General features: G+C 38.3%; 2 protein-coding genes and 1 gene segment (V, D, J or C); 2 read left to right on the top strand and 1 right to left on the bottom strand.

The window, feature by feature from the left end:
* LOC116876952 (immunoglobulin kappa light chain-like) overlaps window positions 1–15,844 on the top strand; it is a 34,185-nt gene extending 18,341 nt beyond the window's left edge. The window contains 4 exon segments of the mRNA XM_032873432.1: window positions 3,627–3,956; window positions 12,472–12,519; window positions 15,267–15,406; window positions 15,408–15,844. Coding sequence (XP_032729323.1) covers window positions 3,627–3,956; window positions 12,472–12,519; window positions 15,267–15,406; window positions 15,408–15,611 — 722 coding nt within the window. The 3' untranslated portion in view covers window positions 15,612–15,844.
* Window positions 15,845–32,823: 16,979 nt separating this feature from the next.
* LOC116876846 lies at window positions 32,824–43,658 on the top strand. The segment is given in 6 exon segments: window positions 32,824–32,876; window positions 33,928–33,991; window positions 34,098–34,137; window positions 38,243–38,572; window positions 41,169–41,204; window positions 43,311–43,658. Coding segments are annotated over 6 exon segments (666 nt in total).
* Window positions 43,659–47,428: 3,770 nt separating this feature from the next.
* STARD3NL (STARD3 N-terminal like) lies at window positions 47,429–107,595 on the bottom strand. 4 transcript variants are annotated; one of them, XM_032873426.1, is made up of 10 exons: window positions 107,484–107,595; window positions 97,417–97,470; window positions 72,018–72,285; window positions 65,593–65,670; window positions 62,842–62,919; window positions 60,237–60,290; window positions 60,006–60,123; window positions 59,707–59,802; window positions 49,314–49,389; window positions 47,429–48,170 (listed from the first exon to the last, which is right to left on the bottom strand). In XM_032873426.1, exons 3-9 carry the CDS (start codon window positions 72,240–72,242, stop codon window positions 49,331–49,333), a joined length of 708 nt encoding a protein of 235 aa, XP_032729317.1. In that variant the 5' UTR covers window positions 72,243–72,285; window positions 97,417–97,470; window positions 107,484–107,595; the 3' UTR covers window positions 47,429–48,170; window positions 49,314–49,330. The 4 variants fall into 4 exon arrangements, with proteins under 4 accessions (XP_032729317.1, XP_032729318.1, XP_032729316.1 ...); XM_032873427.1 differs by lacking the exon at window positions 97,417–97,470 and adding an exon at window positions 106,729–106,784 and having other exon boundaries at window positions 107,484–107,572; XM_032873425.1 differs by lacking the exon at window positions 97,417–97,470 and having other exon boundaries at window positions 107,484–107,591.
* Window positions 107,596–144,179: the final 36,584 nt, after the last annotated feature.

Below are 144,179 nucleotides of genomic sequence, written 5' to 3'. Positions count from 1 at the left end.
TATTATATATACTTATATACATTATAATATAATTATATAGTGTGTAAATATCATGTATATATGTGTATACATATATACAATATATAATATATAATATAATATAATTTATATATAAATATATAAAAGTATATAGCAGTATATGTATAAAAATATATAAATATATATTTAATTATTTAATTATTTAATATATACTTAATATATTATATTTACTAACATATATTTAATATATATTTAATAATTAATTTAATATATATTTAATAATAAATATTATAATATATAATAATATATAAATATATTATTGATATATATTTAATTAATAAAAATTTATTATTTAATGTATGTTTAATAATTAATATATTATATAATGAATGTATTTTTATACATATACTGCTATATATTTGTATAGCGATATATATTTTATTGATTAATTAATTTTGATTATTATCATTTATTTCTTATTTAGTACTTATTACTTATTACTTATTTATTATTTATTATTATCAATTAATTAATACATCTGTATTTTATACATATATTGTACATATATTGTACATAAACATTATATACATATATTACTATAAAAATAAATATATAAAATATATAAAATAATTATTTATAAATGTATTTATATTTAAATATATAAATTTAGATATAAATTTATATAAATTCATAATATGTATTATATATTTATTATACATATATATATTTTTTACTACAAGCAAGATTTTTTTTTAGATTTTATTTATTTATTTGGGAGAGAGAGAGAGAGAGAGAAAGAGACAGAGCACAGGGATAGGGGTGGGCAGAAAGAGAGAGAGAGAGAAGCAGACACCCTGCTGAGCCAGGGAGCCTGACCTGGTATTCAATTCAGGGACTGCAGGATCATGACCTGAGCTGAAGGCAGATGCTTAACCAATGAGCCACCCAGGCACCCCCAAGGTGTATATTTAAAGTAAGCATATCATGACCTAATTCTATGTATATCATAAATAAGATCTCATCACTTGCTTACTGATTTAGTATAAAAAGCAGGAGCTTAGAAATTCTCAATATTTTTTTTCCTAAAAAAAATAAAAAAAGAGAGAGAGTATTATGAACCACCCCCAAAAAGAATTGTCCCCTTTCTTCTCAAATGAGAAATCCAGTTCCTCTTTTCTTAAGAGATTGCCCATTGAATTAGTAAACTAACTCCAAATTATCTCAAAGAGAATATCAGAAAAGCACTTGGATTTCCTTTAGAAATCAATTTTTTTAATTTTTTAATTTAATTTATTTTCAGTGTAACAGAATTCATGGTTTATGCACCATGCAGTATGTGCCCTCCATAATACCCACTACCTGGCTCCCCCAACCTCCCACCCCCGCCCCTTCAAAATCCTCAGATTGTTTTTCAGAGTCCACAGTCTCTCATGGTTCATCTCCCCTTCCAATTTCCCTCAACAACGTTCTCCTCTCCATCTCCCCATGTCCTCCATGTTATTTGTTATGCTCCACAAATAAGTGAAACTATATGATAATTGACTCTCTCTGCTTGACTTATTTCACTCAGCATAATCTCTTCCAGTCCCATCCATGTTGCTACAAAAGTTGGGTATTCATCCTTTCTGAGGGAGGCATAATACTCCATAGTGTATATGGACCACATCTTCCTTATCCATTCGTCCGTTGAAGGGCATCTTGGTTCTTTCCACAGTTTGGTGACTGTGGCCATTGCTGCTCTAAACATTGGGGTACAGATGGCCCTTCTTTTCACTACATCTGTATCTTTGGGGTAAATACCCAGGAGTGCAATTGCAGGGTTATAGGGAAGTTCCATTTTTAATTTCTTAAGGAATCTCCACACTGTTCTCCAAATTGGCTGCACCAACTTGCATTCCTACCGACAGTGTAAGACGGTTCCCCTTTCTCCACATCCTCTCCAACACATATTGTTTCCTATCTTGCTAATTTTAGCCATTCTAACTGGTGTAAGGTGGAATCTCAATGTGATTTTAATTTGAATCTCCTTGATGGCTAGTGATGAACATTTTTTCATGTGTCTGATAGTCATTTGTATGTCTTCATTGGAGAAGTGTCTGTTCATGTCTTCTGCCCATTTTTTCACATGATAATCTGTTTCATGTGTGTTGAGTTTGAGAAGTTCTTTTTAGATCCTGGATATCAGCCTTTTGTCTGTACTGTCATTTGCGAATATCTTCTCCCATCCTGTGGGTTGCCTCTTTGTTTTGTTGATTGTTTCCTTTGCTGTGCAGAAGCTTTTGATCTTGATGAAGTCCCAAAAGTTCATTTTCACTTTTGTTTCCTTTGCCTTTGGAGACTTATCTTGAAAGAAGTTGCTATGGCTGATATCGAAGAGGTTACTGCCTATGTTCTCCTCTAGGATTCTGATGGATTCCTGTCTCACATTGAGGTCTTTTATCCATTTTGAGTTTATCTAAAGGATGCTAACATTTATAATTTCAGTCATTAACAATAAATGTATAATCAAGTAACATACCCATGTCAAGTGACATGCCCTTTAAAACTATGTTTTGTTACATGTCTTGACATTAGGACTGCAAGAAACTCTGGAACCATAACTTCTTTTTCTTTAATTTAAATTCAATTAGCCATTATAAAGTGTATTATTAATAAAGCAATAACTTTTAACACTACAACAGTTACATATATATTTTGTTCAGCAGGTAAAATCACAGATACTGTGGGGTTTTAAAAAACAATTAGCAGCTTTCTAGAGCAGATTCAACTTTAAAGGGAGACTCTGAAAGTCAAAATATGGTGTCTTTTTAGTCATATATAAATGTCAAATGAAATTCCAATACAAAATGTGCTTTCAGTGAACATTTTCCAAATCAAAACAAAATTCAGATAAGTGTGTTACTTGATAAAGTTAATACAAAAGCATTTCTGGGGGGCGGGAAGTTTCCTAAAAACAGTTTTGGAAATACTGTCACTTTGCTACTAAATTCAAGGTATTGTAAATATTTGGGAGGAACAATTTTGAACATTGTCCTACTCAAAATCCTGGAATGGTTCAGATGTGAGATTGAGATGTTTTATAAAATCAGGAATTAAGTAGAAGACCTCCATTACTTTAGAAGTGGGTTTGGCTCAGGTCATGATCCCAGTGTCCTGGAATCAAGCCCCATGTCAGGTTCTTTGATCAGCGGGGAGCCTGCTTATCCCTCTCCAGCTCCCTCATGCTTGTTTTCCCTCTCTTGTCAACTCTCTCTGTCATAAATAAATGGAATCTTTAAAAAAAAAAAAAGGGAAGTGGGTTTGGAATCCATATTTGAAGATTTGAAGGTCAACTTGATAGATTGTCAAGTATGCATTATAGTAGTTCCATTCAAAATGTGAGTGTGTATTGTTTCAAAAAATCTCATATTTTAATCCAGATTCTGCCATTTAATAGTTGTTATTTGAGCAAGCTACATGACTTCTTGTAACTATTTCTCATTGAAAATAAGAACAGTCAGTATCTCATAACCCACTGTGGATGAAAGGCCTGAGATAAGCACTAATTCTATGGCAAATTTCTTTCATTTCACTGTGAGGTGGTTCCAAACCACATGATGTTTGTGTTACTTTAATAAAGTTTTAATTGCTATTCCACTTCCCCACAGATAGAAACCTTGATGCAGCCATTTTCCCCAAGCCTACAATATTTTTTCCTTCAATTGATGAAAGAAGACTCCATAAGTCTGGAACATATCTTTGTCTCCTTGAGGATTTTTTCCCTGATGTTATCAAGATAGATTGGAAAGAAAAGGATGATGAAACAATTCTGACATCCCAGCAGGGAGACACCATGAAGACTAATGACACATACATGAAATTCAGCTGGCTGACCGTGACTGAAGCGTCAGTGGATAAAGAACACAAATGTATCGTCAAACACGAGATGAATAAAGGAAAGGCTGTTCAAGAGATTCTATTTTCTTCCCATATAAAAGGTATGTACATATATATATATATCCTGGTACTCTTTTCTTCAAAGGAAATACCCCACTTCCCTGTCAAGTATTAATGAAAAGAAAGAAATAAAAGTCTTTCTAAATGTTCGTATCTTAAATGGTAGCATGAATGTCTTGCTATTTCCCCATAGAACTGAAAGAGAATGGGCTTTGGAACATACAAAGAAAAAGACAAATTCGCTTAGCTTTTCTTGCCTCAGTTTTATCATCCAATATAAAGGTCACAATAATGTTTTTTAGGGCCATTGTATAGAATAAATGAAAAAATACACATGAAAGCACCTACCAATCTCGCAAAAAGAAATGCTCTGAAGAGAGTCCACTTTTGATTATCTTACTTGATCAGGAAATAAAAACAATTATATACCTCTCGGGGAATGTTCTACTCAGCAATCAGAGTCCTTCTCCCTTCAGTATTGCTCTACTCAAAGTATAACCCTGACTGGGCTGTGATCAGTAACTCATTAGATTCAGAAGTCAAGTCCTGGCATTAACATCACAGACCAAAGCCCCAGAGAGCCCATGAGAAAGAACCAGTTTGCACTTTTCCCTGTGGTTCACAAGTCCTTGGGAAGCAGTGGGAAACAAACATTTACACAAAACATACAAAGACCTTTGCAGTGTGCAACTCTGAATTGTTGAATTAAATCTTTATCCTCTTGGATCTTCAGTGATTCCATTGATCAAATTTAGATTAAACACTGACATACCTTTCCTTTTTCCTGGCATGTGATGAAGAGGAAGCACAATAAATGTCAGTGAAAATGCTTGTTTTTGAAAACATAACATGGATACATTTATTCATATTTTTATTGTATTTATGTATATTCTTCCCTAAAATAACTAAAGTAAGATACCAAACAGTCTGAATTATTTTTGTTTCTACAGCTAAGATAAAGAAAGGAGGCAAATAAGCTAAGCATAACTTTAATGTAACCACTGGCTGAAGTCCTTTAGGTATCGATTTTTATACTGAACAATGTAAAAACATTCTATAGTAACATTCCATGGTGATGATCATAGAAAAGGGAGAAGTTCTTCTTTATGGTGTGTTTTACTTGGGAATTAAATTCTGAAAGGAATGTCAACCAAGGTCTTCTCATAGTAGCAAAGCTAGTGAGGGCATTTCCTTTAATGCCTTTCCTCAACAAATTTTTTTTTATTAACATACAACATATTATATGCTTCAGGGGTACAGGTCTATGATTCATCAGTCTTACACAATTCACAGCATTCAATGTAGCACTTACCCTCCCCAAAGTCCACCACCCAGCCACTCCATCCCTCCTACCCCCTTCCCTCCAGCAACCCTCTGTTTCCTGAGATTAAGAGTCTCATCTTATGGTCTGTCACCTTCTCTGGTCTCATCTTGTTTCATTTTTCCCTCCCTTCCCTTATGATTCCTCATATCAGTGAGATCATACAATAATTATCTTTCTCTGAATTATTTAGTTCACTTAGCATTATAGCCTCTAGTTCCATCCACGTCCTCATAAATGTCAAGATTTCAGGGGTTTTTGATGGCTGGATAGTATTCCATTGTACATATATACCACATCTTTATCTATTCATTTGTTGTTGGACATCTAGGCTCTTTCTATATAGTTTGGCTATTGTGGACATTGCTGCTATAAGCATCTTTGGATCATCACATTTGTATCTTTGGAGTAACTACCCAGTAGTTGAATTACAGGGTCATAAGGTGGCCCTATTTTCAACTTTTTGAGGAACTTCCATACTGTTTTCCAGAGCGGCTGCACGAGCTTGCATTCCCACCAACAGTGTAGGAGGGTTCCCCTTTCTCTGCATCCTTGCCAGCATCTGTCATTTCCTGACTTGTTAATTTTAGCCATTCTGACTGGTGTGAGGTGGAATCTCATTGTGGTTTTCATTTGTATTTCCCTGATGCCGAGTGATGGTGAGTACTTTTTCATGTGTCTGTTGGTCATCTGGATGTCTTCTTTGCAGAAATGTCTGTTCATGTCCTCTGCCCATTTCTTGATTGGACTATTTGCTCTTTGGGTGTTGAGTTTGATAAGTTATTTATAGATTTTGGATACTAGCCCTTTATCTGATATGTCATTTGCAAATGTCTTCTCCCATTCTGTCAGTTGTCTTTTGGTTTTGCTGACTGTTTCCTTTGCTGTGCAAAAGATTTTGATCTTGATGAAGTCCCAATAGTTCATTTTTGCCCTTGCTTTCCTTGCCTTTGGCGATGTTTCTAGGAAGAAGTTGCTGTGGCTGAGGTCAAAGAGGTTCCTGCCTGTGTTCTCCTCAAGGATTTTGATGGATTCCTTTCTCACATTGAGGTCTTTTATCAATTTGGAGTCTATTTTGGGGTGTGGTGTAAGAAAATGGTACAGTTTCCTTTTTCTGCATGTGGCTCTCCAATTTTCCCAACACCACTTGTTGAAGAAACTGTCTTTTTTTCCATTGGACATTCTTTCCTGCTTTGTTGAAGATTAGTTGACCATAGAGTTGAGGGTCTATTTCTGGTCTTTCTATTCTGTTCCACTGATCTGTGTCTGTTTTTGTGCCAGTACCACATTGTATTGATGATGACAGCTTTGTAATAGAGCTTGAAGTCTGGAATTGTGATGCCACCAACTTTGGCTTTATTTTTCAACATTCCTTTGGCTATTTGAGGTCTTTTCTGGTTCCGTATAAGTTTTAGGATTATTTGTCCCATTTCTTTGAAAAAAGTTGATGGTATTTTAATAGGGATTGCATTAAATGTGTAGATTGCTTTAGGTAGCATAGACATTTTCATAATATTTGTTCTTCCAATCCATGAGCATGGAATGTTTTTCCATTTCTTTATGTCTTCCTCAATTTCTTTCATGAGTACTCTATAGTTTTCTGAGTTTAGATTCTTTGTGTCTTTGGTTAGGTTTATTCCTAGGTATCTTATGGTTTGGGGTGCAATTGTAAGTGGGATCAACTCCTCAATTTCTCTTTCTTCTGTCTTGTTTTTCATGTATAGAAATGCAATTGATTTCTGTGCATTGATTTTATATTCTGACACTTCACTGAATTCCTGTATGAGTTCTAGCAGTTTTGGGGTGGAGTCTTTTGGGTTTTCCACATAAAGTATCATATCATCTGCAAAGAGTGAAATTTCTTTGCCAATTCGATGTCTTTTACTTCTTTTTGATGTCTGATTGCTGAGGCCAGGACTTTTAGTTCTATGTTGAATAGCAGTGGTGATAGTGGACAGCCCTGCTCTGTTCCTGGGCTTAGGCTCTCAGTTTTTCTCCATTGAGAATGATATTCGTTGTGGGTTCTCATAGATGGCTATTACAATATTGAGGTATATACCCTCTACCCCTACACTGTAAAGGGTATTGATCAAGAAAGGATGCTGTACTTTGTCAAATGCTTTTTCAGCATCTATTGAGAGCATCCTATGGTTCTTGTTCTTTATTTTATTAATGTATTGTATCACATTGACTGATTTGTGGATGTTGAACCAAACTTGCAGCCCAAGAATAAATTTCACTTGGTTGTGATGAATAATCCTTTTAATGTACCATTAGGTCCTATTGGCTAGCATTTTGGTGGGGATTTTTGCATCCATGTTCATCATGAATATTGGTCTGTAATTCTCCTTTTTGATGGGGTCTTTGATTTTGGGACCAAGGTAATGCTGGCCTCCTAAAATGAGTTTGGAAGTTTTCCTTCCATTTCTATTTTTTGGGACAAGAATGGGTATTAGTTCTTCTTTAAATGTTTGGTAGAATTCCCCCTGGAAAGCCATCTGACCCAGGGATTTTTGGTTGGAAGATTTTTGATTACTGCTTCAATCTCCTTACTGGTTATGGGTCTGTTCAGGATTTCTCTTTCTTCCTGGTTCAGTTTTGGTAGTTTAGAAATCTCTAGGAATGCATCCATTTCTTCTAGATTGTCTAATTTGCTGGTGTATAATTGCTCGTAATATGCTCTTATAATTATTTGTATTTCTTTGGTGTTGATTGTGACCTCTCCTCTTTCATTCATGATTTTATTAATTTGGGTCCTTTCTCTTTTCTTTTTGATAAGTCTGGCCAGGTGCTTATCTATCTTAATAATTCTTTCAAGGAACCAGCTCCTAGTTTCATTGATCTCTTCTACTGTTCTTTTGGTTTCTATTTCATTGCTTTCTGCTCTGATCTTTATTTATCTTCTCTTGCTGGGCTTAGACTTTTTTTGCTGTTCTTTCTCCAGCTGCTTTAGGTGTAGGGTTAGGTTGTGTATTTGAGAACTTTCTTGTTTCTTGAGAAAGACTTGCATTGCTATATACTTTCCTCTCAGGACCACCTTTGCTATGTCCCAAAGATTTTGAACAGGACGCTCTTTAGCTTTCATGTATTTGAGTTCTTTCCAGCTTTCCTCTTGTAGTTTAGTTCTAGTTTCAAACCATTGTGGTCTGAAAATATGCAGGGAATAATCCCAATCTTTTGGTACTGGATGAGACCAGATTTGTGATCTAGGATGTGATCTATTCTGGAGAATGTTCCATGTGCACTAGAGAAAAAAGTGTATTCTGTTGCTTTGGGATGGAATGTTCTGAATATATCTGTGATGTCCATCTTGTCCAATGTGTCATTTAAAGCCTTTATTTCCAGGATACCTGGGTGGCTCAGTGGGTTAAAGCCTCCGCCTTCGGCTCGGGTCATGGTTCCAGGGTCCTGGGATCAAGCCCCGCATCAGGCTCTCTGCTCGGTGGGGAGCCTGCTTCCTCCTCTTCTCTCTCTGCCTGCCTCTCTGCCTACTTGAGATCTCTGTATGTCAAATAAATAAATAAAATCTTTAAAAAAAATAAAGCTTTTATTTCCTTGTCGATCTTTGCTTAGAGGATCTGTCCATTTCAGTCAGGGGGTGTCATAATCCCTTACTATTATTGTATTGTTGTCAATGTGTTTCTTTGATTTCATTATTAAGTGGTTTATATAATTGGGTGCTCCCATGTTAGGGGTACAGATATTTTAAATTTTTAAATCTTATTGGACAGACCTTTTAAGTATGATATAGTGTCCTTCCTCATCTCTTATAATAGTCTTTGGCTTAAAATATAATTTATCTCATACAAGAATTGCCACCCCAGCTCCTTTTGATGTCCATTAATATGGTAAATTATTTTCCACCTCCTCCCTTTAAATATGGAGGTGTCTTTGGGTCTAAAATGAGTTTCTTGCAGACAGCATATTGATAGCTCTTGTTTTATTATCTATTCTGATGCCCCGTGTCTTTTAATGGGGGCATTTAGCCCATTTACATTCAGGGTAACTATTGAGAGATAAGAATTTAGTGCCATTGTATTGCCTGTTGGGTGACTGTTACTGTATAATGTCTCTGTTCTTTTCTGGTCTGTTACTTTTAGGCTCTCTATTTGCTTAGAGGACTCTTTTCAATATTTCCTGTAGGCTTTGTTTGGTGTTTGCAAATTATTTTAGTTTTTGTTTGCCCTGGAAGCTTTTTATTTCTCCTTCTATTTTCAATGAGAGCCTAGCTGGGTATAGTATTCTTGGTTGCATATTTTTCTCATTTGGTGCTCTGAATATATCATGCTAGTCCTTTCTGGTATGCCAGGTCTCTGTCGATAGGTCTGCTGCTAATCTAATATTTCTACCACTGTAGGCTATAGACCTCTTGTTCTGAGCTGCTTTCAAGATTTTCTCTTTGTCTCTGAGACTTTAAGTTTTACTATTAGATGACAGGGTATGGACCTATTTTTATTGATTTTGAGAGGGGTTCTCTGTGCCTTCTGGGTTTTGATGCCTGTTTCCTTCTGCAAATGAGGGAGGTTATCTGCTATAATTTGCTCCAATATACCTTCTGCCCCCCATCTCTCTTTCTTCTTCTTTGGGGATCCTAATTATTCTAGTATTGTTTCGTCTTATAGTATCATTTATCCCTTGAGATCTCCCCTTGTGATTCCATAATTGTTTCACTCTCTTTTCCTCAGTTTCTTTATTCTCCACCATTTGGTCTTATATTTCACTAATTCTCTCTTCTGCCTCATTTGTCCCAGCAGTAATAGCCTCCATTTTTTATTGCACCTCATTAATAGCTTTTTAAAATGTCAACTTGGTTGTATTTGTTCTTTTGTTTTCTAATAAAGGAATTCTCTAATGTCTTCTATGCTTTTTTCAAGCCCAGCTAGCATCTTTAGAATCATCATGCTGAACTCTAGTTCTGACATCTTACTAATGTCCATATTGATTAGGTCTAGCAGTCAGTTCTGCCTCTTATTCTTTTTTTTTTTTTTTTGAGGTGAGTTTTTCTGTCTTGTCATTTTGTCCAGAGAAAAATAGATGAATGAGAGAACAAAATGCCAAAAAGGTAACAATGAACCCAGAAGAATATACACTAACCAAATCAGAAGATACCATCTATAAAATGGTCACTTTTCTGTTCATAGAATTGTTGCTATTCTCTTTGATCTCCTGTTTAGTTTGTAGGTGTCCAGAATGGTACTATTTGATAACTATTTAGCTGAATTCCTTGGACCAGATGAAATTTAGATCTCCTACTCCTCTGCCTTCTTGCTCCTCCCTCCCTTCCTCAGCATATTTCTAACGCTAATGCTCATAAGTTTTTTGTTGTTTTTGGTTTTTTTGATGAAGTATATAAAACATGGAAGCACAAAACAGGGAAGGAATTTTGAAGAGAGATAAAACTAATCTGGTCCAAGTTTTCAACCAACATTGATTAAGAATGTGAAACTAGAATACACATAGATTTAATTTGAAAAATTATTACCTGAATGTTTAAACCTCAATAAATGGTGGTAAGTGATTTATATTTATTTTTTTAATGAGCAAAGTCACTGTATGGAAAAGAAAGATGCTTTCAAGACACTCAAAAACCAGTTCTTGAGGATATTTTAACATCTAAACACGATTATGTAAATATTTCTGTTCTTGAGATTTACACAAAAGCCTATAGCTCAGATTCATTTTTTTAAAGCATACCAAAATAAGATTATGTGAAGTGAATAATTTACATAACAGAACAATATCTGGAGAGAACACATCAAGGAGAAAAATAATGAACATGCTAAGACTCTCTTCCTCCATCCAACAGTCAATGATCCTTTTTTTTTTAATGTTCAGTTGGCCAACATATAGTATATCATTAGATTTTGATGTAGTATTCAATGATTCATTAGTTGCATATAACACCCAGTGCTCATCCTCAACATGTGCCCTCAACATGTGCCCTCCTTGATACCCATCATCCAGCTATCCCATCCTTCTACCCTTCTCCTCTGAAACCCTAAACTTATTTCCCAGAGTCCAGAGTCTCTCATGGTTTGTCTCCCTCTCTTATCTCTACAAGCAAATAATCCAGTCAATGATCTTTTTAAGGAATTTTGGTTTTGTATGCATATCGGGTTTTTGTTTTTGTTTTTGTTTTTGTGGGTTTTTTTTACACTATAGAGTAATACAACCCTCACCTCAGTTATATATTCAGAAAACCTATGATTATTCCTTGTCGAGTCTTTCTGTCCCTGGAAAGAAGCACACTGAAATGCTGAGCTTCTGTAATAAAAAGGTCATTTTCTATGAGTAATTATGATAGGAGAAGAGATAATGCCTGAGCCTCCACTATGGTGGAGTCATATGAATTTCTATGGATTGTTTTTACAAGGTACTTCCCACATGTTCTAGCTTATCTAAACCCTCATAATGGAACGTTGAGTGCTGGCTCTGCCAATAACTGGTATGACTACCAGCAAGTTATTTAGACTTTCTAAACTTCATTTCTTCATGTCTAACATGAATACAGCTCACATCAGTGTCATGACCTAATACATGTGAATCTTTCACATACTTCCTGGCACAGTAATAATCATTCAATAGGTATTGGCTTTCATTAGTATTATTGTCATGTCCACAAACACCACCACTCCAAAAAATCATGTGCATGAGTTGGGGATATTGGGAACATGTGTGCTTTGGAAAGGTGGGACCTTTTTCTTTTGCTGAGATGGGGAATTTACCTATTCCAGATTCCTCCCAAAATGTAATATTCTGCTGTGCATTCTAGGGTTGGATGAATTCATTTTGGTAACAACCCTTCATGTTAGCAGTGGGTGCTGAGGAATGTAAAGCAGCCACTGTTTCAGTTATTTTTTTCCATTTAACAAGAATTTATAGAACACCTACTGTGTAGCAAGCACTGTGCTGGGAGCTATGAGCACAGAGGGAAAACAAGATAGTCCTAGGCATTAAGTTGTGAGAAAAGAAGGAAAAATGCATCATTCATGAACTTCAACATCTTCATGTGCAGAAATACAATAAATTAATTGATCTACTAGCTTACACAGACTCAGAACAATCAGTTCTGGAATTGTGGGGCTCATATTAGTAATGGCTCTCTCCTCTCTGTTTACATATTCTATCATCTACCTATCTATTTATATACTATCCATCTATCCATCCACAAAACAGACAACATATCAAATAATGAATATAAACAATTTGATAATACTCGTCTTTATTTCTTTTAGAGCTCTCTGCTATTACATCTAGAAAAGCTTCCCTGAAAGATGAAACTGGTAAGTTTTTGCCTATGTTTGCTCTTAGTTATGCTATAGCATTTTTTCCTCCTGATCAACTTAACTTTTGAAATTCCCTGGCTTCAGGGAGACACCTCAGAATGGCCAGATCTTGCAAAATACACTGAGTTATATTTTAAGTCAATCCATTTCTTGGGAGTCATTTTCACACAGTAAATGCTGGTTTTAGTGTGAGAGGACTATAAATTAGGGGTACAGTGATGTACTCTGAATTCTTTCTGCAATGGACTCTGTTCACTTCTGTGGCTTTTGTTTCTACTGACTGAGGAAAACATGACATCAAGTTGCTTCTGGATATTTTTAAGTCTGTTCTTGTTGGTGGTTAATAACATGAATTGACACTGAGAGTGTCTTATACGTTGTATTGCATTGTATTGTATTGTATTGTATTGCATTGTATTGCATTGTATTGCACTGTGTGTCCATGTTGTTTGATTCTCTTAATATTCACTGTGGAGGATTTTATCCCCATTTTACACAGTGGGGGGCGGGGGGCAAGGACCTAAAATTAATTCTGTCCCTTGCGTCATGCCACACAGTGATCTGGGGCTTCAACCCAGACCTTCTGAATTGGGAGTTCAAATACTTACTGGGTTCTTATTCTTTCTCTAATTCCCAAAGCCAAGGCCCTGAGACAGGTGCACACATGGGAGAGGGGGTGTAAGTGCAGGACTTCACGTACTACAGACTGGACATTAACTCCAGTCTTTTACTTCTTAGTTTCATGAATGTGGGTACAGTAGTTACATTTTCTGGAAAGCAGGAATAACACAAATAATGTCTCACTAAGTTACTGAAGACATAAGGTCACATTTGTAGAATGTCTCGCATAAGGTATCTCATTTAGCTGTCATATTGTAAGTACTGATTTCTGGTCCCTTCTACTACAAGAAGCTACAAGAAACCACAAGAAGCACTGGCTCTAGCCTTGCTGATTTCCCCCCTCCATGTCCAATCTTAAGGATCTTCTAGACGTCAGCTAACATATTACCTAACCAAAGGCAAGGAGCAATGAGCACAGCACCACTTGATGTCCTTTTCCACAGTAAGGGTTAATGATTCTTGAGTTCTGACTCTTTTGGAGATAAACACATAAAAAAAAATTTCCAGGTGCACCTGGGTGGCTCAATTGGTTAAGTGTCTGCCTTTAGCTCAGGATATGATCCCAGGGTCTTGGAATTGAACCCCATGTTGGGCTCCCTGCTCAGTGGGGAGCCTTCTTCTCCCTTTCCCTCTGCATTTCCCCCTGCCTGTGCTCTCTGGCTCTTTCTCTCTCTTTGGTAAAATAAAATAAAATAAAATAAAATAAAATAAAATAAAATATAAAATAGAAGTCTTAAAAAAAAAAAAAAAAGAAAGAAATTTCCAGATGAACAGACTCAATACCCAACCTAGTGGTTCATTGAATGGCCAGTCTGGTCCACCATCATTATCATTAATTTCTTGACATCATATATTGTCATTATTTCTTGACATCATATATTTCTTACAAAACCTCAAAGGATAAAAAATGCAATTATCATATAACATCATAGATACAATGAGGGTATTCAGGAAAGACAAGGGAGTGAGTTTGAGCTCTTAAAGTTGCAGAAAATTTGGATTTGCCCCTTTCTTCCATTTTTTAAAGTTTATTTTATTTTATTATTTCTTCAAGATTTTATTTAAATTTCAGTTATTTAATATAAGGGTAATATTAGTTTCAGGTGTACAATATGATTTAACACTTCCATACATCACCCTGTGCTCATCACAACTAATGCCCTCTTTACTAAAACCTCCCACCCATCCTACCTTGAACACAACCAAATTTGTACCCCTGATAGTAATCTCAGTAATGGCTAAGATGCTTCTAAATCAACAATTCATCTTTATATTTATGCTTAACTCTTTGTTGTTGAGGGTATTTATTACACGTGGAGGTATAGAAATACAGAGTAGGTAAGAATGTGTTCTTTTTTTTAAGATTTTATTTATTTATTTGACAGAGAGAGAGACATCAAGAGAGGGAACACAAGCAAGGGGAGTGGGAGAGGGAGAAGCAGGCTCCCTGCAGAGCAGGGAGCCAAATGCAGGGATCAATCCTAGGGCCCTGGGGTCATTAGTGAGCCAAAGGCAGATGCTTAATTACTGAATTACCCAGGCTCCCCAAGAATGTGTTCTTGAACATTATGTTGCTGGGATTGAAATCTTGCTTGTGGTACTTACTAACTGTAGACATCAAGCAAATTAGTTCTCTGTTCTCAATTAAATTGTAAAATGGCAGTGAAAATAATAATCTCCTAGGTTATTGAAAAATTAAGTAAGATTAAAGTTTTGCACACAAACCTCTCAAATTAATCTGTAGTTTAGATAGTGGTTAAAGCATATTAGCGATTATTACTACTTAAAGACATGGTGGGGATGAAGAAATGGTAAAAGCTATTTTCACCAATTTTTTTTTTCAGGTTGACTCATTCATCTAAGATATAACCTTACTTCTTAATACTTTGGAATGTTCTTAGTGAACCTCTGATGTTGTTGATTGACTTTATCTGCAAGCTGGATTATGAGTTATTTGGTGGTCGTGGTAATGGTGCTGGTGCTGGTGATGTTGATGGTGTAGACAATTGCTACCAGGTTTTGCAGTTGTGGGGACATCAGAAATGTATGTGACCCGTCTCCCATTAATAAGTTATAGCTCTTCAAAAGAACAGAAGGTAAAACTAATAAATGACCTATTTTAGACAACCTGCAGGTGCAGCTCATGAACACCTCTGCCTACTACACCTACCTTCTCCTCCTCTTCAAGAACCTGATCTACTTCACCATCATTCTCTTCTATCTGCTTGGGATACCAGCACTCTGTGGCAATGGGAAGAGCTCCTAGCACATGGTGGCATCACGTGTCCACTTGTCTTCATTGGCTATTGTTGCCTAAAGCATCATCTGAGTATATAATGGGGCATTCTGGGTTTGGGTTATTTCAGTTCACATGTGTCTTTCTATTGTGTCATTATTGCAGAATGATTTTACAAACAATTGGGCAAGCAGAAAAGTTCACTCTGCAGCAAGAACAACTTCTGCCATGACTTAAGTGTAGGGTCAGGGGGTTATCCACAGAGGCTTCGACACTGCTCTCTCCTTAATGTCTGCCAGCTCCTCAGAGCCACCTGTGCCTCTGAGTTTAGCCAACACAGAGCTTCTAGGTGCATCTTCTGGGGCCCTTTAACCAGATAATTGCTTCAAAACCTTTTATTTTGCACATATGGAAACTGACATCTTTGCTTTCATAATAGGCACAATAAAAACCATCAAAAATCTACTTCTGCATCTGTGTACTTTCATTTGGGGCAATCTGAGAGGCCAAGGTAAGGGACAGCATGACAAATGAGCTTTCAAATTCAGAACTGGTTGTAATATTGGTCAATTCCACATTTCAAATCTTTCCCTGAGATAGTCCTTATGAAGACTTCCTTGGGGCACCCACCCTAGGGGGGCCATAGCCAGTGAAGGTGCCCAGGTTATTTCTCCTTCAAAGGTGAGCAGATTCAGACCCACTTGGTTTGAAACATTCTGGTAGTGACAGTATAACATTGTCGCATGACAGGCAGGTGTTCTCAGACCCATGGTTTCCTAATCTCACAAGAACCCCATTAGAGCCCCACCAACACTGAAAAAGTAGAGGAGTAGAGGAGTTAAGTGCGTGAACTCTGAACCTGCCAAGTACCTGGGTTTAAATCTTGAGTCTATAGCTATTTGAACTGTCTATGCCACAACTCTCTCATTTATAAAATGAAGATATGTTATGCCCCATCTTGGAGTTGTGTAGATAAGATAGTTAATTTTGTTGAATATATATGAATCTTCAACAACATTAGCATCAACTGTTGGCAGTTCTACTTTAGAAATAAGAGAAAACACACCTGCTTGCACACCCTTATTGTAAGCACTAAGATTTACATACAATACCATACCACTATTTACAACAGTCCTAAATTAAATCAAATGCCCAATAAGAAACTAAAAAAATAAAATAAATAATGTTGTATGATGGGCTAGTATGCATCTACACAAAAATATAGATTGTTGAAGAAATGGAAAATTAATCAGAAAGTATTATTGAGGTAGTAGCTGGCTGATTCAGTTTAAAGAATGAGAGATTTTTGATCTCAGGTTTTTAAATTCTTAAGAATTTACATTCATTGTTTTTAAATTCTGTTTTTAAATTCTTAAGAATTTACATTCATTGTAAATTCACTGTAGAGATTACATAAATAAATAAAAACTAAAAAAGATTTTAGAGATTACATAAATAAATAAATAAATAAATTTTAAAAAGAGATTGTAGAGATTACATAAATAAATAAAAACTTTAAAAAAGGAAAGTATTATTGAAGAAATAGGCATGGCAGGGTCCTACTAAAATTTTTAGATTATACGTTCACATGGTTCCAAAATTTAAACACTCTAAAAATTGAACTACAAAATCTTACTCCAACCACTGTCTCTACCTTCCCACCACTTACAGGTCACATCTTTTGTTTCTTGCCCATCCTTCCAGGTTTTATTTAGGCAAATATGAACTTAGATCTAATTTTCTTCCTTCTAACACACAGGTAGTAATGACATACATTATCCTTCACCTCTCACTTATATACCCTTCTACTCTTTTTATGTCAATTTAAAAGAACACTTACATAGCTGGAGAATATTTTATTGGTGACTATATACTTTACAAGGTACTTTATAAGATCAGTTCCCTGTGATAGACCAGTGGATTATTTTCAATGTTTTATTATCATAAAATATAGTGAAATTATAATAATGTTTTATAACACTTTGGATGTATGCTTTGGTCACTTTGATTGGTACTGCCAAATTATCCTGGTAGTGTTAGCACCAGTGTACCCTCCTTCCATGATGTAGGTGAATGTCAGGACAGTGCTGTCAAACATCACAATTTTCCTTATCTGATGGGTGAAAAGATAGTATCTCTTCATGTCTTAATTTGCTTTTCTAATGAGGATAATCATCTTTTTGTATATTCAGTCCATTTCTATTTCTTCTTTTGTGCAATATTTGTCCAGTCCTTTGACCATGATTTCTATGAGTAATAATGCTAATAAGTATGACACTCATTTATATATGTGTGTATATCTCTACAAACATGAGTGTAAAACAAAATGTTCAATGCATGGTTGAGGGGTGAAGAAATAAATTATTGTTTTTCTCTTTTACAAATGAATCTTTTTAAAGTGAAAGTTTTTATACACTAGAATAAAACAATGCCTCATTTAAAATTGGGAAGGATTTTCTGTTTATTTACAATCAGCCTCAGTTTCTGTGAAACAGGTTCTGTTGGAAACCAAGTAGAGGTTCCCATGTGGAAACAACGTAAGACCCACCAGATACAAGAAAGTGGGAATTTAATTTTTTTCTCCTCCTTGATTCTAAAGAATGTGATCAGACTTCTTTAGGACAAATGCCTGGCTTCTATTTAGAGATCTGGAACTGTTTCTGCATGTGGAAATCTTGGAGATAGAGAGGGAAAACTAACAAAAGATAGAAAGCTGTGTGGAGCTGATGTCACTGCTGGGGCTCCTAGGCAGTGTTTCCTGTGGCTTCCAACTCCTTAGCACCCTCATTCCCCAACTGGACTTGGACTGCCCTGGACTGGGAAATGCAGAGAGGGGGAGGTGCTGGAGACCAGTGTGGGTGGCAGGAGGGTGCTGGTGTGGTGATGGTGTTCTATTTTCTCAGGCTTGTTTTATCTATGTGCTCTGTCAAATGTGGTTGATTCATGGAAAATGTTGAAGTCAAACCGGCCTTTACTAGTTGGGACTGTCAGTGGTGGGTGCCATGTTGAAAGATAAAATAAGGACAGTTAGGGGCACCTGGGTGGCTCAGTGGGTTAAGCCTCTGCCTTCGGCTCAGGTCATGATCCCAGGGTCCTGGGATCGAGCCCCACATCGGGCTCTCTGCTCAGCAGGGAGCCTGCTTCCCCCTCTTTCTCTGCCTGCTGCTCTGCCTACTTGTGATCTCTGTCTGTCAAATAAATAAATAAAATCTTTAATAAAAAAAATAAAATAAGGACAGTTAAACCCCAGCCAACTTTGCTCATCCAAAGGGCCACAACTAATGGGAAGAACATATCCATCTGCACACGCATACTCCTTCTGTCGAGCATATGTTAGGTTGTGGGTGAGGGTCCCCATATTTTACACCAAGGTTCATTCCAATAGCTGCTACGTGAGTTGGGATTGTAAGACCAGGGGTATTGAGACACTGCACCCTCTGTCCACTGTGATGACACTGTTCTGAAAGAAATAACATGCAGACTTGTAGAACTAGGTGATCCCTGACATTCAGCCAAGACCTGCTCTTTTCCACAGCAGGTGATTTACTGAGGCTCCTATTTTCAGTCTCATTTTGTCACTATAGGCAGGGAGACATGAGATCCTTCACCATGAAACTACTAACACAGGTAGATTGTAGACATTATAACAGCAGGTGCTTCTTTCCTCACCAGAACACAGACATACAGAGACCCTGAGTTCCACTGTGTCATTGGATGTCATAAGCTGAATCTTCTCAGTGCCTCTAAAAAGACAAATGACTTCAGAGTCAAGAATAATTAGAGCAAAGCCATTTTTTAAATTTAATTTAATTTAAATTCAATTACTTGACATATAGGTATTATTAATTTCAGAGGTAGAGTTTAGTGATTCATCAGTTGTATATAATACCCACTGCCCTCCTTAATGCTCATTACCCCATTACCCCATCCACCCATGCCCCTCCCCTATAACAACCCTGTTTGTTACCTATGGTTAAGAGTCTCTTATGGTTTGCCTATCTCTCTGATTTCATCTTCTATTTTTCCCTCCCTTGCCCTATGCTCCCCTGTTTTGTTTCTTAAATTCCACTTATGAGGGAAATCATGTGATAATTGTCTTTCTCTGATTGACTTATTTTGCTTAGCATAATACCCTCTAGTTCTATCCACGCCCTTGTAAATGGCAAGATTTCATTTTTTGATGGCTAGCCAATATTCCATTGTATGTGTATACCGCCTTTTCCTTATCCATTCATCTGTCCCTTTCTCCACATCCTCACCAACATATGTTATTTTCTGATTTGTTAATTGTAACCATGGTATACATGGTGTATATGGTATAAGATCGTATCTCTTGTGAATTTGATTTGTACTTCCTTGATGCCAAGTGATGGTGAGCATTTTTTCATGTGTCTGTTCACCATTTGTATTTCTTCCTTATAGAAATGTCTCTTCATGTCTTCTGCCATTTCTTGACTGGATTATTTGTTCTTTGGGTGTTGAATTTGAAAAGTTCTTTTTGTGTGTGTGTTTTATTATTATGATAAGTTCTCTATAGATTTTGGATACTAGCCCTTTATCTGATAAAACATTTGCAATTATCTTCTCCCATTCTGTAGGTTTTCTTTTGGTTTTGTTGACTCTTTCCTTTGCTGTGCAGAAGTTTTTTAACTTTCTGAAGTCCTGAGAGTTCACTTTTGTCTTTGTTTCCCTTGCCTTTGGAGATGTATCTAGCAAGATGCTGTGGCCTAGATCACAGAGGTTGCTGCTTGTGTTCTCTAGGATTTTGATGGATTCCTGTCTCACAATTATATCCTTCATCCATTTTGAGTTTATATTTGTGTATGGTGTAAAAAAAAGAAGAAGAAGAAGAAGAAGAAGCAGCTCATTTCCATTCTTCTGCATGTAGCTGTCCAATTTTCCTAACACCATTTGTTGAAGAGACTGTCTTTTTTCTATTGCATATTCTTTCCTGTTTTGTCAAAGATTAATTGACCATAGAGTTGGGAGTCCATTTCTGGGCTCTCTATTCTGTTCCATTGATCTATGTGTCTGTTTTTGTGCCAGGACCATACTGTCTTGATGATGACAGCTTTGTAATAGAGCTTGAAGTCTGGAATTGTGATGCCACCACCTTTAGTTTTCTTTTTCAAGATTCCTTTGGCTATTTGGGTCTTTTCTCATTCCATACATATTTTAGGATTGTTTGTTCCAGCTCTGTGAAAAGTTCTGGTGGTATTTTGATAGGGAATGTATTGAATGTATAGATTGTTCTGAAGATATTTGTTCTTCCAATTATTAAGCATGAAATGTTTTTCCATTTCTTTCTGTCTCCCTCTATTTCTTTCATGAGTGTTCTATAGTTTTCAGAGTACAGATCCTTTACCTCTTTGGTTACGTTCATTCCTATGTATGTTATGGTTTTTGATGCAATTATAAATGGGACTGATTCCCTAATTTCTTTCTCTTCTGTCTCATTGTTAATGTATAGAAATGTAACAGATTTCTGTGTGTTGATTTTATATTATTCCATATTTCTGAATTACTGCTTGAGTTCTCACAATTTTGGGGTGGAGTCATTTGGGTTTTCCACATAGTGTGTCATGTCATCTGTGAAGAGTGAGAGTGTGATTTCTTTGCCGCCTCAGATGATTTTTATTTCTTCTTGTTGTCTGATTGCTGAGGCTCAGACTTCTAGCACTATGTTGAACAGCAATGATGATAGTGGACATCCCTGGCATGTTCCTAACTTTAGGGAAAATGCTCTTAGTTTTTCCCCCATTGAGAATGATACTTACTATGGGATTTTCATATCTGACTTTTATGATAATGAGTTATGTTCACTGTATCCTTACACTGTGAAGAGTTTTAATCAAGAAGAGATGCTATATTTGTCAAATGCTTTTTTTGCATCTATTTAGAGGATTGTGTAGTTCTTGTCCCTTCTTTTATTAATGTAGTATATCACCTTGATTAATTTGCAGATGTTGAACCAAACTTGCAGCCCAGGAATAAATCCCACTTGGTTGGGGTGAATAATCCTTTTAATGTACTGTTGTATCTTATTGGCTAGTATCTTGGTGAGAATTTTGGCATCCATGTTCATCGGGGATATTGGTCTACAATTCTCTTTTTTTATGGGTTCTTTGTCTGGTTTTGGAATCAGGGTAATGCTGGCCTCACAGAGAGGGTTTGGAAATTTTCCTTCCATTTCTGTTTTTTAAAACAGCTTCAGAAGAATAGGTTTTATTTCTTCTTTAAATGTTTGGTAGAATTGCCCTGGGAAGCCATCTGGCCCTGGATTCTTATTTGTTGGGAGATTTTTGATTCCTGCCTCAATTCTCCTTGCTACTTATGGGATGGGTCTGTTCAGGTTTTCTATTTCTTCCTGTTTCAGTTTTGGTAGTTTGTATATTTCTAGGAATAGATTCATTTTTCCAGATTGCCTAATTTGTTGACATATAGTTGCTCATAATATGTTCTTACAATTGTTTGTATTTCTTTGGTGTTGGTTGGATCTCTACCTCTTTCATTCATGATTTTATTCACTTGAGCCCTTTCTGTTTTCTTTTTGATAAGTTTGGCTAGGGGATCATTGATCTTAATTCTTTCAAAGAACCAGCTCCTAGTTTCACTGATCTGTTATACTGTTCCTTTGGTTTCTATTTTATTGATTTCTGCTCTAATCTTTATTAATTTTCTTCTCCTGCTGAGTTTAAGTTTTATTTGCTGTTCTTTCTCCAGCTCCTTTAGGTATAAAGTTAGGTTGTATATTTGAGACTATTCTTGTTTCTTGGGAAAAGCTTGTATTGCTATATACACTCCTCTTAGGACCACCTTTGCTTCATCCCAAGGGTTTTGAACAGTTGTATTTTCATTTTTATTTGTTTCCATGATATTTTTAAAAAATTCTTCTTTAATTTCCTGGTTGACCCATTCATTCTTAAGTAACATGTTCTTTAGCTTCCATGTATTTTTGTTCTTTCCACATTTCCTTCTGTGATTGAGTTCAAGTTTTAAGGCATTATGGCCAAAAACATGCAGGGAATAATCCCAATTTTTGGTACTAATAGAGACTTGATTTGTGACCCAGTATGTGATCTATTCTAGAGAAGTTGTCATGTGACTTGAGAAGAATGTGTATTCTGTTGCTTTAGGATGGAATGCTCTGAATATATCTGTGAAGTCCATCTGGTCCAGGGTGTCATTCAAAGCCCTTATTCCCTTGTTGATCTTCTGCTTGGTCTGTCCATTGCAGTGAGTGGGGTGTTAAAGTGCCCTACTATTATTGTATTATTATCAATGTGTTTCTTTAATTTTGCTATTAATTGCTCTATATAATTGGCTGCTCCCAAATTTGGAGCATAAATATTTATAATTTTTAAATCTTCTTATTGGATAGACCCATTAAGTATGATACAGTGGCCCTCTTTGTCTTTTATTACAATCTTTGGTTTGTTCTAAACAAATCTAATTTGTTTGTTATAAGGATTACTACCCCAGTCTTCTTTTGATATCCATTAGCATGATAAATTGTTCTCCATCCCCTCACTTTCAATCTCGAGGTGTCTTTGGGTTTCGTGTATAAGATGGTGGAGATAGAATTCAGAATAACAATTATAAAGATACTAGCTGGGCTTGAAAATCTGGGCTTGCAGACAACATATTGATGGTCTTGCTTTTTTATCTAATTTGATACTCTGTGTCTTTTGATTGAACATTTAGCCTATTTACATTCAGAATAACTATTGATAGATATGAATTTAGTACCATTGTATTATCTGTAAAGTCAATATTTTTGTATATTGCTCTGTTCCTTTCTGATCTATGTTACTTTTGTGCTCTCTCTTCACTTGAAGGATCACCTTCAATATTTTTTGCAGGGCTTATTTAATGATCACAATTTCTTTTGTTTCTGTTTGTCCTGGAAGCTCTTTATCTCTCCTATTCTGAATGAGAGCCTTGGTGGATAAAGTATTCTTGCTTGCATATTTTTCTCATTTACCACCCTGAATATATCATGCCAGTCATTTCTGGTCTGCCAGGTCTCTATGGATGGGCTGATACCAGCCTTATATTTCTACCTTTGTAGGTTAGGAACCTCTTGTCCCAAACCACGTTCAGGATTTTCTCTTTGTCTCTGAAATTTGTAAGCTTCACTATCATAGGTCGATGTGTTGACCTATTTTTAGTAATTTTGATGAGGGTTATCTCTCCTTTCTGGACTTGAGTGCCCATTCCCTTCCCCAAATTAGGGAAGTTCTCAGCTATAACTTGCTTAAATATACTTTCTGCCCTTCTATCTCTCTCTCTCTTTCTCTTTCTCTCCTCTTCCTCTGGGACCTCATTATCCTAATATTGTTTTGCTTTATGGTGTCACTTATCTCTCAAATTCTCACCTCACGATCTCTCTTTTTCACGGATTCTTTATTCTCCATCATTTTGTCTTCTATATCACTGATGCTCTCTTTTGCTTCATTTATCCTAGCATTAGAGCCTCCATATTTTATTGCATTTTATTAAAAGCCTTTTTTATTTTGATCTGATTAGATTTTAGTTCTTTTATTTCTCTAGTAAGGTATTCTCTAGTGTCTTCTATGTTTTTTCAAGCCCAGCTAGTATCTTTATAATTGTTATTCTGAATTCTTTGTTGTTGTTGTTGTTATTCTGAATTCTATCTCCACTATCCTCTTATCCATATTGATTAAGTCCCTGGCAGTTAGTACTTCCTCTTGTTCTCTTTTTCAAGTGAATTCTTCCATCTTGTCATTCTATCCAGAGAAGAATAGATGAGTGTGAGAACAAAATACAAAAATAGCAAAAATGACCCCAGAAAAATATACCTTAAACAAATCAAAAGAGACCAGAAACCAAAAAAGAAAAAAAAAGAAAAGAAAAAGTAAAAAAGAGAGAATATAATCAAGCAGGTGAATGGAACAGAGCAATATACTAGATACCTGGTGTATCTTGGTCTGTTAGAAGAAACTAGATCCTAAAATTGTAAAGAAAGAAAAACTTTTTTTTTTTTTTAAGAAAAAGCCACAAATTCTATATACTATTTTCCCCTAGTGCTGGAGTTTTACAGTTCTCTGTCATCAGTAAACTTGGAATTGGCTGTATGTTCTTGCTGATCTTCTTGGGGAGGGGCCTGTTGCAATGACTCTCAGGTGTCTTTGCCACAGACAGAATTATACCCCCTTTTCAGGGGCCAGGCTCTGTGTAAGCAGCAGCTCCAGATTGTTCTTTGCAGTTTTTGTTTCCTGATGGCTTTCCACACCACTTTGGGGTATGGGAATTAAAAATGATAATGGTGGTGTTCCAATCTCCAGCCCCAGAACAGAAAGCTCATGTAACCCCCTCAACTCCTCAGTGCACCTTCAGGGAAAAACAGTCAATAACTCCTGCCTCCCTGGTTTCTGTCTGCACACCATGCTCGCCGAGCCTGTGACTGAGTATTTCTATCTCAGGCACACAACTCTGACCCCATTTGGAGTCTTCAAACCCTGCAGAGTCTTGGGGCTGATATCTGTACCACTTTTCCCAGTGAAGGGGGTGCATCCCATCATAGTTCTTCTGCTTGCTGAGTCCTCCTCAGAGAGAAGTCACTGATTGTGCTAGGCTTCCCAATTTATGGCAATACTGAGCTGACAGGCCACTCCCGGGCTTGCTGACTGCAGCTGGCTTCTCCACTCTGATGCCTGGGAGCTCTGCCACACTCAGACACCCCTGTACTTTCTGTGACCCCCCAAGATCCGAGACTACACTACTCCATCTAGGTCTGTGCTTGCTTCACCACCTGAGTACCTTTCAGGCAGGGATGTCCCTCTCCTCCCAAACAGACTTCTAAAAGTTCCAATTTTTCTCCCCACTGTTGTATCACTTTCTGGTGCTGGCTTTCGGAGGCTCCCTCTTGGATTCACTTCTCCACACCTCCTACCTTGCAAAAAGTGGTTGCTTTTCTATTTATAGAATTTCAGAAATTCTTTTCTTGGATGTCAGGTTGAGTTCACAGGTGTTCAGAATGATATGATAGCTATGTAGCTCAAGTCAAAGGACCAGATGAAATTAGAGTCCCCTATTCCTCTGACATTTTCCTCACTTCCCTAGAACAAGTCTGAATAGAAGACATGCACATCAGAGAAGTATGCTGGGAGTGGAGAAGAGGAGGGCTGTTCAGCAATATAAGCACAAAGAGCAAGTGTCCTCACCCTCACCCCCCCTAAGCATGGAACAGAGATGGTACCCAGTCCAAGGTCCCAATCTTTCCAGTCCCTGGCAAAGTATAGCTCTATTCTTGAGATCACCACCCCAGTCTTTCACAGTCTGACTTCACAGCACATTCTCACCATAGACTTCACTCCTCTTGGTCTGAGCTTGAGATCCAACTTCTGGGTGAGCCTTGACTTCCATGGGCATGGACCAAATGCTACAGGTTCAGCTTAGCATGTGTAGGTGAAGGCAGTTTCTCAGAGTAAGTTATACACTTAAGTCTGACTTAGGCATCATCTGTGGGTCTGGAGTGAATGTGGCTCCCCTCCTGAGACAGGATATTCCAACTGACCACACCTCTGACTCTTAAAATTTGGGTCCCAAGGCCAAATCCCCACTTTCCTCACCCCATTCTCCACCATAAGAAGCTCTTTCTCGTTAGGCCTCAACCTCCCACACCCTTCCCAGTGGCACTTCTATCATTTGGTCAATTCTCAGAACAAGCACAGTTGGATGATCTGACCTGCACAAATCAATGATCCGTTTCCATGCAGACCAGCACCATTGCCACTACAAACAAGTGAGTTTTTCTTGAAGGACACAATGAATAAAGAAGGAAAACTAATCAACACACTACTTTCCTATGAAGCATTAAGGTAAACATTCATGTTTGAATGAAAGGGCTCAAAATATAATTTAGTTCATTTTAATTCAAATTAGTGAAACACACTATTTTTTTTAAATGTGCCAAACACAAAGGGAAAGCAATGGCTATGATTTCAGACTGTGGATTCAAAATAAGAGTCTCACGTTTGTTTCTTTTTGTTCTTCTCAGTTTCTCTATTTTCGTGTTGAAAATACAGAATGTCTGGTTACACTTTACATTCCCCCTTTGGTAATTCCAACTCTTCAGGCCAAATATGTAATGCAAATCAAGGAAGCAAAATGAATCATTTTGATATGTTGGATTTTATTACTTTTTAAAAAATTTTACAAAGAGCACATGAGCATGAGTTTAAAAACATAAAAGAAATGAAGGATGTTAAAAAAGAAATACAAAAGAAATCTGAGCCATAAAATAAATTCCATTTTGGAGGGCACCTGGGTGGCTCAGTGGGTTAAGACCTCTGCCTTCAGCTCAGGTCATGATCTCAGGGTCCTGGGATCGAGTTCCGCGTCTGGCTCTCTGCTCGGCAGGGAGCCTTCTTCCCCCTCACTCTCTGCCTGCCTCTTTCCCTACTTGTGATCTCGCTCTCTCTGTGTCAAATAAATAAAATATTTTAAAAAATATTCCATTTTGCATATCAAATTAAAAAGATACTTTCTTAGGGTGCCTGGGTGGCACAATTGGCTAAGTGTCCCCCTCTAGACTCAGGTCTTGGTCTCAGTGTTGTGAGATAGAGCCCTGTGCTGGGCTCCAGCTCAGTTCAGAGTCTGCTTAAAGACTCTCTCAACCTCTGACCCTCACACCCCTCCTCTTCCTTGTTCTCATGCACATGCTCTTTTGCTCAATTAAAATAAATAAATGAATCTTTAAAAAGAAAGATATTTTGTGTAATAAAATAACTGTTATTCTAATATATTAAGAAGCTTTTTAATTGGGAATATAACAGAAGACTTTGCTCCAACTATTCATGAATAGATCAGATTCAGTATCATGGAACATAGATGTATCATCACATTATCTTACCAACCACAGGCAGGTCCTAAATGTACATGATCTGGCACAATGTCTAGAGGTATTGCAATAAATAAATTCTTCAATAACGATCATCCAAGTCAGCAGCAGATGTTGCCTTCAACTTTCAATAGGATGACCCCAGCTCTGGTCCTTTTTTTTCCTCCAGTGATTTTAATGATGAATTTTCACACTTAGAAAAAGGGAGAACACAAAATTATTTAAAATGTACAGTTAAAGGGAAAATGGTACACTTTGCCTTATGTTTTTATGAGAAAGTCTGTGTGCTAAAGATGGGCTGTTAGGATACAAAAAGACCTGAGTGTGGCCACACAAGAATTTGTTTTTAAAGTATTTAAGGATTTTATTATTATTTTGCTCCCATCTCTGCTGTATCTCAACCACCGATAAGGAAAGCTCGGCCAGAGTTTGTGGAGCCCTGCAGGTGTAGGCATGGATCCCACTTGCAGTCCCCCCTGTACAGGCCCCTTCACTGCTCTGAGCCAGTCACCGCTTTCTTTCTATCCTCACATAATTAGGTAGAGCTGTTGCTACTACAATTCACTTTGTTTTTATTTGTGGGCATTTCAAAGGTTGAAGAGATTTGCTTGGTGATTTGAAGGAATTGAACAAAAGGCCCCATCTTGTGGCCCATTGAGTTATTGCCCTCATTGGACCACATGTTTCATCTTGGAAGCTCCGCAGCACTTGGGGGACATCTGGGTGCAGGGCCAGGATGAACCCTGGTATCACATTGGGTGGGTCTGAGTCCCAGCTCTGCCACTTGCCAGCTGTGCTACCTGGGACAGTGACTCACCATGCTAGTCCCATGTGCTCAGGGGTAGACCAAAACACTAATGGTACCTGAATCCCATAGGACTGCTACCATCATAACACATATGTGAAAAACAACTCACAGGGACACATGGTGGCTAAGAAGACAAAGATGCACTCAATCTTACGGTGTAGTAATTTGGGTGGTAACAAGAGTTATGGTTGTGATCGCTTTGTAGTGTATACAAAAACTGAATTGTAATGTACTCCAGAAACTTATATAATGTTGTATGCTAATTTTATCTCAATAAAACAAAGAAAGAAAGAAAGCTATTTTTTCGTACTTTACAAATTCACACCAATGCAAAATAATGGTCAGAAATTGGGGAACCCGGGTGGCTCAGTCATGAAGCATCTTCCTCCAGCTCAGGTCATGATCCCAGGATCCTGGGATAGAGCCTGCATTGAGCTCTCTGCTAGGTGGCAAGTCTGCTTCTCCCTCTTGCACTCTCCCTGCCTGTGTTCTCTCTCTTGCTGTGTCTCTCACGGTCAAATAAATAAAAAAATAAATAAAATCTTTTAAAAAAGAAAAAAGTGGCAAGAAACTGTACATGAATAACATGAAACCTTAAATTCATGTGAACAGAACAAATCTGCTACATACCTGAACTCATATTCTTTGAATTTTACCTTAAATCTACTTAAAGAATTTTACCCTAAATCACTTAAAGAAATGGCCCATTTTTAACTGCTTTGTTTCATACAATTACTTCAACTAAAATAAGTTCTAAAACTGTTCTAAGCATAGTGTTTCACTGTCCTGCTTTTTGTCAGCTTTTTCTTCAGATCCTACTTAGTTGAGAAGAGGACAAAAAGTATCACATTCCATTCAGGAATAACATAAGTTATTTAATATTACAATATATGTGCATCAAATTTTAAGACCTCCAAAGATATACAGGTTTAATCCTCAATAGATTTAGGTTAAAAAAACTGTAACTGTAAAATAAAGTCTTATTTTATTTCTTGTAGGAGGAAAACCTTTAAAACAAAATCTCTAACTCATGCTAACTTGTCAAAATGGATGTCACTTCTGTACTACTATAAATATTTATATGGACTAAGAACTATTAACTACTTCTGCTACTCTCTTCCACCTCTTAGCTGACAAGCTTGCATATGCTTTTCAAGTGCAAATAACTGTGAGCTTTGGTACAAATACTCTAATCTACTTATTTTTTAAAAATCACTGTACCCAGTGAGTGAGTGTGGTGAGAACTTCCCAATGCCACAGGAAATCTCAGATGGTCACTTGCTGTGAGCTCTAGCCAGTGACCACTGCCACAACCATGGTGGGTCTCCCCTCATGAGTCTTAAAAAAAAACTTCAAATACAGTCTAACTTCTGACCAGTTAACACAAACCCCTACACTAAAGGCCTAGAGGAAAAGGTGTGCTCATTTCCAAGCACAAAATATATTTACCTCAGTATCTACTATACCATAGAACTTCCACCTTCCAACCTAAACTGTAGAGGCATACAACAAGTCAAGAAGAAACACAGTCTGAGGACACAAAGCAGTCACCAGAACAGAGTGAGACATGACACAGATATTGAACTATCAGGGAATTCAAAATAACTATGATTAATATCTTAAAGATTCTAATCTAATACAAAAGGTAAACAGTATTCAAGATTAGACAGATAATTTTAGTAGAGAGATGGAAACAACCAAATTAAAGGTAAGAAATAAAAACACAGTTACAGAAAAGAAGAATGCCCTGAAAGGCTTACCAGTAGATTTAAGAGATATGAGGAAAGAATTAGTTAACATTAAAACAAACCACTAGAAATTACCCAAACTGCAATGGAAGGACATATGGAGAGAGACAGAGTCAGAAAGAGAGAGAGCAGATAATCATAACTCATAGAAGAAGAGAACTGTAAGAACTCTTCCCATCTGTCTCTCTCCCTCTCCCACTCTCTGATTTGAATCAATAAAGGACTGTATTACTATAGCAAGAAAATAGCCTCTTTACACTAATATCATTGGATGGTAACAGTCACACAGTGAAGAGAGAAATCTGCTGATAAAGGGAGTAGTAACCGTATTCTGCAGTATGTTTTGTGGTAAATACTGTGGGCCCCTTTCTCTGCAGTCTCTGTGTCTTAGCTTGTGTGTTCAGAGCACCATTTCCTCTTACTACATCAGTCAGACTTGCTCTGTGATCAGCCCAGTATTCAACCACCTCTCCTGAGAAGAACTGACAGGATGCTGCTCCCACTACAGGTCATCCTGGTGGCCTCCCTGTGGAGTTGTGGGTGGCTTTACCCATGGGAGATTTTACTCAGTGAAGAAAGCTAATAGAAAGCATGCACAATCAAGTCAGCCCATGTGGGCAGAAGAAAGTCCATAGGATCATTCAAACTAAGCTGGCAAAATTCACCATGACATTGAATTCTTCAGGAAAAAAAAAATGTGAACCTCAGATCCCAAGCTTTTCCTTAAAAGAAAAATGTGTACTATTTTAACAAATGTCAAAATTTTGCTAATTGTTGTTTTGTTTTCTTTCAGATACAAATGTTTGTATTTTAATAACACAACTCATGTCATCCATTATCAAGAAACAAGGAAACACAGCATTTTTAGAATGCCATATTAAAAATGGGTGTCTTGAAGAATGTTTATAACCCTAGCTCCAACAGAACCCACACCAGCCTCTAAAATCTATTCTGCATTCTGTATATTTCTGCAAATGAAAATGTGGTCCATGAGCAAGGTGTTAGTGAGGAAAGATTTGAAGCCAGGAAACAACAGTGAGTCTCAGGATTTACCAGTGAGTCTCAGGATACATGGAGTTAATGAGGCAGATACTGGGCTGGATTACTGTGTTTGTTGGGATACACTATATGGAAGTGCTCCATGGCCATGGAATAAAAGTCCTCCCACACTTTCACACCCCTGCAAACATTTGCATGCCCCTTTCTACCTCCCAGAGGGACCTGACTAATGTGTATACAGGAATTTTCTCCTGCATCTGTGTCCTCAGCAAGGTCTGACCTAGGACCCTCAGACCCAATCTATGATGTTTCTTTCAGTTAGGACAAGTTATCATCTATTTACCTCTCTGAGGCCTAGGCTGGCTTTTGTTAGTTCTGATTTTTTTTTATTTCTGCATCTATTAGAAGCTTCTTGGGAAAGAAACCAACCCTAATGTGCAAAATGGTGTGCTGACTAAGGAAGGAAGGAAGGAAGGAAAGAAAAGAGAGAAGAAAGAAAGACAGAAAGAAAGAAAGAAAGAAAGAAAGAAAGAAAGAAAGAGTAAAGTAAAGGAAGAATGAAAAAAGGGGAGGAAGGAAGGAAGGAAGGAAGGATGGATGGATGAGGGAGGGAGGGCATAGTAAGGACAGAGGGACAGAGGGAGGGAGGGAGGAAGGAAAGAAGGAAAGGTGAGGGAGGGAGGGTGTAGTAAGGAGGGAGGGACAGAAGGAGGGAGGGAGGAAGGAAGGAAAAGAGAATGAGGAAGGGAGTGAGGGAGGAAAGAAGGGAGGAAGGGAGTGAGGGAGGAAGGGAGGGAGGAAGGGAGGGAGGGAGGAAAGGAGGGAGGGAGAGAGAAAAAGCAAGGGAGAGAGAGGGAGGGAGAGAAGCAGGGAGGGAGGGAGAGAGGAAGAAGAAAGGAAAAAGGAAGGAAAGAAAGAGAGAAATCTGAATTCCAAATTCCTACTCAGCCACTTAACTGACACAATCCAGGAAAGTTACACAATCTTTCTCCCAGGGTTGCTGGGGACAGAAGAAAGTTGTATACAGGACAGTTCTAGCACAGGATCAACACATCATAGAGTCCTTTCTCATTACAATTGACCTGCTTCACTGAGCCATCTCAGCTAACACAGAAACTCAGGGGACTCTTTGAAAGTCCCACTTTCTGTCCTCCAAACAGTAAAGTTTGCTTTATTTTGAAAAGCTAAGATTTGTGAAGAGGAGAAGAGTCAAAGATAGTAAATCAAAGGATATTTTTACTCCAAGATTTTTCTTCATTCACACTAGAGTGTAGAAATGTAATAACCTCTAAAGCAATAACTACAGTAACTTTTTAAAGACTTTATTTATTTATTTGACAGACAGAGATCACAAGTAGGCGGCGGGGGGGTGGGGAGCAGGCTCCCTGCTGAGGGGCTCGATGTGGGGCTCGATCCCAGGACCCTGGGATCATCACTTGAGCCGAAGGCAGAGGCTTTAATCCACCCAGGCGCCCCAACTACAGTAATTTTCAATATTCACCAAACTTTGTGAACTTTCTACAAACTACTGATCTATAAAACGTGCATACTTCTGCATAAAGTTGTGGGATTATTGTCTCATTTATTGTATAGAAGATTTTTTTTTCCAATTCTCATGATAAGCATAGAGCTCCCCATAGAGTGAAAAAGAGCTCAAAGATAGTGTGTTTGAAGCAAAACCTAAAGGACAATGCAAGAGTGTTGTCCCCAAAGGGAAGATAACAAAGAATTGTTATAACATGGGTGTTTGGTGAGGTCTTCTGAGTTCTGATATTTCTTTATACCAGGAACATAATAACATTAGGACAGATCATACTGAAGTCTTTCATTGGTGCTAAAGCAAACATTCCTTCCCTCTCCTTGCCTTTGAAGAACAGGACTGCCACTGCCTCCCCAATACTGATGCATGACCATCTTGGAGAAACAGTACACGTAGGGCTGCAAGCTGTCTGGGGTTTCTCTGGAGAAGGCTATTATGCATGGTACCAACAAAAAGAAAGGGATCCCTTGAAATGAATCCTATATGATTCAACCAGTATTACCTGTAAGACCAGCCCAATTCTGGCTTGGGCACAGGTAAGAAAGACAACAGAGACTTTTACCTGATAATCCTTAACATCCTCAAGTCTGAGGAAGGCCCCTGCTATAGTGCCCGCTGGGATCTCACAATGTCACCAATTCAGAAGGGACCTGCAGGAAAACCTTCTCCATTACTAACCTTCAACTCCTTTCTCTCTTGAGCAGCCACAGCAAACAAAACTGCTCTGAATCACAGGTTCATAAGCTGTGAGAACAGGAAGAGCCCTTTGGACATACATAGCCCAATGTCCACAAAGCAAATGGGATGTGGCGTCCCAAGGATGACAAACACCTTATCCAAAGCTAGTTAACCACACAGGCAGAGTGACATGTGCATTTCTGAAGATCACAGAATAGCTTCCAAGAGGCTTTTTCTTTCAACATATCAGAGAACTGGGTTTTGTTTTCAAAATTTTGGTTTAAATAGGAATCTATTATTTCATGGAAGATAGAGTTCTACAAATTTATTCCTTCATTCCAGGAATAATATGTCATTACACAAATTATATTTCTCATTTTGCATTATGTGGTAAAAAAAATAATTTTGCCAAGTCATAAAAGTAGCTGGTTACAAAATGAAGAACATTGTTAAAAATTCTCAAATAGATATCTGTTGATATAATTGCATTTTGGATTACTAAAGAGTTTCCTCCTTTAGAAATACAATCCCAAACTGCTAACGGAGCAGGATCGTTTTTTGTGAGAACAGAGGGGCTTCTCCTCTGATGCTTCTCTAAGCAGTTTCACACAATTGAATACCTGGAAATCAAAACCTCTTAATTGACCGAATACTTTTCCTGGTAATTTAGATAAGTAGTTGGTTGACCAGTTACTCCCTCTCTGTTTTTTTTCTTTTGCTCTTTTTATTTCTGTTTTCTATTATTTCTGTGATTACTGCCTCCTTGCAAAACAGATATTGTTGTCAGTTAATTTGAGGAAAACTTATAAGATATCAGATGCCAGGAAGCTTATATTCAAAGACTTTCAGGGAAATGCAGAAGATCAAATTGCCAATACAAGATTTCTACCTGCTGGTCCTGCCATGAAGCTCAGGAGAAGGCTGGTGTTTTTGTAGAACCTCTAACCAGTGTGATAACTCAGGCTGGATCAAGATATTTGCACAAGGGTGTGAAGTGTGTAAACCTGGCGATTCACAGACCTGTACCCCTGGGGGGAAAATATATTATATGTTTATAAAAAATAAAATAAAAAAAAAAGATATTTGCACAAGGGACTAAGCTCATAGTAACTCTCCCAGGTAAGAAACTCTGCTCTGTTTTGACCCTGTAAATGGTAAACTGATAGATGTTTTTTAGGAAAAACAATGTAAGATCACCTCAGCATCTGGACAGCAATTTTGCAGCTACTGGTTACTATATATGGAAATAAAACTACTTTGCAAATGGTTTATTTACTTCCCTGTGTATAAGCAGATTAAAATTCTACTTTTAGGATATACATACACACCCAAAAATAGACTCAGGCTTGAAATTAAAATTATTTTTAAGACTGTGCCTACAAACCATTGGTGTGACTTATTAGTTCAAAATGCTTTTCTTCTTTTTTAAAGATTTATTTATTTATTTGACAAATAGAGAGAGAAAGAGTGAGCACAGAAGCAGGGGGAGTTGCAGACGGAGAGAGAGAAAAGAAGCAGGTTCTCCAATGAGCAGGGAGCCTGACGCAAGGCTCTATCCCAGGCCGCTGGGATCCAAAATGGTTTTCTTCTAATTGGTCACTTAAATGAGAAACGCTTTGATTAAGTACCTCTGGTATTAATAGTTTTCCTTTCTTAATGAATAGTGTTCCTTTCTTTAATAACCTGCAAAATGTATGTGATCACTTTTGATCTCATTTTTATCAGCAGTGCAAAAAAAAAAAAAAAAAAACCCTCTTACGGTAAATGACAATAGAACATCAATTATCCTGATGAGCAGTTCTGAATTGTAAACCAATACCCTGGAATTTATTAGGGGGTAATTTCGAGTTCAGAGAGGCAGTCTTTCAGGAATAAATATGTTATAAGACTCTGTAACAACTCATCTCGTCTCTAATTAGTGGGGATTGCATGCTGGAAAGAGCTTACTTTACAATCAAATAAAATACTCAATCCTCAATATGTAGAAAGAAAAAAATATATCTGTAAAAACATTGCACATTCATTTATTAAATACTTTTTGATCCTCTTTCAAAACAATAAATAATAGCTGTAAGTTATCTCTAGTAAAAGAAGTGATATCGCACAAGAAAACCCTTTAAAGGAAGAGATAGCTAAGGGTCAAGAAAATGGTGAAGAAAAGTAAAATCAAACTCCCCAACTCATGTGAGTGAGCTGGAAAAGACAGAACCAAGCTGTCCAGGCAGAGAGGGGTCAGTTCTTCCATTCTCAACTGCATTCATATCTAATGTGATTTTGCTTGAGCTTTATCTTTGTTTAATGTTAACAAGGTCCATTTTTTTTAATTTATGTAAATACTGAAAAAAAATGTGGGCACAATTTTAAAAGAGGCACAGAGAGATTGCTGTAAAAGTTTTTCAGGTGAGACTAGTATGGCTGGAGCAGAATCAAAGTGTTTGGTCCTGGCACAAAGCTCAGGGTTACAGGTAAATTTCTTTACATTCTAAAGTATAAGGTAGGGAGGGGAGGCTGGCAATGCAGGCGCCACATACTAGGTGCTGGTGCTGGCTCAGAATGCACTGGGTGTGGTGCAAAAAATATGAATACTGTTACGCTGAAAAGAAATAATAAATAAATAAATAAATAAATAAATAAAATAAGATTATAAAATAAATAAAACATAAAATAAAAAAAATTAAAAAGAAAAGAATTCTAGGCTTTGGTCCCAGTTTGGTCACAAATAGCAGCAGGATCCTTGGAGAGGTAGGAAATTCCATCCCAGTCCTTGGGGATAATTGCTGCTTGACCTAGCATGGAGGATATTAGCAAGGAGCTAACTAGCTGCAACAACTGAGGGTTTCTAAGATCAACAATTTGGGATTTCTGTGTTGAAAGTTTTGTAAAGAGGCTTATACATCTTATTTATTTGATTTCAAAAATAACCAATGGAAAAGAACAAAAAATTGCTAAACTTTCATTTGTCAGAGGATGACTAATATCAAGTATGAAAATACTTAACTGTGTAAACATATTCAAGAATGTATAAGTTAAGTTTTTCCCCCTAAATTCCATCTACTAAATTTGTTCATTCTTCACTAGCCTTAGAGATGAAATTTTGCCTGAATGAGGGAGAACATCTCACAGGGACGTTTCTAGCATACTGGGTCTGCACAAATAAAAGTTTTCAAGAATTTTCACAAAGGCGGTAAAACATTGAAAAAGTGAAAGAAAGTATATATTTTGCTGTTCTTAGAGGTTGTGATGATAGGCACATATGAATTCCTAAACTGAAAAACAAGGTTCTGGTCTCTTTTTTTTTCCAACTGACTGCATAATCAATGTGCATTCTAGCAATCGAATTAAATAATGCTCAGTTAACTATTCTACTGAGAAAACTGTGGAAGTTCAAGACATATTTTATCCAAAAGAATAAAACACCGAGAATCTAAATGAGGAAAAGGGACAGAAGATAAAAAACAGTGTGTTATTGTCCAGAAACTTTTCAAGTTCATCATTTGATTTTCAATTTCTTTACTATAATGAATCAGTATTCCTATTAAAAAAATACAAAGTTTCTAAGATGAAAATTAGATTCCTTAATATTTGAGTAGAGGTTAAAATTATGCAACTATCATGTGCAGTTGAAAAATTAACTTTTAACATGCTTTTTATTTTTTTTAAAGATTTTATTTATTTATTTGACAGATAGAGATCACAAGTAGGCAAAGAGGCAGGCAGAGAGAGAGGAGGAAGCAGGCTCCCCGCCGAGCAGAGAGCCCGATGTGGGGCTCGATCCCAGGACTCTGGGATCATGACCTGAGCCAAAGGCAGAGGCTTTAACCCACTGAGCCACCCAGGCACCCCTAACATGCTTTTTAAATTAAAAACAAAGTGTATGGTTATAGCAATATACAGTGTCTTACTATTATAATCAATAAAATACTATTTGCACTGCAAGCAAGATGTATAAACTTAAAATAAGTACATTATCATCTAATTCTACTTATACCATGAATAAGAACTCATTGTTTGCTTACTGAATTAATATGGAAATCAGGAGCTTTGCTACAAAGGTAGAAATTCTCATAAATTTTTTTTGAAAAATAAAAGAATATTAAGAACCCCCCCAAAAAGAACTTTTTTCCTTCTCTTCTTAAATGAGAAATCCAACTCCTCTCTCCTTAAGAAATTGAATTATTAAACTAACTCCAAACTAGCCCAAAGAGAATATCAGAAAAGTACTTGAATTTCATTTGGAAATCAATTTTAAAATGTTTCTAACATTTGTAATTTCAATCATTAAATTAATAGTAAATGTATAATCAAGTAACATACCAACATTCAAGTGACACATCCTTTAAAACTATGATGTTTTGTTAAATATTTTGACATTATTTCAAGAAAGTCTGGAACCATAACTTTTATACTACTAGTTATATATCTATTTTATTCAGCAGGTGAAATTACAGAATATTATGGCATTCTAAAAATGTTTAGCAGTGTTCTAGAGCAGATTGAACTTTGAGGGGAGATGCTGAGAGTCCAAATTCTTCATAGTGTGTCTTCTTAGGGTGTCTTCTTAGTTATACCTAAAATACAAATGAAATTCCAATGTAAAATGTGTTTTCAATGAACATTTTCCAAAACAAAACAAAATTCTGAAAAGTGTGTTACTTGATAAGGTTAATATAAAAGCATTCCTGAAAATAATAAGCTTTGCAATAGCAGTTTTGAAATACTGCCCCTTTGCTTCTAAATTCAAGGCATTATAAATCATTGGGAAGTACAGTTTTAAACATTGTCTTACTTAAAACCCTGGAGTCGTTCAGATGTGAGATTGAGATATTTTATAAAATCAGGAATTAAGAAGGAGACCTCCACTACTTCAGAGTGGGCATGGGATCCATATTTGAAGAGTTAAATGTCAACTTGATAGATGGCCAAATACATGTTAGTAGAACCCATTCAAAAATGAGCGTGTACTGTTTCAAAAAATCTCACATTTTAATCCAGACTCTAACGCTTACTAGCTGTGACTTTGGGCAAGTTATATGACTTCTTGAATCTGTTTTCCCACTGAAAATAAGAACAATCAATACCTCATAACCCACTGTGGATGAAAGACCATGATAAGCACTAATTCTAGAGCAAATTCCCCCCTCATTTCACTCTGTGCTAGGAGTTCCAAACCACACGATGTTTGTATTTCTCTAATAATGTTTTTAATTGCTATTTTCCCCTACAGACAAAAGCCTTGATGCAGACATATTCCCCAAGCCCATAATTTTTTTTCCTTCACTTGCTGAAATAAAATTCCATATGTCCGGTACATATATTTGTCTTCTTGAGAATTTTTTCCCCGAAGTTATCAAGATACATTGGAAAGAAAAGGATGGCAAAACAATTCTGAAATCCCAGCAGGGAGACACCATGAAGACTAAGGACACATACATGAAATTCAGCTGGCTGACCATGGCTAGAGAGTCATTGGCTAAAGAACAAAAATGTATCATCACACACGAGAGTAATAAAGGAGGGATTGATGAAGAGATTGTTTTTCGTTCAATGAAAAAAGGTATGTGCATATATGGACATATAACCTCCCACTACCTATTTTTTTCCAAAGGAAATACCACACCTTTTCTGTTAAATATTAATGAAAAGAAACAAATAGAAATCTTTCTAAATGTTGTTACCTTTAATGGTAGCATAAATGTCCTGCTATTTCCTCAGTGAACTGAAATAATATGGGCTTTGAAATATTAAAAAAGAAAAAGGAAAAAAAATTCACTTATTCTTTCTCACCTCAGTTTATCATCCAAAATATGAAGGGCACAATGATTTTTTTAGGGTCATTGTAGAGATTAAATGAAACAATACACATGAAAGCATATAGCAAATTTGCACACCATATATGTTTAAAAAGAGAGTCCACTTTTGACGATCATACTTAGTCAGGAAATAAAAACAATTATACATCTTTCAATAATGTTCTACTCAGAAGTCAAAGTCCCTCTCACTTCAACCTGGTCTACTCAAGGTATAACCCATCAACAATGAGTTGGTGACAAGATGCTATTCATTTGATAGAACCAGATCCCAACTCAACAAAAAACAAAACAAAACAAACAAACAAATAAACAACAACAAAAAAAAACCAGAATAATTTGGGTGCTGAAGTTTTAGTATGGTCTTGGGTTTTTTAGATTTGAATTTTATATACACCGTAAGGTAAAATTTGGTAAGTAAAGATTGAATGAGGCTAACGTGTACATATATTCTTCATTCAACCCAATGAACGTATTTCTTACGTTTGGTAAAGCTGTTCAGCAGCATTATTGCAGTCCTGGTGTATCCCAGGCCAGGGAGGGATGCAGGATGAACTACTGTCTCAAGGAGGATCACTACAGTAGAGAGAACATGCTTTTCCTAATCACTCTGGGTCACTTGTGATTCAGGCATGGTGTCCCAAATGAACCTCATTGGTGCAGATACTGGATATATTTGGACAATGTGGGCAGATGGCTGAATGTGCCCTGGCCCTGTGGTGATCCAGTAACCCACTAGACTCAGTGAAGTGCTGGCATTAACATCACAGACCAAGACCCAGTGGGCCCATAAGAAGGAACCAGTTTGTACTTTTCGCTGTGGTTCACAAGCCCTTGGGAAGTAGCAGGGAACAAACACTAACAAGATGTGCAAAGACCTTTGCAGTATACCACTCTGAATTGCTGAGGTGATTCTTTATCTTCTTGGATCTTTAGTTTTTCTATCAAATTGGGGTGGAACAGTTATCTTCCCTTTTTCCTGGCATGTGGTGAGGAAGAAGCGCAATAATGTCAGTGAAAATGCTTGTTTTTGAAGACATAACATGTATACATTTATTCATATATTTATTGTATTTATGTATGTTCTTCCCTAAAATAACTGAAGGGAGACTGAAAACAGTCTGAATTTTTTTATTTCTACAACTAAGAAACAGAGAGGAGGCAAATGAGCTAAGCATAAGTTTAATGTAACCACTGGGCTGAAGTCCTTTAGGTATTGATTTTTATACTGATCAGTGTAACAATAATCTATAGTAACATCCCATGGTGATGATTATAACAAAGGGAGAAGTTCTAATTTATGATGTGTTTTACTTGGGAATTAAATTATGAAAGGAATGTCTCCCAAGGTCTTCTCATAGCAAAAAAGCTAGTGAAGCCATTTTGTTAATGTCTTTCCTCAGCAAATTTCTAATGCTGTTTCGTGTTTGTTCTTTTTGTTTTTGATGAAAACTAAAAATATATAGAACATGGAAGCCCAAATCGATGAAGTGATTTTGAAGAGGTAAAACTATCTGGTCCAAACTTTCAACCAAGCTTGATTGAGAAAGAAGTATTCTTTCTTGGGTGGGAGATTTTAGTAAAAAGGACTTTAGTTGTGATGAGCACTGGGTGATGTATGGAAGTGTTGAATCACTATGTTGTACACTTGAAACTAATATTATACTATATGTTAACCAACTGGAATTTAAATAATAATTTTAAAAGTAATAAAATAAAGTGCAAGAAAGGGCCGATACCAAATTTTCTGCAGCTTTAGGAGGTCAAACTCACTCCCTTGTCTTTCCTTAATACCCTCATTTTAGCCACGGTGTTATACGATAATTTGCATTTATTATCCTTTGAACTTTTTTAGGAAATACGTGATGTCAAGAAATAATTAGTGCTAACAAGGGTGGGACAAATTGGCTACTCAATGAATGATCAAGCTGAGTCTGTTCATATGGAAATTTCTCTTATGTGTTTATCTCCAAAGAATCAGAAATTCAGAATCATTAGCCCTTAGCCTGGAAAGCGACCTTGAGTGGTGCTGTACTCATAACTCCTTGCCCTTGGCCCGGTAATATGTTAGTTAAGGTCCACAGGCCCCTTGAGTTTGGACATCGAGGGTAGATCAGCAGAACTTCATGTGCAGAAATACAATATATGAATTGATCTACTGAATTACAAAGAATCAGACCAAACATTTCAGGAATTGTGGGGCTCATATTTGCAATGGATCTCTCCTCTCTGTTTACTAATTGTTATCTATTTATCATCTACCTATCCATCTATCCACAACACAGACACTTGTCTAATAGTAGATATGAACATTTGAATAATACTTGCTCTCATTTATTTTAGAGCTCACTTCTATTGATTCTACAAAAATTGAAGATGGTAAGTTGTTTTTTTTAATATTTTATTTATTTATTTGATAGACAGAGATCACAAGTAGGCAGAGAGGCAGGCAGAGAGTGGGGCGGGGCGGGGGGGGAAGCAGGCTCCCTGCTGAGCAGAAAGCCCGATGCGGGGCTCGATCCCAGGACCCTGGGATCATGACCTGAGCTGAAGGCAGAGGCTTTAACCCACCGAGCCACCCAGGTGCCCCGAAGATGGTAAGTTTTTGCCTATGTTTGCCTTCATGTTATGCTGTAGCATTTTTTCTTCCTGATCAACTTAACTTTTGAACTCCCCTGGCTTCAGGTAGAAACCTCAGAATAGCTGGATCTTGCAAAACAGACTGAGTGATATGTGAAGTCATCTTCACACAGCAAATGCTATTTGGGTGTGATAGGACTATAAGTTAGGGGTACAATGATGTGATCTGAATTCTTTCAACAATGGACTTCATTTCTGGGGCCTTTGTTTCTGATTAAGGAAACCTGGTATTAAGTTGCTTCTAGTGCTTTTTTAAATCTTTGTTCTTGCTGGTGATTAATAACATGAACACCAAGAGGTTCTCATACAGAAGGTGTTATGCTGCACCATGAGTGCATTTTGTTTAATTCTCTTAACACTCATTGTGAAGGATTTTATTCCCATTTTACACATGAGGGCAAGGAACTGAAATTAATTAAGTCCCTTGAACCGTGCCACACAGCGAGATCTGAGGCTTCAACCCAGACCTTCTGAATCAACAATCCAAACACTTACTCAGTTTTCTATTCTTCTTCTATGATGTAATCATAGAGCAAGAAATCCCAAAGCTAAGGCCCTGAGACAGGTGTACACATGGGATGGGGAGCAGTGAGTGCAGGGCTTCAAGTGCCACAGACTAGACATTAACAACAGCCTTTTAAATATTAGTTGCATGAATATGGGTACAGTAGTTAACATTTTCTGAGCCAATGAGGAATAACATGAGTAACACTTCACTCTGTTACTGAAGATATGATGTCAAATAGGCGGAATGTCTAGCATAGGGTATTTCATTTAGCTGATGCATTGTAAGTACTGGTTTCTAGCCCTTTCTCCCTGCATATGTACAAAGAATGTGGCTAGGACCATTGACTCTAGCCCTACTCATCTACCCTCTATGAACACAATCAACCATGAACCTACTATGAACACAATCAAATTTCCATTGATTGTACCCTTGATAGGAATCTCATTGATGCACAATATGTAATGGCTGAGATGATTCTAAATCAGCAATTCAGGGGTGCCTGGGTGGCTCAGTGGGTTAAAGCCTCTCCTTTCTGCTCAGGTCATGATCCCAGTGTCCTGGGATCAAGCCCTGCACATCAGGCTCTCTTCTCAGCAGGGAGCCTGCTTTCCCCTCTCTCTTTGGCTGCCTGTCTGCTTGTGGTTTGTCTGTCAAATAAATAAATAAAATCTTTTAAAAAATAAATAAAAATAAAAATAAACCAGCAATTCATGCTTAACTCTTTGTTGTCAGGGCTGTTTATTGAAGTGGAGGTTCAGAATTACAGAGTAGGTAAATGTGTTCTTGAATATTATGTTGCTGGGATAAAATCTGGCTTTGGGTACTTACTGTTTGACATCAGGCAAATTAGTTCTCTGTTCTCAATTTATTTGTGAAATGGAAATGAAAATAATCTCATAGATATTGAGAACTTAAATAAGATTAGAGCTTTGCACACAAACCTCTAAAATTAAATATCTGTCATTTAGTTAGTGGTTAAAGCATATGTGTTATTATTATTACTTACAGATACAGTAGGAATGAAGAAATGATAAAAGCTGCCTACCACCAGTGCTGTTTTCAGGTTGACTCATCCATCTAAGACCTAATCTTACTTTTTAATACTTGAGAATGTTCTAAGTGAATTTCCCAGAGGTTGTTGTTTGACTTGATGTACAAGCTGGATTCTGAGTTGTCTTGGTGGCAATGGTGGATAGATGTTTACTCTCTGGTTGTTTTGTGGTGGGGGTGTCCCTTCAACCTAGATATTCAGAAATGTATAATGTGACCCCCCCCCCATTAATAAGACCTGGTCTTTCAAAAAAAAAAAAGTGAAACTAATAAATGACCTCTTTTAGCCACCTTGCAGCGACAGCTCAAGACCACCTCTGCCTGCTACACCTACCTCCTCCTCTACTTCAAGAGCCTGATCTACTCCACCATCATCACCATCTATCTGTTTGGGAGACCAGCACTTGGTGGCAATGGGAAGAGTTCCTAGCACATGGTGGCACCAAGGATCCACTTTTCTCCATTGGCTATTGTTGTTAAAAATCTTTCTTTCTTGGTTTGCGTTATTTCAGTTCATACATGCATTTTTCAATTGTGTCATTTCTGCAGAATGGGTTTACAAATCACTGGGCAAACAGAAATTTTCAGTCTGCAGCAAGAACAAATTCTGCCATGATGCAGAGGCGGGGCCATGGGGCATCCGCAGTGTCTTCAACACCACTCTCTCCTTAATGTCCACCAGCTCCTCAGCCACCCAGTCCCCGTGCCTGAGTACAGCCAGCATGCAGCTTCTGTCCCCTGGGGCTCTTTAACCAGGTAATTGCCAGGAAGACTTTTATTCTGCACATCCAAAAATAAAAGAATACAAGAAGCCTTTTATTCTACACATAAGCTGCAATCTTTGCTACATGAATTTTGTACTATTTTACAAAATAGGCATAATAAAAACAATTAAATGTCTACTTTGGCCTCTGTGTACTTTCACTTGGTGCAACCTGAGAGTCCAAGGTGAAGGACAGCATGACAACTGAGCCTTCCAATTCAGCAGTGATTGTAATAATGGTCAATTCCACATTTCTAATTTTTTCTCTGAGGTAGTCCTTATGATGCCTTCTTTGGGGGCACCAGCTGCAAGAGAGCCACAGCCAGTGAAGGTGCCCTGGTATTTCTCCTTCAAAGGTCAGCAGATTCACTCATTTGGTTAAAGACGCTCCAGTGGTGACAGTATAACCTGTCGCATGACTGGTGGGTGTGCTCAGACCTGTCCCAGTGTGTCACGGGCACCACGTTCCTGATCTCACAAGAATCCCATGACAGCGGCACGAACACTGGAAAGGTAGGGTGGGGGAGGAGTTAAGTGCTTGGACTCTGAACCCCAAGTGCCTGGATTGAAATCTTTGGTCTACAGCTATTTGAACTCTCTGTGCCATTATTTTCTCATCTGTCAAATGGAGTTACAATGTGTCCTGGTCTCCTGGGGTTGTGTGGATGAGAAGAGTTAATTTTGGGGATACATGGGAGTCCTAAGCAGCATTAGCATCTACTGTTGGCAGCTCTACTTTAGAAATAATAGCTAACACACCCACCCAGCCACCCACACATACAAAAGGTATGCATTAAGATTTATGTGTGATACCATAGTACCATTCACAAAGGTCCCAAATTTACTCAAATGCCCAGTAAGAAACTAAAAAATAATTAAATGATATTATATGATGGAGTAGTATGCATCTACAAAAAATATAGGTTGTCAAAGAAATGTAAAATTAATCAGAAAGTGTTGCTGAAGAACTATGCATGCCAGGACCTTTCTAAAATTCTTTTTTTTTTAAAGATTTTATTTATTTATTTGACAGACAGAGATCATAAGTAGGCAGATAGGCAGAGAGAGAGAGGAGGAAGCAGGCTCCCCGCTGAGCAGAGAGCCCGATATGGGGCTCGATCCCAGGACCCTGGGATCATGACCTGAGCCCAAGGCAGAGGTTTTAACCCACTGAGCCACCCAGGCAACCCCCTTCTAAAATTCTTAAGAGTACAACTTCACATGGTTCCAAAATCAAAACACTCTAAAAATGAAACGGGAAATCTTCCTTCAACCACTGTATCAACCTCCCCAGCACTTACAGGTCACACTTCAGTTTCTTGTGCAACCCTCCAATTTTTTATTTATGCAATATGAAGGTACATATAAAAAACAAATCCACACGAACTAATTTTCTTCCTTCTAACACAAAGGGAGTGTACAACATACAATATTCTGCACTTCTCATTTATGTATCCTTGAGCTCTTTATATGTCAGTATACAGGGACATTTAGCTCCAAAGTATTTTACAGGTGACTCTAAACTTTCTAAGAGACATTATAAGGTCAGTTCCTTGTGATAGACCAATGGATTATTTCCAATCTTTTACTATTATAAAATATGCTGAAATTATAATATTGCCTTATGTCAATATATGCTTTATGTTACTATGGACATGTGGACTGGTCATTTTACTAGGTACTGTCAGCTTACCCGATAGAGATAGCACCATCATCCATTTCTACCACAATGTAGGCGAATGTCAGGACACTGCTGCCAAACATCAGGATTTTGCTAATCTGACACATGAAAAACAGTATTCCACCATGTTTTGAATTTGTCTCTGATGAAGATAACCATCTTTTCATTTTTTGAGTTTTTTATATTTGTGTGTGCAATATTCATTCAGTCCCTTGACCACAATTGCTATTGAGTAATAATACTAACAAGTATGACACTCATTTGTATGTGTGTGCGTCTCTTCAAACATGAGTATAAAACAAAATGTTCAATGTATGGTCAGTAGATGAACAAATAAGTGGTTGTTTTTCTTCTTTTCTAATGAATCCTTTTAAAGTAGAAGTTTTTATATATTAGAATAAAACAAGACCTCATTTAAAATTCGGAAGGAGGGGCACCTGGGTGGCTCAATGGGTTGAGCCTCTGTCTTGGCTCGGGTCATGATCTCAGGGTCCTGGGATTGAGCCCCACATCGGGCTCTCTGCTCAGTGGGGAGCCTGCTTCCCCCTCTGTCTCTGTCTGCCTACTTGTGACCCTTCTGTCAAATAAATAAATAAATAAAATCTTAAAATAAAATGGGGAAGTTTTTTTTCTTGTTTTTGTTTTTTTTTACTTAAAATCAGCTTTATTTTCTGTGAAACAGATTCTGTTGGAAACCAAGTAGAGGTTCCCATGTGGAAACAACATTAAGACCCATCAGATACAAGAAAGTGGAAATTTAATTTTGTTCTATTCATTGATTCTCAAGAATGTGATCAGACTTATTTAGGGCAAATGCCAGGCCTCTACTTAGAGATCTGAACCTGTTTCACATGTGGAAAGCACAGAGACACAGAGGGGAAACTAACAAATGACCTACAGCTCTGTGGGCTGATGTCACTGCTGGGGCTCTTAGGCAGTCTCCTGTGGCTTCCAACTCCCTTCCCCAACTGGCCCTGAGCTGCCCTGGACTGGGAAGTGCAGAGAGCGGGAGGGTGGTGGTGCTGGAGATCCTGTGGGTGGCAGGAGGGCCCTGGTGTGGCGATGGTGTTCTATTTTCTCAGGCTTGTTTTATCTATGTGCTCTCTCAAATGTGGTTGATTCGTGGAAAATGCTTGAAGTCAAACCAGTCCCTGCTGGTTGGGGCTTTGCAAGCATTGGCTTTGGGTGTTGTAAGATCAAATAAGGACAGTTAAACCACAACCAACTAGCTCACTTCCTAAAGGCCACAGAAATAGAAAAAACATATCCATCACACAGGCATGCTCCTGCTGTCAAACATACTCTCAGGCTGTGGGTGAGGGTCCCCTATTTTATACTGCGTTCATTCCAAGTAGCTGCTATGCGAGTTGGGATTGCATGACCAGGACTGTCAAGATGCTGCTCCCTCAGTCCACTCCGATGACACTGTTCTGGAGGAAACAGCATGCACACTCCTTGTAGTAGCACTAAGTGATTCCCGACATTCCACCAGGATCTGCGCTTTTCCGTGGCAGGTGATTTACCGAGGCTTCCATTTTCAGTCTCATTTTGTCAGTGTAGGCAGGGTAACACGAGATCCTTGCCGTGAAGCTACTAGCACAGGTGGACTGTAGTCGACACAGCAGCAGGTGCGTCTTTCCTCACAAGAACACAGACATACAGAGGCCCTGAGTTCAACTATGTCACAGGATGTCACAGGCTGAGTCATCTCAGTGCGGTCAGTAGAGTCAGGCTGAGCCAGGCTCCACAGAAGACATGCACGTCAGGTAAGTGTGCGGGGTGGGTGGGGGGACCAGACCTGATCCGACCTGCACAAAGGTCACTTTCTAGCCAAACCAGCCCCAGTCAGTACTCACAACTGAATTTTTCTTGAAGAACACGATGAATAAGGAAAGAAAACTAAGAGACACAGTGTCTTCGCATGAAGCATTAAGGGAAATATTCATGCTGGAAAGAAAGAGTTCACAATATAATTTAGTTTATTTTAATTCAAATTAGTCACACAAGGAAAATGATGGCAATGATTTCAGACTGTGGATTCAAAATAAGAGTCTCACACTTTTTTGATAAGAAAGATGCTATTTCATAATGAAAACAATATAAAAATGTCTGGTTACCCTATATATGTACTCACATTCCCTCCTGGCCCCCTCTGGTAATTCCAATACTACAAGCCAAATACATAATGAAAAACAAGAAAAATAAAATGAACCATTTTGATATATTGATATTTATTACTTTTTAAAACTGTACAAAGAGCGTATAAGCGTGAGTTAAAAAACACAAGGGAAATGTTGGATGTTAAAAAAGAAATACAAAAGAAATCTGAGACATGAAACAAAAAATTTCAAACTGTGGATCAAATAAAAAGATATTTTGCTTACTAAAAAAGTGTTATTCCAATATATTCAGAAGTCTTTTGATCAGGAATATAGCACAAGACTTTGCTCCCACTATTCATGAACAGATCAGACTCAGTCTCACTGAACACGGGATGGATCATCACATTATCTTACCAGCCACAGGCAGGTCCTAAATGTATGTGATCTGGTACAATGTCTATGAGGTATTACAATAAATAAATTCTTTATTAACTGTTCATTAAAGTCAGCAGTGGATGTCACCTTCAACTTTCGATAGCAAGACCCCAGCTCTGGTCCTTTTTTTTTTTCCTCCAGTGACTTTCAGTGATGAATTTTCACACTTGGAATAAAAGAGAAGAACGTAAAAATATTTGAGCTGCAGTGTTACAAAGTAAAGCGCTATGCTTTGCCTTATGTTTTTATGAGAAAGTCTGTGTGCTGAAGACGGGCTGTTACAGACACAAAAAGACCTGGGTGTGGCCACACAAGAATTTATCATAAGGCATATTAAAGCTTTACTATTCACAGGGCCCCATCTCAGCTGCGTCTCAACCACAGATGCAGAAAGCATGTCTCGAGCATATGGGGGTGCTGGGGGTGGAGAAACAGGGTCCACTCACTGGCCCAGGCTGCTCTGCAGCCGGTCCCCACCTGTCCCCGCTGCTCGGCAGCTCTGAGTCAGCCACCACCTTCTTCTGTCCTCACAAAAGTAGGCAGAGCTGCTGCTACTACAGTTCACTTTGTGTTTATTTGCTGGCATTTCTAAGGCGGAAGTGATTCCCTTTGATGATCTGAACAACAGGCTCCACCCTGAGGCCCATCACCTCCTGCTCTGATTGGACCACACGTTTTCATCTCAGAAGCTCCACAGCATGTGGGGGACATCGGGGTGCAGGGCCCAGGAGGACCCTGATACCAGACCAGGCGGGCCTGAGTCCCAGCTCTGCCCCTTGCCTGCTGTGCTGTCTGGGATGGTCACTCACCATTCTAGGCCCATGGGCTCAGGTGTAGACAGACACTCAGTCCCCACATCCCATCCCAACTGCTACCCTCACACAGTTATTAGGGTCTGTAACTGAACAGCATCTGACATGGAGACATGCTGGCTAAGTAAACAATAATGAACTCGTCCTTATTCTGTAGAAATGTAGATGGTAACTAGACTAGTTAGATGGCGATCACACTGTAGTGATTTGTACCATATACAAATACCAAATTCTAATGTTATACACCTGAAACTTACTTGTTATATGCCAATTTTACCTCAAAAAAAAAAAATTTGAACTCTGAGGTATTTTTCATACTTTACAAATTCACATCTATGCAAAAGAATGTTAAATTTTACATGAATAAAATAATTATAAGTTCACGTGACTAGGATAAATCTGACTATATATTTGTACTCATATTATTGAATTTGACCTTGAAAGTACCCAAAGAAATGATCCAGTTTTTTGTTACACTTCTACTTTCAAACACTTACTTTAACAAAAGTAGTACTCATAGTTCCAAAAGTGGTTTTTCGCTGTCCTGTTTTTCTTCAGCTTCTTCCTCAGATCCTAAAAGGTAGGGAAAAGGGAAGGAGAGAAAAAAATGGTGAACCTTATATCATTCATACATTCAAGCCCACCATTTCACTCTGGAATTATTTGTTTAGGAAGTATGTCTAACGAAATGATATTTTTCATTAAGTAGATTTTGCTAAAAATGAGGGAAAAAAATCTAGACACCTGAGGCTAGAAGAAAAGTTTAAAAATTATTTTATTTCCACAAAATATTTCATATCCACTTGCATTTATGTAGTTCATTACAGCATGGAAAATGCACATTTTATAAAGTAAGAGCAAATACATAATGAAAAGAACTATATCCAATAGGATCATAATTACAAAAATAAAAACCCAAGTACATATGTGCCAATCAGAAAGCCTACAAGAAAATATCCAGAGGACAGAATCATTTCTGGATATTCCAAAACGTGTACAACAAACGGACTTTGTAATTTTTAAATTATATATATTTTTAAAAAGGGTCTAAATAAATACCTTTATTTATACCCTTTATACCCATAATAATAAATTATGTGGAATTACAAACACAAAACCAGCAGGAAGACAAACTGCTGTCTACACTGATGTGGCACAGAGTGAAGGACAGGTTCTGTGATTGCTGTTCTGTGCACATTTCTATAAAAGCATGTGATACTCTCACAGTCAGGGAAGGAACACAAAAAGGGATCCATGGAAAGACAAGGTAGCAGGTGAGGGATAGAGCCGACTCACACACAAAGGAGCAGCCTGCCTCACTGTTGCTTTCCTCTGGTCAGATACCACACCCCAAACAGCACATTTCTGCTTCTGAGAATGTCTGCCTCATTAGAGCCAAGAACTAATTTGGTACAAGAGAACAGTTATAGCAGAGAATCTTAAGAAAAAATTGTACCTTATGTCTTAACCTCATAAATGTCACACGGCTCAGGTTAAGCTTGTGGTAACATTCATAGATGAAGGTATAGGGGTTGGAAGGCTTCACTTTTCATCCTATTGAATTGCTGTAAATCACAGTCACCCTGGGGCAGACTAAATGCCTTCTCACTTTGAAATGAGTCTAAGGCAGAATGTCATACCAAGTCTTCCTGCTTCTGGACTTAACTGTCCACCTGTCAGACAAATGGCACTTGAGCCACAAGAGCTGACATGTCTTGTAATTATTTGGGAGTTCTAAATAAAGCCAAACTTTTAATTAAAACATAGAATATGTATGTTTCACATAATTTAAAAATAAATGCTAGCAAGGCCATCTTGTTATGGTCAAGTGAAGTTAACAAATCTCCCTGAAAAGCAACTATAAAACTGGACTCGATGAACAAAATTAACCATTTCAGCAGTTGGGCATATGTCCAAAATACACAACAGTCAGAAGTGATTTTGCTTGAAAAACTGCAGATCGGAAACAACAGTAGTGCTCTTGCCTGGAGCTGAGCCCATTCCTCACCACCTCCCAATACCCAGCTCCACGGGCATGAAGATTTTTCTAAGACAGGATGGCTCATGAGGACTAGCAGTACAATTACACAGTGTAAGGAGCTGGGTTAATTTGGGATGGGGAAGCATGCGAAGGTGAGCTGACAAGCTGTGTGGTGTGCAAGCAGGAAGGCCAGGGGCTCTGCTGGTCTGCGGTTGGGGTCATGACTGCAGCAAGCATGTGCTCGGCTGAAGCTGTGTGCGTGCTTAGAGAGACTCAAAGAGCCAAAACCAGCCGCACACTTCCTGCTCGACCCTGAGGCTTTGGATATATTGCAGAGGAGATGTGAAAAGACTCGGCAAATAGTACAAGTAGAAGAAAACTTGAAATTCCCTAAAATCTGAATATGCTACTCAATATAAACACATAACTATCTGTCAGAGGATGGAGGTCTTTATTTAAATTTCCAGTATGATTAATGTATACTGCTATATTTGTTTCAGATGTACAATATAGTGATTCACCAATCCCAAACATTACTCAGTGTTTATCCCAATAAATGTACTCTTAATCCCGTTCACCTATTTCACCTACCTGCCTACCTACCTCCCACTCTGGTAAAAAGTTTGTTTTCTATATTTAAAAGTCTGTTTTTTTGTCTTTTTTTCTTTCTTATGTTCTACAAATGAGTGAAACCATACGGTATTTGTCTTTTTCTAACTAATTTATTTCACGTAACAGAGGCTGGAAGTCTTATCAAGGTGCCTGAGCACAACCTCCACCCAGTCACTGGCTATGACTAAACCACATAGACACCGAGGGGGTCCCTGGGGAGCTAAGCTTAAAAATAACGGACTAGAGCCACTGAGAGACACAAACTACAGGGGACATAATTTCACAGATTTAGCCTAAGCAATTTTTTAAGCAAAAGAAGAACAATAAAAGCAACCTTTTGGGGAAAAAAGACTCTAGAGTTGCTACAATGTTTTTTCCACAAAATATTTTTCAATTTAAAAAAAAAAATAAAATAAAAAGAAAGGCAAAGAATCAACAATTGGGTGGCGGAAACCCTGACAATTCAATATAAACTGTCTCTGAGTGTGTCCAGGTTTTTTATTTAGCAGACAAAGACTTCAAAGCAGCTATTATAAATATGTTCAAGAAAATATGGAAAGCCATGTTTAAAGAAGTAAAGTATGTCAATAATAAATGAACACACAGATATTCTAAAGGATGCAATAAATTATAAAAAAGAAAAGATTCTTTAGAAGTAAAATGTAGAAGAGAAAAATATAATAATTTAAGTATTCTCCAGAGGAGTTTAAGAAAATATTCAAATTGGCAGAAGAAATAATCTGTGAACCTGAAGATAGCACTGTATGTTATCCAAGCTGAGTAACAGAGGAAAAGACTGAAGAAAAAATGAACAGAGCTCAGAGGTCAATGAAATAGCATTAATGGAATGGGACTCCCAGATAGAGCAGAAGAAAAAAAAGAACAGGAAAAATGTTTGAAGAAACAATGGCCCAAACTCCCTTATGGCTAACACGTCCAATATTGTTGAGAAATATTAATCTATAAGTCTAATAAAGTAAAGGAATACCAATTAATATATATACAAAAATATTCAACTAATAGGCAACCTTCTGAAAGCCAAGAGTGCATGAAAATAAATACATAATACATCAAATCTCATAAGAGGTTGCTAAATGTCTAGAAGAAAATTAATAGCTTTAAATACCTACATTAGAAAAGAAGAAAAATGTAAACTCCAACATGGAAGAGAAGAGCAATCTAAACCCTCCCAAACACAGTAAGGGAAATAAAAACTGGAACAGAAATAACTGAAGTAGAATGCAGAAAAACAAGAGAGAAATACCAATGTAAACCAGCTGGTTTTTTGAAAATACTTGAAAATATCAGTAAGTTTGATAAACCTTAACCTAGAGTTACAAAGAGGGAAGGAGAGAAGACACAAATTACCAAAACTAGTAAAAAAGAACATCACTACCAATTCTGCAGAAATTAAAATATTAGGAATATTAATTAATTAATTAAATATTAAATATTAGGGATTGTTAATTAGGAATAATTAAATAATTAGGAATTAAAATATTAGGAATAATTTATGTCAACAACTAAGTAATTTAGAAAAAATTATGAATTCCTATAAATTCACAAATTATCAAAAAAAAAAGTTTTTATGAATACATCTATATATAAAAGGTAAAGAAACTGAATGAGTAATTAGAAGTCTTCTCACAAAGGTAACTCTTGTTCCAGATGGTTTCATTGATGAATCTATCAAACATTTAAAGAAGAAATAATATTAATCACTCATAAGAAGAATTCATTCAGAAAATAGTATGTTTGGAAAGACTTTCTAATGTATTCTATGAGGTCAGCATATTAAAGGTAAGGACATAACAAGAGAATTATAGACCAAAAGGTAAAATATCATGAGCATATGTTTTATATCTACACATAGGTACAAACATTCTCAGGAAAATATTAGCAAATCAAATCCAGAAAACTACTACTGGATTATACAACATGACCAAGTCGGATTTATCCTTTATATATAAACAGTTGATGTGATATACAGATAGTACTTAATGTGTGTCATCATATCAACTGAATATAGGATAAAAACCATACTATCATTCAACAGATGCATATAAAGCAGGTGAAACGTTTAATGTTTATTCATGAGGAAAACTCTCACACTAAGAATAAAAGCAAACTTCTTCAACCTGATCAAGGGCATCTGTGAAAACCCACAGCTGACATCATACTTAAAGCTGAAAGACTGACCACGTCCCCCCCAAAGACCAGGAACAAGACAGGGTGTGTGGTCTTGATATTTCTATTTAACACAGTACTATGGTTCTAGACAGTGCAGCTAGAAAAAAAAATAAAATACATTTAACAGAAGAAAATTAAAAGTAAAAAAGTCTTTAACCACAGATGACATGATCTTGTATGTAGATAACGCCATGGAATCTACATGTACACAAAACCAAAATTAGAACTCATGAACAAGCTTAGCATTGTCACAAGGTACACATTCCATATACAAAATATCAGTTAGATTTTTATATACTAGCATGGAAAACTGAAAATGAAATTAAGGAAACAATTCCATTTACTATAGAACTAAAAAGGATAAAACGCTTAGGAATTACCTTAACAAAAGAAAAGCAAAACTTATATGCTGAAAATTACAAAACAATGCAGAGAAAAATTAAAGGATATCTAAATAAATCCAGAGAGGGTCCATGTTCATGGATTAGAAGATTCAATATTGTGACGCCAATTCTTCCCAAATTCATCTATAAATCCAATATAGTAGGCTTTACTCACAAAAATCAACAAGCTCAACCCAAAATTGACATGAAGACCCAAAAGACCTAGAATAGACAAAATAATGTTGAAAAAGAACAAAGTTGGAGAATTGATGTGGTCACCCTACAGAAGCAGTTGGGGGGCGCACCCAAAATTTGATTTGGATGATGATACTGATGATGCCGCACACACAGAGGGTGCGGAAAGCTTCGTCACTGACACATGAGGTCCTGGGGACAGCACAGCGGGCCTTTCAAGCACAGGCTTGCAGCACCTGATTTCAAAGCTACAGAAAGATTAAGTTACAGAGTAAGGCCAGTGCAAAGAGAGCATACAGGTCAGTGAAAGAGAACTGAGAGTCCAGAAATAAACCCTTACAGTTATGGTTAAATGGTTTTTGACAGATGTGCTGAGTTAATTCGGTGCAGGAAGGGAAAGTCTGTTCAACAAATTGTACTGCCACAACCAGATATTTGGAAGGCAGAAGAATAAACTTAATTCCCTACCTTTTCCATACATGAAAATTAATTCACAATGGACCTTAGTGGAAGAGCTTAGTGGAAGAGCTAACTTAGTGGAAGAGCTAACACTATAAAATATTCTACAAGAAAACATAGGAAGGATACAAGACTAAGGCAAGGAGTTCTTAGATATGGCTGTAAACACATTATCCATAAAAGAATATATTCTGATAAACTGGACTTCATCAAAATCAAAACATGTGCTTCAAAAGGTTCCATAAAGAAGATGAAAAGTCTACAGCCGGCGAAAGAAATACTTGTACATCATTGAAAGGACTTTTATCCGAAAAAGGACTTTTATCTATTTTATCTAGAATTTCTAAGGAACTTTCACAATTCAATAAGGAGACACATAACATAACTTAAAAAAAAATAAAATAAAGGTGGTAAAATAGACACTTCTCCAAAGAAGACATATGACTAATTAATAACTTCATAAAAAGGTTCTCAAGGTCATCCATTAGTCCTTAGGGCAAATGAAAACCACAAGGAAAGAGCACTTCAGACCTGCTAGAATAACCATAATCAAAAAGCCCCTGCCAGGTATGGAAGAGTACATGGAAAAACAAATCCTTACACACTGCTAAAGGGAACGTGACATGGTACAGCACTTTGGAGAACACTTTAGCAATCACTTGAAAAGTTCAACAGAAACTCGTCCTAAGATTCAAATCAAAACCACATTGAGATACCACCTTACACCAGTTAGAATGGCCAAAATTAACAAGACAGTAAACAACAAGTGTTGGAGAGGATTTGGAGAAAGGGGAACCCTCTTACACTGTTGGTAGGAATGCAAGTTGGTGCAGCCACTTTGGAAAACAGGGTGGAGATTCCTTAAGAAATGAAAAATAGAGCTTCCCTATGACCCTGAAATTGCACTACTGGGTATTTACCCCAAAGATAAACAGATGTAATGAAAAGAAGGGCCATCTGTACCCCAATGTTTAGAGCAGCAATGGCCACGGTCGCCAAACTGTGGAAAGAACTAAGATGCCCTTCAACAGACGAATGGATAAAGAAGATATGGTCCATATATACAATGGAGTATTATGCCTCCATCAAAAGGATGAATACCCAACTTCTGTATCAACCTAGATGGGACTGGAGGAGATTATGCTGAGAGAAGTCAAGCAGAAAGAATCAATTATCATATGGTTTTGCTTATTTGTGGAGCATAAGGAATATCAGGGAGAACATGGGAAGATGGAGAGGAGAAGGGAGTTGGAGGAAATTGGAGGGGGAGACGAACCATGAGAGACTATGGACTCTGAGGAACTAACTGAGAGTTCTGGAGGGGAGGAGGTTAGGAATTTGGGTGAGCCTGGTGGTGGGTATTGTGGGGAGGGCATGTATTGCATGGAGCACTGGGTGTGGTGCATAAACAATGAATTCTAGAACACTGAAAAGAAATTTAAAAAATAAATAAAAATTAAAAAAAAAAAAAAAAGGAAAAGAAACTCGCCCTAACACCCAGTGAGTCCTCTCCTAGGAATCTAAGAAAAATAAAAGCAAATGTCCCCAAAAAGACATGCACATAAAAGTTCGTAGCAGGATCAGTCATGATAGCAAACATAGCCAACAATTCCAATGTCTAACTACAGATAAAGAAAAGACTGTATGTACCTAAAATGGAATAGTATCAAGTCACATAAAGGAATGAACTACTTATACATGCCACACCATGAATGGCTGTCAAGAACATTATACTAAGTAAAAGAAGCCGCATGCAAAAATTACATATTCTATGATATTGATATTAATTGTCCAAAAAGGGCATATTTTCAAGACAGAAAGTAGATCAGCAATTTATCTAGGACTGGAAGTAGGAGGGAGGGTTAGTTAAAAAATAATTTTGGATGATAAAAGTGCTCTAAAATTATACTGTGATATTGGCTTAAAAGTATAAATTTACTAAAAATCATGCAATTGCATATTTATAATGGATCAATTTTATGTTTTCCAAATTATAACTCATTAAAGCTACTCTTTTTTGGGGGGGGCACCTGGGTGGCTCAGTGGGTTAAAGCCGCTGCCTTCGGCTCAGGTCATGATCTCAGGGTCCTGGGATCAAGCCCCGCATTGGGCTCTCTGCTTAGCGGGGAGCCTGCTTCCCTCTCTCTCTCTCTCTGCCTGCCTCTATGCCTACTTGTGATCTCTACCTGTCAAATAAATAAATAAAATCTTTTTAAAAAAAAAAAGCTACTCTTTTTTTTTAATCAAGGTTAGACGGTATCTTCAGCGGTGATGTTTTAATACACTTCAAACTTTTTAATAAAAAGTAGAAAAACTATGTTTCAAATCTGTTGATTACACATCGAGTGACTATAGAATTGATCATCTAAACGAGAACATTTCCAATAGATCAAAGGAGTTCTAATAATAACTACATGGAACCACAGGAGTCAGCCAAGACTGTCCAGGGCAAACCAGCATGTATGCCTGGTTGCTATAAGAAAGTGTAAAATTATAATTACAGTGTCTTTCTCTAGATTTGCTTACCACAGATTGTATTATGCAACTGAACTATTCTTCAAATTAAGTCTTTTGATGATTTACGAGGTGGCTAACTTTTTCTCAGCATCACAACTGGTTCACTTTTTTTCAGCTGTCTGACTCCACATAACACCTTCAGCCCAACTGTCTGACAGAGGATTGTGGTTCCTTGCTCCTTCCACTGAATACACAGGGAAGCAGGACACAGACTAACACGCAAACCGGCAAACACACCGCAGTTATAACCCTTCAAAGTACATCTAACAAAAGGTGCTAATTTTCCAAATCTCTATGATAATAAAACTGAACCCATCCCTTTACAAGGAAAAGTGCTAACATTTTAATTTTTGGTGACTTTGATTTCTTTCTCTTCTCATCCATTCCTTCCACAGCTATCCATCTACTCTGTGCGTTGCCTCACTAGGTGCTAGAGAAAGAAAGTCAGGAGAAGGCCAGCAGTCCCCAGACACCCTCTCCTCCACCAGGGGCCCATCAGCGCTGGATCCGTCCCAGAGCAGCAGGAGCCCAGATGTCCTGTTTCATTTGTAGCCACTGGCCAAAAAAGCCCACAGTGCTTTAGAGTCGAATCTTATGTTCTAGGAACCTTATTCCAATAATAGTTTTAATTTTAATAATTTCCTAACTTGATGGTCAGACAATGAAAATATAATACAGTAAAGTCAGTCACTCTGAACACTCCTTCTCTGCCTGCTACTCACCTGCATTTTGTCTTGAACAAAGCACAACACCCTGACAACTGTTTGTTCTAGCTCAGCAACTTGATCCAACGAAATGGTAATGCTGCCAAACACCACTAGGTGGGGGTAAAAGTCAGAGGCAGGAAGACAACCATAGATTCAGAACTAGAAAGCTTGATGAAGAATGTTTAAGTGGTATTCCTCCTGTTACTATTCTGGTCCTCTGAACTTCTAACTAAGTAAATACATTACTACTAAGAACTTTATTTACTCTTACTTTATTACTCTTAGAAAACGAAAATTTATATGAAAGCATGAACAACAATGTAAACTTCCTTTTTTCAAAAGGAGTCCTATGACAAAAAAAAAAAAAAAAAACCTCAAGGAAATAATTCTCTTATGAGGTAAGCAGAAGTTTAACACTTATTTCAGTTACTGTTGGCTGAAAAAGAGATCTTCTGCTAGCTCATATCTGTATCTTATCTAACTCTGTGCTTTGATGGTTTAATCTGCTTTTAGATCCAATAGCAAGAGTCCAGAATATCAAGTCACTTAGGGTTCCCCTGACTCACTGTCCCATTGCCATCCCTCTGATCTTTGAGTCTTTCTGCCTGGAATCTGCTTTACTATCGTGTGTGTGTTTCATTACTTACTTAGGGTCAATGCTGGGAATAACATAACGCAGTCCCTAACTCAGGTTTCTAGCCCAGTGGTGGAAACAGGCCAGGTCAGTGCTGAGGGCAGTGCGGCCCGCACATGACAACGTTGGGGAGAGTTCCTAAGGAAGTGCAGAGAACACCTCCCAGCAGCCAGAGGGTGGGGTTGGGTGGGAGAAGGCTTCTCTCCTGGCAGTGCGGAGTAGGACTGCAGAGCAACAGTGTGAATGAAGCGCGCTGCCGAATGGCCTGAAGGTTTAGGCTCACAAGGTCTTCAGCAAAGTTCAGAAGAGAACACAAGGAGATGCTACGGGGAGGTGGACAACTGTACGTGAGGTCAAATGGTGCTTGCTGCCAGACCAAGGACCCATCACTTCCTTTATCCTTTCTGCCACTGAAGGATTTTGAACAGGAGAAGATGGGATCAATGTTACATTTCCATAAATACTGAGAGCCACCACATGGATTAGCTGTGAGCGTGGACTCCAGCACTGAGCCGGGGTTCAAATGTGAGCTTCCCTTCTCACTCTTTATATGGCCTTGCACAATTACTCCCTTCCCTGTGCCTCAATCTGCTCATCTCTGAAATAGGCTCCTAGAATGGACTGAGGAAGTCGTGGAACAATGCAGTGTTCTATGTCCCATGGCGCTCTGGTGGGGCGGGGAGAGGCTGACTGAGGCAGGGAGACAGGAGCTGGTGCAGGAACCACAGCAGGAAGAGCTGAATGGAAGGTGGGGGAGACAGGACGTGGTACAAAGCAGGAGACACAGGAGGCAGGAACACAGAGGATGGAAATGGCAGGTGACAAATGGGATGGAGGCCTGAGAAAGGGCAGCTCCCCAGGGAGGCTCTGGTCTCTGTCATGGGCAACCTGGAAGACACTGCTCCCTCCTTACACAGGGGGTCCTGGAGGATGGTCAGGTGAGGGGATGACAGGGAGTAGGAGAGCATCAAGACCCCTTCCCCTGCTCTGTCTTCTGAGATGCAGATTGCACGTCACAGGATCTGTGGCCCTCGGTTACATTTATTTTATACTCTGGGTCTCACCACAGGTCCCACAGCAAGGCCATGTCTCAATGCCTGCTGTGTTCAAGTCTGCTCAGGTTCTAAGAGTAGACGGGGGGAAAGGAAAAGGAGGGAAGGCCAAGCTATTGAGTGATGGATGAAAATACAAATGATAATCACATTATTTTACCTGCTTCAGATTCAGGAGGAGAATAAAACTGACCATCGGAAAGACCACCAGGTATAAGCGCTGCTCTCTCTGAAGCATCCTGAACTATCAGGAGTCCTGGAGGAGAAGAAAGTTGCTGGGATGATGGCACAATTCTGGGAGCTTCTTGGCAAGGTTAACCAAAATAAAATGCTGTTATCATTACATTAAAAAGAAGTCTTAGCAAAAAGCTAAGCTCTGTTCAAATCATGACTACCAGAACCTTCCTTCTAGCCTGCTCCCTAACCACTCTCAGGAGACTAACCTGGGGAAACACTTACTGTTTTCCTCTTCTGCCTCTTGAGGTAAGACTTTGAAATCCAGGAACCACGTCTCAATCCAGGCAAGGAGAAATGAAATGATGGGCAGCACGTAGCCGAAAGCCCCTTGGGAGAAAAGCTGGAAGGACAGATGTGACGAGGAGAGGGACATGCAGTTACCGGGAGCTCACACTGGAAAACGAGGCTTCGCCATTATAGACGATAATTGTAAGAAAACGTGGGAGGCTGTACCTTTGAGAGGATCACTTTTGCGAGTAAAAAGGCACTGGTCACTGCTGTTGTCAACTGAAAGACACATAATCCAGCACCATTTGAATTAGACATTTGACGTTGGGAAGGCAGCTGCTCCCAAGACACCTGTCTGAGCAAGAAGCTTCTAATGCCTGGAAAAGCTCTGCCAGGCCTGGCTCCTGCCCACATCACTCTGTCTCCAGTTCCTGAACATGAACTGGGCCTACGTGGGCTTCTCTGTGGTGTCCCACCCCTCCCTGGCTGCTGGTGCTCTCCCTCCTCCCAGGGTCTAGCAGGCTAGTGTGTTGGCAAACTAAGTTTTTTCCCAACAAGGTGCAACAGGCAAAGGCAGTCTCCCCACAGAAGGGACCCCTGAAATGCAGAGGCGGCACTCCCCCTACTGCTACTCCCCTCTCTTTATCCAATAACTAGGATTCCCAGTAACAGGAGAGCTTCCTGGAGTGATGCCGACAGTAGTCCCACTCACAGCATGGGGGTCGGGGGACATCGAATGTGAAGCTCTGTACGTATTAACACAGCTGCAGAGTATTTGTTAGCAATTCACAGCGTGTGTACACACACACACACACACACACACACACACGCAGACACAGACACCCCAGTCAAAGTAAGCTATCTGGAAGAGGAGGCATTTTACATTCCGACACTCATTAACTTTATAGGCTGACATTTAGTACCTTTTCAGGTACTAGGTGAGTCCTCCTTCCAGCTGCCTGATCCCTCACTGCGAATGTTTTTAAAACGAAAAATCAAAAATAATCAAATGGATGTGTTAATCATGATTCATCGCTTCATAAGTTGGTTTAGATATTGAAGATACTTGGGATGCCTGGGTGGCTCAGTCAGTTAAGTGTCTGCCTTCGGGATCAAGGGTCCTGGGATCAAGCCCCGCGTCGGGCTCCCTGCTCAGTGGGGAGTCTGCTTCTCCCTCTCACTCTGCCTGCTGCTCCTCCTACTGTGTGTTCTCTCTCTCTTCCTCTCTGATAAATAAAATCTTCAAAAAAATTTAAAAAATTTAAAATAGATATTGAACATATTTCCTAAAAAGTTCAGACTTTCACTGAAAGTTACTCTCTTCTCTGAACCAAATACTGAGACTGACAGTCTGACAAACACTAGTGTACATTAAGGAGATCTGGAGTAAAACGTCTTAAATGGGACGGCTGTAGAAAACTGGGAACGGACAATCACAGCAGTTTGTTATCAGCAAAAATGTATTCAGGAACGGGAATCAAGTCTGCCTGACACATTAGCATGGGGCTCAGCTGATGGTCTGATGTCAGTCCTATGATATTGTGGGTGCTCAGGAGAGACGCCCCAGGCCAGTGCAGCTCCTGGTGGACTATGTCTTAGAAGGGAGTCTGTCCCTCTTAGAAGGGAGTCTGTCCCCAGCTGGGCAAGCCATGCGGGCCCCCACACACACCCCAAGGCCTCACTCCAGGTGCAGGACTACAGGCACTCCTAAGCAGGTCTCTCCAGCTAGGGGAGTTCAGCATTCCTCCCCATACACCTGCCTTATGTGCTCCAAAGGGTGAGTATTCAGACATCTGTGAAAATGGCAAAAATAATTGAGGCAGAATGGCTTATAATTCTTCTTTTAACCAGTTAATATTTACTGACAGTGAAGAGCAGGTGCCAAGCTCCGTGCCAGATGCAAGAAACAGAGACGAGCAAAAACACCACTGCCTTCGGGGCTTCTGGGTAGCTCAGTCAGTTAAGTGTCGGACCCTTGGTTTCAGCTCAGGTCCTGATCTCAGGGTTGAGAGATCAAGACCCGCATCCAGCTCAGCGCTCAACTGGGAATCTGCTTCAGGTTCTCCCTCTCCCTCTCCCCACTCCCTGCATTCTCTCTCTGTCTCTAAAATAAATATATCTTTAAAAATGCCACTGCCCGGGCACCTGGGTGGCTCAGTGGATTGAGCCTCTGCTTTCAGCTCAGGTCATGGTCTCAGGGTCCTGGGATCGAGCCCCACATCGGGCTCTCTGCTCAGCAGGGAGCCTGCTTCTCCTTCTCCCTCTGCCTGCCTCTCTGCCTACTTGTGATGTCTCTCTCTGTCAAAAAAATAAATAAAATATTAAAAAAAAATTAAAATATCACTGCCTTCAAGAAGCCTGAAGGCAACAATAAAAAGGAGCATGGAACTTTTCCCTTTAATATTGAAGGGAGGGGATAAAATAGCAAGAAAGCCAATTATCAAAATAAGCAGAGAGCAAGTCATGAAAAATTACCAAGCAGTTTGAACCAAAGGGGAAATTTTCTAAGTATCTTTGTGCACCAGTGCTGATTTCACCACTCATTTGCAAAATGAGGTAGAGGGTGTGCTGGTGCTTGGCCAAGAATCACTGCTGGGGCTCTATGTTCCTCATCCGGCTCAGTGTCCACCAAGACGAAGCTAGTTACTCATCACCACTGGAAAGAAGCCCCAGCGCATTGAACCTCCTGAAGGGTGGAGGCAGGGGACTCAGGAAAAGCTAGCAGAGTTCAACCCAGAGGAAAAGCGCATTTTCTCCCAGCCTATCCCTGTTGTGAGCAGGCCTGGCCACCATCATTGGACGGGTGAACCAGCCACAAAGACATACTCACCGCTATGGCCCACCAGTGGCGCAGTCTGCATACAGCATATGCAAGTATTAACACTTTAAATCGAAAAACTGCCAAGAGCTACATTAAAAAAAAAAAGAAGAAAAGAAAAAAAAAAAGACAAGGTAAGTTTTAAAAAAGAGATATAAATATCAAATAACTGAGTTTTATGAAGAACTCACCAGAGCGTCTTTACTATTCTAATTTAACTGAAGATGGGCACTGGGTTGTAGACCCGTATTTGGATCTCTGCTTGAGAATCTATGCAGTACTGCCCAAATGAGAATTCAAATTCATGTCCCGTTAGCAACACAAGAATATATAATTACATGTTTTATTTTTCCTTTCTGTTTGAGTGCACATATATTTCTGATATCCTTTTAAGACTGGAGAAAATGTTCTGAAAGTTGACTTTTCCACTCCTGGTATAAACACCTTTGGAAGATACCACGTTCTTAGCAAAGTCCGCTGTAAAGCTCTAGGTTATGGGGGTATTGGGACAGTTCTATCCAAGTAGCTACCACCTGGTTATTCAGGGTGGCTCTGGGACTTTTGTGAAACCCTTTATGTGTATTATTATCCCATGTAATCCCTTCCTTAACAACCCCATGCATCAGTTACTATCTTAATCCCATTATACACATAAGGTGGTAGAAAAATTGTACAAGGTCACACAACTCCTTAGAGGGGAAGCCGGGACTTGAACCCCAGCGGCCAGACTCTACTGAGCCACTACATCACAGCTGTCTTCATAATTCTCATCATGTAAGAAATACACATAGAATAAGATTTTACCCATTTTCCCTTTGGAAGACATGCCTACTGTGAGCAGGGAGAAGTCAGGTGACTCTTGAGTAGTGCCTGAGGGCAGGGGTCTGCCAAAAGTTCCTCACTAATCAATTCTGCTGAAAGGCTGGAGGCTGATAGTCTTTTCGAGGCCACTGACCAGAGAACTACACTACAATTCTTTTACGTAAATGAAGGTCACAAGTTACGTTTTGTTTTTAATTTGCTATTTTCATTAAAAATGTGTTTTCCAACAGTCTGCAAACTGTTTAGCCTCTCTATTCATTCCAGCTCTATCCCTGCTTTCTGGGTTTGGCAAAAAGGGAAGTCTTCATCAGCCCTCTATCTCAAAGTCTCCCAGGCCCCAAGGTTTCCTGGAGGCTGTGTCCATTTCCCGGGCCAGACATGCCAGTCCTTCCAGTCGAAACTAATGGGCCCTGCCTATTTGGCCATTACCACTGACTTCTCAAGCATAAAGGACAGACAACCCTCAGAGATCTGGCTGGTGGATTAGCCTGGTTTCCTGGCTGAGGCTATTTTAAGATAAATTCAGCAAGAGAAAGAAGAGAAAAAAGAGAAATCAATCTTGCTATTATATGTCAATAGTTTTAGGAGAAAGAAATGGGATCTAACATGCTCTGCCCCCAACTTCAATGACCTGGGGTGGGTCGAGACACTGAACCAAAGAAAATTTCCTCATCTGGAAAAATGAGGGGATTAAATTATATTAGTGTTCTCTAAATATTCTGTAGCAACCAAACACCCTTCAACACAATCTTATTGGAAACAGACCATACAGATTAAAACAAAACTACTTGGGTTACACAAGGCTGATGAAAGGGAACCCTAACCTCTACTTATTAGGAGTCCTACCTCCTTCTCCATACACATTTCTGCAGGTCCCTTCAGAAATAAAACAACAAAAAAAGCCTTTCTAGTGTAGTTTGAAAACTACCAAAAATATAATTACTCAATTATTGAAATTCTCAACCAAAAATAATGATGATGGTGGTGATTGAGGATGGTTCTCTGAGCTCATTGCTCATTGGGAAAATGTTTTCCATGCATTATTTCATTTATTTTTCAGAACTAGGATGATCACATTTTACATACAAAAAGAAAACATACACACATACATATGAAAAACCTGAAGTTTAGACCCAATATATTAAAAGACATACAAATAGTGATAGTGCTGTGAATCAAACCCAGGTTTTTCTGACTTTAAGTGTCCTGCTCTTCCTAACCATTATGCATAACGATTCTAAAAGTAATAAAACAAGTAGGTAAAATGAATTTGGAAGAATTCACTGTGAATATTGCCCACACTGCATCTAACACAACGTTAGGATCTGATTTACTTACACCATCAACTATAAAGAAATACCAGGGAGGTGTACCAAGCCCAGTGAGAGTCAATGTGTCCTAGAAAGACTGTAAGCATTCCTTTGAAATGAAGGCCTCATCGACAGAGAATTGAATCTTTGCAATTCTACAACTGGCTGGTGTTGCCCAGGATTACCAACAGCTCACTTTCCTCAAGAACTCCAATTACAGAAAAATGTAACATAGTATCATTATTATCAAAAGTACACTCACAAATCTATCTCAAGGCAGAAAAGGAATGGCATTTTCTTCGTGTTATTATATAAAATGGGGAGTTTTCCTGTTAGTGATTAGGGTATGTCGCTGGCTTCTATGAAAAGAATGAAGGCTCTCCTCCAAGAAAAGCAGAATGGCTCCTTCTGCTGCCTTTTCTTATCTCTCATTAATCATGTCCTTCTTTCCCGTGACCAGACAATTCCTTATAAAGAGAGAGCAAGTGCAGTGACTGGGCCAGAAACTGAGGGGAAAGGAAGGCCAGTGTTCCAGTGAGGGAAAGAGAATGGCATAGAAATTAGAGGAAATTTGCCTGGGGGTTACAGATGAATCATATCTGAAATGAAAAGTAAAACAGGAAATACTTACAAATATATCAAAATAAGAGGAGTAGTAGTCATACTGCACCACCTCCTTCTCTAATGTGTTCTCAATGCCTCCATTCACCTGGGAAGCAGAGTGAGAAGTAAAAATGAGATTCATGTGGGAAAACAATACAAGAAAACATACAAGTAAGGTATTGTAAGCACTCTTCTGCCTACCTTCTCAGAACCCTGGAATGTTGAAATAGGAGGAACAAAACACTCCTAACAGACAGAAAAATGCCAGAAGAGCATTCCCATTTCAATTCTTCATTCATTCATTCGACAAATGCATATGCCTAATGAGAAACCATGCCTTGTTGGTCATTCCTACTTTGGCAAACTAAAAATGTTAAAAAAATGATCCTTTTTCTAGGATCTTAGATAAACTTAGATAAACTTAGACTTCTAAGATAAAGTCTTCAATCAAACCAATGTATAATTTTAAGGAAGACAATTCACATTCATCCAGTTCTGCCCTCTCTGACCACACTCCACTGTTTCAGCTCCTGGAAGGCCAACAGCTCCTCTGATCTTAGCAAAGGTCAATGACACAAGATAGAAGTATAGATGTTCTCCCTGGCATTTGAGAATCCTGCACTGTCATCAACTTTCATATAGATATTTAATTTGATAGATAATGAAATGAGGGACAGACTAGACTATAATCATATGTTTAGAAGTTACAGTTAAATGATGAAAATCAGACCTAAGATGACAAACTTTCTGTCCTCTCCCAATTCTCCTATCAAGATGACTTTTAAGTGAGCAAGTTCAGAACTCTACATATTACACCTACAGAAAACATTTTTTTTTTTTAAATCAAGTAATGGAATGTGTGTCTGACAGCTAAGGCAGCACCCAAGCAGACACTAGAATTGTTAGGGCCCATGGATTAGGAAACATGACGTAAATTCCCATTTCCAGTCTGGAGTACAGACATTGTTTGTCCTGGCAAACTGATGGACACGATCTGAAAAAGGACAAAGTGAAGGGCGGTGGACCCAAGACCTGGATAAAGGGGGAGAAAATTAATAGGGAACATCTTTGCAAGGTTTGCTAACTGGTCAAACTGGAGTTAAAGTTCCAACAAAGAAAAAGGATCCTCTTGGCTTGGAAAATTTTAAAAGTATTTGCATTTGTTATTCAAATGAAAGTATGCCATAAACACCATTGGGTACTTTAAAATTCCCTTAAGGAGGTTTAGATTTCTGCATAATTTCTGCAGTTGCCTACTGACCTGGTTGAACACAGATCTTTATAAGAAAATAGAATGGAAAACTTGGGAGCAAAGAGAAAACCAATGTAGTCTTCTCACTGTGTCTCTCCAGATTAAGAAAACTTAGCACTATCTAAAATATTTAAAAAATGATTATTCCAGGGCACCTGGGTGGCTCAGTTGGTTGGGCGGCTGCCTTCAGCTCAGGTCATGATCCCGGAGTCCTAGGATTTGGTTCTGCATCGGGCTCCCAGCTCCATGGGGAGTCTGCTTCTCCTGCTGACCTCCCCTCTCATGCTCTCTCTCTCACTGTCTCTCTCAAATAAATAAATAAAATCTTTAAAAAAATTATTCCAAATGATTTATAGCAAAGAGGGGTTCTCTAAGGCACAGAGACTACCCTCCTAGCTGAGAGAACAGCAATGAACCTGCTGATACAGTCTTTAATAAACAGCCAGTAGAAAAAGGGTTTCTATGACATCTGTACTTTAAAAGACCCTGACTGGGGGAAGGGGTCACCTGGGGGCTCAGTCAGTTAAGCAACCAACTCTTGGTTTCAGCTCCCTACATCGGGCTCCACCCCCAGCATGGAGTCTGCTTGGGATTCTCCCTCTCACTCTGCCCCTTCCCCCACTTGTGCTCTCCCACTCTTTCCCTCTATAAAATAAATAAATCTTTAAAAAATAATAATAAAAGACTCTGATTTTGTGTTACCTTTAAATAGAGAAATCTAAAATCTACATCTCTAGCTCCAACTTGTACTCTAAATTCCTTATTTCAAAATCTTTGTCTCAAAATGTGCCCCATAGACTCATCTTATTTTCATATGGAACCTCTCCTCACAGTTCTGACAGAGCCCGCCCATTCTTCTACCTTCCATCATTAGAAATCTTAAGAGTCATTTCTGGACACGAGGGATAATAAAATCAGCATATCCGTAAGTCTATCAGCATACTTATTTTTTATGAGTATGTCTCTCAAATCAGTTTTTTTCCTTTCTATTCCTACTACCTTACATGGGATTCCTTTCATAGCTTCAGAGCCAATCTGTCCCTAACGTAATCCAACTGGTAAACCACTGCCACAAGACCTTTATCAATTCATTTGTTTGTTGTTCTTTATTTGTTGAACACTTATTGTCAAGTATGATCCTAAATACAATAAATTCTTTAGTAAACAAAACCGTATCTCTGTCTTTCTGGAACTTACATTCTAGCAAGGAGAGATGACAAACAAGAAAATAAGTGCTCTACAGAGAACAAAGCAGGAGAGCGGGACAGACAGAATGAGTAACGGTTGACTGCTCTGGGACCGGTGGTAAATGGAAGCCTTCCCTGTGGTGATATTTAAACTGACAGACACCAGCAAGATAAGTAGTCAGACTCTGCATCAAGATAAAAGAAATGAACCATTTCGTGTAGAAGGAACAACTCATATGAAGGTCCAAGACTGAAGGCAGCTTGTTCCATTGTGAGACCAGGAGGCAAGTCTGGGATGATCTGGGTGGGCTGGGAACAGAGAGTGGGGAAGGAAGTCTGGACAGGCTTCTTGGAGCTATACAAGCCAAGTTAGGCAATTTTTATTCAAAGTGCCCTGCTAGGGCTGTGAAGGGTTATAAAAAGAAAGTAGAACTACCTGATTTGTTTTTACTTTTAAAAGTCCCTCTAGAGGGCACCAGGGTTGCTCATTCATTACGTGTCTGCCTTTGGCTCAGGTCATGATCCCAGGGTCCTAGGATCAAGCCAGACATAGGGATCCCTGCTCAGTGGGAAGCCTACTTCTCCCTCTCCCACTCCCCCTGCTTGTGTTCCCTCTCTTGCTGTGTGTCTCTCTCTGTTAAATAAATAAATAAAATCTTTAAAATGAAGAAATAAAGAAATATTCCTCTGGCTTCTGTGAGGAGAATGGGTACTAGGAGGGCAAGGGTGGAAGCAGGCAAACCAGTTGGGCCTCTGGTACAGTAGCTTGGAGGAGCAATAGCACCGGCTGGGTTGAGGGGGCAACTGTAGAAATGGAGAGGCGAGGTCACATTTTGGATACATTTAGCAGACAGATCTGACAGGGCTTACTTTTCAACTGGATATGGAGTGTGAGAAATACAAAACAAACACCCAAATTAATCAAGGATGCGTCTTCATTTTTGGCCTCGGCATCTTGTTTCCTTGAAGCAAGGAGGAAAATCAGCTAATGTGGAAGTCACATATGAAGACAAAATATTTTGGTTACGGTTATAATTGCATAGTACAGCTGGGTTCCATTGCTCTTCTGAAGACCTAAACAACGTTTGTGCGATTTCTTTTCTCTTTTCAAGACCAATGCCACAAGTCAGTATATGCGTTCTATCTCCTCAGCTAAACTTCAACTCTCATATGATTTTTCTGTGGAACTTGCCATACCTGAATCTGAAGCCTATGCCCTGGGACTCAGTAAATGTATAGATATGAAAAAAGAACAATGTATTTGAGTGATTAGAGATTTACAGACAGACCACAAAAGTAAAGGGAGGGTATGTAGTGAAAAACCCAGGTCAGGACTGACAACTAAAACAGAACTAGAAATTGAATGTTTAAAAAAAATTTAAAAATAAAAAAATAAAAGCTTGCTAAGACAAGATGTGCTATCCTAAAGATCATATATTCTTTTTTTTTTTAAGATTTTATTTGACAGAGAGAGAGATCACAAGGAGGCGGGGTAGGGGGGAAAGGAGGCTCCCCCTTGAGCAGAGAGCCCAACATGGGGCGTGATCCCAGGACCCTGAGATCATTACCTGAGCCGAAGGCAGAGTCTTAACCCACTGAGCCACCCAGGCACCCTAAGATCAAACAGTCTTGTATGATCTTTTTATTTTACAACTGGGGCAATTTGAAAAGATATATATGTTCCTGTGTTTACTGCAGCATTGTACAATAGCCAAGATATGGATATGTCTATCAGCAGATGAATGGATATGTTATATATACACACACACACGCGCACGCACAGAGTATTAGCCATAAAAAAGAATGTGATCCTGCCATCTGCAACAATATGGATGAACCTAGAGGTTATTATATGCTAAGTGAAATTAAGTCACTCCGAGAAAGACAAATACTAAGTGATCTCACTCATATGTGAAATTTAAGAAATAAGACAAATGAACAAACCAAAAAAGAGACAAACAGGGGTGCCTGGATGGCTTAGTCATTAAGCCTTTGCCTTCAGCTCAGGTCATGATCCCAGAGTCCTGGGATCGAGCCCCACATTGGGCTCCCTGCTCCACAGGAGGCCTGCTTCTCTGTCTCCCACTCCCCCTGCTTGTGCTCCTTCTTTCTCTATGTCTCTCTCTTTCAAATAAATAAATAAAATCTTCAAAAAGTAAAAAGAGACAACCAAAAAGCAGACTCTTAAATACAGAGAACAAACTGATGGTTGCCAGAGGAGAAGTTGGGTAGGGTGATGAGTGAAACAGATAGAGGGGATTAAGAGGTATAAACTTCCAGTGACAAGTAAGTAAATCACAGAGATAAAAAGTACAGCACAGGAAATACAGTCAGCAAGATAGCAGTAAGGTTCCTTGGAGACAGATGATGACCACACTGATTACAGGCCCTGAGTAATGCAGAGAAATGTTGACTCATGTTGTATACCTGAAACTGTGATAACACTGTTCATTATATTTCAATAAAAAATTTAACAGAAATTTTTATTTCTTAATTACTAGGTCTGGTGATTTTTCATTTATAACATGTTGCACACAGATGAACACTGACCCCCTCTGATGTACAGAACAGTGTGCAGTCCACTTCACTTCCATTTCAATTTCGTTGAAGCAGTAAGAAAGGGGGGAAGTGAGAGTGTGATCCATGAACCCCACCACAGTTCTACCCCCATGATTTGCATCACTTAAAAGCAGGGAGGGATATTAGTGGTAAATCAATAAATACTTTGATTTTGTGCTGTTATTAAAATAACTTTTACGTGAGCTCCCTGAAAACTGCTACTGTGCTTTCCTGTTAAATGATGGATTAGATTCGAAACTAGTTTTCAATTTTGGAAAACATGTTACTCCTTTGAAAAATACATTAATTTAAATATTGTCTTTAATGTATACATGTGGAACAAATAATAAAAAGAGATACTCTAAATTACTGTGTCCTATCACTGGCTTGTTTGATTTTAAACAATTCTTCCCTGTGAGGGAAGCATTCTGGAAGAGTTACCTATTTGTTGGTAAGGAATGTAAACAGAGCCAAGGCTTTGGGGGGAAACAGACATATTGGGTTAAATAAAATATATTATTAAAATGTATTTTATCTGTTTATTTTTACATTTATTAATATAGCAACTAGAGAACTTAATCATCTATGAGGCTTACATTATATTGCCATTGGACAGTACTTACTGGTCTAGATAATTTTATTTGGCAATGTAACTGCAAAGACTTGAGGAGAAGGGGACAAACCTCCGAATTGTTCTAGAACATTTTTCAATAAAATATTAATAATATCTTTGTGAAAAAATAAAGATTAATGTATGGAAAATCTTAAACATGGGGATTAGAAAAGTAGATGTAACTTCTAAAATATATTCCAGAGGCAAGAAAAGGGCCAGGAAATAAATACTTTTGCCTTTGTGGCCCAATATTCAACTCAACCACTTAGCACAAAAGCCAGCCATAAACAATAGGCAAACAGTAAGGACAGGGCTGTGTTCCAATAAAACTTTATAAAAACAGGCCAGCTATGGGGCGCCGGGGTGGCTCAGTGGGTTAAAGCCTCTACCTTCAGCTCAGGTCATGATCTCAGAGTCCTGGGATCAAGCCCCACATCGGGCTCTCTGCTCAGCAGGGAACCTGCTTCCTCCTCTTTCTCTGCCTGCCTCTCTGCCTACTTGTAATCTCTGTCAAATAAATAAATAAAATCTTTAAAAAAAAAAAAAAAAAAAAAAACAGGCCAGCTGAATTTGGGCCCCAGGCTATAGTTTGCTAACTCCTGATGTAGAGCAAAATACCGTGAATTCAACTTCCAAAGTGAGTTTTAAATGAATGAGCTCTGCTTTAAAACATGACAGTACAGAACAAGAAAAGTCAAAATCAGCTGGAAAAGAGCAATATTACTCCCTCTGGAAAAAGGACAGTATTCACTAAATAAGAAAGAAATGATGAGAGAAATAAGAAAATTGTTTCTTGTGTCTGGAAACAAATCTTATGTAGAGTCATGGGGAAAGCCACTTACATTTAACTCTATTATCCAGAGTAATGTTACAAATAAGAGGTCAAAGGTGACAAACAAACAGAAAGTCCTCCTGACATCAGATATCCCTTTCTTTTCCCTTCCTTCATAAGACTCGATCCTGGCCATGAGGTGTGTGGGGTTGATGGAATGAACATCGCGCAAAGAAGCGTGAGAGCTCTGGCTCCCTGTGAGAACGTTCTCCATGTCTTCTTGCAGGGGGTTCATCCTGGAGGAGGGTTAAAGGAGCCTTTCTCCAACTTCACCATCCCTAGAGAGAAGAGAGTTTTGTGTTAAATCAGAGCTCACCTAAGACGACCATGCCACCCCCACCACTGGGCAACTGTTTCTCTGAGAAACAGTGTCTTAACTGAAGACATTTGTTCTGATGAAGACATGAAGAGAAAGTGAAATGAGAAGCAATTCTTGATGTTATCAATATTACAAAAGAGCTTTATTTCATTCAGAAATGAATGAAATAAAGAATGCAATTTACGGAATTAAAGACAGAAGACAGGATGCCAACCACATCAAGAAGGGTCTCAGTGATAACCTGAAGGCTGGTTCCTTTGCTGGGCCCTGGAGAAAACCTTTCCAACTGTTGTCATTACTCCTGAACCAGGAATCCATTTCCTGAAAGCTCCCCAGAGAGTTCGTAACCAGAATGTGTAAACAAGACAGGAAAAATGTGTTTCCTAAAGAGGAATTGCTTTCCACCAAAGAAAGTATCTAATAAACTGACTTTAGCATTTCCTCATCACCTCATAATGAATAAGCATGTTTCCAGGTCTCTTCTTGGAAAAGAAGTATACTCACCCCTAAAGTTCAGCATTCTCCAAACACCTCTGTGCTAATTACACAAGTTACAGCTCTATCTAGAGATCCAGGAACCCCCTTCTCCAAGACCAAGATGTGCTTCTACAATACAACTAAAAGATTAGTCACCTAAGTGGTCTGATCTCTTCATGAATGATGCGAAGTCATGAAACAGTATGGTAGATGGCATTACTGTTTGCCAAACATTCCTGCTTCCCTCCTATAGTACCTCTCCCCATCGGAGATTCTATACCCCAGGCTCTACTGACCTCGTGTGCCTTTCTTTGGCCAATGGAATGCAAGTGGAAATTCATGTGCCACTCTTTTTTTTTTTTTTTAAGATCTTATTTATTTATTTGTCAGAGAGAGAGAGAGAGAGAGAGAGGAAATAAGGAGAACACAAGCAGGCAGAGTGGCAGACAGAGGCAGAGAGAGAAACAGGCTCCCCGCTGAGCAAGGAACCCAATGAGGGACTCGATCCCAGGACCCTGGGATCATGACCTGAGCCAAAGGCAGCTGCTTAACCAACTGAGCCACCCAGGCATCCCTCATGTGCCACTCTTGTCCAGATCCAGGAAGAATGCACTAGTTCTCTTTGCTTTTGCCAGTGACTGGCAATGGCCGGATAAAGAAGAGAATGTTCAAATCTATGTCATTAGAGGTTGGCTTAATGATTATCTTCGAGCAAGAGGGAGGGAATAGCAACTAGAGCTCACAAGTTTGGTCAAATTCCACTTCTTGGCCTGAGTAGTGCTACATGGCTCTGCCCACTTAGTTATAATCTACTGATGTAGGTAGTGGCTTCAGCAGTGTATTGATTTGTGAATATTCAAAATGCTGTACGCCTATGTATGTACACATATATTGTCTACATGTCTCTACATGATATCTCTACATGATAAGGAGACTTTATCATTATACGTCTATAACAGTTCCAACTAGAAAACAATCTAAATATCTAACAAGGGATTAGATAAATCATAGTACAGCCACAGTAGTGATTAAAATAAATACTTAGAAAGTATGTGTAACTTAGAAAAATGTTTGTTTTAATAGTAACTTGACTAAAATCTAAATATTAAATGAAACACAGAGTATGTTCACAACTTCATAAAAATAAAACCAAATTTTTACAAGAATGTATCTATGAAACATACCAAATCTTAGTACTGATTATCTTCGCCTGATATCAGATCCCCCGCACTTTTACTTTTTCCATATTTTCAGATTCCCTATTTTGCACATATTGTATTTACAGTAGGAAGGATTATATTAAAATGTAAAATTGTTATAGTCCTGGACAGATGTCCCAGGACTCTATAAGGCTCTTCCCTCCCTTCTCAACACATCTGGGTGACAGTAGATAACATCACCTTAGACATTTTGAAAAGCTCAATAGGAGTCCAATTCAGTGCTTTGTAAAATAAAATACAAATTTCCAAAAATTGAAAGCATTTCTATACAATTTATTTCTCAATGAGATCATTACCATTCTAGGGGAAGGAATACCAGTGGTATATTCCCCAGTACAGTTGCTCTTAAAACAAAGCTCTCAAAACACTAAATTTATCTGCCAGGCTTCTAAGAGTTAATTTTGGAACAATAAGTAAAAAGGAATGTAACTGTGTTTTCTGAGGTGAAACACACATTTCAAAGTTCAAAAAGATACCGCAGTTGATCTCTAAATTTCAACCTGGATAAATACAGACATATTTTTGTAGCCATGCATTCTACATAAGAAAAAGCAATCCAAGTAGTTTTTAAGTCAATCTAATAATCTATTAGCAAGTATATTTAAAAATTAATTTAAATTTTTGGTCTACTAAACTGTATAGACAATCCAATAAATTCACAATGGAAACTCAGGACTGTATCTAGGAAGAAATCACTTCTAAGGTAATTAGATCATTTTCTCAATCTCATCCAGTCCTCCTTCCCTGAACCCACTCCTCATGAATAAAAAATGATAACGAAGCAAAAACACCTACCCTAGAAATCTGAGGCTATTTCAAACTAAAACCTGACATCATACAATGACATACACCTGCCCTGAGAAATGAGAATCATTACACTATTTTTCAGGGGCATGCACACAACTGCTGACTAGCTAGAATTTACAGATACTTGCATACCTTCAACAATAGTTACCCAAAGCAGACTGTTGTGAGCAGCTTCCTATCAGATTTAGGACAGAGGGAAATCCTGAAAGGGAGAGAGCTTCCTTTTAATGTATACATTAAAAGGATATTTCCTTTTAATGTATAGAAAAGGATACCTTTCTACTCTATGGTCATAGGACTTCATGCTAACACTGTTTGAATCCCCAAAGATTCAAGTGTGAATTCCTTTAGGAAGACTTCACTGAAATGCTCCCCAGATTCTAATCTCCAGGCAAGGTCAAGTACATCTCCTCCAAGTTCCCCTAGGACTGTGGATATGCCACTTCTGCTACTGCTTACCACAGTGTGCCCTAATTATCCATTTATTTGCCTGTTTCTCCTGCTAGTCACTATGCTCCATGAAGGCCTTGAATTTGATTTGCACACTCCTGTGCCCCGTGGACTACCACAATATAGGGCACACAGCAGAAACAATACAACTGGTCAACTAAGTTAATTCTACCATCTATCACAAAAATTAGCACAGAGTCAGCTTTCAACATTCTCTGAAGAGACTACAACTATTTTTCCCCCCTAAGGAAGAGCTCAGACAGTCTTCCAGATATAATTTTGGAAGTATTAAACATTCAGTTCTTGGTACCGAGAACTTCTCTGGGGTTGGCTTAAGGAAAACTAAGCCTCTCTAAAGATGGTGTTAAGCATTGATTAGCTGTATGCACCAGAACCTAAATCTGTAATTCAAGATTTAATCCAACCATGGGGAAAGTATGGGGGAGGAGGAGTAGGGTGGAGAATTATTCTTAAAAAGGAAAAACATCTCCTTATCATTTTCTGGGATTTGTGTGAGGAGATAAGAATCTCCTTTTGTTGCTTCAGTTATTAAAAATGAGATTCATGTCTTCCTCTCTAGATGAATAACTATAATATTAGCCAGCTACTTCTACAATCACGCTATATTGACACCTCCCCAAAATTCGGTGGCTTAACACAATCTACCCTCATTCTCAAGCACACGGGTCTATAGGTTGCCTGAAGTTCAGCTGTTCTAGTGGGGGCTCAGCTGGGAAACTGCTTCTGGAGGCAGGTGAACTTGGCTTCAAACTGTGTGTTGGATCTAGGTCTGATCTTCGTCTTCCTCCTTGGACCAGGACTGTGTGGGTCATGTTCTTTTCACGGCAAGAGCACAGGAAACAAGCTAGATCATGTAAATACATTTAAAATTTCTGTATACATGCTGTCTGTTCATAGTCTACTAGCCAAAGTATACCTCAAGCCATGTCCAAGGGCAGCAGAGCTAGCATGTATACTCCACTCAAAGAGCAGGAGAATGTAAATGCATATTTGCTGATTAATACTCCAATCTAGCACAGCTATCAATGTTCTAAACCCAGGGTTGACAAACTGTAGCCTGAAGGTCAAATATGGCCTGCTGCCTGTTTTTGAATACCGGGCTTTATTGGAACACCACCACACCCATTCTTCCGGTCTATTGATGCTTTCACATGAAGATGGCAAAGGTGAATTGTCCCAACAGAAACCATACTTTACTACGGGCATTTTTCTAGAAAGAGGGATTACTGCTTTCGTTAGCTTCACAAAGGAGACCCAGGTGAGATTTAGAGTTGTTGGATTAGCAAAAATAGGCTAATTGATGAATATTCACTTTTCCAATGCATGCTCTGATTGTATGACTGGCAAGAACCTATGATTCATTCTAATTTCTCCACTGGTTGTTCTAGGGACACCACAGGTTAGGGACAGACCGTATGTTGGCTCCCTGGGGCCACTTCAGCAGTGCTTACAGCATCAACATGCTGCTCTTTGACTTAATTCTCTTTCCTTAATTCCATACTACCAGAATTGGAGAAGAATTCTGTCCCACCTATGTTGGTAGCTTCTTAAATGATGACATCCTTCCCACGTGGAAAAAAACAAAACAAAACAAAAAGAACTCGGATCCTTTCTGTTTCCAAGAGGAATTGCTTACATCTCCAGGATTCTGCCACGGCACCCATCCCCAGGCTGGGTGCAAAGCTGAGCCACAACTTCAACTCCATGGGCTTCAGCACAGAATTGATACTATTAGATGGTAAAGAGGAGCTTCTCTGGGCACTGGCTACCACCGCTAGCGTCATATAGGAGTCCCACAGTTTCTTGTACCTTCCTAGAGGAGGAGAGAGAGCCTCTGGGCACCCACTGGTGGCATCAAACCACATCTTTCAACCGAACTACCCAGCCTCCTTCTCTGCACTACTTCTGGCAACAGCCAGGACACTGTATGTTCTCCTTGAAGAGAGTGTCAGAATAACAGACACTAAAACCATTTCTTTCAGACAGACTTTAGCCATCATCTTAACCAAAGGCCTAGGGAGCAGAGTTGCCTTACAGACATGTTTTGCTTGGTCTTGCACAGTGTTGCTCAAGATTTTGAACTAATTGCGGACATTTTAAATAATGAATTTTCATGTAAAAATCCAGATTTCTAGCTTTTCTTGAAAAGTTAAACATAGAACCACTAGGCCTGCATTTCCTTACCATGACAATAAGGCCAAGAAGCTGCTGACCTCCTTAGAGGCGGTAAGATGCCCTTTCCACTTGGCCTCAGTTTTGACCTAGCCTGGAGGCATTTGAGTTTTTCACTCTAATCTAGTTCCACTCTCTTGTTTTAAAGGCAAGAAGATGCATTAACACCTGAAGACTCATCATATTGTTTCAAAGCTTTCTTCATGTTTGTTATTAAAGTTATTTTTGTCTATAAAACAAACGTACGCTTAAAGATTAAAAAAAAAAGAAGGAAGAATCTGAGGCCTCTGTGGATTATAGGGACGTGCCCACCTAAGAGATATTTTAAGATATATTTTAGGATTAAAACTGAGGTCTTCTACTTCTTTCCTCCCCGTCACTCAGCCTCCTTCCAGATTACTAGAAGGAAATAGGAGGTACATCAGCGGGTGTTTAAATGGACTTGGGGATGCAGGTACCGAATTTAAGAGTCCCTAAAGACAGGACTACCTCAGCTATGCCCACTCTATCCTAGGACTGGGTTTCTTTGGGAGCAGGGAACAGCCCAAGCTAGCTAGCCTCTTGCAAGGCCCACATGGGATAAGACCTAGTTTACTGTGATAAAATCCTGTCTAGAGCCTAAAGGTTCCAAGATGAAACAACTAGAACTGGGAAATAGGAATACTGAGGAGGTAACCTAACACGCCTTGCTAGTATAAGAGACATAGAGTCTTTAGAAAATAAATATACACAGAAAGAGAGGAGGTGGAAAGGAAGCCACAGCTAATTTGAAGTATCAGAAAACATAAAACTACCTTCATATTTTAAGGATATCAGTATGAGATGAGCAAAGTTCTGCCATGTCAAAGAAGAGCTCGATAACCTACATGTCAAATGCAATCAATTATTAACCTCTCCTAAAATAAAAATTTCTACTTAATGTTTGCTTCAATGAGGCTGCTTATATTTTTTTAAAATTCCAAAGTTGTTTGTAGATAACATGTTCTAAACAAAGAAAAAAGTACAATTCATTGTCCTATACTTCATGTTGTTGATTCTACCCTGGAAAGTAAAAGCCAGGCAGAACTCTGATAAAAGTGGCTTCAGAAAGACTAGCAGGGGACAAGTTTAAGGAGTTGACACCTTTGGACAACACTCCTGCTTCCTGAGCTGGAGAACCTGAGCATCAAAGCACTAAGATCAAACCCAAGATCAAACCAACTTTTTTTGACAAATTGCCCACTACCACTATGTCCACATTTCAAAAAAGTCTTGGCTTACTTTATGCCATATATACTTCAAACTAAATACAATGTCTAGAAAAATGTTTCTAAAAATTAGGCTACTGGATTGAATTTTATTATCTTTTATTTTGTTTCAGGCTTTTATTTAAATTTTAGTTAGTTAACATACAGTGTAATATTGGTTTCAGGAGTAGAATTCGGTGATTCATCACTTATAACACGCAGTGCTTATCACAAGTGCCCTCCTTAATGCCCATCACCCAGCTAGCCCAACGCCCACAGGCAGCCCTCAGTTTGTTCTCCACAGCCATCAAAAAGAATGAGATCTTGCCATTTGCAGAATGGAGCGATAGGGCATTATGATGAGCAAAGTCAGTCAGTCAGAGAAAGACAAATACCATATGATTTCACTCATATGTGGAATTTAAGAAACAAAATAGATGAATATTGGATTGAGTTTTAAAATACCTATCTATCACATTCAAATCAGCAGCTGAAACAACAGGATATTACTGGATAGAGAGAAATACAGATTACTGGATAGAGAAATCTGGGGGCAAAAATCAGTTATTGCAAAGGATTAAATAAAAACTCTATAAAGCATTTAAATAACATCACCCTATTGTTTGGTACAAATAAAAATTAACTCCTCGGTCAGAGTCAAATTTTGCCAGTAGATCCCTATTAATTTGACTACTGAGTGAAATACTTAAAAAAGAAAAAGAAAACAATGTATGTGCATGTATGAAGGTCTGCAAGGCTTTTTACAGATCTTCCCATATCATCAGGGCTACAATGGGGGAGCAGAGGGGAGATGTGTGAAACAATTATAGTTAAGACTACTCTCTGAGGGCAATTGGAAGGGGAGGTGAACCATGAGAGACTACGGACACTGAAAAACAATCTGAGGGGTTTGAAGGGGCAGGGGGTGGGAGGTTGGGGGAACCAGGTGGTGGGTATTGGAGAGGGCACGGATTGCATGGAGCACTGGGTGTGGTGCAAAAAACAATGAATACTGTTACTATGAAAAAAAAAAAAAAAAAAAGACTGCTCTCTGAGAGTTCAACTCTAAAATCACACACAATGAATCAGAGTAGATATACGGTGTCCCTGAAGGAGCAAAATGGTTTGCAAGACAAGATAGGAGAACACTGACAGGGCATGCATTCAGCTCTCAAGAGCAGAGGAGGAAATATGCCCATCAGAAAGGGGATGGGTCAGTTCAGAAAGCACAGGAACAGGAGTGTCACAGCAAATAGAAGCTGTGTCTAGGCTGGCATCTTCAAGGGGGAGCACCTTGCTCGTTGGATTTTAAGTATCTCCAGTCCGCAGGCCAGATTATTCCTATGACTGATATGACGGCGCAAGGGTATCATCAGTGCCTTTTGTCACTGAACAATTTAATAATTCCTGGCATGCCTCCTACCATCCTAAAATTCTGTTTGTTTTTTTTTTTCTTTTCTAATCCATGCAACACATGCCCTCCTTAATATCCACCACCAGGCTCACCCATTCCCCAGGACCCCCTGCCTTCCAAAACCCTCAGTTTATTTCTCAGAGTCCACAGTCTCTCATGGTTTATCTCCCCCTCCAATTTCCCCCAATTCACTTTTCCTTTCCTTCTCCTAATGTCCTCCGTGTTACTCTGTTTCTTATTAAAATGTCACAGTGTAGGGCACCTGGGTGGCTCAGTTGGTTAAGCAACTGCCTTCGGCTCAGGTCATGATCCCGGAGTCTCGGGATCGAGTCCCACATTGGGCTCCCAGCTCCAAGGGAAGTCCGCTTCTTCCTCTGACTTCCCCTCTCATGCTTTCTCTCACTGTCTCTCTCTCAAATAAATAAAATCTTCGAAAAAAAAAAGTCACAGTGTAGGTAGAGAAACAAGAGATTGTTCAGCTTGAGATAGTCATTCAGTCTACACTGAATGTTCACTGAAGATTTGGGGATGTGAGTTGACCCACATGAGGCAGAGTCACTCTCCACGGGACTCTGGCAACAGATGGAGACAAAACAGGTTTCTCCGGCAACAAGAGGGCTGGACTATAACATTAACAAAGTCAGTGTGATGCCACTAAGAAACTTTTGGGGAAGTGGGTGTCTGGATGTCTCCTGATGACCCACAAAAGCACTGCTCTTTGAGAACTCCTAGAGATACCATTCAGATACCACCTTAGAGATAGTCACCTTTAAATATTACCATATCTTACGTATCATGGGCAAGTGGTGACATTCCAAAAGCAAAAGAGAATTATAGAAAGTTGTACTTTCACTCCAGTATTTTTCCAATATATCTTTAACAACTCACATGATAAACAACAGTGGTGAGAACGGACATCCCTGTCCTGTTCCTGACCCCAGGAGAAAAGCTCTCAGATTTCCCCACTGAGGATGATATTTGCTGTGAGTCTTTCATATACACAGCTTTCATGATGCTGAGGTATGTTCCCTCTATCTCTACATGGTGGAGAGTTTTTATCAAGAAAGGATGATATATTTTGTCAAATGCTTTTTCTGTACCTATTGAGAGGATCATATGGTTTTCATTCTTCTTTTATTAACGTAATGTATCGCACTGATTTGTGAACTTACATGCAGTTATCAATAATTTACTGAAAGTAAATTATTAAGAGGACCACAGTTATCAGGCTCAAAACAAAGCTAGAATCACTGAACTTGACTCTGTAATGGTAATACAGTACATTCGCTTTTTTAAAAATCTGACCTACAAGTATTTAAGTATGATTATTAATTTATAACCACTAAAAAGCAGGGAAAGTTCAGCAAAAGGTTCTTAAGAAGTATATAGATTCTGACATATATCCTCTCAACTTCGCCAGTATAGCTAATATTTGGATTTCTAAAAGTTGAGAAGTATAATACATTTGTAATCAGATTTAAGATTTACCACTCAGTATCAATAATGTATCCCCTACCAGAAAGAACAGAGGAAAAAAGCCCATCTTAAAATTGAAGAAAATGTAAAAGCTTAGAAAATGAAATGGAAGTGTTGACAGTTTACTTTTCTAAAAAAACTCTATTTGGTATTTTAAAGACATACATATGGATGCAGATTATTTGAATACATAATTTTTTAAAGACTGATAATTATTTAACCCCTCAATCACAGACAATATGCTTTTTTGAGGATATGATATGTTATGCTTATAAAATTTAGCATAAAACTATATTGCTAAATAAAATCTAATTCAATAAGTCTTGTAATTAGGAACTGTACATAGAAAAAAACAACACAATCAGAGCACTATTTTCTAAAATACTAAAGTAAACATATTTAAAAATTTTTAATATTTAAAAAACAACACCAAGACCTTAGGAAAATGTTTAGAGAGTTGTTTATAAAAGAATTCTGAAGGGGCATCTGGGTAGCTCAGCTGGTTAAACATCTGACTCTTAATTTTGGGTCAGGACCTATCTCAGGTTCCTAGGATCAAGTCCCAGGTCGGGCTCCACACTTGGCATGGAGTCTGCTTGAGATTCTCTCTCTCCCTCTGTCCTTCTCACCTGCCTGCCTGTGCATGTCTATTCTCTCTCTCTCTCTGTCTCAAATAAATAAATAAATCTTAAAAAAAATTAATTCTGAAAATGTCCAACTAATGAAGCATTTAGGTAAGAACATGCCAAACTCTCTGATGTTCAATGCAAATATCCATTTTCTCCTCTCAGGATGAGAAGTAGATTCAATGAAAGTAAAACATCTTACTCTGAAAAAAATAAATAAATAAATAAATAAATAAATAAATTGGGTTGTATAATTTTTTTTAAATGACAGTAAAAGCAGTGGAAAGCTGTCAAAGTTGTGCTTATCATCAAATTCACTTCTTAAAGTACCTTAATTACTTTTTAAGTAAGCAATAAAATTTTAAAAATAGGCACTTAAATTTTAAGACTACAAAAACTACATGTATCTTATAGGGAAAAATATCAAAAAAGAAAAAACAGTAAGTACGATTAATAAATAAGTCCTAAAGGAGAATGGTAAATGTTTCAAGCTGGGGAATGGGTACAATGTGATTCATTATACTCAACTCTCTATTTTTGTACATGGATGAACATTTCCACAGATTTAAAATATATAAATTAAACCCAAGAAATAGGCAAATAGGTAAACCTAGACTGGGGAGAGAGAGATTAAGAAAGAAATAAATGTACCACTATAGGAGAGGTTATTTTTCAAGCTACAAATGATACTTAACACTAATTACATTTGAGCATCATAAAAGTAATACTCTGGAAATATTTTAGTATTCTTGATATATCAAGAAGATGATGGCCTGGTTAGAATGAACCATCCTAAAAAGAAAAGTAAAACAGTTGACAAAGAATTACCTAGCAAAGGAACTACAGCAAGACAGTTTGCTCAGTATTTCAAAATTTGAGGGAAAAAAAAAAGATAAAATCTTGTAAACTACCCTAGAACATAAAAAAAAAGCTATCATATTACTAAATAAAACTAGCATAATCCTGACATTAACTGTCCAAAAACACACAAGAACAAAGAACACAAGTATTAACTAATCCCACCTATGACCATGTATATAATACTATATATACCACATATTAACCTAATAGCAAAATGAGTAATTTTGTTAGTGCAAACTGAGTTGGGCATATTACGGGGTACTTAATTTACAATAGAGTCATTTAAACCTCACAACAGCTCCCATGAGTAAGACTCCCATATTCAAATGTATTTCTGAAACATCACATAAATTAATCAAAACTCATATAAATAAAAACTAAACCTAATAAGGAGGCAGGTATTTCGGTTTCTTTGCATTTCAAAAGCATGCATGAACACAACTTATGATTCATGTGGGCCAAAAAGCTTTGAAATTATGTAAATTTTGACTGGTTTTCAATTTGGGGGGACTGGCATGATTTCAAATTTTGTGGGACTCATCTCCATATTGACCTGCTGTCTTCCACTTTCTTTAAAGCGAGGCCCTTTCAAGTCTCTTATTCTCCAGGTTTTGAAAGAGATATAGGGAAACATACTAGTGATATAAGAAAAACAACTGCAGACTGAAGGAAAAAAGTGGCAAGTATAATCAGCGCGCGGAGACAAGAAACAACAGACAGACAGAAGAGGAGTGTGTGCCAATCTTCATGGGCCACACAAGTGGACAGAGAGGCCACAATGCTGATTTATCAGAAGTCAGAAATTTTAACTGTGAAAGGAAATTAACTAACTACCAAGTATTAGTTCAATTAAAAAAAAACCCACTAATGATCAAGGAAAACTTATTACCTATAAGCCATCTGACCTGTACTTTTAAGCTTTTCTGCAAAAAATATTTACAGATGATAAAAATGCCAGCTAAATTCAGTTACAAAAGAAAGAAACTATTAAATAGTCATTCTGGCTCATGGAGAAAGAAATCTATACATCGAAATATACTGAAGGTTCCATTTAAAAGTTAACAAAACAAGGGGCACCTGGGTGGCTCAGTCATTAAGTGTCTGCCTTGGCTCTGGTCATGGTCCCAGGAGTCCTGGGATTCAGCCCCACATCAGGCTCCCTGCTCACCGAGAAGCCTGCTTCTCCCTCTCCCACTATCCCTGCCTGTGTTCCTGCTCTCACTACCTCTCTCTCTATCAAAGCTACCTCTCTTTCTGTCAAATAAATAAACTTAAAAATCTTTTAAAAAAATAATAAATTTTTTAAAAGTTAACGAAACAAAACCATTTGAATGGGTTATGCAGTAGAAGAAACTGCAGGTAAATAAATTTTTTTACGATGAAGAATTTAAAAGAACATCTACAAAGAGAAACATATGAATACATAAAAATCAAAGGCTTTCCTATATTACATTAGAAAGTGAAACTTAAAGGTGATTAAAGACATAATGAAAACCTTAAAATTCAACCGGAAGAATGGGCAAAGAAAGACAAGGCACACAAGATAAAGAAATTTATTGATAATCTAAAAAAAAAAGAAATCTCATCAGACACCTGTAAATTTTTTAGAGAAGCAAATTTGAGATATGATCATTTATTAAAGTTTCCTGGGACCTTCAGGTAGACACACCTGAAACTCTTTAATGTTGCCTAACCTAACACATGGTCTACTTCTGCCTCCCTCTTCAGAACCACTTCACGCAAGAAATTGTAAGCACTTCCCTAAAGGAATCAAATTCTCTGGAAGCTCTACTTGTACTTTTCTCTCTACCTGGAGTGCTACTCTCCTTATCTCTATGGCTTACTCAACCTGTAAGCCTTAACTCAAAGGTTACCTTCTCGGAAGCTTTGGCTTCTTCCCACTCTTCCACACCCTGCTGCCCAAGCAGAGAAAAGTATACGCAGACATCTGTAATGACATATATTAAGCTGCAACAAGATTATTTTTGCTTTTCATTTTTTTTTAAAGCAAAAGTTTGCTTAAAATTTTGGGATTCACCTACTTACCAGTCCCTTCATTCCGGACAGTGAAAGTGGGAAGAAATTAAAGACAGACAGACATGGGGCACCTGGGTGGCTCAGTCAGGTAAGCATTTGACTCTTGATTTAGACTCTGGTCATGATCTTAGGGTCCTAGGACTGAGCCCTGCATCAGGCTCCCCACTGAGTGGGGAGTCTGCTTGTCTCCTTCTGCCCCTCCCTCTGCATGCACTTTCTCTTTCTCTCAAAATTAAATAAATAAACCTTTAAAAACAATACAGACCGAAAAAAGACTATTTAAAATTGCATCAAAAACATTAAAATAAATTTAACAAAATATATGCAAGATCTCAACACTGAAAATTTCTGCTTAGAAAACAGAGATGAAAATAAATGGAGAGATATATAATGTTTATGAAGTAGAAGAACTCATAGTATTAATATTTCGTTCCCCCAAATCAATCTATAGATACAACTCAATCCCAATAATAATCCTATCAAGTTTTTTTGGTAGAAATTGACAAGCAGATTCTAAAATACATATATACAAATGCAAAGAAATGAGAATATCCAAAGCAATTTTGAGAAAAAAGAACAAAACTGGAAGACTCACACTGCCTAACATAAAGATTTTCTATAAAGGCTTCAGTAATGAAAACAGTATGGCACTAACATAAAGGTCAACAAATAGATCAACAGAACACAAAAGAGAGCCTAGAAATAGACCTGCACTTATATGATCACTTGACTTTGGACAAAAATATCAGAGCAATCCAACGGTAAAAAGAAAACAAATGATGCCAGGAGAACGAGCTATCAAAACTGAAGATGAAAAAAAGAAAATGACTTTGAACCCTGACTCACACTGTGCAAAAAATACGAATGTATAGGAGAATATTTTTAAACATTTCTGTAAGCAGCTCGAGGTGGAGTCAAGATGGCGGAGAAGTAGCAGGCTGAGACTACATCAGGTAGCAGGAGATCAGCTAGATAGCTTATCTAAAGATTGCAAACACCTACAAATCCAACGGGAGATCGAAGAGAAGAAGAACAGCAATTCTAGAAACAGAAAATCAACCACTTTCTGAAAGGTAGGACTGGCGGAGAAGTGAATCCAAAGCGACGGGAAGATAGACCGCGGGGGGAGGGGCCGGCTCCCGGCAAGCGGCGGAGCAACGGAGCACAAAATCAGGACTTTTAAAAGTCTGTTCTGCTGAGGGACATCGCTCCAGAGGCTTAACTGGGGTGAAGCCCACGCGGGGCCAGTGTGGCCTCAGGTCCCGCAGGGTCACAGAAGGATTGGGGTGTCTGAGTGTCGCAGAGCTTGCAGGAATTAGAACCGGGCTTACCTTGAACTGGTCGCAGGCTCGGTGAGCTTGGAGCGCGGCCGGAGGCCAGGCAGACGGGAGTAATTGGGCGCTGTTCTCTGAGGGCGCACTGAGGAGTGGGGCCCCGGGCTCTCGGCTCCTCCGGGCCGGAGACTGGGAGGCCGCCATCTTCATTCCCGTCCTCCGGAACTCTACGGAAAGCGCTCAGGGAACAAAAGCTCCCGAAAGCAAACCCGAGCGGATTACTCAGCCCAGCCCCGTGGTAAGGGCGGTGCAACTCCGCCTGGGCAAAGACACTTGAGAATCACTACAACAGGCCCCTCCCCCAGAAGATCAACAAGAAACCCAGCCAGGACGAAGTTCACTTACGAGGAGTGCAGTTTCAATATCAAGGAGAGCTGGGGAATTCCAGAGGAGGAGAATGCAAAGCACGAAACTCATGGCTTTCTCCCCATGATTCTTTAGCCTTGCAGTTAATTTAATTTTTTTTCTTTTTCAATTTTTTTTCTCTTCTTCTGCTAAATTTTTGTAACTTTTACCCTTTTCTTTTTTAATGGTTTTTAACTAGTTTATCTAATATATATATTTTTTTTCCTTTTTATATTTTTTCATTATTGGTTTTCTTTTTTTATTTCTTTTTTCTTTTTTTTTTTTCTTTCTGAACCTCTTTATATTCCACCCCCCCCTCACGATTTGGGATCTCTTCTGATTTGGCTAAAGCATATTTTCCTGGGGTTGTTGCCATCCTTTTAGTATTTTACTTGCTCCTTCATATACTCTTATCTGGACAAAATGACAAGGTGGAAAAATTCACCACAAAAAAAAGAACAAGAGGCAGTACCAAAGGCTAGGGACCTAATCAATACAGATATTGGTAATATGTCGGATCTAGAGTTCACAATGACGATTCCCAAGGTTCTAACCGGGCTCGAAAAAGGCATGGAAGATATTAGAGAAACCCTCTCGGCAGATATAAAAGCCCTTTCTGGAGAAATAAAAGAACTAAAATCTAATCAAGTTGAAATAAAAAAAGCTATTAATGAGGTGCAATCAAAAATGGAGGCTCTCACTGCTAGGATAAATGAGGCAGAAGAAAGAATTAGCGATATAGAAGACCAAATGACAGAGAATAAAGAAGCTGAGCAAAAGAGGGACAAACAGCTCCTGGACCACGAGGGCAGAATTCGAGAGATAAGTGACACCATAAGACGAAACAACATTAGAATAATTGGGATTCCAGAAGAAGAAGAAAGAGAGAGGGGAGCAGAAGGTATATTGGAGAGAATTATTGGAGAGAATTTCCCCAATATGGCAAAGGGAACAAGCATCAAAATCCAGGAGGTTCAGAGAATCCCCCTCAAAATCAGTAAAAATAGGTCCACACCCCGTCACCTAATAGTAAAATTTACAAGTCTTAGTGACAAAGAGAAAATCCTGAAAGCAGCCCGGGAAAAGAAGTCTGTAACATACAATGGTAAAAATATTAGATTGGCAGCAGACTTATCCACAGAGACCTGGCAGGCCAGAAAGAGCTGGCATGATATATTCAGAGCACTAAACGAGAAAAACATGCAGCCAAGAATACTATATCCAGCTAGGCTATCATTGAAAATAGAAGGAGAGATTAAAAGCTTCCAGGACAAACAAAAACTGAAAGAATTTGTAAACACCAAGCCAGCTCTACAGGAAATATTGAAAGGGGTCCTCTAAGCAAAGAGAGACCCTAAAAGTAGTAGATCAGAAAGGAACAGAGACAATATACAATAACAGTCACCTTACAGGCAATACAATGGCACTAAATTCATATCTCTCAATAGTTACCCTGAATGTTAATGGGCTAAATGCCCCAACCAAAAGACACAGGGTATCAGAATGGATAAAAAAACAAAACCCATCTATATGTTGCTACAAGAAACTCATTTTAAACCCGAAGACACCTTCAGATTTAAAGTGAGCAGGTGGAAAAGAATTTACCATGCTAATGGACATCAGAAGAAAGCAGGAGTGGCAATCCTTATATCAGATCAATTAGATTTTAAACCAAAGACTATAAAAGAGATGAAGAAGGACACTATATCATACTCAAAGGATCTGTCCAACAAGAAGATCTAACAATTGTAAATATCGATGCCCCTAACGTGGGAGCAGCCAACTATATAAACCAATTAATAACAAAATCAAAGAAACACATCAACAATCATACAATAATAGTAGGGGACTTTAACACTCCCCTCACTGAAATGGACAGATCATCCAAGCAAAAGATCAACAAGGAAATAAAGGCCTTAAATCAAAAACTGGACCAGATGGACATCACAGATATATTCAGAACATGTCATCCCAAAGCAACAGAATACACATTCTTCTCTGGTGCACATGGAACATTCTCCAGAATAGATCACATCCTTGGTCCTAAATCAGGTCTCAACCGGTATCAAAATATTGGGATCATTCCCTGCATATTTTCAGACCACAATGCTCTGAAGCTAGAACTCAATCACAAGAGGAAATTTGGAAAGAACCCAAATACATGGAGACTAAACAGCATCCTTCTAAAGAACGAATGGGTCAACCAGGAAATTAAAGAAGAATTGAAAAAATTCATGGAAACAAATGATAATGAAAATACAACGGTTCAAAATCTGTGGGACACAACAAAGGCAGTCCTGAGAGGAAAATATATAGCGGTACAAGCCTTTCTCAAGAAACAAGAAAGGTCTCAGGTACACAACCTAATCCTACACCTAACGGAGCTGGAGAAAGAACAAGAAAGAAACCCTAAACCCAGCAGAAAGATCAGAGCAGAAATCAATGAAATAGAAACCAAAAAAACAATAGAACAAATCAACGAAACTAGGAGCTGGTTCTTTGAAAGAATTAATAAGATTGATAAACCCCTGGCCAGACTTATCAAAAGAAAAGAGAAAGGACCCAAATCAATAAAATCATGAATGAAAGAGGAGAGATCACAACTAACACCAAAGAAATACAGACAATTATAAGAACATACTATGAGCAACTCTACGCCAACAAATTTGACAATCTGGAAGAAATGGATGCATTCCTAGAGACATATAAACTACCACAACTGAACCTGGAAGAAATAGAAAGCCTGAACAGACCCATAATCAGTAAGGAGATTGAAACAGTCATCAAAAATCTCCAAACAAACCAAAGCCCAGGGCCAGATGGCTTCCCGGGGGAATTCTACCAAACATTTAAAGAAGAACTAATTCCTATTCTCCTGAGACTGTTCCAAAAAATAGAAATGGAAGGAAAACTTCCAAACTCATTTTATGAGGCCAGCATCACCTTGATCCCAAAACCAGACAAGGATCCCATCAAAAATAGAACTACAGACCAATATCCTTGATGAACACAGATGCGAAAATTCTCACCAAAATACTAGCCAATAGGATTCAACAGTACATTAAAAGGATTATTCACCACGACCAAGTGGGATTTATTCCAGGGCTGCAAGGTTGGTTCAACATCTGCAAATCAATCAATGTGATACAACACATTAATAAAAGAAAGAACAAGAACCATATGATACTCTCCATAGATGCTGAAAAAGCATTTGACAAAGTACAGCATCCCTTCCTGATCAAAACTCTTCAAAGTGTAGGGATAGAGGGCACATACCTCAATATTATCAAAGCCATCTATGAAAAACCCACCGCAAATATCATTCTCAATGGAGAAAAACTGAAAGCTTTTCTGCTAAGGTCAGGAACGCGGCAGGGATGTCCATTATCACCACTGCTATTCAACATAGTACTAGAAGTCCTAGCCTCAGCAATCAGACAACAAAAGGAAATTAAAGGCATCCAAATCGGCAAAGAAGAAGTCAAACTATCACTCTTCGCAGATGATATGATACTATATGTGGAAAACCCAAAAGACTCCACTCCAAAACTGCTAGAACTTGTACAGGAATTCAGTAAAGTGTCAGGATATAAAATCAATGCACAGAAATCAGTTGCATTTCTCTACACCAACAACAAGACAGAAGAAAGAGAAATTAAGGAGTCCATCCCATTTCCAATTGCACCCAAAACTATAAGATACCTAGGAATAAACCTAACCAAAGAGACTAAGAACCTATACACAGAAAACTATAAAGTACTCATGAAAGAAATTGAGGAAGACACAAAGAAATGGAAAAATGTTCCATGCTCCTGGATTGGAAGAATAAATATTGTGAAAATGTCTATGCTACCTAAAGCAATCTACACATTTCATGCAATTCCTATCAAAGTACGATCCATTTTTTTCAAAGAAATGGAACAAATAATCCTAAAATTTATATGGAACCAGAAAAGACCGCGAATAGCCAAAGGAATATTGAAAAAGAAAGCCAAAGTTGGTGGCATCACAATTCCGGACTTCAAGCTCTATTACAAAGCTGTCATCATCAAGACAGCATGGTCCTGGCACAAAAACAGACACATAGATCAATGGAACAGAATAGAGAGCCCAGAAATAGACCCTCAATTCTATGGTCAACTAATCTTCAACAAAGCAGGAAGGAATGTCCAATGGAAAAAAGACAGCCTCTTCAATAAATGGTGTTGGGAAAATTGGACAGCCACATGCAGAAAAATGAAATTGGACCATTTCCTTACACCACACACGAAAATAGACTCAAAATGGATGAAGGACCTCAATGTGAGAAAGGAATCCATCAAAATCCTTGAGGAGAACACAGGCAGCAACCTCTTTGACCTCAGCCGCAGCAACATCTTCCTAGGAACATCGCCAAAGGCAAGGGAAGCAAGGGCAAAAATGAACTATTGGGATCTTATCAAGATCAAAAGCTTTTGCACAGCAAAGGAAAAAGTTAACAAAACCAAAAGACAACTGACAGAATGGGAGAAGATATTTGCAAACGACATATCAGATAAAGGGCTAGTATCCAGAATCTATAAAGAACTTAGCAAACTCAACACCCAAAGAACAAATAATCCAATCAAGAAATGGGCAGAAGATATGAACAGACATTTCTGCAAAGACGACATCCAGATGGCCAACAGACACATGAAAAAGTGCTCCATATCACTCGGCATCAGGGAAATACAAATCAAAACCACAATGAGATACCACCTCACACCAGTCAGAATGGCTAAAATTAACAAGTCCGGAAATGACAGATGCTGGCGAGGATGCGGAGAAAGGGGAACCCTCCTACACTGTTGGTGGCAATGCAAGCTGGTGCAACCACTCTGGAAAACAGCATGGAGGTTCCTCAAAATGTTGAAAATAGAACTACCCTATGACCCAGCAATTGCACTGCTGGGTATTTACCCTAAAGATACAAACGTAGTGATCCGAAGGGGCACGTGCACCCGAATATTTATAGCAGCAATGTCTACAATAGCCAAACTATGGAAAGAACCTAGATGTCCATCAACAGATGAATGGATAAAGAAGAGGTGGTGTATATATATACAACGGAATACTATGCAGCCATCAAAAGAAATGAAATCTTGCCATTTGCGACGACGTGGATGGAACTAGAGGGTATCATGCTTAGCGAAATAAGTCAATCGGAGAAAGACAACTATCATATGATCTCCCTGATATGAGGAAGTGGAGAAGCAACGTGGGGGGTTAGGGGAGTAGGAGAAGAATAAATGAAACAAGATGGGATCGGGAGGGAGACAAACCATAAGTGACTCTTAATCTCACAAAACAAACTGAGGGTTGCTGGGGGGAGGGGGGTTGGGAGAGGGGGGGTGGGGTTATGGACATTGGGTAGGGTATGTGCTATGGTGAGTGCTGTGAAGTGTGTAAACCTGGAGATTCACAGACCTGTACCCCTGGGGAAAAAAATATATGTTTATAAAAAATAAAATTAAAAAAAAATTTCTGTAAGCAAAGATTTCCTACAGAAGACACAAAAAACCAAAATCATTTAAAATAATTGTATAGGCTGTCTTGAGGGGCTCCCACTGGCCAATGTGGGACAACCTGAACATGAAAATAAGTAATGGCAGTAATGTTGGAAAAATCTAAAAGTTCCAGAAGTCCATTAGTATGTAAGAGAGAGAGAGAGAGAGACAGAGAGATGGGGCAGAAGTTCTCCTTTACCCAAAAAAAAAAGATAAAAAAGGAAGAAGAGATAATGAAATTAGGAAAATCAACAATTTGTAACCCACAGTTGGAGTAACTGAGCCATGTTAAGAATCTTCAACAGATGCTAAAAATTATTAAGAGGTTGTTGAGAAATAGGATCTTCACAGTCTCAAAAGTATTATCCCTCTGATTATCCAATAAGTCCACTGGGGATAATACACCTTTACAGTGAAGAGATCAGGCAGCCACCATCTGTACCCAATCAAACAGCATCATCAATATTGGAATAAGCTGACATTATATATGTCGTGATGTGATGCAGTAAGCAGTACACAACACCACTTACCTATCATGACATACCCTAGCAAAAATGTTTAACCTGATTTTAGTCATAAAGAAACAGTCAGACAGACACAGCTTTGGGATGTTCTCCAAGACAGGTATTGCATACTATTTAAAGAAGTCAAGTGGTTAAAACAAAACAAGAACAGAAAGAAGGAAAAGTGTTGTGGATACTCTTTGAACTTAAACATCAAGAGACACAACCAAATGCAATACACAAGCCTAGATTGAATCTTGAATTTGAAAGAAAAAAAAATAGAGAGAAAAGAGAAGAGAAAAAGTTACAGAAAACAATTGAAGAATTGATTATAGTCCAGTCTCCTGGTTATGTAGAAGAATGCCCCTATTCTTAGGAGACGCATGCTCAAGTACTGAGTAGTAAGCGTCATGAAGTACACGGCTTAATTTATGAATAGTTCAGAAAACAGAAGGACATAAAGATGTTTTGTAATAGAGTTGCCTTTATGTATCTATCCATCCATCCAGTATCTGTAAACATACATATGATATATATTTAAATATAATGTATATACATGTACATATATACATGTAGATGTACATACATGTAACATGTAGCATACAGCTATTACAGAGAGCAAATGTAAATTTTCATTACAAAAAAAATCATTAAATTAACTCTGCCACACTGTGAGCTACCTTTCGGAGCACTGAGGAACCAGAATCATCTTAGGAAATCACTTATCATTCTATAAAACAGAATGCACATGAATTTTGCACACATTTGCATAATTCTTCTGTACAAGACAGTTTACATGACAGACTAAAAGGAAAACCTCTGTAAGAGCATGCAGATAATTTTGCCCTTTGCGTAACTATCAAATTATCCCCACACAAATGAAAACTGGTTGAAGACTTCCTAAGTACTTGTGACTGAAGACAGCAGTCATTCTGTCTGAACATTCAGCCAGTGTCAGTCAAACCCCTACTAATGGCCTTTCTAGTTGTTGTCCTGAGGCCTAAATGGAACACTGGAGAGTATACTGAGCAACAGTCTGGGCTCTAAAGTTTGCCCAGGTCTTTAATGAACATGTGCACAAGATAATCACTTTTCTATAAGCTTTTAGAAGCCAAATCTGTCTTTCAATTGGTTCCACATATTAGTACCCAAACTCTTCCCAGACTTGGGGAGAGAGATTTTTTACAAGGCACCATCCACCAAGGCTTGGGCACACCAGATGCTATTTAATTCATGCAGCTGATTTATTATACGACCACTGATTGCTACACTTCAATACCACTTCCTTCTGTTCTTTCTCTTACTTCTCTTTAAGAATTTAGAATGTCTGACTCCATAGTAATATCTCTCTATATGCTTTCCATTGTTTCATTCCAAATATTTATTTTCTAGGTCTTTTCTAGTGTTGTTTACTCACTTGGGATATAATGAAAGCTTTTATTCCATTCTGATAAATCTGTTCTCTCTTTGCTGCTATTTTCCGCCTTCCTCCTCCCCACCTCCCCCAACACACACATTTAAGGCTTTCTATTAAAAACCTCTGTCATTTCTTGCAGTCTTGTATCACTCAATAATTTCTGCTAATATCAGCAGATCAAAGTAACCATATGTGAATAAACAGGATTTAACCTTTCAATGATATGCTTTAGGACTAAGATTTATTTAGATATTGATATCAATGACCAGGAAAAATTAAAGCAAAAAACAAATATGCTATAGTATTTTTAGGTCAGTCTTCTAACTACACTAATTTATCTCCCAAACCCAAATCTGTTTTTATAAAAACTTAATTTCTAAGCAATCTATTTCTATAGCAATAGTAAAAATATTAGTGAACTTTTTTTGACACTAAACATAGAAATATTAAGATTTAAAGATGGCTGGATAAATGTATATTGATGTTTGCATAATTTATGAGGCGAACTCAAACATATACTGAGAAACTGAATCTAGATATGTACTACAAAATTTTAAAATTGCACTTGATAATTTTTGAAAATTCAAACTTTGCCATGTCTACTTCATTTACCCCACAAATACGTGTCGACCACCAAAAAGCTGTGCCAGGTCTTCCTCTGAACATGGGATGTGGCAACGAACAAAATAAAAAATATTTCCTACGCTCACAGAGCTTACTTCCTTTTTCATTTTTTTAAAGACTTCATTTATTTGAGAGTGAGAGAGAGATCACGGAGAGGGAGAAGCAGACTGGCTGCTGAGCAGGGAGGCTGACTCGAGGCTCTATCCCGGAACCCTGAGATCATGACCTGGGCAGAAGGCAGACTTTTTTTTTTTTTTTTTTTTTTTAGTATTTATTCACAAGCATGTTTATTGGGTTAGAGTCACATAAAAACTGAAAACTGATTGTTCATCAGTGGAAATAAGTGAATAGGCTATTGAATCAGAAGCTGCTTATAAAAAAAGTTACATCAGGGACGCCTGGGTGCTCAGTTGGTTAGAAGTCTGACTTGATTTCGGCTGGGGTCATGATATCAGGGTTGTGGGATCCATCCCCACATCCGGCTGCCCACTCAGTGGGGAACTGGCTTGGGATTCTCTCTCTCCCTCTGGAAGGCAGACTTTCTAAAGGGGGCAGGGGGTAAATAAAAAAGCACTGTACATTTAAACTCCGTGTTTACGATTACCTCACTGATGAGGTGGAGCAAAGACCATCAAAAAGCATTGCAGGGAGAGGGAAGAGTAAGGGCACTGCCCTGAGGTGGGTGGAGTTGGCCACCCTGGAGTACAGTCATTAGCCTTCAGCTTGGCTGTAGCTAAGTAACAGAACTGGAGAGCAGGGGCACCTGGGTGGCTCAGTGGGTTAAAGCCTCTGCCTTTGGCTCAGGTCATGGTCTCACAGACCTGGGATGGAGCCCCGCATCGGGCTCTCTGCTCAGCAGGGAACCTGCTTCCTCCTCTCTCTCTGCCTGTCTCTCTGCCTACTTGTGATCTCTGTCAGGCAAGTAAAAAAACGAACAAACAAACAAAAAAACTGGAGAGCAGCAGGAGAGGATAAGAGAGAAGTTGAGAAGGGACAGAAGACCTTATAGGCCACTGTAAAGATTTTAATGAGACAGGAAGAAACTGAAGGTTTTCAGTAGAGGCTCTCTAGTTGAGAGAACCATAGAAGCAGGAAGACCAATCAGCAGATATGGTAACAAATTCAGGAAGGAGGTAAAACACTGACTTAGTAGACTAGCGTGGTAGCATGGAGGTGGTAAGAACAGACTGGTTCTAAATACAGAGTCAAAAGCATTTGTTGATGGACTGGGTGTGGGGTATGGGATAAAGGAAGGATGAAAAGAGAACTGCTGGGTTTACAGCCTGGGGAAATTGGAAGGATGGAGCTGCTATTTACTGAAATGGAGAAGATCATGGAAAGGCAACTTCGAGGAAGAACATCAGTTCAGTTTGGACACATAAAGTTTGAAATGCTTATTAATATCCAAGTAGATAGTAATTATTATTAAAGGAAATAGCCAGAAAGAAGTCAGGAGTTCAGGGAAGAGGTCTGAACTAGAGAGAGAGATTTTAGAGTTAGTAGCTTAGGGATGGAATATAAAACCATTCAATAAAACAGAAATTTGAATGTTCTCCCTTCTTTCCATAAAAGATGAGGAAAAAAAACAAAGTTCCTTTATCTGTAGAACAGAAAATAATTAAGATGGGGCCCACTCTAAGTCCACTAAAAGTTCCCATTTTATTAAATAATAAGCACTGAACACCTACAAAATGTAAAACCCCAAGGACATTTAAAAGGCTTCAAAAAGCAATGTAAGTGTTCGGCAGAACTGCCATCTACTTGAGGAGACAGATAAATAATAGAAGGAAATGACAAAGAGGAAGAAAGGAAGGAAGGAAGGAAGGAGGGGAGGGAGGGAGGGAGGAAGGAAAAGGAAGAGAAGAAGGAAGGAAGTCAGTCAAGTGAGTACCCCTGACAATAACCATGCCCCTGGGTATTGCCTGGTCCAAGGGAAGATGGGCCAGCTGGAGAGAAAAAGGACACTTGACAATGTAGATTTATTCCTCCACAGATCACAGGTTGGCAAAATGGCAGCACGCCATGGAATGGCCAGTCACGTTGGGTAGTTCATGTTGTTCGCTCACTACCTCCGCAAGGGTTGACAACTCGGTAGACAGTTACACCACCAGCACTGGCTGAGTCAGATGGCTGGCAGGTTATAGCCACATCTCATCACCATCCAAATTAAAAAATCTCTCTCAAGATGGGCTCTGGCAAACAAGAATATTCATCTTTTTCAAGAAACAGCTATCAGATGACCCAGAATAACTGGAACAACGTGGTCTCTATAGCTACTTCCCTCCAACTTCTACTGTCTCTTTCCAAACTCTGAGTCTCCTCCCAGTAGATCTCTTGTGGTGCTCAAATAGATTTTTACAGCTTTTCTCCCTTTCACAGCTTCGGCTCTAACTTCTATACTCATATACTGCCTTCACAGCTCACCTAGAAACAACTTTATTTTAATCTTCTAGGTCACAGAAGCTATACATAACCCCATTTCTCTTCATGAGTCAAACAAAGTCATTTCCACAGGTATAAAAGACTGCTGATTTTCTTGGTTGCTGACTACCCACCATTTTCCAGAACTTTTTCTTCTTCCCACAGAACAAAATCTACTTTTAGCTTTCCTAAAAAATCACAGGAAATCAGTTATTATGGTTATTATGGAGTTAGCACTATTTTTCCCGATTTTGAATTCATTAGTACTCTCAACCATCAGTAGGTGGTAATTCAGAGCAACCGTGTTCTTCCTTAGTGCACACATTCTCATGAATATTTAAAACTTCCTCTTCAGGATGTGCTGCCAGCTTTAGCAACGGTGGAGTCAACCATCATATTCCTTCCTTTGAGGAGATCATCAAGATGTGACCACCAGCCAACCTGTGAGCTGGACCTGGCCACCGGGAGACTCCCCACCCCCTTTCCTGTCCTTGGAATGTGTATTCTGCTCATCTTCCTCACTCTCAGAAGCTGCTCCAAAGATACACCCTTGAAATAGAACTGTGGTGTTGAGACCATCTGGACTGGGTGTGTGTGACTGGCTGAACTCACTTGAGGCCTTGACATAAACTTTGAAGATTCTGGAGGCCGGGTGAGGAAAACTACTCATCTCGCAACTGCTTAAGACAAGCCTTGTAAGTAAGTTCCTTCATCCCTACAACTGCCATGGCAAATGTGAAATGGCCGGCCTCTTTCTTCACTGTCCCTGCCCTGCACACACAGTGGCCAGATTTCAGATTATACCCCAGAAGCTCCAGAGAAAGCTGTAAACCAACAAATGCCTCAGTTATGCAACGTAAATATTTTCCAATGCATATGAAGACATCTCTATGCCATGTATTGCCATTTCGTCAGTGCTCACTGCAAGCAATTTTCAAAAAGAGGATTTCGGTTCTCAGGACAGAACTGCGATCTTATTGATCTCTATCTGAAAATCAGTAATGTTCCAAGGCAGTGAGCTCAATGACCTCCCATGAATCATAGGCAAGTGGCTACAAGTGGACACTTCTTTTAGTAACCATCTCTCTTCATCTCAATGACTAGAATTAAGAATATGTTCATCACACATTCTCCATAGCCCTCCCCAAACTTATCTCCTCTACAGGGGAAAACCTGTAGAGTAGCCAGCTGTAGCTGGTCAGCTGACCAGTAGACAGCAAAGCTAAGGTGGCTATTCAGAAGAGAGCAGGGTTTCTCTTTGTTCAAAGGCACAAGACTCCTTCTGTGAAAGTGGAGAAACAAACATTCCTGCAAATGTCACTCTAGCTGACAAAGCCATCCTCTCCTCACTGCTCCTTAGTGGCTCCAACACTGGGACAAGTAGTACACGAAGAGCAATGCCAGGGAAGACGGAGTTTCAACTGCCCCTGGCGTTATCCAAGGCCAACTCCCTATTTCACAAACCAGGACAAGCCAAGAGAAGGAACGGTCATTCACATCTTTGCCCAGGAGTATCTATCAACAGGCAGAAGTTACATATGTCATCTCCTACTCTTTGGTATACAAAATGGCACATAGTTCCTAACATAATTACTAATCTTTACGGTGGGTGAAGGTCTGCTTGGTGCACGTGACAGATTAGGAAAATCAATGGCAAAATCTTGAAGTCTGGATTTGAAGGGGAAAAAAAACAATTGTAATCTTTCCTTCTTTCATCAGACTTCATAGGTGGTCATATAGGAAACTGACCTTCAGAAGATCAGCATCAGATGACTTTAGCTTATGCTTCAGGAAACAGAATCACAAAAACAAGGACCACTAATTATAAGACTCAGTGCAGCTATAGGCTAATATACTCAGGAAACAGAATTAAAGCCTCATAATGAGAATGGATTCAGAGAATGTTACAGAGGTAGAGGACATCATAAAAGTAGTAGGAGCTCGGGCGCCTGGGTGGCTCAGTGGGTTAAAGCCTCTGCCTTAGGCTCAGGTCATGATCCAGGGTCCTGGGATTGAGCCCCACATCGGGCTCTCTGTTTCGTGGAGCGCCTGCTTCCTTCTCTCTCTCTCTGCCTGCCTCTCTGCCTACTTATAATCTCTATCTGTCAAATAAATAAATAAAATCTTTAAAAAAAAAAAAAGTAGTAGGATCTCTTTAAGCTCTCAAGGTTCTCAAAAAGGTTTGAAACCAGCTCCATTATTTGCTCTCAAATAATGTAACAAGATGGGGCGCCTGGGTGGCTCAGTGGGTTAAGCCTCTGCCTTCAGCTCAGGTCATGATCTCAGGGTCCTGGGATCGAGTCCCGCATCGGGCTCTCTGCTCAGCAAGGAGCCTGCTTCTCTCTCTCTCTCTCTCTCTCTGCCTGCCTCTCTGTCTACTTGTGATCTCTCTCTGTCAAATCAATAAATAAAATCTTTAAAAAAAAAAAAAAAAAAAAAAATAATGTAACAAGAGATAATTACAAAGTCAAAAACAAAACTGTAAGAATGACTTAAAAATACAGATATTGGTGTAGAACATACATACTACCTGTAAATACTTCAAAAAATATTTAGGGAAGGAAAAACTAACAAATAATAACCCATAATTTCTTGTGTACAGCTTTTATTATGAAGATAAGCATTAAATTTGATTCTGCTGTGAGCTTCATCTTCCGAACTGGTGACCATGTCATTCCCCTAATATCTCTTACTGGACTTTTCCAGTTTTCCCAATTATCACTCATTCACATTACTCAATAATTCAGACTCACTCATCTCTGAAACATCTCCCATGCTGGTATCATGCTAGTTTTTTTTAAAAAATGAAAACTCGAACGAACCATTTTATCCCCTTTCTCTCATACCCAGGGCTCTAGCCACAGGGGCCTATTTTTAGTTCCCTGTGCAGGAGGAAATTTCACCATCCATGCCTTTGCTCTAATGCTCCATCTTCCTGGAGAGTCTTATCATCGGAGCACTTAAACAACAGCAATAAAAGCCAGTTCACAGTTTAAGGAAGCTTAAGTACCACTTCCTCAAAGAAACCTTCCATAACCTCACTGGATGACACACATGTCATGCATCTTTAATGGCACCTCTAATCTTTCACACATTGTTCACATGTCCTTTTCCCAGTGCTAGACCAACAGTTCCTGCAAGACATGTAGACATATAATCCTTTGCACCTAGGGAAATGCCTAGCTATGGGTTATGCATTTGATTTGTTTGTTTAATTCATGAATCACAAATATTATCATATGAAAGTCTGGGGTCTGGGTGCTTGTTAACTAAAATTAGGCAAGTTTATACACATGTCTGGGATTTCAGTATATTACATTAAATGAACCAAGAATATTTGAACTTTCTTTAATTACTGTAACTGACAAAACAATCAAAATGTCCCAAATTAATTAATTTGGTCATCTTATTCCAATGTATTTTCAAAGCTATTTACTGAAGTCATTCCAACAACACACTACATAAACTGATACAAATATATGAGAAAAGAGAAAGAAACTACTATAGGAATGGGACCCAAGTAAACAGATATTAAAATCTACCACAAGTAAAACACTATGCTAGAAGCTGTGAGGAAAACCAAAATGAGAAAGACAAGCCCCTGATCCTCAAGTAGAATAGTTTTATAAAGGAGGTAAAATGGTCATACAAATAATTAGAAATCAAAGCCTACGTAATTATAATACAGAGAAGACTGAACTTTAGATTGTGGTGACCAGAAAAGGCTTCATGAAAAAGCTGGCCCAAGAGTAAATGTATGACTTTGCAAGAAATGGAAAGGAAATGCATATTGTGAATAAGGGGAAGACTGGAGTAACTTAAAAACAGAGGTGCAGGAGCATGCCCAGGACCAGTGAGCCATGGACGGTCTGGGAGGGACCCCATGTGAGCATGCCTCAGAGGGTGCGGCTGGGCCAGGAAGGGGGAGGACAGGTGACAAGGACCATGGATGGTCAGCACGGGAGTGACGGCTAGCTTTTCACACCTAGAGCCGGGGCATGAGGATACACAGGCTCGACTAAGGGGGTCAGAGTCTGAGGATAAGGAAAATGCATCAAAGGCCACAGCCGTCCATTGGCTACTGAAATGCAGGCAGAGATGCTCTTCAAAGTGACTCAATGAGTTTCTGGCTGCCACAAAGAGGTCTAGTTGTGGTTTGCTTCTGCAAGGATACAATCATTCCAGGATTCCAGAATTTATGCTTTCTCCATGTTCTATAAAAATATGTATTTTACCACCTGTACAGGCAGAGGGCAAGAGAGAAACACGTACAAACGCTGCTGAAGGCCGTAGGAGTCCAGAACTTTCAAATGGTCAGCTCTGAGCAGCAGAGCACTAAAAGTTCAAAGGGTGTCAGAGGGCCAGCTTTAATTCTCACTTAAAAAAACAGCAAGACAGTCCCTTCTAGTCTGGAAGCACCTTCCCACCCACCCTCATTTCCAGAGTCTTCACAGGGAAACCCGCCCTCCACAGAGAAACTACATTCCCCCCATCACATGCATGCACACTTTTCTATAATGACGCACTGCTGCGAAGTTTACACAAAAAAAAAGACTCCCAACTGATGCCCCGGAACCAAACCTTGTCCATATATAGGTGACAGTGTTTATCTGACTGTTGGCTCACATGATGTTTTTTAAACACCGAATTGCCAATATTAAAATATGAGAGTTTCCCCCTCATAGATCCAAATTTCTAGTTTCTCTTCAAATATAGGCAATCCTGGCAATACTTCCCAGCTCCCCAGTTTGACATCCTGCCACCTCACTTACATGCAGCCCCGCCTAGTCCTTCTTGGCATTTGTTTGGGCTCCTAGTTTACGTGGCCTTTGGATCCCCAATAGTTGGGGTCCAGTCTCAGCTGGCTGTGGGAGGACGGGGCTCACAAAGAGCACTGCCTAGTGTCAGTCCCCTCCTTACTAGTTGTATAACCTGAGACAAACTACTTTAACCTCTCTGTGCCTCAGCTTCTCCTTCTGTAAAATGAGGACAATTATGATGTAATGTACTTCAGAGGGCTTTTGCGAGGAATACATTAGTTTCTAGAAAGCAGCGGTTGTGCAGGTATTGGGGCCGGTGAGATGTTTTTGGTTGTCACAACTGGGGGAGGTGTCCCTGGCATCTAGTTAGAGTCCAGGGATGCTGTAGGACGGCTCCCACAACAACAACAACAACAATTAGCCAGCCCAAAATGTCAACAGGATGAGCAATCCAGACACAAAGCGATGAGAACAGCAGCGGGCCCAGAGTGTGAGCTCTTATCAATAATGCCCAAAGTGAGGACTGGCTGGTGCTCATGTCTCAGCTGGAGAAATTTCTGATAGCTCCAGAGCTCCTTGCTTGATGAATTTAAGTACAACATAAATAGCAAAATGTACTTGAAACTCCCTGGTTCCGCATATCCGCTCAACAAGCAAGTGGTTAATTTAAAGAAAACAAAAACAAAAACATGTAGGTCTATTTTCCTAAAACAAACAGCAAACAAGAACACACCCGGGTGAGCAATAATGCACAGGATTTGAAAAGCACACTGTCCTAAAGCACATGGGTGGTGGGAACCAGTGACTACTGCAACTTAGAAGGTACTAGGCCAAATTCCTGTCCACTCCAAGTTTTATACACTGAGGATGCCCACTGGTCCCAGGATAGTTTTTGGAAAACCGTGACTAGACGAGAAGTAGAGGAGGAGGGTTTTAAACTAAGGAGTCAATCACACCCCGCACTACCCCAGTGCCTGCGCAGGAATATCCTGCGCTGGCAGGGTCCTGTGGTGGGGAGTCATCAAAACAGGCACCTTCAAGAGCCAGATCGAGAACAAGCAAAGCAAATAAAAAGCTCAGAAAGGCTCAAGCTCTGCAGGACAGCAGAACCCATGACATCTGGTGCAAGCCTCCGCAGTCTCCATCCAGGGATACGGACCAGGCTTCTTAGCCCAGCACCACATGCATCCCTGGCTAGGCTCTCCGGGCCTTTTCTAATCTTTAATACTCAAAAGCTGGAACTGCTATTATATGATCCAGTACCATAAACACAGGTAACAATGATTTTTACTTGTGACCATTTACAACCCAAAGATTTGAGTTCCTCTCAAGGGATCTCTTGGTAACTGCAGAAGTCAGACCCTTAACTGAAACAGGAAAGAGGTTCTGTTGAATCAAAGCCAAGAAAAACAGAACAGTGCTTCTCTCAAAGATGAGATGATAAAAGTATAAATAAAACTAAAGGCTCTACAATTTACAAAAAACTTTGCATGTATAACATGAATAGTTAAGTGTCTCCTAAGCTCAAGCAAACATATATTTGAATACTCATGCATAAAAGAGTGCATTACCAAAGATACCAGGATTGGTAAACTACATCACAAAGAAAGACTCCCAAAGGTGTTCTGAAAGAGAAGGCTTCCATTAAAGACACAGGAAATATTCCATTAAATAAGCAGCACAAATGGACATGGAAGGACAGGCTGGATTTGTCCATCTATGAGGCATTCCAGGCAGAACACAAGCAAAGACACTGAAGCTGAAACAGCCAGTTCAGTCTGGGGCACTAGGTTCGGGGAAGGATGGCACTACAGTCTGAGACCAATTCATGACAGCCTAGATCTTAAAACATGGACACTGGTTGCACGAACAATCTTGAAGGACAGAGAAACTCTGTCAAAATACCCAGTGAATGGCTTAAATAGCAAAAGCTCTCTTTTGCCTAAATTTAAGACTTTCCAATGTGTAAGAAAGAAAATAAGTGCATTTACATAATTCTAATTCAACTAATGAAAGACAATCCCTACTACATTATAGGAGAGTCAAGAAATCAACAGAAAGTAAATTGAACTATTTGTTAGTTTACTATTACTCACCTACCATATCCCAGTCATAAGAAGCAAAGCTTGGAAATAAATAATGAGTATTTTTAAATTGGAGGAACATAGCAACTCATTTTTTAACCATAAAATCCATGAACTGATTTTTACTTAATTTTTAAAAATGATTATATAGTACCAAGAAAGAAGTTATATCCCAAAGCTGACCCAAAGACGTCCTCAATTCTAGGAAGAAACTCCACTTGCTAACAGAGAGTATGAGCCAGCAGCTCTATGCAACGTTCCCACACCTGTAAGCGCAAGGTTAATGCTAGGAATTCAGTAACAAGTTTTGAACTCCTTTTCAAAGATGTGTGCAATTAGAGGCACCTGGGTGGCTCAGTCAGTTAAGCATCTACCTTCAGCTCAGGTCATGATCCCAGGGTCCTAGGATAAAGCCTGCTCAGAAGGGATCTGGCTTCTCCCTCTCTCTCTCAAATAAATAAATAAAAATCTTTAAAAAGGAAAAAAAAAAAAAGATGGGTACAATTAAACCTTAAATTTTATAGTCATTTTTGAGGGGCACTGGGGTGGCTCAGTCGGTGTCTGCCTTCCACTCAGGTCATAATTCCAGGGTCCTGAGATCGAGCCTGCTTCTCCCTCTCCCTCTGCCTGTTGCTCCCCCTGCTTGTGTGCACCCTCACTCTCTCTCTCTCTCTCTGCCAAATAAATAAACAAAATCTTAAAAAAAGAAAAATCATTTTGAAACCACTGCATACTAACAAAAATCTGTAATCTACTAACAAAAATACTGTATTCTCAGGGGCGCCTGGGTGGCTCAGTCAGTTATGCGTCTGCCTTAGGCTGGGGTGAGGATTCTCCGGGTCCTGGGATCAAGCCCAGCATCAGGCTCTCTGCTCAGCAGGAAGCCTGCTTCTCCCTCTCTTTCTGTCCCCCCACCTTACTCTGGCGCTCTCTCAAATAAATAAATAAAATCTTTATAAAATGAGAGGACTAAATCATGATCTCTAAAATGCCATTTCAAAAAATGTAACTTCAAAAAAATATATAACTTCAAATAATAGAGATTTGTAGCTGTAGCTATGTATTCAGGGAAGCACTGAGGTAGAGTAACATGGATTAGGCTTTGGGGTCAGGCTAGCTGGAATGTTTGAATCTACGCTCACTCAGTACTAGCTAGATGGCCGAAGTACAAGCTTCCCTTCTGATCAAGAAGGATTAATATTTACCTTTGCAATATGTTGGAAAGAAAGAATGTATGTAATGCTCCTGGCACAGTGTAGGCACTAAATAAAGGCAGACATTAACTCTCTGGTTAGTTAAAAGCTCTGATGAAAAATGATAATCCACTTGACCATGCAGTTTCCTAGAACTCAGCTTGGACAAGAGCAGGGAGTGACTGCCAGTCCTTTCCAAAGGGCGACCCCACATAAAGAATGGAGGGCTCACAGGAAGGAAGGATAAAAGCAGGGAGCTGAAGACAAGCAGAGGCTGAGAGTCCTGCACATAATAATGAATAGGAAAAAAACAGCATGAGACACTGTGCTAAAGGGAAGGAGACGTATTTTCATTAAGAGAGAAGACTAATGGTGAAAAAAATATATACATAACGAATTGCTGCAATGATTTCATAACCAAAATAAAACAGAGAGCTAGCTAGAATCTATGAGCATCATTAAATAAGGAGGGATTTGGCAACACACAAATCCTATGCCTTTTGCCTGAATGCACTGGGTTCCGACAATGCAGCTCAAGCCCACCTCTCAAGTGTCATCTCCCCCCACCTCACTCTCTCCAAGGTTCAATCCATTCCACACATGGCTTCTCTTCTACCCCTGGTACACTCTAAGCCCATTTTTCCTTTAGCTCCTTTGCACTGCAGTGTCTGCCTGGAAACTTCCACCAGATCTTCCCATGGCTGACTCATTCTAAACACTTAGGTCTCATCAAACTGTCACTTCCTCAAGGAAACCTTCTCTTGTCACCATATCTAAATTCTCTCTTACTCCCCCATATCCCAGTCACACTCTATCCCCTTATCCTGAACTATTTTTTCTATCATTTATCATTATCTAAAATAGTCATTTTTCTTTACATGTTTATTGTGTCTCCACCAAAATGGAAGGTCTTTGAGGGCAGGAACCCTAAGTAAACTTTTCAATCTCCAACACCTCAAACCAAAATGTGGCACAGATGAGGTCCTCATCTGAAAAACTTGTTCAAAGAATAAACTGAAATGATTGAAATTGCCATCTTGTGAACATAAGTAAGGAAAAGTCTCCCAAAGTGACTTCAATTTCACTTCTTTAATGCAGTTTTATGCAATCACGCAGACTTAAAAGTTCAATGTTTTACCAAGATTTAAAGAGAATGAATTTTTAATGAAAATATTATATATGTATGTACACACTGTACACCACACATTTTCACTTTATGGGCATGAATCTATACATAAAGCAAAGGTAGTAAAAGTTTTATTTTTTGAGATCCTGCTTTTAGAGAGTAGATGGGTAGGTGGTACATACATGGGAATTATCTTTCAGATCCTTTCTCAACAAAGATTCTAAGGTAAACATTCTGAACTAATTCCAGTATATTTGAGAGATTAGACCTGTTACTTTGTTACCTTGCTAAACTTATCCAAACTATTACTGAGTCAAGTGATGAATTCAGTGATTCCATCTGTGAAACAGAAGACAAATGACATGGTGAACAACCGGCACATTAATGGAAGGGTAAGAAAAGTTCCACAATGTTAACCCATATTTGAACAAAAGTGGGGGGGGGGACCACTCTTTCTAGAAAATCCTAAACAAAAACAAGCACGCTACTTTGATTTCAAAATATGGCCGGATACTATGAGTGGGCAAGGCAGTGAAATGAAACTAGGGCCACAACACTCATAACTTGGGCTTTGATTTTTCAATTTTGTTTTGTTTTGAACACAGATTTTCTTAATGAGTAAAAGAGGCCAATGATCGATCTTGTCTGTATAAACCACGCATCACCCTAGTCACGGTTCATGGTTAACTCCGGAGGGCCCATGGCGCCAGCACCGGGCGGGTCCCCACCGAGGACTCCTCGAGGTCCGCAGGGGGAAGGAATGCAGACCTCTCTACCAGCATCCCGTCCCAGCATCCCAGCCTCAGCGCTGGAACGAGGTGGGGCTCAGCATTCTGCAACTTCACTTTTGCATCCTTTATAAACACAGCCTGCCTAGCCCTTCCTCCTCCCCGAGGACCGCGCAGCCCTCCGCAAACACCCGACGCTCCGGCTCTGGCCTCCGTTCACGGGTCTACCGTGAGCCCCGAGCAAGTCATCTGATCCCGGGTGACTCAGTTTTCCAATCTGTCAAATAGGGTGACGAGAAACCCAGCCTACCTTATCGGGTGGTTTCGGGCGGGCAGCCCCAGGCTGGCCCGGGGACAGCGGTTCCGTGGTTGCGCCCGCGCCAAGCGGGCGGAGGGGCGGGGCTTGGCGGGGCGGGCCTGGGCACCAAGCCTTGCAGCCGGCGCGCAGCCCACCGCCAGCAGTCAGCCACCCCCTGCCCTCTTCGAGTATCCGACCCGTGACGTCAACACGCTGACGTCGACGCACAGAGGCTCATCTCGCCGGAGGGACCAAAGACTGGGCTGGGGCCTGCGTGCCCCCCCCCCCCCCCCCGCCACCGTAACAGAGCCAGCGATTGGTACAAGCGTCTGTCGCTCATTTGCTGCCCAGTAAGCGACACGAGAAGCCGGGAAAGGGCGGGCTGGCTTGGCCCGAGGGGAGGGTGTGAATCTAGACTTCGTTTTGAGAACCTCGAGCTGGTTGGTTTTGACTGAGTGTGGTCACAGTGTTTTGTTAATGGGCGGCTTCCCCCGTGCGGGAGATTTTGCTTCTTTCGCTTTCCTGCAGTCTCGTGGTGGAGAGTTAGGTTCCAGTTCGTGGAAAATAGTCATGGCCTGGATTTCAGGGTCCCTGGTACCTCCCACTGTGCTCTCCAGGAATGAAAAAGTAGGACCTTCCATTTCTCTCTTGAAGCGTCCCCTCCAATTTGAATTCTCCTCAAAGCCCCCAGACTTATTTAGGAGACCCTTTCTCTGTTCTCCTGTGGCATAATTAACACTCCGATAATAGTAGTCACATATAATTAGGTTTGTTTTCCCACGAGATGGGGCTCCTTTTAACGATTGTTTTAATTCAAATTACCTTTAAGTTTTAAAAGATCTTTTTACCAATAGGTGATATATAGTTCAAATATTTAAAGGTGTAGAAGCTCATAGAGTGAAAATTTTTCCGCTTCCAACTTCTCAGGCATTCATTTCGCCAATTGGAGGGAACCACTGTTACTTTCTGGATGGATAGCCTTTCAAAGTAGACGTTCTAAGTGCCATGATTAATTTTAAATTACACATAATAGTAAATGTAAACGTTACAAATAGGCTAAAATCATTTTCAGGCACTAATTATAAACCCAGTCCCTATTAGATGACTTCTAGTTCCTATGCATTTACATATGTGTAGCCTTTTTTTTTTTTCAATCAATATTATATTCTTGAGATTTTTTCCGTATCTCTATATAGATCTACGTCATTCTTTTAAGATACTTCATGGCAGTCCTCGGAACCAATAGATACAATTTATTATTTCCTTACCGTTGGATATGTACTTAATCTCTTTTTTGTTTTTCTATCAGAAGCATTGCTGCATTGAACATAAATGCATGCTGAAAATACATACATACATACATACATACATACATACATACATACATAAATGCTGCTCCTTTTTGTACCTGTATCCAGGTGTTCTCCAGGGTAGAAATACTAGCAAGTGAATGTGCTGGATAGAGAATTTTCAGAGTAGATTCTTCATAGCAGATTTTAAATCTTCATAGTACATTCTTTCATTTGTTCCTTTAAGTAGCTGTTACAACTTGCATTCCTACCTGTAATATATGAGCAACTCCCTGCACTTGCTAAAATGGAAAAAATATATAATTTAAAAAAATTTCTGAATTGATCAGTGTGAAAAAATTTTTGAGGGATAACACGTGTGCAAAAGAAGTGCAGTAATCATGAGTGTATGTCTTGGTAGGAAAGTGAATGAACTTGTGCAAGCATCTCCTAGATCAAGATTTTGAAAATTTACCAGGAACATAGAATCTCTCCTTGTACTTGTTCTAGTCATTGCACTCCTAAACAGAAATAGCTACTATGTTGAATTTTACTACCAAAATTAGTTTTGCCTGCCTGAACCTTTGTATATGGACAGAGGTAGTATGTGCTCTTGTGTGGCTCTTTTAGCTCAGTACTATGTCTATAATATTGATTCATATTAAAGAATGTAGTTGTTTGTTTTCATTTTTGTATACATTTCCAAAGTTTCTCTATTTATTCTAATATTGCTTGAGGTGAAGTTGTTTGAAGTTGGGGTGGCCACAAGTGATAGTACTATGAATATTCTTGTAGATCTCTGTTGATGCACATAGTTACACATTTGATTTTGATACATCCCTATGAATAGTATTACTGTGCCATGGATATGCTTGTATTCACTATTAGTAGAACCTGCCAAATAGTGTTTTGTTTTGGTTTACCAATTTACAGCTCACTAGCAGTGAACGAAAATTCCAGTTGCTCTACATCTTTTCCAACATTTGATATTCTCATTTTTGTTTTGTGCTCATCCTCTTTTTTTTTCTGTTTTCAATTTTATTGAGACAAATCGAATACACAAAAAGTTGCATATATTTAATACAGAAATCTTAATGAGTTTAGGTGTATGCATATACATGATACCATCACCACAAACAAGATAATAAACATATACATCATCACTAAAATATTTCTTGTGTCCCCTTGCTTTTGTTGTTGCTCTTTTTGGTAAGAGAACATAGCATAAGATCTACCTTTTTAACAAGTTTTTAAGTGCATAACACCCTGTTGTTAACTATGGCCTAACATAGATTTTTCATGTAAGTGGAATCATGCAGCATTTGTTCTTCTGTGACTGACTTATTTCCAGGCATAATGTTTTCCATGGTGATATGATATCTCCTGTTCCTCACACAGAACCTCATGAAAGCCCCAAACTGGGCTGGTCTTCAGTGTCTGCCCTGAGGATAATCATCGTGAGGGGACCACAGCAGGTAAGAGGGCTGTGGTGACGGTCGGTCACCTTCTACTCCTTTCTATCTGCAGCCCCTCTTATCCCTCACCTCAGACTTCCCCAGACCTACCACCTAAGCCTAAAAATTTCCCTGCTCCCTCCTGGTTCAGGCTCCAGGGATCCATGTTTGCCTGGATGTCCAGGACAAGTTTTGGCCTTGGATTTTGTATTCCAGCAATCCCTAGGAATTGTCTTGGCAAGCCAGATGCTGTAAAGAAAAAGTGATAATTGAACTGAGTAAAACAAATCAGAGTAAGAACATGTCTCTGGTTGTATAACTGGCCTATCACATGATAGGCCACTTTTAAGCAATCGAACTAGATAATGGAATCATTTCTTACCCAATTAAATTTGTAAGCCCAGAAATGCATGAATTAACACTTTAGCTTTTGCTTCAAAGTAATTGTTACTTAGATGAAAGGACATTTAAAATGAGAAATGGATTTTGATAAAAATGTAGAGGTGTAGATAATATGCACTTCTTGTTAAATGCTTGAAAAATGCATGTTTTCTTGTCTATGCATGATGTCACAAATGGTAGGATACCCTTCTTTTTTTAAGGCTGAATAATATTGTATTGTATGCATCTTCCACATTGTATTTACTCATTCATCTGCTGATGGTAATTTGGACTATTTCTAAATCCTGATTTTTGTGAATCATGCTGCAATAAACATGGCAGTACAGCTATCTCTTTGAGATCCTGATTTCAATTTGGATATATACCCAGGAATGGAATTATTAGGTCATATGGTAGAAGAAATAGAAAATATGAACAGACCAATAGACAAGTAAAGGAAATTGAATCAATAATCAAAAGCTCCCAACAAAGAAAAGCCCAGAACCAGATAGCTTCACTGGTGAATTCTATCAAATGGGTAAAAGGATTAATACCATTCCTTCTCAGACTCTTCCAAAAAATTAAAGAGAAGCAGCACTTTCAAACTCATGGTATGAAGCCTGCATTACACTGACACCAAAACCAGAAAAAGACACTACAAGAAAACAAAACTGCAGGTCCATATCTCTGATGAACATGGAGGCAAAAATCTGTAAGAAAAAAAAAAGTCTAGATGCAAAAATTTGTAACAAAAAATTCTAGCAAACAGAATTCAATGGCGTATTAAAAGGATCATATATTGTGATCAAATAAACTATATTCCTGGGATGCCAGAATGTGTTAAAAAACACTTTAACAGAATGAAGGATAAAAATCATATGATTGTCTCAATAGATGCAGAAAATCTATTTGACAAAATTCAACATCCCTTCATGTTGTTGAAACTTTCAAATCGGTTATAGAAAGAATACACCTCAACATAATGAAGGCCATATATGACAAGCCCACAGCTAAACTCCAGCTTAATACTGAAAAACTAAAAACCTTTCCTCTAAGATCAGGAGCAAGATGAATTTGTCCTTTCCCACCACTACTATTCAACATAATATTGGAAGACCTAGCCAGAGCAATTAGACATGAAAAAGAAATAAAAGGCATCCAAGTTCGAAAAGAAATAGTCTATGTTTGCAGATTATATGATCACATATGGTCATATATATAAAACCCTAATGATTACACACACATGCATGCACACACACATATTTGTTGGAATGAATAAATACATCTAGGAAAGTTGCAGGGTATAAAAATCACCATATACTCTTGGTTTGAGCTCAGGTCATGATCTCATCATTATGAGATCAAGACCCCGGTTGGGCTCCACACTCAGGGTGGAATCTGCTTGAGATTGCCTCCTCCTTTCCTCTGCCCCTCCTGCTCATGCTCTCTCTCTCAAATAAATAAGTAAATCTTAAAAAAAATTTTTTTTTAATCACCTTATAAAAGTCATTTGCTGGGGCACCTGGGTGGCTCATTCGGTTAGGCATCTGCTTCATCTCAGGTATGATCCAAAGATCCTAGGATTGAGCCCTACATTGGGCTCTCTGCTCATCGGGGAGCCTGATTCTCCCTCTTCCTCTGCTTGCACTCTCTTTCTCTTTCAGATAAATAAATAAAATCTTTTAAAAAAATAAGTTGCATTTCCATACACTACCAATGTATTATCCAAAAAGGAAATTAGGTAAATGTTCTCAGTTACATTAGCACCAAAAACAATAAAATATTTAGGAGGTGAAAGGTTTGTGTACTGAAAATGATAATACACTAAAGAAACCAATTAAATAAGACACAGGGGCACCTGGGTGGCTCAGTCGGTTAAGCATTTGCCTTCAGCTCAGGTCATGATCCCAGGCTGCTGGGATCAAGCCCCACATCAGGCTCCCTGCTGGATGGGCAGCCTGCTTCTCCCATTCTACCACTTGTGCTCTCTCACACATGCACACACACACTCTCTTTCTCTCTCAAATGAATAAATAAAATCTTTTTTTTTTAAAGAAAACATTAAAAAGTGAAAAGACACTTTGTGTTTATAGATTGGAAGACTTAATATTATTAAAATGACCATACTCGGGCACCTAGGTGCCCAGTGGGTTAAAGCCTCTTCCTTTGGCTCAGGTCATGATCCTAGGGTCCTGGGATCAAGCTCCCTCTCTCTTCTGCCGGCCTCTCTGCCTACTTGTGATCGCTGTCAAATAAATAAATAAAATCTTTAAAAATAAATAAATAAATAAAATGACCATACTACCAAAGCAACCTACATATTCAATGCTATTCTCATCAAAACTACAGTGGCATTTTATACAGAGATAGAAAATAATCCTAAAATTTATGTAGAACCGCAAAAGACCCAGAATAGCCAAACCAACCTTGAAAAAGAACAAAGCTGAAGGCATCATACTTCCTGATTTCAAAATATAATACAAAGCAGTTGAAGTTAATATGATACTGGCATAAAAAGACTCATAAACTAATAGAGCATACTAGAGAGCCTGGAAATAAACCCACACATATATAGGCAAATAATCTTCAACAGTGGTGTCAAGAATACACAATGGGAAAAACATAGTGTTTTCAACAAATGGAGTTGGAAAAATTAGATATCCTCATGTAGAAGTATAAAAATAAAGTCCTATCTCACAACAAACACAAAAACCAGCTCAAAATGGATTGAAGCTTTAAATATAAGATCTGGAACTGTAAAACTTCTAGGGAAAAATTGCACGATGCTAGTCTTGGCAGTGATTTCATGGCTATTTGGACTGGACAGCAAAAAGAAAACAAAAGCAAAAGTAGACAAGTGGGACTACATTAAACAAAAGCTTTTTCATAATAAAGGGAAAAAGTACAATGGAAAGGCAACCTAAAAATGGAAGAAAATATTTGAAAACCATGTATCTTATAACCTCCCCCCTGCAAAATATATAAGGAACTCTTTATATAGTCCCCCTCCCCGCAAAACTCCTACAACTCTTCAATTTAAAAAAAAAAGCCCAATTTTTAAAAAAAGGCAAAAGACTTGAGTAGACATTTCTCAATAGGAGACATACAGATAGCCAATAGAGATATATGAAAATGTGCTTAACATCACTAATCAGAGAAATGCAAATCAAAATCACTATGAGATATACACTCCACACCAGTTAGGATGGATATTAATAAAAGATAACAAGTGTTGATGGGATATGGAGAAATTAGAATTCATGTACACCATGGGGATGTAAAATGGTACAGCCACTATGGAAAACTGCATAAAAATCTTTTTGTGGTTTTATACATTCTGATGCATATGTAGGGGTATCACATTGTAGATTTAATTTGCATTTCCTGGATGACAAAAAGAGTTTAGCACTTTTTCATATGTCTATATGCCACTTGTTCAAGTCTTTTACCCAGTTTAAAATTGGGCAATGTGCTGTGGTGAGTGCTGTGTATTGCGTAAGACTGATGAATCACAGACCTATACCCCTGAAACAAACAATACATTATGTTAATTATTTAAAAAGTAGACTATCTATGTCATTTTCAGGTTTTTCTACATTTTAGATATGATTCCTATGTCAGATATATGTATTGTGTATATTTTTATTACTCTGTGGCTTACTTTATCATTATAAAATATTCATTTTACTAGAATATACTACAATTAATACTTTTTCTAATTTTTGGAAAATTCAAGGATTTTAGAACATTAATTTCATTTACCCAACTCCTGATTTTTGGGCAATTTTTGTCATCTATTTTATTTTTTAAAGATTTTATTTATTTATTTGTCAGAGAGAGAGAGTACAAGCAGTGAGAGCAGCAGGCAGAGGGAGAAGCAGGCTCCCTGCTGAGTAAGGAGCCTGATGTGGGACTCAATTCCAGGACCCTAGGATCATGACCTGAGCCAAAGGCAGCCGCTTAACTGATTGAGCCACCCAGGTGTTCCCTTGTCATGTATTTTAAATTCTATTAAATTTAAAAACCCAACAAAATATTATTTTATTTCACATAGAAGAATTTATATTTATCCATATATTTTCCCTTACTTCGCCTTTTATTACTTTATGCTTTTCTGGGATTACATTTGAAATTATTGCATTCTTTGTTAAGTTTTAAAGTATATCTGCTGGTGACAAAAATCTCTACTGCACTACCTAAGATGAGATACCTATGCTGTCTCTGCTGGCTGTTTTGGTTACTCTCTGATGCAACTGTTTTCTTTTCAAACTTAATCCAGCATTGTGGTTATTCTTGGTAGGAAGTTGGTCTGATACCAAATTGTAAATTATAGCTCAAAATGGATCGAGTATGTTGACAGGTGTGAATATTATTATTTTGGTGTCCTTGGCCTAGAATAGTGATGTGCACCAAAAGAAAAATATTTGGAATGACAAAGGTGAAAATGGTGGAGTAGGCAGCTCTAATAACCTACTTACCTACAGAAACATTAAAAAATTAAGCAAAAGCTGTCAGAATCAACTCTCTCAGAAGTCTGGAAAACAGACAAAATTTTATAACACAAACACCTGCTGAATTAAGGAAAAGGGAACTTTGCAATGGTAAAATAGTTTTGGGTGTTTTTACTTGCCCTTGACCAGGCTCCTCCAGGTTCTACAGTGGTCCTAAAGATGGGAACCTATGTTCCAGGTATGGGACCTTGGTCCCTGGGTAGAAAAAGAACAGAGCAGAAATAAAAGGTATCCAAATTAGAAAGGAAGAAAAGTAGAGCTAATAACTAGAGCTTATAAATGATTTTAGCAAAGTTGCAGGCACAACATCAACTCAAAAAATCTGGTCAGGTGTTTATATTCACTAGCATAAACAATAAGAAAATGGAATTAAGGAAACAGTTCCATTTACATGAGTATAAAAAAAAGCTAGGAATGAATTTAACCAATGAGGTGAAAGGCTTCTATACTGGAAACTATAAGACATTGCTGAAAGAAATTTAAGAACTAATTAAGTGGAATGACATCTCATGTTCATAGATTGAAAACAGTATTATTAAGATGGCAGACTTCTCAAAATCATCTACAGATTGAGTACAATCTCTACTAAAATATCAATAGCATTTTTTTGGAAGGGCAAGGCTGATCTTCCAATTTATATAGAATTGCAAGGGGCCCCAAATAGACAAATCAGTCTTGAAAAAGAAGAATAAATTTGAGGAACCCATATTTTGGGTTTTAACACTTACGTCAAGACTACAATAATCAAGACAGTATGATACTGGAACAGAGACATATAGGTCAATAGAATAGAATTGAGAGTCCAGAAATAAACCCAAACATCTGTAGCACAGTGATTTTCAGCAAAGAGGCAAACACCATTCAATAAGGTAAAGAATAGTCTCTTCAACAAATCATTCTGAGACAACTGGACATATATATGCTAAAGAATAGGAATGGACCCCTAACTCACTGATACATATATTGTGTGTGTGTGTGTGTGTGTGTGTATACATATGTACACACACACACAAACATGCACATATAAATTATCTCAAAAAGAGCCAATAACCTAAATATAAGAGCTAAAACCATAAAACTCTAAGAAGAAAACATAGGGATAAATCTCTATATCCTTGGACTTAACAGTGGATTCTTAGCTTTGAGAACAAAATTTTGAAAAACAACAATAGATAAAATGAACTTCATCAAAATTAAAAACTTTTGTGCATCAGAGAACAATATCAAGAAAGTGAAAAAACAGCCTGCAGAATTATAGAAAACATTTGCAAATAATGTTTCTGATAAGAGTCTAATATCCAGATTTTATAAAGAACTCCCATGACTCAGCCACAAAAGATAATCAAATAAAAAAATAGGCAAAGGACTCGATAGACATTTACTCAAAATAGATATACAATTGGCCAATGAGACATGAAAAGATACTCAATATCCTTCATTAATTATTAGGGAAATGAAAATCAAAACCATAGTGAAGTACCACTTCACATCCACTAGAATGGCAAACAAAAAAAATAAAAACAGTACCCCCAACAAAAAAGGAAAATAAAAGTATTAGCAAGGATGTGGAAAAATTGGAACCCATGTCCATTGTTGCTAGGAATGTAAAATGATGCAATTTTTGTGAAAAGCAGTTTGGCATTCTTCAAAAAGTGATACATGGTACGACCCAACGTTTCTATTTACAGGTGCATTCAAAAATTAAAAAAAAAAAAAAACAGGGTGGCTCAGTGGGTTAAATCCTCTGCCTTCAGCTCAGGTCATGATCCCAGAGTTCTGGGATCGAGCCCCGCGTCGGGCTCTCTGCTCCACAGGGAGCCTGCTTCCTCCCCCTCTCTCTCTCTGCCTGCCTCTCTGCCTACTTGGGATCTCTCTCTGTCAAATAAACAAAAATCTTAAAAAAAAAAACAGTCAAATAAATATATGTACACACATATTTACAGCAGCACTATTCACTATAACCAAGAGGTGGAAACAGTTAAAACACCCATCAGTAAAGGAATGGGTAAGCAAAATTTGGTACATACATTCAGTGGAATATTATTTAGTCATAAAAAGAAATAAAGTACTGAAACATGCTGCAATGTGAATAAACCTTGGAAACAGTATGCTAAGTGAAAAAATCAGACAGAAAATATCATGTATTATATAATGCCATTTATATGAAATATCCAGAATAGGTAAATCCATAGAGAGAATGTACATTTATGCTTATCAGGGAAGGGGGAGTAGAATGGGAGCATGCACTTGAGGGATAAGAGGTTTTCCTTTGCAGTGACAAAAAAGTTTTAGAATTTTAGAGAGATGGTGGTTGCACAATGTTTGGAGTGCATAAATAAACACCACTGAATTGTTTACTTTAAAATGTTAATTTTATGTTATGTGAATTTCACTTCAGTTTAGAAAGTAGCGATTCAATGACCTCTCCCCACTCCAAAGAAAAATGTTTAAAAGAGTTTTCTTCTCTTTCCCAAACATCCATGGATTTGAGGTAGTGGAAAGACCTATAGCTATTTAAATATGGAAGAATTATCTAATTTACACCTAAATTACACGAAACGTATTTACAGCAGAATGTAAATGTAAAAATAGAACTTAATACAGAAGATTCTACCACTATATGCCCAACCTATCTGCCACTCCTCCTCTGACTTCCCATTTGGCTAGCTACACCTGTTTTCTGTCCCAGATCAGGTGCTTAGGAATATTTGCTGAATGATGATACGATGAATAAGCATTTTACAATGCTCATGCAATACAGTGCTTCCATTTAATCTGTCCTCTATGCTGCCACTAGTTAGTCTCTATGAGATACGATGAAAGCCTGCAGGCTTGCAGTAGTTATGTTTATAATAGAAATCAGTAATATGCATTCATATGGATTGAAAAGAAAGCAATGAATACGTATGTAAGCTGTTAAATAGAATGGACAAGATTTGACTATTTACTTGGGAAAATAAGAATAGAGAAGGGGGGATTAGTTGGAGAATATCACCATTAACTTCATCAGGAATTCAGAAATAAAGTTGGATTGAATAGGGTTTGTGTTATAAACTCCCTTTTGAACATTTTGTTTGAAATATTTGTGGTTCTTTTGGAATTTTGTGTCTAGTAGGCATTTAGATTATAAACCAAGAGAGTTCAGGGGCACCTGGGTGGCTCAGTCAGTTGAGTGTCTGACTCTTGATTTTTGCTCAGGTCATGATCTCAGGATCCTGGGATCCAGCCCTGTGTGGTGTTTTGCACTCAGCAGGTAGTCTGCTTAAGATTCTCCCTCTCCCTCTGCCCCCTTCCTCCCTCTCTCTTTCTCTCTCAAATAAATAAATCTTTAAACAAATAAAATAAACCTACATAGTTCAGGAGAGACACTTCAGGATGGTATCACTCAGGAAGAGCACAGATTGAGAAGGAGGACAACCCAGGGCAGAATCCTGAGTATATCATCAGTTAAGGAGTAGGTGAAAGCAGAAGAGACCAAAAGGTAACTTAGACACAGTGAATTCAGAGATCAGAGAAGCGCCAAGTAAAGAGTCATGAGTGACCAGAGAAAGCCATGTTTTAAAAATGATCATGTGGCAAAGATTTAAATCAGAGTGAGCAAGAATTAAGGAAATATAGAATATATCTTTCATATTAGTGTTTCTTTGGGTAAGGATCCAGGAGTGTAATTATCAGATCTCAGGGCATTTCTAGTTTTAATCTTTTGAGCAATCTCCATACTGTTTTCTACAAGAAGGCGCACCAGTGTACATTCCCACCAACAGTGCATCCCTATCCTTACAACACTTGTTATTTCTTGGCTTTTTGATTCTAGCCATTTTGGCAGATGTGAGCTGATATCTCATTGTGGTTTTGATTTGCATTTTCCTGATGATTACTGATATTGAGCACATTTTCATTAGCCATTTGTATGTGTTGTGTGTCATAAAATGAATGAGATCTTGCCATTTGTGGCAACATGGATGGACCCAGAAAGTATTATGCTAAGTAAAATAAGTTAGAGAAAAACAAATACCATATGATTTTGTGTGTGGAATCTAAAAAAAAACAAAACAAATGAACGAAGAAACAAACAGACTCTTAAATTCAGAGAACAAACTGGTGATTGCCAGAAGGGAGGTGAGTAGATAAAGGGGATTAAGAGGTATAAACTTCCAGTTATAAAATAAGTCATGTTGATGAAAAGTACAGCATCGGGAATATAGCAATAATATTGTAATAACATGTACAGTGATTCTCTAATCCCTGAATAATGTATAGAATTGTCAAATCAGTATGTTGTACACCTGAAACTAATACATATAATATGTATATTATATGTAATATGTATATTATATATAATACATATAATATTTATATATAATACATATAATATGTATATTACATAATATGTTAATTATACTTCAAAAATAATAATAATAAGGGAATACAGAATAGAAATCCTAGCAGAGTGAGGCACCTATGCCAAGATTTAATTAAAGAGATTAATTGTAACTTGGGGAGCCCTGGGTAACTCAGTTAGCTGACTGTCTGATTCTTGGTTTTGGCTCAAGTTATGATCTCTGGGTCATGAAACTGAGTCCAGCATCAGGCTCCCTGCTCGGTGGGAAGTCTACCTGAAGATTCTCTCCCTCTGCTCCCCACCTTTCTTCCTGTCTCTCTCCCTCTCTCTAAAATAAATGCACACACATACATATACATATACATACATATACATATACATATACATATACATATACATGTATACATGTATACATACATATATACATATATGTATATGTATATATACATGTATATGTATGTGTGTGTATTATATACACACATATAACTTAGATTTTAAGGATGTAATATAAAGCAGTAAGAAAGTAAACAGAAGATGAAGAAGGACAAGCATTATAGGAAAAGAAAAGGATGTAACAACGTGTGAGCAGCCTTGAGGGTAGCCTTGACTGAATGATACATGAAACTATAGGTCCCTTTATTATCTAACCTGATTAATCATTTTAGATTCTGAGAGAAGCTATCTTTGGTCATACACTGAAAAGAGGGATTAACACATTTTGGTCTAATGTTTTCCTTATATTCCCTTTATTATTTTTTAGTTTGCAACTAAAACAGCCTGAAGAGTTTATCTAAAGGGACAATCCTTCTAGTAATTTAGGAATTTGACAAATCATGAGAATACAGTACAGTTTAGTTCCCATAAAATGATACTACCATATAAGTAAAAAAGTTAAAAACCTGGCATTGGAGGTTTTAATTTAAAAAAACAATACCCCATTACTGGAGAAGAACACAATAATCGATGGCTACTGGGAAGGGCAGTATGTGTACTGTCCAAAGAGACATGGATTTGGAGGCAAGTTGGGGCATTAGGTCTGATCCAGGATAGAATTTAAATGTTGATTCACTCTTAAACAGAATGGAAATTCCTATAGCATTTGTTCAAAAGACAATTCAATTGTAGCAATTTAATTACTAGAAGTCGAGAAGACAGGAAAACATTATTTATGAGCCCAGAGCTAATGTTAGACTTTCATAGAATCTTGCCAACTCAAACCATCAGTGAATTTGGTCTTTCTCATCCTGTTCTCTCCTAATTTGAGGGATTTGGTTGCATCTTGGTGAGGTTGTTTAGCTCACCGCGGTCTCTCACGTAATAGGACCACAACCCTGATGAACATCCTCTCCTGCTCCACAGTGAGTCAAGACAGCCAGGAAGGAGGCTCTCTTCTACCACTGTGACTCATGGCACATGAGACTGAGCTGGTTCCCTGGGGTATGAAGCCACTGCACACCCCTCTTCCATGTGGACCTGATGTTAGCCAAGGCTGGGCAAACCATCAAATCCACATGTCAAATTAGTCCTCTGTCTTGCAAAGTTGTTAAGAAGTCATACAGAGGTCATTGGTTTGTTCTTCCCAGTGATGTTTCTAAAGTTTTCACACAATGCTTATGTTGGCAGGAAGCAGCTCCTATAAGATTCTAGTGGTAACATGTGAGGAAAGGCCAAAATAATGGCAGAATATCCAGGAAAGCAATGTTTACCATTTATCATTAATTATGTTCAAAGAAACTTTTCCAGATTGCTTTTTTGACCTACTGGAGGTTCTCTTAGTCTTTTTATAAAAGAGTCAGTAAGCTGATGTCCTTTCTGTTTTAAAAAAAGAAGTAAAGGCACTGTTAGTAATTCTTGAAAGCACCATGTTGATGTAAAATTTCTCCATGAAGTTGTGCTATTCATTAAGAGGCTTTAAAAAAAAAAGTAATAATACAGACAGAACTGTAATGCTAATGTTCACTCGGTGAAATTCACTATTAGCAGAAACTGATAGAGTTAGTAAGGGTTTTGTTTTGTTCTTTCCAGTTTAAGAATTTATAGGAAAATGTTGGATTTAACTCGTGCTCCCTTCCTTCCTTCTGTCCTTTATTTTTTACTTCCTTCTTCCTCTTTTTGCTACAGAAAAAGAAGAAAAAGTTAGAAAACACAGTCTTCACACCTGGCCTCATTTTTAAATGCTGGATACCAATAATTTCAAGGAAAGTTTGTCTTTCCCATGAAGTTCTCTAATGTCTGGTTATAACAAAGGGGACAATATTTAGGCAGATTCATTACCTGTATAAAATAAAGCTGCATAATATGTTAATTCCAAATTCTGACTTTAAAAATCCCATATCACTTACATAAGTTATATATGAATACATGCTCCTTGCAAATAATCCAAATATTATAGATGTAGAGTGAGTGAAGATTAAAAATCTTTCAAATGCCCCCTAAAGATGTCTATTAATCCATTGAGTGTACAGCCTTCCCAACTTTTTTTTTACAGTTTATTGATTTTATTGGATTTGTTGACAATAACATACCATAATTTGAAAATCAGCTGCAACTTGCCTATAGAATTCTTATTTTTTTTCTTATTTATTATTTTTTTAATTTTATTTTATTTTTTCAGTGTTCCAAGATTCATTGTTTATGCATCACACCCAGTGCTCCATGCAATACATGCCCTCCTTAATACCCACCACCAGGTTCACCCATCCCCCATCCCCCTTCTCTGTATATTAGCATGATATACATTAGCATTTGAAACTGGTATACTGGACAGGTGAAAAACATTGGATATACATTGAAAACATCTTTTTGTTTCCTGTTCTATCTTTAAACAGGCTTAGTGGGAAGTTTCTTTCTCTGTCAATAGGTTAAAACTGGGCATATCTCTTAACTCTTCTGCTCCTTCCTAGTTAACTCTAAATTTTAAATTATAATCCTATCTTAGAAATTAGAATGCTAAACACTATATGTTGATCAGCACTTCAGTCTCCCAAACACAAGCCATCCCTTCCTCCCTTGACTGGGCAGTAGATCACCTGCTGATAGAGAAAGGGTGCCCCTCTTCTCCCTTCTTTTTAGTACTTCTTTCCCTCTTACTGGCAGTGATATTTGACCCACTCTAGTTGGAGCTAGAGGCATGGGAAATAGGGAAGAAAGAGAGATGAGTGTGGGAGGTAGGCAGGTAGGAAAGTGTTAACTTTTAATGAATTTTAAAAGAAGGCTCCATGGTAATTAGGCCTGGGTGTTTTGTATTCTAATTGTAGTTTAAAAAAAATGAAATTTACCATCTTAACCATTTTTAAGTGTACCATTCCATAGTGTTAACTGTGTTTACATTGTTGTGCAGTTGCTCTCTAGATCTCTTTTGTTTTGCAAAACGGAAACTGTACCATTGAACAACAGCTCCCCATGTTCCCTTTCCTCCAACCCTTGACAAACACCATTTTACTTTCTGTTTGTATGAGTTTGACTACTTGGGATATTTCTTGTAAGTATTATATATTTCTTTGTCTTCTTTGATTGAATTCACTTAGCATATTGTCCTTAAGGTTCATTTATGTTATAGAGTGTATTGGGATTTCCTTCTTTTTTAAGGTTGAATAATACTTCACTGTATGTATATAACCCTTTTTTTCTTAATCCATTAATCCTTCAAGGACATTTGAGTTGCTTCCACCTTTTGGCCATTGTGAATAATGCTACAATGAACATGAGTGTGCAGAATGTCTTCAATCCTTGTCTCATTCTTTTGGATAGATACCCAGAAGTGGGATGGCTGGGTCATATGATGATTCTATTTTTTACTTTTTTTTTTTTTTTTTTTACTTTTTGAGAAACTTTATATTCCCACTAACAGTGCATATTCCCACTAACAGTTCCAATTTCTCTTCATCCTCACCAACACTGTTATTCTCTGGGTTTTTTATCGATACCTCATTGCATTTCTCTAATAATTAGTGATGGTCGACATCTTTTCATACGCTTGTTGGCCATTTGTATATTTTCTGTGTATATTCCTCTTTTGGAGGAATGTCTGTTTGGGTGCTTTGCACATTTTTAAAATCAGGGTTTTGTTGTTATTGTTGTTGAGTCATAGGAGTTCTTTGTATATTGTAGATATTAACCCCTTACCATATATATGATTAGCAAATATTTTCTCCTATTTTGTAGGTTGTCTTTGCTCTGTTGATTGCTTCCTTTCATGCACTGAAGTTATTAAGTTTAGTGTAGTTCCATTTATCTATTTTTGCTTTTTTTGCCTGTGTATTTAGTGTCATGTCTAAGAAATTATTGCCAAATCCATTGCCATGAAGTTATACCCATATTTTTTATAGTTTTATAGATTTATGTCTTACCTCTAGGTCTTTAGTACATTTTTAGGTCATTTTCATGAATACTATAAGCTAAAGGTCCAACTTCATTCTTTTGCATGTTCTGAATAAAAGATTCACAACAGCTGTGTTTTGGTTTTGAAAAGGAAAGAAAACTTTATTATTATTATTGAAACCTGGTAGAAACAGAAGAGAAAAAGAATCTACACATAGATGAAGGTAATAGTAGACAATAAATGAGAATAAGGCAAAGTTACATCAAATTACAACATCCAACCTCATTAGCTGGGGAAGCCCAATAGAAACAGCCAGGCTGGAGTCCCAATTGAGAGACCTGGGTGGAGCATCCTCACCTCAAATGAGACTTCCAAGTGACCATCCTCATAAGGACCATATTTTTAGGGCAAATTACAGGGTTTGAAGATAAACATTAATTTGCCTACGTGCAGTTTGGAGTGAGCTGTATTTCTATGTTATCTATTTATATTTTCAAGTAGCTGAGCTGTATGTGTCTGCCTCCCCTCCAGGATTCCACTTTGGGGGGCCAGCCCAGCCTGGAGCAGGAGGGGATGTGAGACAAGATTTGTAGTTCTTGGAGTCCAGAATAGAAGGGCCAGTTCTGACCTGGAGGCCAGATAATAAATATTTTAAATAACCAGGCTCCCAAGGTTATTCATATAACATGAGTCTCACAAACAACATTTCTTAGCCTGCTTCTGTACTTGCTGCTCCAGGTGATTGGTTACCTGGGACAAATCACAGAAACATATAGAACACATGTGAATACCTAGTTTTCACAGCATATTTTGTTGAAGACTATTCTATGTGGTCTTGGCAACCTAGTCCAAGGTCATATGACCAAATGCATGAGGGTTTATTCTAACCTGTCTATTCTGTTCTATTGGTCACTACATCTGTCTTTACATAGTACCACTCTGTCTTGATTACTGTAGCTTTGTAATATGTTTTGAAGTCAAGAAGTGTGAGGCCTCCAACTTTGTTCTTTTTCAAGATTTATTTGGGTTACCTTGAGAGTCCATCTGAATTTTGGAATTTTCTTCTATTTCTACAAAGCTATCATTGGGGTTTTCATAGATATTGATTTAAATCTGTAGATTGCTTTGGGTAATACGGAGATTTTAGCAATATGAAGTCTTCCAATTCATAAACATGTGTTGTCTTTCCAGGTATTTGTATCTTCTTTTATTTCTTAAAACTTTGTAGTTTTAAGTGTATAATCTTTTTCCATCTTGGTTAAGTTAATTTCTAAGTATTCTGTTCTTTCTAATGTCATTGTAGTTGGGATTGTTTTCTTTATTTCCTTCCTGGGTTGTTTGTTGTTAATGTATAGAAATGCAAATGATTTGGGGGTGTTGTTTTTATATCCTACTACTTTGTTGAATTTGTTTATTCTAACGGCATTTGTATGTGTGTGTGTCTGTGTGTATGTGTCTGTGTTTATTCTTTAGTTTTCTACATACAAGATCATGTCACTTGGCAAACAGAGATAATCTTATTTTTTCCTTTCCTATTTAGATGTCTTTTTTTTTTCCTGACCAATTCCTCTGGTTAGAATTCTAGTATATAGTGAATAGAAGAGATGAGAATGGGAATCCTTCTCTTGTTCCTTATCTGAGAGGAAAAGCTTTCAGTTTTTCTCCTTTGAGTATACTGTTAGTTGTGGGCTTTTCATATATGGCTTAATTATGTGAGGTAATTTCCTTTGATTCCTGATTTTATGAGTGTTTTTATCATGAAAGTGTGTTGAATTTTGTTGTATGATTTTTCTTCATCAATTGTGATGATCATGTGGAGTTTTTTTTTTCCTTCATTCTGTTAATGTCATATATTAAATTGATTGGTTTTCATGTGTAGAACCATCCTGACATTTCAGGAATAAATCCCACTTGGTCATTGTGGAGTGCTTCTAATGTCCTATTGAATTCAGTTTGCTTGTATTTTATTGAAGATTTTTATATCAATATTAATCAAAGATATTTGCTTCTAGTTTTCTTGTAGTCTTTCTCTGGCTTTGTTTCAGGATAATTCTGGCCTCCCAAACTGAGTTTGGAAGTGTTCCTTCCTTAATTTTTTGGAAGAGTTTAAAGAATATTCATATTTTCCTCTTTAAATATTGGTAGAATTCTCCAAAGAAGCCATCTGGTTCTGAAGTTTTCTTTTGGGAGAGATTTTTGACTACTGATTCAGTCTCCTTAGTGATTATAGGTCTGTTTGGATTTTTTTTCTTTATGGTTCAGTCTTGTTAGGGTCTATCTTTCTAGTAATTTGATCTATTTCTTTTAGATTATCCAATTTGTTTGTGTTTAACTATTCATAGTGGTTTCTTAAAATCTTTTATATTTCTGTGGCATTAGGTGTAATATCTCCTCTTTTATTTATTTAGGCTTTTTTCACTTTTATTTTAAATTTTTTTATAGAGAAAGAGAGCATGTGGGGAAAGGAGGGGTAGAGGGAGAGGGAGAAGAGAATCTTAAGCAGATTCAACACCCAAAAGGGAGCCCTACACAGGGCTCCATCTCATGATTCTGAGATCATAACCTGAACCAAAACCCAGAGCTGAACACTTAGTCAACTGAGCCACCCAGGCACCTCTCTTTTATTTTTTAATTTTATTTATGTGGGTCTTCTTTTTTTCTCAGACTAGCTGAGTTTGCCAATTTTGTTTATTTCTTTTTTAAAAAACTATATGTCTTTTTGATTTTTTCTATTTTCCTCTTCTCTATTTCATTTATTTCTTCTCTAATCTTTATTAATTTCTTCCTGCTGCTAACTTGGATTAAGTTTGATCCTTTTTAGTTCCTTAAGGTAGAAGGTCAGGTTGTTGATTTGAGTGATTGGAGATATTTCTTCATTTTTAATGTAATTATTTATTATCACAATCTTCCCTCTTAATACTGTTTTCACTGCATCCCATAAATTTTGGTATGCTGTTTTCTTTCTTTTTTTTTTTTTTTGTCTAAAGATATTGTGACTAATTTTTGACCCATTGATTGTTTAAGAGTGTGTTAAGTTTTATGTGTTTGTTAAGTCTACAGTTTTTCTTTTTGTTATTGATTTCTAGTTTCATGTCATTGTGGTTGGAAAAGATCTTTGGCAAGATTTAAGTTTTCTTAGATTTGTTCAAACTTGTTTTGTGGCCCAACATTTGGTTTACTGTGAAGAATGTTTCATGTGCACTTGAGAAGAATGTGTGTTCTGCTGTGCTTGGGTGGAATGTTTTGTATATGCCTGTTAGGTCTAATTGGTCTACAGTATTGTTCAAGATTTCTGTTTCCATATTGATTTTCTGTCTGATTGTTCTAGCCATTATTAAAAGAGGGCTGTTGAAATTTCCTACTATAATTCTATTACTGTCTATTTCTCTTGTCAATTCTGACAACTTTTTTCCTATATATATGGGAGCTCTGATGTTAAGTGCATATATTTATAATTCTTATATCTTTCTGATGAATTGCCCCTTTAATCATTATAAATTGTCCTTAATCTCTTGTGACAGTTTTTGACTTACCTGTTTTATATTATAATTATTTCCATCCCACCTATTGACTATTTGCACATTATGTATTTTCCTATCTTTTTGCTTTAAGCCTATGTATGCCCTTAGATTTTAAAATTAGTATTGTAGACAGCATATAGATGGATCCTGTGTTTTTTCAGCCCATTCAATAACTCAATGTCTTTTAATTGGGAGGTTTAAGATATTTACATTTAAAGTAATTAATAATAGGGTAGGACTTACTATCACCATTTGTTAATGGTTTCCGATATGTCTTGTACTTATTTTGTCCCTCTTCCTCTCTTACTACCTTCCTTTGTGTTTCATTGATTTTTTTGTAGTTACATACTTTGATTCTTTCTCATTTCCTTTTATGTATCTTCTATAATATTTTATTTGTGATTACCATGGAGATATCATAAAGCATCTTAAAGTTACAATAATCCATTTTATTTTACTTTTCTATTTTTCTTAATTTTAGTTTCAGTATAGTTAACATATAGTATTGTATTGGTTTCAGGTGTACAATATAGCGATTCAACAATTCTATACATTACTCAGAACTCATCAAGATAAAGTGCTCTTAATCCTACCATTAATCCTCTTTACCTATTTCATCTATCACCCTCACCCATAACAATCCATCTAATACTGATAACAATTTACCTTACATTGCATACAAAAACTCTATCCATTTACATCTCTGTTCACCCAACTTTATGTTTTTTATATCATAAATTTACATCTTTTTATACTGTATATACATTAATATAGGTTTATAGTTATTTTTATGCCTCTGTCATTTAAATTCTATGCCAGAATTAAAAGTGATTTATGAGCTGACATTACAGTACTTGAGGATTCTATGTTTGTCTATATATTTATCTTTACCAGAGAGCTTTATAATTTTGTATGTCTTCATGTTGCTGTCCAGTGTCTTTTTGCTTCAATTTGAAAAACACCTTTGGCATTTCTTGTAGGGCTGTTCTTGTAGCAGTGAACCTCTTCAGCCTTTTGTTGTCTAGGAAAGTCTTAATTTCTCTTTCATTTTTGAAAGACAGCTTTGCCAGTTACAGTGTTCTTGTTTGGTCATTTTCTTCTTTCATCATGTTTACTATATTGTCCTTGCAAGATTTCTATTGAGCAATCGACTGATAATCTCATGGAAGCTCCCTTATATATAATGAGTCACTTTTCTCTTGCGCTTTCAAGATTCTCTCTTTGGGACTTTTGACAATTTAATTGTCATGCGTCTCAGCATGACCCTTTATGTATTTATCCCAATTGGAGTTCTTTTTATTTCTTGACCTTGTATGTCCATTTCCTTTCTCAAATTTGGGACATTTTTGGCCTTTATTTCTTCAAATAGACCTTTTTGTCCCTTTCCCTGTCTTTTTTTGTGACTCCCATAATGCATATATTACTTCTTTTGATCTTGTCCTGTAAGTCCCTTGGCTCCTACCACATCTTTTCATTCTTTTTTCTTTTAAAATTCTCACTTGTAATTTCAAATGACCTGTCTTTGTGTTTATGGCTTCTTTCTTCTGCTTGATCAAGACTGTTGTTGAATCCTACTAGTGAATTTTTGTTCTGTTTTTGTATACTTCAGCTTCAGAATTTCTCTTTGATCCCTTTCTTAATAGGTTGTATCTCTTTGTTGATATTCTCATTTTACTCATGCATTATTTTCCTGATTTCATTTACTTTTCCATAAGTATTCTCTTTTAACACATCAAGAAGCTTTAAAAAAGCTATTTTTAATGTCATTGTCATTATCAGGTATTTCATAGATCCCTTTTTCTTTTTAAATTTTCTTTTCTTTTTAACTTATATTCAGTTAATTGACATATACTGTATTAATAGTTTCAGAAGTAGAGTTTAGTGACTCATCAGTCTTATATAATACCCAGTGCTCATTATATCATGTGCCCTCCTTCATATCCATCATCCAGTTACCCCATCCCCCCACAGCCCTCCCCTCCAGCAACCCTCAGTTTGTTTTATATGGCTGAGAGTCTCTTATGGTTTGTCTCCCTCTCTGATTTTTGTCTTCTTTTATTTTTCCCTCCCTTCCCCTATGCTCCTCTGTTTTGTTTCTTAAATTCCACATATGAGTGAAATTATATGATCATTGCCTTTCTCTGATTGAATTATTTTGCTTAGCAAAATACACTCTATTTCCATCCACACTGTTACAAACAGCAAGATTTCATTTTTTAATGGCGGAGTAGTAGTCCATTCTGCGTGTTTGTGTGTATGTGTGTATAACACATCTTCTTTATCCATTCATCCATTGATGGAAATCTCAGCTCTTTCCATAATTTAGCTATTATGGACATTGCTGCTATAAACATTGGGGTGCAGGTGCCCATTTGAATCACTACTTTTGTATCTTTACAGTAAATCCCTAGTAGTTCAGTTTCTGGGTCATAGGGTTGTTCTATTTTTAACTTAATCCTTTCAGTGTACTGTTGATCCTATTGGCTAGTTTCTTGATGAAAATTTTGGCATCATTGTTCATCAGAGATATTGGTCTATAATTCTCCCTTTAGTTGGCATCTTTGTCTGGTTTGGGATCAAGGTATTGCTGGCTTCATAGAAATAGTTTTCAAATTTTCCATTTCTATTATTTAAAACAGCCTCAGAAGAATAGGTATTAATTCTTCTTAAAAAGCATAGAAGATACTAAAGAATCCTTTTCTGGAGAAATAAAAGAACTAAAATCTAGCCAAGACAAGATAAAATGGCTATTAATGAGATGCAATAAAAAAAATGGAGGCTCTAACTGCTCGGATAAATGAAACAGAAGAGAGAATTAGTGATATAGAAGAGAAAATGATGGAGAACAAAGAAGCTAAGAAAAGGAGTTAAACAACCACTGGATCATGAGGGGCGAATTCAAGAGGTAAGTGATATCATAAAGCAAAACCATTTTGACTAATTGGGATCCCAGAAGAAGAAGAAAGAAAAAGACAGAAGGTATACTGGAAAATGTTGTAGCAGAGAACTTCCCCAATTTGGGGAAAGAAACAGGTATCAAAATCCAGGAGGCACAGAGAACCCCCTTCAAAATCAATAAAAATAAACCAACAGCAGGAGGATCAAATTGTGGAGGAGTAGGAGATCTAAATTTTGTCTGGTCCCAGGAATTTAGCTAGATAGTTATCAAACCATTCTAAACACCTACAAACTCAAAGAATAGCAGCAATTCTATGAACAGAAAAGTGACCACTTTCTGGAGGTATATGTTTTTCTGGGGTCATTGTTACCCTTTTAGCATTTTGTTCACTCCTTCATCTATTCTTCTCTGGAAAAAATGACAAGGTGGAAATGCTCAACCCCCAAAAAAGGAACAAGAGATAGTACTGATGGCTGGGGACCTAATCAATATGGACATTAGTAAGATGTCAGAACTAGATTTCAGAATGACGATCATAAAAATGCTAGCTGGGCTTGAAAAAAGCATAGAAGATACTAGGGAATCCCTTTCTGCAGAAATAAAATCCCTTTCTGGAGAAATAAAAGAACTAAAATCTAACCAAATTGAAATAAAAAAAGCTATTAATGAGGTGCAATAAAAAAATGGAGGCTCTTGGGGTGCCTGGGTGGCTCAGCGGGTTAAGCCTCTGCCTTCGGCTCAGGTCATGATCTCAGGGTCCTGGGATCGAGCCCCACATTGGACTCTCTGCTCAGCAGGGAGCCTGCTTCCCCCTCTCTCTCTACCTGCCTCTCTGCCTACTTGTGATTTCTCTCTGTCAAATAAAAATAATAATAATAATAAAAATCTTTAAAAAATACTCTTTAAAAAAATGGAGGCTCTTACTGCTAGGATAAATGAGGCAGAAGAGAGAATTAGTGATATACAAGACCAAATGCTGGAGAATAAAGAAGCTGAGAAAAAGAGAGATAAACAACTACTGGATCACAAGGGGAGAATGTGAAAAATAAGTGACACCACAAGATGAAACAATATTAGAATAATTGAGATCCCAGAAGATGAAGAAAGAGAGAGGGGGGCAGACAATATATTGGAGTAAAATTATAGCAGAGAACTTCCCCAATTTGGGGAAGGAAATAATCATCAAAATCCAGGAGGCACAGAGAACCCCCCCAAAATCAATAAAAATAGGTCCACAACCCATCATCTAATAATAAAACTTACAAGTCTCAGAAACAAAGGGAAAATCCTGAAAGTTGCTTGGGATGAGAGGTCTATAACCTACAAGGGTAGAAACATTAGACTGGCAGGAAAACCTATCCAGAGAGTCCCAGCAGGCCAGAAAGGACTAGCATGATATATTCAGAATGCTAAATTAGAAAAAAAAAATTATGCAGCCCAAAATACTTTATCCAGCAGGGTTGTCATTCAAAATGGAAGGAGAGAAAAAAAGCTTCCAGGACAAAGAAAAAGTTAAAGAATTTGTGATCACTAAACCAGCCCTGCAAGAAATATTAAAGGGGATACATTAGGTGAAGAAAGAGCCTACAAGCAACATAGAGCAGAAAGGAGTAGAGACAATGTACAGAAACATTGACCTTACAGTTAACACAATGACACTGAATTCATATCTGTCAATACTTGCTCTGAATGTAAAAGGGCTAAAAGCCCCAATAAAAAGATACAGGGTATCAGATTGGATTTAAAAAAAAAAAAAGACCCCTTGATGTAGACTCATTTGATATCCAAAGACACCTCTAGAATGAAAGTAAGTGAGTGAGTTTGGATATTCCTCAAAAAATTAATAATAGAGCTACCCTAGGACCTGGTAATTGCACTACTGGGTATTTTCCCCAAAGATACAGATGTAGTGAAAAGAAGGGCCATATGTACCCCAATGTTCATAGCAGCAATGTCCACAATAACTAATCTGTGGAGAGAGCCAAGATGCCCTTCAACAGATGAATGGATGAAGAAGATGTGGTCCATATATACAGTGGAATATTATTCAGCCATCAGCAAGGATGAATACCCAACTTTTGCATCAACATGGATGGGACTGGAGATTATGCTGAGTGAAATAAGTCAAGCAGAGAAAGTCAATTATCATATAGTTTCACTTACTTGTGGAACATAAAGAATAACATGGAGGATACTGGGAGAAGGAAAGGAAAAGTGAAGGGGGGTAATCAGAGGGGGAGATGAACCATGAGATACTATAGACTCCAAGAAAAAAACTGAGGGTTTTAGAGGGTTGGGGGTGGGGGATGGGTGAGTCTGGTGGTGGGTATGAAGGAAGGCACATATTGCATGGAGCAGTAGGTGTTATATGTAAACAATGAATCTTGCAACACTACATCAAAAACTAATGATGTATTGTGTAGTGACTGACATAACACAATTAAAAAAAAGTGAGGTGGTGGAGAACCATTTATCAAGCTAATGGACATCAAAAGAAAGCTGGGGTAACAATCTTATATCACACAAATTAGATTTTAAATCGAACACAGACACTTCTCCAATGAAGACATACAAATGGCTATCAGACACATGAAAAAATGTTCATCATCACTAGCCATCAGGGAGATTCAAATTAAAACCACATTGAGATACCACCTTACACCACTTAGAATGGCCAAAATTAGCAAGACAGGAAACGACATGTGTTGGAGGGGATGTGGAGAAAGGGGAACCCTCTTACACTGTTGGTGGGAATGCAAGTTGGTGCAGCCACTTTGGAGAACAGTGTGGAGATTCCTCAAGAAATTAAAAATAGAGCTTCCCTATGACCCTGCAATTGCACTCCTGGGTATTTACCCCAAAGATACAGATGTAGTGAAAAGAAGGGCCATCAGTACCCCAATGTTTAGAGCAGCAATGGCCACGGTCGCCAAACTGTGGAAAGAACCAAGATGCCTTTCAACGGACGAATGGATAAGGAAGATGTGGTCCATATACACTATGGAGTATTATGCCTCCATCAGAAAGGATGAATACCCAACTTTTGTAGCAACATGGACGGGACTGGAAGAGATTATGCTGAGTGAAATAAGTCAAGCAGAGAGAGTCAATTATCATATGGTTTCACTTATTTGTGGAGCATAACAAATAGCATGGAGGACAAGGGGAGATGGAGAGGAGAAGGGAGTTGGGGGAAATTGGAAGGGGAGGTGAACCATTAGAGACTATGGACTCTGAAAAATGATCTGAGGGTTTTGAAAGGGCGGGGGGGGTGGTGGGAGGTTGGGGGAACCATGTGGTGGGTATTGGAGAGGGCACAGATTGCATGGAGCACTGGGTGTGGTGCAAAAACAAGGAATACTGTTATGCTGAAAATAAATTAAAAAATTTAAAAAAAAATACATTAGAATTATAAAACTTGTTTGAAGAAATTTAGTTTATGAACAGAACCAAACTTTTTCAATTACCTTAAACATGCTTATTTACATTTGACAGATTTACAAATAAAGTAAGATTTGTAAATTGCAAAAAAAAAAAAAAGATGAAAAGGGCCACTATATCATACTTAAAAGGGTCTATCCAACAAGAAGTTTTAACAGTTGTAAATATTTATGCTCCAAAGTTAAGGGCAGTCAATTACATAAACTAACTACTAACAGAATTAAAGAAACACATCAATAGTAATACAATATTGTTAGGGTACTTTAACAACCCCCCTCACTGCAATTGACAGATCAACTAAGCAGAAAATCAACAAGGAAACAAGGACTTTGAATGACATCTTGGACCAGATGGACTTCACAGATATATTCAGAGCATTACATCCGAAAGCAACAGAATACAGTCTTCTTGAGTACACATGGAACATCCTCCAAAAGAGATCACATCCTGGGTCACAAATCAAGTCTCAACCAGTATCAAAAGATTTGGATCATTCCCTGCATATTTTCAGACCACAATGCTTTGAAACTTGAACTCAAATCACAAAAGTAAATGTGGAAAGAACACAAACACATGGAAGTTAAAGAACATCCCACTAAAGAATGAATGGATCAACCAGGAAATTAAAGTATAATTTATAAAGAATATTCATGGAAACAAATGAAGAAGAAAACACAGCTGTTCAAAACCTATGGGATGTAGCAAAGGTAGTCCTAAGAGGAAAAGTATGTAACAATGCAAGCCTTTCTCAGGAAACAAGAAAAGTCTCAAATATACAACCTAAGCTTCCACCTAAAGGAGCTGGAGAAACAACAACAAATAAAGCCTAAACCCAGCAGGAGAAGAAAATTAATAAAGATTAGACTAGAAACCAATGAAATAGAAACCAAAATAACAGTAGAACAAATCAACTAAACCAGGAGCTGGTTCTTTGAAAGATTTAAGATCTATAAACCCCTAGCCAGACTTATCAAAAAGAAAAGGGAAAGACTCAAATTAATAAAATCATGAATGAAAGAGGAGAGAGCACAACAAACGCCAAAGAAATACAATTATAAGAACATAAATATTTACCTGAAAGATACAGATGTAGTGAAAAGAAGGGCACATGCACCCCAATGTTCATTGCAGCAATGTCCACAATAGCCAAACTGTGGAAGGAACCAAGATTCCCTTCCACAGATGAATGGATAAAGAAGATGTGGTTCATCTATACAGTGGAATATTACTCAGCCATCAGAAAGGATGAATACCTACCATTTGCATCGACATGGATGGAACTGGAGGGATTATGCTAAGTGAAAAAAATCAAGCAGAGAAAGACAATTATATCGTTTCACTCATATGTGGAATATAAGCAATAGCATAGAGGATCATAGGGGAAGGGAGGGAAAACTGAATGGGAAGAAATCGGAGAGGGAGATAAACCATGAGAAACTCTGGATTCCAGGAAACAAACTGAGGGTTACAGAAGGGAGATGGGGTAACTGGGTGACGGGTACTAAGGAGGGCATATGATGTGATGAGCACTGGGTATTATACACAACTAATGAATCATTGAACACTACATCAAAAACTAATGATGTACTGTATGTTGGCTAATTGAACTTAATAAAAATTTTAAAATAGTAATAAATAAATATGAACATATTTTGAGCAACTATATACCAACAAATTAGGTGATCTGGAAGAAATGGATGCATTCCTAGAAATGTATAAACTATGAAAACTGAATCAGGAAGAAACAGAAAAGCTGAACAGACCCATAACCAGGAAGGAAATTGAAGCAATAATCAAAAATCTCCCCACAAAGAAGAGTCCAGGGCCACCTGGCTTCCCAGGGGAATTCTAGATCCCCAATTCTTTAAGGTTGGTTTCTGGAGATTTGTTTTATTACTTTGATTTTGCCAAATTTCATGTTTCTTTGCATGTCTTGTAATTTTATTGAAATTGGGGCACTTGAAAAAAGAGCATCCTCTCCCAGTCTTTATGGACTGGCTTTGTACAGTGGAAGATCTTCAACAACCAAGCTGACTAGAGATTCTGGAGCATCTTAACTGTCTTAGGCATGCGTGACTTCTCTGGGATTGTGCATGTAATTTCTGTGTTAAAGAAGCTTGAACTTGTTTCTTTTTCAGGAGTTTGTAATATTTTGCTTTCCCTGCTTCTGTCTGTGGTAATGCAGTCTCTCTGGTGTTGCAACAAGCCACCATCCTAGCCTTTGCTCTAGGTGGCCCCAAGTCATTCCAACTTTATTGGTTCCTTTCAGAACTGAGTTAAATGACAAAAACTGTCCTTGGAAAAGCCCTCTGAAAGGTCAATGTGTTTGATAATGTTCCACTCTTCTCTGCTCTCCCTAGGGAAGAGCCATCAGTTGGAAGTTTTCTACCAATATGCTTATTCTGTGCTGCAGAAGGGGAAGAGATGTGGCAGGTCAATGCAACAAACTTTCTTACCAGATTCCTTGTGGATCTTCTTGACTTTGCTCTCATCGAGTGCTGCAAACTCTTAACTGGTTTCTTGAGTTCTCACAAAGGCAATTTAGCAAATACATCATTGAGTTGGTGTCTCTATGGGGAAACAGGGGACTGGGGCTTCCTATTCCACCATCATACTGTTGTCACTCCTGGGCATGGGTGTTCTTTACATGTTCTTCATTCACTGACAATTTTACTTTCTCTATTTCAAATTCTGTATATAATTTATTAAGTAATTTGGAATATACATCTATTTTATCTCCAAATTTAACATCCTGTTTACACATATAGAATTGCTGTTCCTATAAGGCTACTAATGCATTCTTATCTTTGCATCTCTGTACTCCTCAGTCTCTGTTAGTGTGCACTCCATTCTGATGTTCTTCTGGGGTCCCATCTCAAGGTCAGTCTCATGAGTAGGATTTTTAAAGGTCCCAGGCTTGCTCTCTCTCCTGTGTGTTGTGATCCACCGGAAATGCCCTTGCATCCTTTGTGCCACAGCGGTGTATGTTTAGTTCTGCAACCCCAAGGTGATATCCACAGCTCCTCTCCATTAGAGTTCTGAGGGCTTTGCCAGGTATTAGTTTTCTGTGACACCCAACCACGCAACTCCCAGAGAACTCATAACATGCCCTCTGAGTGCTCTTACAGGACTCCTTCTTGAGAAGGTTAGTATCCTCTAAAATAATCTACACCCTTCCACAGACAGGTATAGTCTGTTCTAAAGAACTATTTTTTGCAAAATCTTCTCTCAACTTTAACCAGTTTTAGTTACCCAATTTCAAATTCTGAATATAGTTTAGTAAGCCTTTTAGAATATAACCTCATATCTTTAAATTTAACATCCTGCTTACACATAGAGAATTGCATTTATGGGCACATATAAATTTCCAGTTATGTGTGTATGTGTGTGCATGTTTTTTTTGTTTGTTTGTTTGTTTGTTTTTTGGTTTTGGTTTGGTTGGTTTTTTGTGTTTGTTTGTTTGTTTTTTTTTTGTTTTTTGTTTTTTGTTTTTTTTTTTTTACAAAAATGGGATCATACCATGTGTGGTAGGCAGAATAATGGCTCTACAAAAATGTCCACATCCTAATGCTCACAACTTGTGAATATGTGACCTTACCTGGCAAAAGGGACTTTGCAGATATGATTAAGTTAAGGATACCAAAATGGGGAGATTATCTTATATTACCTGGGTATATCCAATTAATCATTAAGGTCCTTATAAATGAAAGAGGTATACATGAGAGTCTGAGTGGCAGATGTGATGATAGAAGCAGAGATTAGAGTTATCTGATTGGTGGTCAAGGCCATAGTTCAAGGAATATTGGCAGTCTGTAGAAGATGAAAAAGACAAGTAAAATTGATTCTCCCATAGAGACTCCAGTGGAATATGGCCCTGCCAATATCTTTGTTTTTAGAACAATGAAATCCACTTGGGTCTTCTGACCTCCAGAAGTGCAATGCAATAAATTTGGGGTGTTCTGAGGCATTGAGCTTTTGGTAGTTCGGTACAGCAACAATAGAAAATTATTAAGTGTTTGATTAAATGAAATACAGAGACCATAGATCAATAACTTGTAGAGTAGCCAGGTATTAGTCACCCATACAACCCAGGTTCAAGTGCACCCCTACATTTCCCATGCTCCCTTGCAGTGAAGTTGGGACTAATCATGACTAATGGAGTGGAAGTGGAAGTACATGTTACTTCCAGACCAGCTAAAAGCAGTGAACTTCTGTCATCTCTCTGCTCCTCTTTCTTGGCAACTTCAAAGTCCACCTATTCAAAAGCTTCACTACAATAAGAGCTAGGAGATGTCAGTAGACTGTCATTTTACCTTATAATTTTTTTTTATCACAAGTCTTGCAATGTAAATAAAAATTATCAATATCAATACTGTCATAAATATGTTATCTTTTTTCCTAAAACATTAGTTTTCCTTTTGCAGTTAGGTATTTTTTCAACTGGGATTTATTTTCTGTATTATGTTAGGTAGTAGTGTAATTTCTTTCTGTATTCATAATCAGCTGGATCCCCCCTTTTTTGAATGGTCAATCCATTTGCACATATTTGTCATTCATGTTTTCCACATATATGTGAGAGAAGGGCTATTTTGAGTCTACTGCTCACTTCTGTTTTATTTGCTTGATTTATCTATCCCTGAGCTAATACTAGATAATCTCAAATACTATTGCTTTATAACATGTTTATCTTCCTGTTCTTCAAATTTGTCTTTGAGAGCTTTGGTTATTTGTCAGTTTCCATGGAAAAGTCTGATGAGACTTTATCCTTATATTTAATTTGTAGATTTATATGAAGAGAATTTCTTCTTTTATGTTGGAACATTTTCTTTTCCTTTTTTTAAATTTTAATCTTATTTTTCCAGTGTTCCAAGATTCATTGATTATGCACCATACCCTGTGCTCCATGCAATAACCATGCCCTCCTTAATACCCACCACCAGGCTCACCCATCCCCCCACCCCTCTTCCTTCCAAAACCCTCAGTTTGTTTCTCAGAGTCCACAGTCTCTCATGCTTTGTATCCCCCTCCAATTTCCCCCAATTCTCTTTTCCTCTACTTCTCCTAATGTCCTCCATGAGAATTTCTGGAGCGGTTTCCAGGTTTTGGAGTTGGTATTTTTCCTGTTAATTTAGATTTTCTTTTCCATCCTTCAAAAGTGCTTTGTGGTTTACTTTGTAAAAAACCATTAGATTTCTTTCTGGGCACCCATAAGTTTTGGCCACTGTTATAAATGGAATATTTTTTCTACGACCCTAATAGAAGTAGAAAAGTCTAATATATAATTGGACATATATATATCCAATAGATTTTTTCTTTGTATCTAGCAAAATCACTAACCACTCTTATTGAGTCTAAGGGTTTATCTGTAAATTTTCTTGAATTTTCTATGTAGCAATTAATAGAATCTAAAATAGAAAGAGTTTTGGCTCTTATTTCTCAATTCTTGCATCACATGTTTATTATTATTATTGTTTTAACTAGCGTACTGTTAAAAGCCAATATGACATGGAAAGATGCTCAACATCACTCATTATCAGGGAAATATAAATCAAAAGTACAGTGAGATATAACCTTACACTGGTCAGAATAGCTAAAATTGACAACAGGGGAAACAACAGATGTTGAGAAAGGGGAACCCTGCTATTCTGTTGGTGGGAATGCAAACTGGTGCAGCCACTCTGGAAAACATTATGGAAGTTCCTCAAAAAGCTAAAAATAGAACTACCTTATGACCCAGCAATTGCAGTAATAGGTATTTACCAGAAGGACGCAAAAATACTGCTTCAAAGGATACACATACTCTGATATTTATAGTAGAATTATCAACAATAGCCAAATTGTAGCAAGAGCCCAAATGTCCATCGACTGCTGAATGGATAAAGAAGATGTGGTACACACACACACACACACACACACACACACACACACATCACCCCACAGGACTATTACTTAACCATAAAGAAGAAGGAAATCTTGCCATTTGCAATGACACAGGTGGAGCTAAACCAAATAAGTCAGTTAGAGAAAATGAATGCCATATGATTTCACTCAAATTTGGAATTTAAGAAAAAAAAAACAGGTGAATATGGGGGGGGGGAGAGGCAAACCATAAAACAGACACTTTTTTTTTTTAAGATTTTATTTATTCATTTGAGAAAGAGACAAGAGAGCACAAATAGGTGGACAGGGAGAAGTGGACTCCTGCTGACCTGGGAGCCTGATGTGGGGCTCAATTCTAGGACTGGAGATCATGACCTGAGCCAGAGGGAAGTGCTTAACCCTCTGAGCCACCCAGGTGCCCCCATAAAACAGACTCTCAACTATAGGAAACAAATTGAGAGTCGCTTAGGGGAGGTATGGTGTGGGTGGGTTAAATGGATGATGGCTATCAAGGAGGGCACTTGTGATGAGCACTGGGTGTTGTATGTAAGTTAGGAACCACTAAATCCTATACCTGAAACAAACAAACAAAAAAAACAACGTGAATTCCCTTTTTAAAAAATTTTCACTTTCACTTATTTTTCTTTCAAGTTTATTATTCTCTTTGTATTATTCTTGTTCCTTTTCTAGTGTTTTTTTATAATTTTCTTATTTTTTTATAAGCATACAATGTATTATTAGCCCCAGTGGTACAGGTCTGTGAATCACTAGGTTTACCCACTTCACAGCACTCACCATAGCACATACCCTCCCCATATCCATAACCGCACCCTCCTCTCCCAACCCCCCTTCCCCAGCAACCCTCAGTTTGTTTTGTGAGATTAAGAGTCTCTTATGGGTAGGGACAAGATGGCGGGGAAGTAGGAGGAGGTGCCATTTCAACCTGTACCCTAAAGTGAGCTGATTACCTACCAAAGAACTTTGATCACCCATGAAATCAGCCTGAGATCAGAATTATACACGTCTGGATCTCTACAGGGGCAGAAGACGCCAGCAGGCAGGTAAAGCTGAGTGGGAACGTCGGACTGATATCGTAAGATAAACAAAAGGGGGAAGGAGCCACCAGAGGTGACCGATTGGAAAGTAATACCCCAATACGAGGGTGCCCTGCATCTGGGGACCAGCATTAACTTGGAGTCTGGTTGAAAGCACTCAAAAAGTGCAAAGGATCGCAGGGGGAAATTGTGGGAATCGGGGCGGTTAGGGACAGGGGCTTAAGTCCCCGGACCCAGGACAACCTCCCCTGGTGCTGAGCCAGAGAGAGTGTGGCAGAGAAACCAGGTCTTGGTCCCTGAGCTGCCAGCGCACCCAAGAATGTGTGGGGTCCAGCTCCTGTGAGGGGCTGGGAGCCTCGCCAGATGGCAGAATGCCACACCGTGCTATCAGAGCCTGAGACATGCGTGCCCCACACACTCCCCTGAGAGAGGTGCGTGAAGGCCCAGCCTGGAGCTCTTAGACCCATGCCGTGCTATCACAGCCTGAGACGTGTGCACCCCAATACCCTTCCCTGGGAGAGGTAGGCGCAGGTGCCAGCCGGGTGCTCTCGGACCTGGAAAGACCAGGTACTCCCAGCCCGGGCCAGTGGGAAAATCTCAGTGTGTGATCACTGCTTGGAACCTCTCTGTCAGTCTGGAGCTGCCCAGACAGCCGCCGCTGCCATGGTTTTGGGTAAAAGCAGGAGATCCTGCATCCCCAGGGACTGTGACTGGGAACCTGCTCTGCCAGCAGCCGAGGGGGCCTTATGTGCTCTGCAGCACCCACAGGGGAGCAGACTGAGGCTTCTCTGAGAGGGAGGTCGGGGTGCAGTTTGCTTTCCTTTAAACCTACACAAACCATCAAAAGCTGTCAAGGTGAGAGAAAACAAATGAATAAACATAAAAACCTCCAGAGAACAAAAGCCTGAAAAAACCGGTTTCCTCGAGCCCACCCTCTTGAAGGGGGCGGGAGGACTTAACTCAGGGAACATCACTGACTGAAAACCCACATGGCACGCCCCTCGCCCAGAAAACCAACCAGGAAAGAAAAAAAAAAAAAGACAACAAGAGAACAACCACCACTACTTCATAGATAGAACTTTTATTTTTAACTTGTTCCCACTATTCTGGTTCATTTTTTTTATATAGATAATTTTTTAACCGATTTACCATCACAGTGAGTTGTCCAGTACATCAAATTCCATAATAATCTTCTAACCTGAACTTTTTAATACATACACCCGTGTTTTTCTTTTGCTTTTCTATTTTTTTTAATTTTAGTTTAGTTTAGTTTATTCTTTTTTTATTTTTATTTTCTAATGTGCATATAGAGTTAAACTTCAAGGTAATCCCATTTCCCCAATCAATGCTACCCCTATAGGTAAACCAATTTTTAATCCCCCTTTATCTTAGGAAAGTTGAATCCTTTAAGAAACATATCAAGATACATCCAGGAAGAATCAAAATAACCTTCCTCGCCCACACTGAGAATTTATAACCACTCTCCCATCTTTTTATTCCACCAGTATTTCTGTGTATTTGTGTTTGTCCTGATAGTATATAAATCTTATACCTGGGGTTCTTTTTGATGAGGTTCTTCCCTTTTTTGCTTTTATATATATATATTTTTCTCTCTTGTAATATACTTTTATCAGTCTTTTTGTTTGTCTGTTTCTCTTTGTATACTTCATAAATCTTACCTTGGGGCCCATTTGGGCTGAGCCTTCTCTTTTATCGTCCCTTTTTTTCCTCTCTCTCTCTCTCACTCTCTCTTTTTTCTTTTCTTTTCTTTTTTTTTTTTTTTGTTTTGTTTTTTCTCTCGTTTGGGTGGGAAATCCTGAATGCTCAGAAGCGTTCCAGGGTGCACCTTGACTGCACCACAGTCAATATATCCAGCTACATCCGTTCAGTCATCTCTCACCAAAATGTCTAGGAGGAGGAATGCCCAACAGAAGAAAAATACAGAGGATGGGCCTTCTGCAACAGAGCTAATGGCCATCAACATAGACAATATGTCAGAAAGGGAATTCAGGCTAACAATTATCCAGGCAATAGCTAGGGTGCAGAAAGCCGTGGATGATGAAATGGAATTGATTAGGGCAGAACTGAAAGCCACCAGGGATGATGTTTACAATGTTAGGACAGAACTGAAAGCCACCAGGGATGATGTTCAAAATGCTCTCAATGAGTTCCAATTGAATCTAAATTCTCTAAAAGCTAGGGTTACTAAGACAGAAGATAGAATTAGTGATCTGGAGGACAGACAGATAGAAAGAAAGGATCAAGAGGAAGCCTGGAACAAATAGCTTAGAAGCCATGAAAACAGAATCAGGGAAATAAATGATGCGATGAAACATTCCAACATCAGAATTATTGGAATCCCTGAAGGGAAAGAAAGAAGTCTAGAGGATATAGTGGAACAAGTTTTCCATGAAAATTTTCCAAATCTCGCGAATGGAACCAGCGTTCATGTACTAGAGGCAGAACGGTTTCCCACCAAGATTATAGATTCTCGGAAGTCCTCAAGACACCTAATAGTAAGAATGAAGAATTATAATTGTAGGCAGACCCTCTTGAAAGCCGCCAGGACAAAGAAGCTCCTTTCGTACAGAGGAAAGCCCATCAGAATAACGTCAGACCTGTCCACAGAGACCTGGCAAGCCAGAAAGGGCTGGCAAGATATATTCAGCAATCTAAATGAGAAGAACATGCAGCCAAGAATACTTTATCCAGCAAGATTGACATTCAAAATGGATGGAGAGATAAAGAGTTTCCAAGACTGGCAAGGCTTAAAAGACTATGTAACCACCAAGCTGACACTGCAGGAAGTATTAAGGGGAGTTCTATAAAAGAGAAAAAGTCCTAAAAATATCATTCAACAGAAATATAGAGACAATCTACAGAAAGAAAGACTTCAAAGGTAACACGATGTCAATAAAAACGTATCTCTCAATAATCACTCTCAATGTGAATGGCCTAAATGCGCCCATAAAACAACACAGGGTTGCAGATTGGATAAAATGACAGGACCCATCCATATGTTGTCTACAAGAGAACCATTTTGAACCTAAAGATACACTCAGACTGAAAGTGAAGGGATGGAGAAGCATCTTTCATGCCAATGGGCTTCAAAAGAAGGCCGGGGTAGCAATTCTGATATCAGATAAATTAGATTTTAAACTAAAGACTATAGTCAGAGATACAGAAGGACACTACATAATTCTTATATCTACCAAGATGATCTAACAATTGTAAATATCTACACCCCCAATATGGGAGCAGCCAATTACATAAGAAAACTATTAATCAAGATAAAGAGTCATATTGATATGAATACATTAATAGTAGGAGATCTTAACATGCCTCTCTCAGTAATAGATCATTGAAGCAGAAAATCAATAAAGAAACAAGAGCATTGAATGACACATTGGACCAGATGGACCTCATAGATATATACAGAACATTCCACCCTAAAACAAAATACTCATTCTTCTCAAGTGCACATGGAACCTTCTCCAGAATAGACCACATACTGGGTCACAAATCAGGACTCAACTGATACCAAAAGACAGACGTTATTCCCTGCATATCCTCAGATCACAGTGCTTTGAAACTGGAGCTCAATCACAAGGGAA

Source organism: Lontra canadensis, unplaced genomic scaffold (assembly GCF_010015895.1).
Source record: "Lontra canadensis isolate GAN:19392208 unplaced genomic scaffold, GSC_riverotter_1.0 scaffold48, whole genome shotgun sequence".
NCBI lineage: Eukaryota > Metazoa > Chordata > Mammalia > Carnivora > Mustelidae > Lontra > Lontra canadensis.
The sequence above is the reverse complement of the archived record's forward strand: the minus strand, read 5'-3'. Positions and strand labels throughout refer to the sequence as shown.

Coding starts and splice junctions, on each gene's coding strand:
- STARD3NL (XM_032873426.1), bottom strand. CDS start 72,242: ATGAACCCCCTGCAAGAAGACATGGAGAACGTTCTCACAGGGAGCCAG. Junction 62,920..65,592: donor CCTCTTATTTTGATATATTT/GTAAGTATTTCC, acceptor TTTTTAATGTAG/CTCTTGGCAGTTTTTCGATT. Junction 60,124..60,236: donor CAAAAGTGATCCTCTCAAAG/GTACAGCCTCCC, acceptor CTGTCCTTCCAG/CTTTTCTCCCAAGGGGCTTT.